The sequence below is a fragment of the Podarcis pityusensis genome (genome assembly GCF_964106645.2).
Source record: "Podarcis pityusensis genome assembly, chromosome: 16".
Taxonomy (NCBI): domain Eukaryota; kingdom Metazoa; phylum Chordata; class Lepidosauria; order Squamata; family Lacertidae; genus Podarcis; species Podarcis pityusensis.
The window spans coordinates 27244890-27383545 of record NC_138041.1 but is presented as its reverse complement, the minus strand read 5'-3'; the positions used below and the strand labels follow the sequence as shown (position 1 = coordinate 27383545).

Here is a 138656-nt window from a genome sequence, read left to right as displayed (position 1 = left end):
ATTGCAAGGTCCCCGGCATCAGCATCTGCCCCTTTGACATTTTCTTCTCTCTTCCCCACAGAAAACCAACGGAGTCACAGTCCCAGAAGATGTAAGTCGAAACTTGGGGGTCTCTTCTTCTTACTGAGGCTCTGCTTTGCTTGCACCGAGTCTTCCTGCAGTGTCCAAAGGGCTACCTGATATATGCTGAATTTGCTTTGCCGCCTCTTTGATTTTAAGATTTTCTGGTCTTATCTGTGGAGCCCAGAGTAGGGGTCGGGGAGCCTCACGTTGCTTTTTGACAAGCAAGGATGTCTTCCCTGAAGAAGAGCATCTCCCTCTTCCTGCAGGGCCTTGGATTCCAGCACTGTGCCAAACGCTTGTTAGCATTTCTGGTAGCTCTTAGATATGCAGCTTTTTTCTTCTCGTGGGTGTAGAGGTGGCAACGAGCGATCTTGCCATGGGTTTAGCAATCTAGTACGCAAGCCGAGTGGGGAGAGGGATGCACCTGCCACTCTACTGGTGCTAAATCCTCGCTCAGCTCAGAATAGGAAAGGGATAAATCCTGCCCACCTTTACATCCCCTCAGTATAGACTTTGGGCCGGTCCTGGTTTCTTTGAATCAGCCCTGGATATAGGATATCCTTCCAAGAGTGTGTCTGGAGTTTGTCTCAGGGACTGGACAGCATAGGTCTCTTAAAAGATTTTTGAAGGGCAGGGATGTGCTATATTCTGCCTAACCTGAAAGTGACTTGTGTTCTTCAAGTGTTTGCAAAGGGAGAGTTTTTAGCTCCGTTTTGTGAAAGCTGCTTGTCAGAAACGCAGGAGAAAGGGGGCCAGGGAAGCTCACTTTATTCTATGGGCAGTCTGGCTCCAGCCCATGCGGACTATTGAAGGGACCATGAAATGGGTGACTGCATCTCTTAGCGGTGGGGGGGGGGATCTCCTCACCTGGCAGATGATACCCCTCATGATCCACACCACTTTCTCTTCCTCCCTCTCCTCTTTTAGATCACGGTTATACCACACTGGCCACAAGTGTGACTCTCTTGAAAGCCTCTGAAGTAGAAGAGATCCTGGATGGAAATGATGAGAAATACAAGGCAGTCTCCATCAGCACTGAGCCTCCCACCTACCTTAGGTAGTTACATATTTATATATTGCCTTCCCCCAAAGGAGCTTGAGGTTATGTGCATGGTGCTGCTGCTCCCACATTTCATCCTCAAAACAACCCTGTAGGTTAGGCTAAGAGTTGGTGACTGGCCAAGATCACATAGTGAGCTTCATGGGCAGGTAGTGATTTGAGCCAGGGTCTCCCCAGTCCTAGCCTGATGCTCTAAGCACTATACCACAGTGGCTCTCCTTTCTGGGAAAAGAAAAGCCAAACAAGGCAGAAAGAAACTGTGTGAAGAAAGACCCTCAGTTTCCTCAGGAGACTTGCAGCATAATGAAAAGTTCTAAAAGTTACTCACTTTAACCAACAGCTCTTGATTTTCCCGTCAGTGGGATCCTGGGTTGTATTAGTAGTCTAGTCTTATGTTATTTGAGTCACTATATTTGCAGCATGTTGCAGATGAAGGGTCATGCCATTGAGGTTTGTGTGCGTTCACTCTCACACACATACAAATGCTTAGGTTCTGAAGATTGTTCCCCATTCACCAGTGGTCTCCTCTCCTAGAGAACAGAAGGCAAAAAGGAACAGTCAGTGGGTTCCAACCCTTCCCAACAGCTCCCACCACCTTGATGCTGTGCCATGCTCGACCACCATTAACAGAAATCGGATGGGCAGAGACAAGAAAAGAACCTTCCCCCTCTGGTAAGTTTGTTGCTGGCTCTTAGGAAGAAGTGAGGAAACATTGACACACAAGGTAATGCTGAGCGTATGGACAGAGGAAGCCGATTTGCAGATCTGAGGGCTGGGGCTGTCATAGAGTGGATCCGCTGAAATGAGTGAACATGACTAACTTCAGTCCATTCACTTCAGCGGGTCTGCTCCCAAGTGGAACTTGGTTGGCTACAACCCTGAGTTTCCCAGCATTGGTCCTTCTCATCAGAATGGGGCTAATCATCAACTTCTAACAGGGAAGCAGGATGCTGCAATTCTTCATATACTCCCGTCCTTTAGTTGAACACTGGGGCAAGGCTTGATTTTGGGAGCTCAGATTTGTCTAGGAAGCCCTGCTCTCCTCCCAGGAAGAGTTCTCCCTATCCCTGACGTGGCATGCACTCTATGTATGTTCTTTTGTTTCCTGGCTCTTCCAATGAAAACAAGCTCTGGGCCTTGAAACTCTCATGCTTCTTTCCCCCCACCCACATGGAGGCACTGTTCCTGCCTCCCCAAATGTCTCTGTCCTGCCCCCCTTTTGTATTTTAGCTTTGATGACCACGACCCAGCCGTGATCCACGAGAACGCCTCCCAGCCAGAGGTGCTGGTTCCCATCCGCCTCGACATGGAAATTGACGGGCAGAAACTGAGAGACGCTTTTACATGGAACATGAATGGTGTGTAGGAGAGAAGAAGTGGACAATCCAACGTTATATAAAGTATGACCTTTCCTAATGCCTTATAGTTCAGCTGCTCTGCTTCAGAAAAATAGCAGAAACAAAATCCAGTGGTTGCAGAAGTTGCTGAGGAGGCAGCAGTTTGAGAAGGAGTTTAATTTGGGGGCTAGTTTTAGGGGTTGGGCAAATGCTGTGGGCTGCATCCTGGTCAAATGTGCATTGCCAAGAACCCCCTGGACCTCCTTGACACCATTACAGGCTACTTGTTCACCCGTCCCTGGTCTGGCACAGCAGAGATGAGCAAGGAAACAGCTGCAGGAAAGATGTTGTAACAGGCATCTGGTGGCTACTCTCTGGATGCTGGACTATGTGGGCCCCTTTGGCCTGATCCAGCAACTCAGACAGTAGAGCATGAGACTCTTTTAATCTCAGGGTTGATTCCTGCACTGCAAGAGGTTTGACTAGATGACCCTCATGGTTCCTCCCAACTCCACAATTCTATGATTCTTTGCTCTTGTATAGAGGAAAAGGGGAGTAGCTGCCACTGCCTAATTATTCATAGATTTGTCTGTTAAGCGAGTAGATGGGAACAATGCTGAGCTAAGAGGCAGAGAGCAGGGGGCAGAGGCAGATTCACTGAGGGGTATCTTAACAAGCTCCCTTTTGTAGGCTGCTTAAGATCCATCATTTTAGGGTGCAGTAAGTAAGCTGCTAGATATTAGACAAGCACCATGGCAACAATCTGGATTTCTTTGCTTCCATCAGAAAAACTAATGACCCCGGAAATGTTTTCGGAGATTCTCTGCGATGATCTGGATTTGAATCCCCTGACCTTTGTCCCGGCAATCGCGTCAGCAATACGGCAGCAGATTGAATCCTACCCTACAGACAGTATTCTGGAGGACCAGTCAGATCAACGCGTCATTATTAAGGCAAGGAGACTTAGACATAGTTGGTTCTGAAAGTGACTCTTGCTTGAGGCACACTGCAATGGATTTCCCAGTGATGTGCTGAGTTCAAGTTGTACCCAAAGTAAAGGAGGACCTGCCAGTGGGGCTATATGCAAAATCCTTAGCACTTAGAAGGAAGGGAAAGGGAGGAAGGCATTTCCATTTTCCTCATTAGTCCACACCAAGGCAGGGTGGGGGCAAAGGGGTTGGCTTAAGGGCATTTGAAATATAGGATACTCAGTTGTGGCATTTGCATCTAGCTCAACATCCATGTGGGGAACATCTCCCTGGTAGACCAGTTTGAGTGGGACATGTCTGAAAAGGAGAACTCCCCAGAAAAGTTTGCCCTGAAGCTGTGCTCAGAACTCGGGCTGGGCGGCGAGTTCGTCACCACCATCGCTTACAGTATCCGGGGGCAGCTGAGCTGGCATCAGAAGACGTACGCATTCAGGTAAGGGGTGCAACTGGTGCTTCTGTAGGATTGCAAAATGGGGGGGGGGGAGGTAGCAAATCCTATATTGTTTGGATATCCTGACCACAAGGCTCCAGCTAGTGTGTAACAGAGGCTGATCTGCTTGGTGGTGTGTCCTCCATAGTCTACTGCCTGCTTGGCTTCGGGCGTGCTGCTGGTTCTTCGTGTGATGCCCCATGATGGATCTGGCTTCAAATTAAAGCACATGCCCAAGTTCTCCAGGCTTTGGGGCTGAGCTGTGTTTCTTCCCCCTCTTCCAGTGAGAACCCCCTGCCAACGGTGGAGATTGCCATTCGTAACACTGGGGATGCCGACCAGTGGTGCCCTCTACTTGAAACCCTGACGGATGCAGAAATGGAGAAGAAAATTCGAGACCAAGACAGAAACACAAGGTGCGCCTTCCCCTGCGTACTGCCTTTTTGTCAAAGACATGAGCTGAGAAGGGGAAGGTTTCGTTTTGTTTTGCCTCTTGTGACTTTGCAAGCATCTCTCGTTTACTATGCAAGCTGAACTCCAGACCTCAGCAAGAAGCACAGGGGTCCCATTAGGTTACTTGGCCATTACAACTTCCCACTGCAGCAAATGCCGCTGGTTGGTCGAAGTGGGACTTCTTGGAAACGTTTCCTCATAGATATCATGGGACGGCGTTGCAGTTTGGGGGGATGTGTTTTCACACCCACCTGCAGTTGCTCCGGTCTAAGCTAAAACAATCCCCCACATCTGCTGCTGCTGCTGTTGCCATCGCTGTTCATAACAATTTGTTTTCTTCCTTGCAGGCGGATGAGACGTTTGGCTAACACAGCTCCAGCTTGGTAACCCTCCTGAAGTGGACAAGAGGATTCAGCCTCCAGGCTGTGTCCATGAGGAGCCAAGCGTAGGGCAAGCATTTGTTATGCTTTCTATGCCCACCTGGGGACTGGCGGTACTTGCATTGGCTGGCCCAGCAGACCAGAGGGATGGTGACCTCTCCACCTCGTGGGTACCTGTCAAACAAGGGGTCCAATAAAGACCTGTGGCAGCTGTCTGAGCCCTTCTCTCCCCCCTCCCCCAAAAACCTTAGGACAAGTTTTTAAATAAATGAATAATAATTTTTGTTTGTCAGGCCTTCTCTGATGTGCATTCCCAGTTCTCTTTCCTGCCTTTGCCTTCCAAGTCTACACCACTGATGGGGCAGCCTTGGCTTCCCAGATGTTGATGAACTACAGCTTGCATCAGTCCTAACAAGCACAGTAAATGGGCCAAGCATGATGGGAGTTGCAGTTCAACCACATCTGGAGCCCCAAAGGTTCTCTCCTCCTAGTCCAGATTAGCACTGGTGATTTTTTGTTTTTTATTAATATTATTTCACACAGCAGCGGCTTTTTTCTTTTTCTGCAGCCCATCCTTCTGTACAAAGATGAGGGGTGCTCATCTTTGTACAGAAGGATGGGTTAGGGTTGTTTTTAAGTCTTAAAATGTGTCTGTACAGGAGTCAATCTGCTCTACATGCTCTTAGCAGAATGAGCCCAGTGCAGTTTCTGAATATGTCTTAAAAGCAACAACAAGAACAGTCTGTGTTGGGACTGTTGCCTGTTATGTGTTAACAAAGCACTTGAATCTGGCATGGGGTGGAGGCTGCCTTCTCCCTCCCCAATCCCATTGCACACTACAGCAGAATACTGCCAGGGCAGGTCATGCTTATTGCCAGAACTTTGAACTGGCATTGTGGGTCTCCAGTGCATGCAGCTGTATGCAAGCCCAGCCAAGCAGCACCAACAGAAGCTGCAGCTGGAGAATCCACCAGGTTTAGGCAGGGCTTGAATGAATTAAATAAGCAATTTGTCACAGGCAGTGCCTTCAGGCTGGTTGGTACTTTGTACATTCTCCCCACCGAGGGCATCTTCTGTTTCCAACATCTGTCTCTTAAACATTAACAAGAGCCACAAGAGGACTGAGCCAGAGTGATGTGCCCGAGTCTAATGGTTGGATATTCAACAATTTGAATTGTTGACTTCACAGAGAAACACAGGTACTTCTCTCCCCTCTGTAAGCTAATACTTTTTTGTACAGTTTTAAAGGCGCTGCTGTTTGTGTGCTACCTTTAAAAAAAACTATTTTCTAATGTGAGTTGGATGATGTTACATGATAGAAATGACAGACCGCCTCCTGCTCCCTGGAAAGCAACTGTTGCATGAACACTTCATCCCTTTCCAGGACCAGCACATCCTGATATTCATACAACACTAAGGCTATTGTCATGTTGCCAGTATCCCATCCCAGAATCTGCTTCTGTGAAGCAGCCCAGTGTTGACCCATGGCTTTGGCCTTTACCACTGGCTTGCCATGGGATGAAGCCAGGGAGTATTCAGAATGGCTTCTGGGTGAGCATCTGCATCTTTTTCCTTCTCTGATTCCTCTACGTGAGCTGCAGCTAGTTAGGGGAAGCCCAAAATGTGAGGAAGGCTCCCTTGGAGGCTGCAGAGCCCAGCCAAGGTCCATCAGTTTCAAGGCATGCCCTGGGTTTCTGAGACTATAGGACCAGAACTTCAGGCAGCAGCTTTTATATTAAACCAAGTTTTATAAAACATGATATCAGGCACTTTAACTGCTGCCTGAGAATAATGTCAAGGCTCAGGACCCAGAAAGAAGCAAAAGATGTAGCCAAGAGACAAACAGATTTTGGATTCAGGTCTCACTTTAATTAGCCCCACTCACCCAGAGTTTCTTGAGGCATTGGCTTGTATATTTGCAGCCACAGCTGCAAAACAGGAGAGGCTTACTCCTGAGATCCAGAGCTGTAACTTTAAAGGACACAGTGGCTATGCACTCTATTTTGCTTCCCACATTTATTATTTTTACAGAGGTTGAAATAAATTGGCAAAACAGTGGGGTAGGTGAGGGAATGCTGGAGAGGCAGGTGGTCAGGGCCGCAGACATCTCATGGAATTAGTACTGGCTGCACAAGAACTGCCCAGTGAGGCCTGAGAATGCTGAAACATGCTAGGCCAAATTCTGGGTGAGATCCAGAGTTGAGGCAGGGGGGCAGTTCCACCAACAGCCTATCTTCTCGGGCCCAGCAACAGGAGATTGGATTTTTTGGTTTAACGTGGAAGTTGACTGAGTGCAAGGTTCAGCATCTGCCCAGTTGCCTTCTGCCTGTAGTTTGTCCAGTGCAAATTCATCGTCTTCTAGTCCTTTGCAGCATCTGGCACATAAACAGACTTCCCCCCCCATCTTATCCACAACACTAGAGGACAGCTTAGCAGCAGAAGGGAATTGGAGTGGCAGGAGAATGCAACCGACCCAGCTGTGGTGCTGCTCAGGGGGCTATCCACACACCTGTCCGTGCAGAACAGTCTCAGTCTTCGGCAGAAGGGACTTGCTGTGCCATCACTATTGGGGCTCCTGTGGCAGGTTTTGGTCTGGAGCAGGCATTGGGTGGTCTTCCGGGAGCGGATTGTAGTTGGGGTCTTCTTCGGGAGGATCAAATACCAGCTTTCTGCGAAGGAAAACCCCAACCACAAAATGAGATCCATGCCGCAAAGACAAAACACACACTTTCCTACACTGGAAGAGGAGCTCAAATGAGCTGCTCCTTCCCTTTTGCTTGCTTGCTTGTTTTTGTGGGAGGCTGTTACAAAACAGGTCCCTGTTCTGAGACACAACAGCACCGAAAAGAACATCAAGATCTCTAAACATGCTCTAAATCTCCTAAGCAGGACCAGAAACATTTAACTTAACAGGATGGACCTATAAGCAAAGGAAGGGTCTGTGGCTGGCAACCTGCATTGTAGGAGCAGTTTGCCTTTCTTATAACACTATAACACGGGGTGCGTAGAGCTTGCTGGGACCTGCTTAGCCTTCCCAAATGTTGTATGGCACCAAGCGTACACTGGGGAACCAACGAGGCTCATTGGTGGTATTTGTCTCTGTTAACGTTTTGAGGTGTATACAACCAAAATGTATGTGTAGTCCTTTTCCATTTCCTTTTATGCCTGCTCTATTCCTTCAAACACTGAAGATCCTTTCTAGTCAAGGCAGGAGAAAAACGCCACATCTGCGTCCATCATAATACTGCCTCTCCAGGTGCTTCTGTGGTCGAATGAGGGTGGCCATTCTTCAGCCTGCTTTGTAGGACTGCCTGATAAAGTTGGCGGTTTACTTACAGGAATCCTGGTGTTAGTAACAACTTTTTCCCTCCGGGTTGGTTGGGAAAGACATCCTCAAGGAAGTAATAGACGTGACCCACGGCTATTCCTACAGGAGAAACAAAGGTCTGAGAAACTACAATCTAGATCTTTTGCCAGTATAGCTAGAGGCAATGGCTTCGTTTCCATAGCCCACCACCCAAATACATTTCCCTTGGTGCACTGCTGGTTTGTGACAATTTGCCACCAGAATCTTCTGCAGTGTAGCAGCAGTTCAAAGAGAAGATGAGGCATGAGCCCTGTAAATTGAGACACTTCTTAAACCCTGCAGGTACGGACACTGATTTCAATAAGGTAAAAACACCTGCATTTGACAACTGTTTGGGATAGGATGACACTCTTAGGGTCATTGACCCAGCAGCGTAGCCTCTGGCCAATAGGAAACAGAATCTCTGCCTCTCTGCTTCCACCTTATCAGGATGACAGAATCTGTTGGGTCACTAGTGTGTGCTGTCAGAGCTGGGGGAGAAACCTGCTTTCAAAAGCAGGAGAACCAGGGGATGTTACTATGTGCTATCACTGCTCAAACCCATCCTCCTTTTTCTCCCTACCCGTCCCCCCACAAGCCAGCCACCTCCATCCAGTCTTGGGACTCTTCTCCACAGCAGCACATTTCCCAGACCAGGCATGGCCAAACTTGGCCATCTAGCCATTTGGGGACTACAACTCCCATCATCCCTAGCTAACAGGTCCAGTTGTCAGGGATGATGGGAACTGTAGTCCCAAAACAGCTGGAGGGCCAAGTTTGGCCATGCCTGTCCTAGACTGTCCCCATGAACTGCACTGTCTTGCCTGTATATCCCCTTTTTCTAACTGCTTCCCAAACCAGGTGCTGATCCTGTGGATACAGCCATAGCTAGCTGCAAGCCTTGGAGAAGCCGCCTCCAGGCACTGACTGAGTGTTTTGCCTCATCAACACCCACACATAACACTCCTAAAAGATAACATCTTGAAACACTACACCAGCATTATCAGCATGTTACCTTTCATAGCATCTGAATAGTCCTCAAGGCAGCAAAGCAACTATCTGCAAGGGAGCTGCAGAGGCAGCACAGCCCTCACCTGGCAAAGCCTTTGTGAGCAGTGGCATAGCATGGTTTGCCAGTGCTCGGGGCAAGGAAAGTATTGCAACCCAAACTGGTGTCTCCATGCAGCCTCTGCTGCTGCTGCTGCTGCTGCTGCTGCCGCCAGACAGAGCTGTGGAGCAGCGGTGGGACATACATGTGCATCTCCCTGCTGCCGCCACCTGCCCGCCTCCCCCACCAGTGGAGGGACGCCCCCTGGCCAAGGGATGCAAAGGCCCGTCCTCTCCCACCTCCTGCATGGTGTACTGCTCAGGTGAGACAGATGGGCAGGACAGGGAGCTCCTCCAGTCAGGGTGGCAGGTGCAGCAGTGCACCCCTTTAAAAAAGTGTGCATGGGCAATTACCCCGGTAGCCCCAGCCCCATGCTATGCCACTGACTCTGAGAACCAGCTCCTCACAGATATACCAAGAAGCTCTGCAAGAAGAGGAAGCTCCCGCCCTCACCTAAGAGGTCAATGATGATGGAATTGCCCAGCAGCAGTGAGAAGCCCATCAGGACCCAGGGCAGGAAAGGCGCCTGGAAGTTCAGCAGCCCAAAAAAGTTCATGCGGATATAGGGATTCCTCCGGCTCCACACATAAACCAGCATGATGGTGAAGGCCTGGCCCAGGAAGAAGAGGCTGGCAAAGAGTCCAAAAAGCTGAGAGCTACAGAGTCAAGGCAGGGGGTGGGGAGAGATTTAATTGGCTCAACAAAGGCTGAAAGAGTCCCCTAAAACAGCTTCCTATCATCATTATTATTATTTATTACCTGCCCTTCAGTTTAAGGTCCGAGGGAGGTCACAACTATTTAAAAATACAATATTAAAACAAATTACCACCCTAACCTCTTGGCAGTGGAACTACCAGAAGCACTCCCTCTGCAGGTCTTAATGCCCAAGAGGGTATTGCAGATCTTGCGATCCTGCAGATACTTGGAGGCAAAGTCGTTTTGAGCTCTAAACACTAATGAGAGCACCTTGGAATTGGGTCCAGAATAAGGCTGGGCAATATATTGATACATCATCCAAAACCAGTTTGAAGTCTGAATTGTGGCAATCTCTTTCAAAAATTTTGACCTGGCAATATATAGTGAATCGTGCGTGTGTGTGCTATGGAAAAATTACGATGCAGGAAAAGCCATGAAGCCAGCCAAGCTTCATCCTTATTCCAGACATCGTGATATATAGGTATTTCGAGATGTTTAGCTGGTGATATATCAGGATGTTGAAAAACCAGGTATTGCCCAGCCCTAGTCTAGAAGCAAACTGGCAACCAATGCAGCAATTTTAAAAACAGATTATGTGAGTTCTAAAAGCCTTTCATGATCCTTCAGAATGGACAGGGTGGCAGCCCCTTTGCCATGGTCCCAGGTGAGAGCAAAACCAATCCAGAAGCAGAACAATGAGAGAATTAACGGGAAAGGATACTGTCATAAGAAACCCTCCAAAGAGGAACATGAAGATGAAGTCTGCAGTCCTTCCGCGGAAAGAGCCTTCTTCCAGCATCCTGCAGTATCTGTACCTGTGAGCAGGCAGCAATGGAGGGAGGTAATAAAGGAAACTAACGGATGGATGGGTTGCTAGGCAGAATAGCCCTAGGGCTAATGCAGACACAAGTCATTTCACCACAAAAACAGCCACTTGGGCAAGGGTGGGCAGATCTGAACCAAACCACAGAGCCTTTTACCTTGAGGGCAGAAGGTTGCCCAACACATCTGGTTAGAGGCAGCACCTTTGGCCCTGCTGCAGCACAGTGTGAACTTGGCTGGGGATTTGGCTTCAGAAGGACTGGAGATTCATTTGAAAACAATAGCAACTTGCATACCCTAACCCTAACCCTGAGCAGCCCTTGGCTAGAGGGTAGCAGGACATACATGGAGCTCCTCTTTTTTGGGGTGCCCCAACTGCAAATTTCATAAGTATACATAGGAGTTTCCAATACTCTGGAGAAAGCATCTTGTTAACAGGCTTTCAGTCCTAAGAAGAGAGATTTTGTATGCTATGGTTACTAGGCATGGAAGTTTCTGATCTCATCATCATCCATTCATCTCAGCAACGCCCTGCTCCAAAAGTATGCGAGGGGTATGGTCTGAATACCCCTATTACTGTGGCACAGATCAAATCCTCTCCATCTATTCCAGTTCCTGACTTGGGCCAGGCTTCCTTCTAGCAAGCTGAGATTTGCCTTGTTTCCCATCTGAGCTGTGCAGCTAAGTGGGCTTCCTAGGCCTGGGAAGAAAATTCCCACCAAACTTAAGAGTTCTGAGTTTTACAACTTGGACCAATTTGATACTTTGCTCTACAATTTAATGTGGTGGTTTGTGTGCTGCTACTTAACATGTGCAAAGGACACGGGTGGCGCTGTGGATTAAACCACAGAGCTTAGGACTTGCCGATCAGAAGGTCGGCGGTTCGAATCCCCGTGACGGAGTGAGCTCCCGTTGCTCGGTCCCTGCTCCTGCCAACCTAGCAGTTTGAAAGCACATCAAAGTGCAAGTAGATAAATAGGTACCGCTCCAGCGGGAAGGTAAACGGTGTTTCCATGCGCTGCTCTTAGTCCTGCCGGCCACATGACCCAGAAGCTGTACGCCGGCTCCCTTGGCCAATAAAGCGAGATGAGCGCCGCAACCCCAGAGTCGCTCACGACTGGACCTAATTGTCAGGGGTCCCTTTACCTATTTAACATGTGCAGCCCGTGTCTCCCTCCCAGTCCATGAACTGGGGTATAGTCCTTGCTCACACGTTGTAGGTGAGCCACATGGTCAGAAACTGCTGTGAGAGCTACCGCTAAGAGACCATATGAATTTTGGCTCCTGTTACTTTTAGGATTCTGCTCTCCAGCTGCTTTTTTTTGTCTTAAGGGCTGTGTTGTTTACCCATGCAGACCTTCAGAGGCAGCAGAGGCAAAGGGCAGGTCATGCTGCTGTCAGGATAAGCCAAGAACACTTTTTGAAAGGGGCAGAGAGAGAGCGCAAAAATAAGTAGTCAGGGTCAAAGGATACAGGAATATCATGTTGAAGAAGAAGCTGAATCCCAGCGGCCCAAAAAACAGGAAGTTGGTGATGAGTCGCCAGATCTGCAAGAAAAGGAGAAAAGGAAAGAGCACCAGGTGGCCAAATACAGCACCAACCCCAGCGCCACCAGATGCACACACAGTCTTCTTGCAAGAAGCCTGTTGCTTGCTTCCGCCAACACTTCCTGAGAACTCCCCTGTCCCCAGAAATAGGTCCTTTCTGAAGCGAGCATGGGACTGCCAAACAGCCACTGCAAACACATCCTGCCCTGAGGCTAGTAAGCAAACGGGGGGGCAGGGCCAGGCCTCACCTGAAACTTCCTGAAAATGAGATCCGGATTGAAATACAGCTGGAAAGGCGTGATGAACTCCAGTTGCTGCAAAATACAAAAAGGCAGGCAATGGGCTGAGCAGGGATCCTGGGCGCACAGCAAAGGCAGCGCCTGCCTGGCTCTGATGGGCTTTCCAGGTAGCCCTGCCTCGTCCGCCCTTCATCCCAGCTGGTTCCCAGGAAGAGGAGAGGCGTGCAATGCCGTCCTCGTGCAATCCCCACTCGGGGCAGCAGAGCCCAAGGGCTGCTGGCAAGAGAGGGAACGGAAACCGCCACCCCAGGCCCGAGGCAAGGGCGATGGGGCTGCTGCTGCCTCCGCCGCCCAGAGCCACCCTCGGGCCGGAAAGAAAATGCGCTCCATACAAGGCAGGCGGGCATCGCACCGGGCGGGCTGTTGCGGCTCTCCCTGATGGATTTCCGCCTGCCTCCCTTTCTCTCCCCCTCCCCAGCGATTACCACGGCAGCGGTGGTGATGACGCAGGCGGTGGTGTAGGCGCGCGTCACGGCGGGGATGCCCAGGTACTCCGCGGCGAATCCTTGGTAGGCCATGGCGGGAGAACGAGGAGACCCGGGGCAAGAGCGGAAAGGGCTGCGCGCCCTTTAAGGTCGGGTCTCCCGGAGCGGCCAAGCCCCTTCGTCTATCAAGCCGCTGATAGGGCGGGGAGAGGGCGCAGGGGCGTGGTGGAAAGAGAGCGCAGCCACTCAGGAGCACTCACAGGCGCGCCAAGGGCTGGAGGGATGCCACTCTCTATGCAGCGGGGCAGGGCAAGTAAGGAGTGACGGGTTTGGAAGCCAATGGCATGGCGCGAGCTGTGTTGTTGTGTCGGGGAAAGAAAAAGCCACGTGGCCGTGGCCGGCGGACGGTCGGCCAATCAGCAAGGAGGCGTCTATTTGCTGGAGCCTTCCGTTGCTATGGCTGCCTCTCTGTGGGGCCACGGAGACATGAAGTGATAGAGGCGTTTCATGGAACGGATAGGAGATTTCCGAGCCTAACTGCTAGATGGAGAAACTCTCGGAATTTCGCTGGAGGAATCGAATGCTGCGCGCGCACCCTAGACATGCAACGCACGTGGCTTAGGTCCCAAAGAATTCTGGACTGGAAGAACCGGACTGGAAGAATCCACGACCAGAAAGAAGAGGAGTTGCAAGAGGACTGGAGGAAACTTAAGGACTGTTTGAATAAATATTGTAATATAAAATATTAGAAATTACTTGTGAGAAACAAATAGGCCTAGGATTAAACTAAGTTATAATTAAATAAATGGGCTTTAGAATGTTAAGAAAAGTGAATAAGATGGACTATAATTGTTTTAGTTTATTTATGATATTAGAAAGCCGTTACTTTTAATTACAAGGAAACTCAGAAGAGAGGGATTTGAGGAAGTCAACCAAGATGTTTAAAAGGTTGGATTTGTGAAGAATTAAGTTGTTATTGTTTATCTGTTTATCGTTCCCTTTTTTCTGTTTTCGTGTATCATTTTGCTTTGTGGTTTGTGTGGAAAATCTAATAAAAATTTATTTTTTAAAAAAAGAATTATGGGAACTATGGTTTGTACAGGGTGCTGGGAATTGTAGTTCTGTGAGGCGTAATCCACAGTTCCCAGGAGCTTTTTTTGTGAGAAGCGGGGCTTGCTTCTGATGTAAGGTGTGCAGGCAGTCCTGCCCACGTCTCATCCAACTCCACCCTCCACTGGGCTATGGCCCCCAGAGGGTTCACGGGAGGCAATGCGGCCCTGCATCTGCTGCGTTTATCTGCAGGATCCTACCCTTCTTCAAAGGGAAGGGAGCAGAGAGGGCCAAGAAGGGGCCGGCTGGTGGGCTTTCTTTTTTTTCCAATTTTTTTATTGATTTTCACAACAGGACTGAAATAAACAGCAGAGGAGAAAGTGGGCACCCTTGCCTGGTTCCCTTCTCAATTCTAATTTCCTCTGAAACCACATTATTTACAATAATTTTGGCTTTTTGTTCTAGATAGATCGCTTTAATACCATTTAAAAAATCATGGCCTATCCCCATGCTCTCTAAATTATGTAACATAAAACTCCAAGATACATTGTCAAAGGCTTTCTCTGCATCAATAAACAGTGACATTGCTTTACAACTCTTTCTTGCTTCTAAGTTTTCCAAAATATCCACAACATTTCTAATGTTGTCTTTCATATGTCTTCCAGGCAGAAATCCTACCTGGTTTTTATGAATATACTTAGATAAAACCTTCTTTAGCCTGTTGGCCAATATATTTGCAAAAATTTTGTAATCCACATTGAGTAGGGAGATTGGCTGGTGGGATTTCAACGTGTGCCATGTCCACAACCTCAGATTATTTGCTGCCAGGGGAGGCCAGAAGGGCGGCCGGGACTCTGGTCTGCTCACCCCTCATCCAGCAGCACCTGGCAGAGGCACAACCTCCCCCAAGGGATGGGCTGCCTGGGCGGCCTATGTAAAGCCCAGGTAGGCATCCCAGAGTTGATGTGGGAGGAGAGCGCATCCTGCCTGCCAGAGGCACTAAGCAGTATCAGAAGAGGGAGGCGGCTCTGCAGTCCTGGTGGCTTTTCCCCAGCAACCGGGTCTTTAGCAGCCAGTCCAGCCCTCCACCTGCAGATGCTCCCGACCCCCTTAAGACAGCCGCCGCAGTCTGCTCCTTTCTTTCTTTTCTAAAAGTCAATCCTTTATTAGCCATAGTAAACCACACGTGATCAAACAAACGCCGTATACAAATACGAGCTCAGTATAGCAAGGTTTGTCCAGAGAAAATCAATTTGCATAAATAATACAATATAACACTACCACATCACCGATCAATTAAGAACCACTAAATCTCTTTATAATGGCCCAGTCTTTCTGCATGGACAGCACTCAAAAATTCAGCCACTATTAAAGGAATTCGATCATTCCTGTCCGAGAGCAAGTCTTGAACCGTTGGTGGCATATACCGTAATTGAGCCTGTTGAGTTGTAAGGCCTCTAATAATTGTCTTCTGGCATAAATGCCAAAATCACAAGAAAAGAAAATATACTCCAAAGTATCAGGTTCCTGTTTACTACATTTGCAGAGACGCTCTGCTTCTGGGAGAACTAAATATCTTCCTCTTACTATCATCGAGGGAAACATATTAAATCTGGCTAACATAAACAGCCTGCACAATTCATGATTCTTCAGATTTGTCATGTTTCCCTTTTGAAAATCTCTACACAAAGGGAGAGGGGAACAAGTGCTGTGCTTTGCAACCTCAAGAGTGGAGAGAACACTTTTTCTGCTCCTTTCTTCCAGCCTGACCCTAGCAGGCCTCAACTCTCGCACCAGGTGGCTCCCGAGAGCAGCCAAAGACTGAATGCAGGTCCGTACCTTGCATCTCAAGCACATCCAAAGCGACTGGGAATACTGGGAACTGTAGTTTGCTGCTCACAGAACTATAGTTCCAACCCTACCACTGAACAAATTTCAGTTCCCGGGATTCTTTAGGGAAAGTCTTGTGATGTACACTGTGGATCTGCCCTGAGACTGGCTGGAAAGGCACACGTGCCCTTTTGGGGATTGGGTCCCCAAAAGGAAACAAGAAACAGGTTAGGCCGGCGGGACAGTCATAATAACCCCATAGTCGCTTTTGACTGGACTTAACTGTCTAGGGGTCCTTTAAGGTAAAGGTAAAGGACCCCTGACCATTAGGTCCAGTCGTGACCGACTCTGGGGTTGCGGCGCTCATCTCACTTTATTGGCCGAGGGAGCCGGCGTACAGCTTCCGGGTCATGTGGCCAGCATGACTAAGCCGCTTCTGGCGAACCAGAGCAGCGCACGGAAACACCGGTTACCTTCCCGCCAGAGCGGTACCTATTTATCTACTTGCACTTTGAGGTGCTTTCGAACTGCTAGGTTGGCAGGAGCAGAGACCGAGCAACGGAAACTCACCCTGTCGCGGGGATTCGAACCGCTGACCTTCTGATCGGCAAGTCTTAGGCTCTGTGGTTTAACCCACAGCACCACCCGCGTCCCATAGGGGGTCCTTTACCTTTACCATAATAACATCAAAACAGCCCTGGTGGATCAGGCATCCAGCATTCTGCTCTCCCGGTGGCCAACCAGATGCCCCAATACACAGGAGCCAACTCCTAGGGGCCTTTGGGGCTTCAGCGCCCTCTCCCCATAAAATATTTGAGGGGGCTGCCCTCCCCCCAAAGTTGATGGGCATTGCCATTCAGATAGTGTGCATGCACCGCATCATGCGATTGATTATGTGGGGTGGGGCTTACCTGCCCCCCCCCCCGCAGCCAGTATTTTATTCAAGTTGGAACCTGTGCTCCAATGGGAAACCCACAATCAGGATTTGAACCCTCTCCCCTGCTGCGGTTTCCAGCAACCGATATTCACAAGCATTGCGGCTTCTGAATATGAAGACAGAGCAGAGACCCTTGTGGCTAGCATTAACCATCGACAAGCCGATTCCAGGATCCTTTTGCACGTCCATGAAATGGGATATAGGACCGCTCGGATCTCCCGCATAGCTGTCAACTTTTCCCTTTTCTTGCGAGGAATCCTATTTGGAATAAGGGAGTTTCCCTTAAAAAGGGGGAAATGTTGACAGCTACGCCCTAGAGAGAAGGTGTTTGTGACAGAGTCCCAGGAGCAGCACGTGACAGTTTGATGGATCATGCCCCAGTGGTGGAAAATCATTCCAGGCTCACCCAGCCCAAGAGTGTTTGTTTGTTTGTTTGTTTGTTTGTTTGTGCGTGCGTGCGTAATCTTTATGATGAGAGAGATACTCAGTCCCGAACACTCAAGCCCAGCCCATCTGCTTCGGAGGGTGTCCTGCAGGCTGTCGTCACACAGACGCTGGCAGTCTGCTCCTCCTCCTGGCCAGAGTGGATCAGACCGGTATTTTACGCGTTTAATGGGGTGCAACAGACAGCTCAGGAAGCAGGCGTGTAAAAATTCACAGCCTGGAAAGGTGCGAAGGTCAACAGGAGCACTAGTAGTCATAGTGACTGGGAGGTTTTTGGTGTCCTGTGCAATGATCAGTCCCCAAATGAGAAGGGATAAACAGAGAACTACGGAGCAAGCATTGCAAATGAGCCGCTTCTTCGCTTCCCGGGGTAATGGGTGACTAAATAGCTGCATTCCTGCCTCCAAAAGCCCAGGCCGACCCTGCAGGACTTTCCCTCTCCCAGCCCCAGTCGCCTCGCCCTCCTCGGCCGGCTGGACTTCCAGCAGAATGAAGGCGCTGCAGAAGATGGTACCGCTTTCGCGATCCACTGATTTCTTCCAGCGATTCCTGCAGGGGGAAATCCAACAAGAGATAAGATTGGGGGGGGGGGGGGAGGCTTCGTGGCGCGGAAAGCAAACGGGGTGGTTGGCCGGCGAGAGGTTCGGGGGGTTTTCTGGGTCCAGGAACTCGGGGCGATCCAAACGTCAGATATGAGGATGCCCCGGAGGCGCTTGGAGTCAAGGAGGGCCTGAGCCGGTTGCCTGCAGGAGGCCGAGCGGAAAAGTGTGCTCCCGCCTGGAGGTGCTCAGTAGGATTTGTTGTTGTTGTTGTTTAGTCGTGTCGGACTCTTCGTGACCCCCTGGACCAGAGCACGCCAGGCACTCCTGTCTTCCACTGCCTCCCGCAGTTTGGTCAAACTCATGCTGGTAGCTTCGAGAACACTGTCCCACCATCTCGTCCTCTGTCGTCCCCTTCTCCTTGTGCCCTCCATCTTTCCCAACATCAGGGTCTTTTCCAGGGAGTCTTCTCTTCTCAAGAGGTGGCCAAAGTATTGGAGCCTCAGCTTCAGGATCTGTCCTTCCAGTGAGCACTCAGGGCTGATTTCCTTAAGAATGGATAGGTTTGATCTTCTTGCAGTCCACGGGACTCTCAAGAGTCTCCTCCAGCACCATAATTCAAAAGCATCAATTCTTCGGCCATCAGCCTTCTTTATGGTCCAGCTCTCACTTCCATACATCACTACTGGGAAAACCATAGCTTTTACTATACGGACCTTTGCTGGCAAGGTGATGTCTCTACATAGAATATCAGAATTGTAGAGCTGGAACGGGCCACAAGGGTCATCCAGTTCAACCCCTTGCAATGCAGGAAACTTTTGCCCAACTGGGACTCGAACCCACGACTCTTGAGATGAAGAGCCTCATGCTGTACCCACTGAGCTATCCCAGCTGTCAAGTGTCACAGTACTGTAGTCGAGGTAGTTTGGCAGTCTTCCCCCCTCCCCCGCAAAAACCAGAGATCTGTGCAGCAATCAAAATGCAATTGTCTTGCTGCTCTATCTAGTATCTAGTATTGTCTACACTGGCCGGCAGCAGCACTAGCTCTCCACGGGAGATGCTGCCTGCGGGGACCTTCTGCATGCAGAGCAAATGCTATGTAACTGAGCTTCGGCTGTTCTATTTAGGACACACCCCCCCCAAAAAAAAGCCAGAGCTGCCAAATGGGGGCTGTCGCGCTTCGGGGGCTGGGCTGGCCTGGCTTCAGGAAAAGGCACCTGGGGAGCGATCCTCGGTCCGCAGAAGGACCGGGTGGCCGACCCAGCCCTCCCCATGCGGCCCACACGACCCTCCCGGTCGCCTCCAGCGAAAAAAGCACCCAAAGGATGCTGTAGTGGGTGGGTGGGACCAGGCCAGAGGCCATCCTACCGGCCATACCGTCCCCCGCAAGGGGATCCCGGAACCCACTAGGCTAGCCCCGCTGGCCTCTCTCCCAGAGGCACTCTGCACATGCTCAGAGTCGCCCGTTGCGCGATGAGCCTCCGGGCTCAGCTCCAGCCAAGAAGCCCTGCCCAGCGCGGAGTCCCCGCCCACCCTCCTGCTAGCCGGCTGGCATCTGCTGGGAGAGCCGAGGAGGGAAGCCGAGCCGGGCCGAGCAGGATGCCGGACGGAGCCCCGCGGCCTCCGCAGGCACCACGCCGCCAGGTGAGGCCCCGCCCCGCTCGCACACCTGGCCAGGACCGCTCGGGGGCTGCGTCACGCTTCCGGGGCTCCTCTGCGGGGGGTGCGGGGGAGGCGACAGTTAGCAACCCCCGGGCGATCGGATATTTGCAAGGGTCCTCCCTCCCGGCCCTCTCGCCTCCTGCCCAGACCGGCAGCCCAGGACCCCTTGGCTCGCTGGGTGGCCCCGCCAGGCGCACGGCCCGGGAGGCCGCCGGAGGGTCCGGCGCAGCGTGCCCGGCCGAGTGGCAGCGACAGGTGAGGCGGAGACTTCCGACCCGGAGCCCCTCCGTCTCTAACCGGCATGCCTGCCGTCTCTAGCTCCGGGGACAAGCGTGGGGGCCGGCAGCGCGGGGTGTCCCTTCCATGCTTTCTGCCCTGCCCAGCTGGGCTGGCTGGAGCTACCAGCCGCTCCAAAAATGAAATTTGGAAACATGCCCAAATGCAGGAATCTGTAAACAAATATCATTGCAGAATATCATAAATCGCAGAAGACTATAAAGATTAAATATTTTTATATGCCACTCAGAAAAGCTGTTGTTCACCAATATTGTTCTTGTATTTGCTTTTTTCTAAATTCAATTAATGTCTGAATTTCCCCTTCTATCTCAGCCATCTCTTAAACTAATCACTCCAGGAAGCTTCTGCATCAAGACTTAACTTCCAAATTTTTGCTCAGCACTCTTTTCTAATTACTGGCACCTTATTTTCTCCAGTTTAGTGCCAATTAACATATTGGCAGTAACTGTTAAATTCTGTATCAATTCCTTATTCTGGATTTGTTCCTCCAAATGTTCCAATAAAACTCTTTAAAAGAGTATTGGAAGGATTATTGTAATAACCTGCAGTTTTTTAAGAGTATATATTTAAAGTAGATGAATAAATGAGCAAATTATGTTAATTTGGATATGCAGAAGATATTAAAAATAAATTTAAGGAACCGAAGAAAGAGGGGGAAGGAAGTCAAGTTTTGAAATGTTAAGAAGATTGTAAAATTAGTGAAATGAATAAACCTGAAAAGGATAAATAAAATAATGATAATAGAACTCTTTTTAAAGAGTTACCAATGAAATTGTTAATCTTTTTTCCCAAAATCTTTAATTTAATGGGCGTATGCATTTCATTTTTAAACTGGGAAGGGCGGGGTATAAATAAAATTTTATTATTATTATTACCCACAACTCCGAACATTTACTATCTCACCTGGTATATATTTTATTCAGTCTCTGTGATGTCTCATGTGCCACTGGTAAAAGCAGTTTAGAACGATTTTATCTTACGTTTACGCTGAGGAATTGCAATGGTCCCAAATTAAAGATTGCCCGCCCAATTTTCATCCCATTTCTCTCAAAATTTGTACCGTATTGTAGATTTAAGGTACATAATCTTGGGATAAAAGAAAACACTTTTTAAAAAAGTGTAAGAAAATAACAGCCTGCTGGATCAGGCCAGCGGGTACTCATCTAGTCCAGCATCCTGTTCTTATGGGGCAGGGACATTCAGATTCCTGTGGGAAGCCTGTTACAAGGAGGTAAAAGGTAAAGGACCCCTGACCATTAGGTCCAGTCATGACCGACTCTGAGGTTGCGACGATCATCTCGCTTTATTGGCTGAGGGAGCCGGCGTACAGCTTCCGGGTCACGTGGCCAGCATGACTAAGCTGCTTCTGGCGAACCAGAGCAGCACACGGAAACGCCGTTTACCTTCCTGCCAGAGCAGTACCTATTTATCTACTTGCACTTTGATGTGCTTTCAAACTGCTAGGTTGGCAGGAGCTGGGACCGAGCAACGGGAGCTCACCCCATTGCGGGGATTCGAACCGCCGACCTTCTGATTGGCAAGTCCTAGGCTCTGTGGTTTAACCCACAGTGCCACCCGCGTCCCAGTTACAAGCAGGACTTGAGCTCAGCTCTGCCCATCTGTGACTCCCAGCAAGCATTTACTGCTCTGACCATGAAGGCAGAGCTAAGCTATTATGACTAGCAGCCATCGCTAGCCCTCTCACGAATTTGCCTAATTCTCTTTTAAAGCCATGTAAGGTTTGTTTTGTTTTTTTATATAATATTTTTTATTAATTTTAACATATAAATTATAAAATGTACCACAAAACTTATCACTTATACAATCTTTTTAGACTTCCATCAGCACCTCTGATGATCCACCGTTTTAAACACTTCTTATGCATTTCTTCACTTTATATTGCCTTTACATCTCTTAACAAATCATCCTCCCCCTTGTCCATTTTTACAATACTTCTAATAATACTCCTCACAAAACTTCTTGCAACCCTATAAACGTCGTCTGTTCTTCACAATTACTTTTCAAATAGTCCGTAAATTTACTCCAGTCTTCCGTGAATTTCTGGTCTTGCCGGTTTCGAATCCTTCCACTTAGTTTATCTAATTCTGCATAGTCCATTAACTTCATCCTCCATTCTTCAATCGTCGGTAACTCTTCTTGCTTCCATTTTTGGGACAATAATATTCTTAAAGCCATGTAGGGTTTGTGGCAGTCACTGCATCCTTTGGGAGCAAGTTCCACAGTCTATGCACTGCACGAAAAAGGACTTTCTTTTATTTGTTCTGAAACATCCAACATTGAGCTACATTGAATGTTTCCGAGTTCTTTCTCCAAGAGAAGGAGAAAGACTTCTCTCTCGCTCTCTCTAATTTTTATTAGATTTTCTGTACTACGATTTACAATACTCATTTAAACATCCTTAAAATATCAGTGACTTCTCTTCTTCTCTTTCCATGGTTCATTTTGCATATGATAAATCCCTGCATATTTTACATAAACTAAACCATTCAGTATTCCTCGGTCCTGGAGGTTTTGCTAAATATGATTAGAAGGGACCGTTTGATTAAAGGTATACAGGTCGGAGCCAAACAGTACAAATTGAAAGCCTTTGCAGACGATTTAGTATTGACGTTACAGGAGCCAGAATCTAGTACTAAAAGAGTCTTAGAATTGATTCAGGAATTTGGTCATGTGGCAGGATTTAAGTTGAACAAGTTAAAAACCAAGGTGCTTGAGAAAAATTTAACATCAATTGAGAAAGAGAGGTTTCAGAAGGAGACAGGTTTAACATTGGTTAAGAAAGTAAAATACTTTGGGGTTAACATGACTGCTAAGAACTTAAACTTATTTAAAGACAATTATGAGAAATGTTGGTCAGAAGTGAAAAAGGATTTAGAGATATGGTCAAACTTGAAGCTTTCCTTGCTAGGTCGAATTGCTGTTATAAAGATGAATGTATTGCCAAGAGTGTTATTTCTGTTCAATCATTGCAAAATGTGGACAAAGTGGACTGTTTCAAGAAGTGGCAGAGAGACATTTCTAAATTCGTCTGGCAGGGCAAAAAGCCTAGAATAAAATTTAAAATATTAACCGATGCAAAGGATAGAGGTGGATTTGCCCTGCCAGACCTTAAACTTTATTATGAATCAGCAGCATTCTGCTGGTTGAAAAAATGGCTGCTTCTTGAGAACACAGACATTTTGGATTTAGAAGGTTTCAACAATGTTTTTGGGTGGCATGCATATTTGTGGTATGACAAGGTTAAAGCACATAAAGCATTTAAAAACCATATTGTCAGAAAAGCATTGTTAAATGTCTGGATAAGATACAAGGACTAACTGGAAAATAAAACCCCTAGGTGGTTGTCACCGATGGAAGCAAAGGCTCAGAAAAGGCTCAATATGGAGGCCAAATGGCCGAAATATTGGGAAATTTTGGAACAAGAAGGAGACAAATTGAAATTGCAGAGCTTTGAAAAATTAAAAGATAAAGTGCGAGACTGGCTTCATTATTATCAGATAATGGAGGCATATAATCTGGATAAGAAAATTGGCTTCCAGGTGGAAAAATCAAAATTGGAAATAGAATTGTTAGAACCCAATACTAAGATTTTGTCAAGAATGTATAACTTGTTGTTGAAATGGAATACTCAGGATGAAACCGTGAAATCTGCTATGATTAAATGGGCACAAGATTTTGGACATAACATTATGTTTGCTGACTGGGAACAGTTGTGGACCACAGGTATGAAATTTACGGCATGTAATGCCCTAAGAAAGAATATTATGAAAATGATATACAGGTGGTACATGACACCAGTCAAGCTTGCAAAAATTTACCATGCGCCCGATAACAAATGTTGGAAATGTAAAGAAAATGAAGGTACTTTCTTTCACCTTTGGTGGACGTGCCCAAAGATTAAGGCTTTCTGGGAAATGATATATAATGAACTGAAAAAGGTATTTAAATTTACCTTCTTGAAGAAACCAGAGGCCTTTCTCCTGGGCATAGTCGGCCAATTGGTGCCAAAGAGGGACAGAACTTTCTTTATGTATGCCACAACAGCAGCAAGAATACTTATTGCAAAGTATTGGAAGACACAAGACCTACCCACCTTGGAAGAATGGCAGATGAAGGTGATGGACTATATGGAATTGGCGGAAATGACTGGCAGAATCTGAGACCAGGGAGAAGAGTCGGTGGAGGAAGATTGGAAAAAGTTCAAAGATTATCCACAGAAATATTGTAAAATTAATGAATGTTAGAATGATGTTGGATAGAAACTAAGTGGTCTTTAGCTGAAAGGTTATAAGGGAATATGAAAAAAGGGTTTATTAATATGTAAAAATCTAAAATTACAATATTTTTGTGATTAATGACTAGGATACATAAAGAGGGGAGGGATTTGCTGAACGAAATAACTGAACTGGAATACAAAAAAGGAAAATGTGAGGAGGTCCTGGAAATAAGCAAATGAAGGTCAAGCAATGAAAGGAATGAATTGTTTTTAAATATTTTTACTTTGTATTTTTTCTTTTTTTGTGTGTTTTGTAAAATCTTGAAAACCTTAATAAATATCTTATAAAAAAAATAAATAAACCATTCAGTATTCCATTATTAATTCCATCAAAACTTATTAACACTGTTGAATTTATCTTAATGCTGCCAGCGTTTTCAAGTATACCCTATTTCCCCCCATATATTCAATAAACATTTTCCAGTCTTCTCCAAACGTATGTTCTTCTTGTTCTCTTATTCTATATGTTAAGTCTGCAAGCTGCACATATTCCACCAGCTTAAGTTGCCATTCTTCTTTGCTTGGGACCTCGCTCGTTTTCCATTATGGGGCTAACAGAACACAGGCCGCAGTAGGAGAAAGACTTTTCTCTATCCGCTTTCTCCAAGTCAGGCATAATTTTAAATTCCTATCATGTCGCCTCTTACTTTTCTCTGAACTGAAAAGCTACAAACGCTACAACCCTTTTCATAGGGGAGTTGCTCCAACGCCTCAATCATTCTGGTCAACCTTTTCCTACTCCACAATATCTGTGGCTAGAAGGCCCTTTGGGTCCATTCCAAATCTACAGTTCTTCATATATATATATATATATGTCAGAGTTGCTTCCAGATCCTAGCTCACAGAGGATCACGCTAGCCAGCGATCATTAAATAAAAGTCTTTATTGAGTTACAGTTTCCATTCTCAAGCTGCTGCGTGCAACCCTACGTCTAATGGTTAGATCGGCGAAGCTCCGTCTGAGTCTCCGCCCCTTGTACACCAACTTAATATCCTAGCCCTGCTCCACCTTTTCCGCCTGACTGTTCTTCTCTGGGTCCCTCTGCCCCCCGGGGTCTCTTCCTTCCGGGATTCCTCTGACGCTGACGCTGACCCCCCTGACTCTTCTCCCTCCTTTCGGCGGGCTTTAGGACCTGGCTCCCTTTCCGGGCTGCCTACTGCGCCACCTTCCTGTGCATTTGAACTTGGCGCGCGCGCCCAACCTTCCACCTTCCGTCTGACCGTTTCTTCGCTCCCCGATGGAGGTGTGGCCACTCCTGACTCGTGCCCTCCCCCCTGTTGTGAGCTGTCAGCGCTTGATCCCTGGCGCCCTTCCTCTTCCCTGCTCTCTGGCGGTGACGCTGGTCCCGATTTCCAACTGTTCCCCTCTGAGTCCCCTCTGGCTCTATCTTCCTGGGGTGTCCCCCTAGGCTCCCCCCTTGCCCTGGCCACTGGTGCTCCTTTCTGTGAATCTTCTGATTCACTGGAAAGACTCGGAGATCTCGGGTCGTCGTCATCACTCATCTTTTCTTCTGCCTCCTCCCCCTCGCTCTCTGTTTCCTCCCTTGCCCTTGCCTCTGCTCCTGAACCCCTGACAATATATAATATTTTTATTAATTTTAACATATAAATTATAAAATGTACCACAAAACTTATCACTTATACAATCTTTTTGGACTTCCATCAGCACCTCTGATGATCCACCGTTTTAACCACTTCTTATGCATTTCAATTCTAGGGACACGGGTGGCGCTGTGGGTAAAACCTCAGTGCCTAGGACTTGCCGATCATATGGTCGGCGGTTCGAATCCCTGCGACGGGGTGAGCTCCTGTCGTTCGGTCCCAGCTCCTGCCCACCTAGCAGTTTGAAAGCACCCTTAAAGTGCAAGTAGATAAATAGGGACCGCTTTATAGCGGGAAGGTAACGGCGTTTCCATGCGCTGTGCTGGTGCAGGCTCGCCAGAGCAGCTTTGTCACGCTGGCCACGTGACCCGGAAGTGTCTTCGGACGGCGCCGGCTCACGGCCTCTAGAGCGAGATGAGCACGCAACCCCAGAGTCGGTCACGACTGGCCCGTACGGGCGGGGGTACCTTTACCTTTATGCATTTCTTAACTTTATATTGCCTTTCCATCTCTTAACAAATCATCCTCCCCCTTCTCCATTTTTACAATACTTCCAATAATACTCCTCACAAAACTTATTGCAACCCTACAAACACCGTCTGTTCTTCACAATCACTTTTCAAATAGTCCGTAAATTTACTCCAGTCTTCCGTGAATTTCTGGTCTCGCCAGTTTCAAATCCTTCCTGTTAGTTTATCTAATTCTGCGTAGTCCATTAACTTCATCCTCCATTCTTCAATTGACTGTAACTCTTCTTGCTTCCATTTTTGGCACAATAATATTCTTGCTGCTGTTATTGCATATAAAAAGAGCTTACATTCCTTTCTCAAATCTACAGTTCTGTGATTCTATGACACAGTATCCCAAAGACAGTCATATTTGTTCTTCAAAAGCCATTGATGTGCCTTCCATTGTTATCATGGGCGTAGCCAGGATTTATGTTGGGGAGGGAGCAGGATACCCACCCATCCTATGCTTGGCTCTGTCTAGCAGATTCGGAATGAAATCTCTCAGCAACAGTTGTTTAAAGTTACTTTCTTTTGACCCCAAGTGCTCAGAAAAATCTGTCAAACTCTTTCTACAATTTCTACTTTTGGTTAAGTATTTTTATTTATTTACTTGATTTGGGGAGTCGGGGTGTACGGCTACGCCCATGATTTTTATTCCTTCTCATGTTTCCTTCTCTTTAACTTTTTGGCTGTCGTTGGATTGGACCCATTTCAAAAACTTCTTTCAGGGTTTTATAAAGTATAATCACGTTCTTATCCTACCCGATTAGCCACTTGACCTACAATCTTAAATTCCTCATTAAAAATAAAGGATTAAAGGAAAATCTGCCCTTGATATTATATTCTTTCAATCACCCCAGATATCTTAAGCTGCTTCAGTTCAGTGCGTTTGCCTCACTGTCAAATCAATTTCCTTTTTTTTCTTTTGGGCCGTACCCTGGAAGTAATTGTTGCCAGTGGAGTCTTAGCACAACCGTATTCTAAGATGAACCACTGTGTTGCATAGGTGACTTTCAGTGACTGGGCACTTAATATGAAATGTCTTGTTTTGTAAATCATTGCTATACAGTATTAGGAAATTTATATTGTTCTATTTGGTGCTCCTCAGTTGTGTGTTGCATGCAGAATGTTATTGTATGTTGAAAACCAAATAAATACGGAAACATCCTTATTTTCTGAATGTTTCTGGGTCTTCCCTCAGCTTCAAGGCCGGGTCTTGATCCTGACGGTCTGTGCTGCTGGAATTGGGGGCACGTTCCAGTATGGATACAACCTCACCATCATCAATGCCCCAACCACAGTAAGTCCTTACCTGACAACACTTATCCCAGTTTCCCCGACTGTTAGCAGACAGCAGGCCATCTCTGTTTAGAGGGTTATAGGGTCATCATGAAGCATTTTTGTTTCCTGGGGTTATATTTACAGTGGTACCTTGGTTCTCAAGCTTAATCCCTTCTGGAAGTCCATTCCAAAACCAAAGCTTTCCAAAACCAAGGCGCGCTTTCCCATAGAAAGCAATGCAAAATGGATTAATTTGTTCTTGTAAAAACAACCCCTCAAACAGCAATTTAACATGCATTTTACTATCTAACAAGACCATTGATCCAGAAAATAAAAGCGATAACCAATGTACTGTACTATAAAAATAAATAAGACAGCATTGTAGATGGTAAAAATTAAAACTATTTTTTTTTCTTACCTGCACTGATGATAGTCGTTGTTCGAATGGGGGGCTCTTATCCATTTCCTCAGTCACACAATCAATCAATCAGTAGCTGAACTGGGTTCCACACATTCACAAAAACAAATTAACCGAAAAAGCCTCAAAAACAAAAACGCAAAATAAGTAGCAAAAACAAACGCGCCAAACCTAATCCGTTCCGGAAGTCCGTTTGACTTCCAAAATGTTCGAAAACCAAGGCACAGCTTCTGATTGGTGCAGGCGCCCCAGAAACAACAGCTGACAGCTGCATTGGACATTCGGCTTCTGAAAAAGGTTCGAAAACCGGAGCACTTACTTCCGGGTTTTCGACGTTTGAGAACCAAGCCGTTTGAGAACCAAGGTACCGCTGTACTTGCCCTGTGATCCTGTTAACTTGCCATGGGTTCACAGACTGAGGCGGCAAGTGGGGCTGGCCCCCTCTCTCAGCATTTTTTCTTTTAGGGTGCCGTGAAGCCGGACAGAGAGAGGTTTCTTTCCTTAGGGGTGAATGTAATTTTTCGTGAAGGCTCCTTTGCTCTTGTGCGTTTTGTACACCTCCCCTCCCGAGTATTTTGCAGCGTGTTGGCCATGTCTGCACCCTCACTTTCCTCTAAGGTGCTTGGGGCGGCATATGTGGCTCCCCACCCTGATTTTGCCACGATGACAGCCTTGCGAGGTAGACCAGGCTCAGCGAGAGCGACTGGTGCAAGGTGACCATGAGTGGGGTTTGAACCTGGAGGTCTCTCCTCCCCATCCAATACTCACCACATTAGGTCCTGGGAAAATGATATGTCGTATGCAGCACCTGCAGAAAGACCGTTGTCTGTTTTCTCCCAACGTGACTTCAGCCTTTTCACGTTTCAGTACATCCAGAGCTTCACAAATGAGACGTGGCTGGAGCGGACGGGCAGCCCTCTGGAGGGGAAGGTGATCACCCTGATCTGGTCCTCTGTGGTCTCCATCTATCCTTTGGGGGGGCTTGTGGGAGCCCTCCTCGCGGGCCCCATGGCCATTAAGCTGGGAAGGTGAGGAGGTACCTTGTAGATTTCTGCTTCTATGGGCTAAGACTCACAACCATTTTCAGCTGCTGACGCCCCATGGGGGACCCAGCCCTATGTCAGTCTGTTAGTGGAGGGCAGGGCCAGATTTAGGTCTGATGAGGCCCTAAGCTACTGAAGGTAATGGGGCCCTTTATATGTCCAGCTGTCCTTTGTCAACAACAAATGGTCGCTGTTTTTTGTGTTGAATACCGTATTTTTCGCTCTATAAGACGCACTTTTCCCCCTCCAAAAATTAAGGGGAAATGTGTGTGCGTCTTACGGTGCACACCAATCCCTCTTGCTCTCCTGGCTTCGCTGGAGAGGCGTTGCACAGCTTTCCCTCTCTGCGCTGCGCCCCTTCAGCTAAGCGGGAGGAGAAATGGAAGGGGCTCCGTTTCTCCTGCCGCTTCGCTGAAGTGGCGCTGCACAGAGAGGGAGAGATTTTTTTTTTCTTGTTCTCCCCCTCTAAAACTAGGTGCGTCTTATGGTCCGGTGCGTCCTATAGAGCGAAAAATACGGTATATGCTATACGGTAATTTATGGACCTAATAGGTATCCAAAGCCATTTGCACATAACAAAATATGTCTTTTATCAAAGTAATTTTTAAAAATGTTTTTATTAGCAACTTCAACATAACAACATATCAAAACATGTCATATTCATTATTTTCTCCCTCCCCTCCCCCAAAGAATTCCCTCAGCTCCTCTCTGTAATTACAAAGTAATTGTTGAACTGAAATACAATTAAGAATTTTGGAAATGTACATCCAGGTTTTGTTTTTTCCCTTTAATTTTTTTTGGGGGGGCACCCAAGAAAGTGGGACCCTTGGCTATAGCTTGTTTAGCTTATACATAATTCCGGCACTGGTAGAGGGGTGGGGGTGGCTATTGCAGAACTCACGCAGCCTGCGTTTTAGACGTTGAACTTTTTACTGCCAGCATCTCAGTGCCTCAATTTATCAGTTGCATGTAATTAAACCAGTTATTAAACTGAAACGAATCCTGTTCCAATCAACCTAACCTGATTCCAAGTGACCTGGGTGGTTGTTGTTGTTTTTTTGGGGGGGAGTATTGGCAAAGCCCAGGTGAGAGATCTGGATGCTGGTCCCAGTACAGCCCACTCCCTGAGGCTTTCTCTGCTTGCTTTGGATGATAGCTGTGGAGTTCACCCAAAGTCCAAGAACCATTCTCACCCACATTATCTCCTCCTGCCAAGACTGACATTCATCTCCCTGGGAAGAACTGGGCGTTCCAGGCAGCTTTTCCTCCTGCTGGGGGGGGGGCTGTGGGTGCAGCTGGCTTTATGAGCCAGGGAAGGGCAGGGCCAGGAGCCGCTCCCTTGGGCCTTGGCACTGATCCTGGAGGGAGAGGGGGCTGTTAGGGTTGGCCAAGGCAGGGGGTGTCACATGGAGGTTGGAACTTAGTGTTGACCAAGGAAGGTCACTGTGCCAAAACCGGCGCATGAGGGGGGGGAAGCACAGGGGTGTGATGTACATCCTCATTATGCCTGAACTGGGCTCCTGAGTCCTTTTGTTATGTACTGAGTTGAGTAGGATCCAAAAGGCAGCAGTCTGATTGGTCCTAGAACAATAGGATCCAGAATGCAGCAGTCTGATTGGTCCTAGAACAATAGGATCCAGAATGCAGCAGTCTGATTGGTCCTAGAACAATAGGATTCAGAATGCAGCAGTCGGATTGGTCCTAGAACAATAGGCTCCAGAATGCAGCGGTCTGGTTAGTCCACAGGAGCCACCCAATCCAGCTCCAGGTGGAAGGGAATCTGCAACCTGATTGGCCTACAGGAGAATCCCGGAATTAGCCAATCACGTGGGGCCCATTGTGTAAATAATGTATAAAAGGCAGACATTCTGGAGGAACTTCCATTCCTCCTCACCACTATGAGCTGAATAAAGAGCATGAAATCCACTCTCGACTCCGAGTATATTTCACCTTTTATCCCTCTTTCTTTCTCCGAAGGAAGAAATCTTTGCTGCTGAACAACTTGTTTGTGGTCTTGGCTGCGGTGTTGGTGGGATTCAGCCAAATGGCCAAATCCTTTGAAATGATCTTGCTGAGCAGATTTCTCGCAGGAATCAATTCTGGTAGGTAAGGAGGAGCGGGCGAGTTCAAGGTTCCCTGCAGGCCACACCACTGAAAATGGGGAGTGTGTGCGAATCTGGAAAGTGTCTAACCAACTGAAGAATAACCAGGCAGCCCTTAAGTCTTCAGTCAAGGAATCCATGTCAGCAGATCCTTCTCTGCCAGTTCTTTGTCATCCCGAGAAACAGGGCCAAGTGGGGCGCTGCAGGGTTCTGTCCTAGGCCTGGCGTTTTTCAACATCTTAATAAATGACTTGAATTAAGGAATTGAGGGGGTGCTTATCAAATTTGCAGACGGCACCAAACTGGGAGGGGTAGCTAATGCCGCAGAAGACAGAATTGGGATTCGATATTCCCTGAAAACAGATTGGGGAACTGGGCCAAAACTAACAAAATTAATTTAAATAGGGACCAATATAAAATTCTACACTTAGGAAGGAATCATCAGAGGCACAAATATAGGATGGGGGACAACTGGCTTCACAGCTATGCACGATTTAAGGGTCTTAGTAGACCACCAGCTTAACGTGAGTCAAAAGTGTGATGCAGCAGGAAAAAAAGCAAATGCTATTCTAGGCTGCATCAACAGAAGTATAGTGTGCAGATCAAGGGAAGTAATAGTCGTGCTCTATTCTGCCATGGTCAGACCACACCTGGAGTACCGTGTCCAGTTCTGGGCACCACCATTTAAGAAGGGTATTGACAAGTGGGAAGGTGTGTAGCCAAGGGGTGGCCAAGATGATCAAGGGTCTGGAAACCAGGCCTTATGAGAAACGGTTGAAGGAGTTGGTTATGTTTAGCCTGGAGAAGAGACGACAGAAGGGGCATGATAATTGACTGAATGTAAGGAAAGCAAGGGGTTAAGAGCGGTAGTCTCGTAATCTGGGGAACCGGGTTCGCGTCCGCTCCTCCACATGCTCCACATGCAGCTGCTGGGTGACCTTGGGCTAGTCACACTTCTCTGAAGTCTCTCAGCCCCACTCACCTCACAGAGTGTTTGTTGTGGGGGAGGAAGGGAAAGGAGAATGTGAGCCGCTTTGAGACTCCTTCGGGTAGTGATAAAGCGGGATATCAAATCCAAACTCTTTTAAACCACAGAGCCTAGGACTTGCCAATCAGAAGGTCGGCGGTTCGAATCCCCACAACAGGGTGAGCTCCCGTTGCTCGGTCCCTGCTCCTGCCAACCTAGCAGTTCGAAAGCACGTCAAAGTGCAAGTAGATAAATAGGTACCACTCCGGTGGGAAGGTAAACGGTGTTTCCGTGCACTGCTCTGGTTCTCCAGAAGCAACTTAGTCATGCTGGCCACATGACCCGGAAGCTGTACGCCCGCGTCCCACCGGCCAATAAAGCGAGATGAGCGCCGCAACTCCAGAGTCGGCCACGACTGGTCGAGGGGTCAGGGGTCCCTTTACCTTTACCTAAGGAAAGCAAGCGGGGGCGGGGGGCTGGGAGGCAAGTGCCTCCCTCACCTTTGAACATTCCTAGAGCAATAAACAAAGTTGAAAGTTTGGGGGCACGAGCTGGGAAACATTAGGACGAGATGCGAGGCTGGTGGGGAGAAGGAGGAGATGACAAGCGAGTTTGGGCAAAGGTTAGAACTTGGAGAAAGTTACCGTTGTTTCTGCAGGCTGGGGTATAAATAAATGTCATCTGACCAGTCCCAGCCGGCCTGGAGTCTCTCTCTGTGTGTGCGTGGGGGGGAAGGACGAACCACTATAGATTGGAGCACTGCCACATTCCTGATCCTTGTTTGTCTCTCCTCCTGGCCAGGCGTGAGCATGAACATCCAGCCCATGTACCTGGGAGAAAGCGCCCCCAAGGAGCTCCGTGGAGCCGTGGCCCTGACGTCTGCATCCTTCACGGCCCTGGGGTTGGTGATGGGACAGGTGGTTGGATTGAGGTAAGGCTGAAAGGGGCATCCTGGGGAAGCTGTTGGGGGGTACCATCCTCTTTCCACCCCCCTAAAAAAAAGAAGAAAGAAATCGGCAAGGCCACAGCAAACCTCTGCATCTCTTGCAGCAAAGGGTACTCCAAGCACAGCAATCCCGGCGACTTGGTCTCATAATGATCTGTAGCATCTTTGCCCAGAATGGCAATTGGATGCTGAGCAGCTACATTAAGCCCTTCCTGGGGCACAGAGAAAGAAGCTGGGGTGGGGCTAGTATTAGGATTATGCGGGGCTGCTGTCTGCTGAGTCTGACCCTTTCTCCATCTAGCATTGTCTACACGGACTGGTAGCAGCTTTCCAGGGTTTCAGGCAGAGAGTCTCTCTCAAACCCTACCTGGACATGCCATTTGGGATTGAAATCGGGGCCTTCTTCCTCTGAGCTGCAGCTGTTGCATTTTATTATTTCTTTAAATGGGGTTTTAATGCGTTAAGTTGCTTTGGGGCCACTGTTCTGTGTGCGAAAAGTGACAAACAGACGTAAAAAGAAAAAGTAAATATGTACATTCGGCTCGGCTCGGCCCAAACTGCTGGCTCAGAAAGGTTCTGCTCACACAATTCTGTATTTTTAATGCAGAGAAATTTTAGGAGCAGAGGAATGCTGGCCTCTCCTCCTGGCCAGCAATGCAGTGCCTGCTCTGATCCAGCTGGTCTTGCTGCCCTGGGCCCCGGAAAGCCCCCGGTACCTATTGATCGACCGAGGAGATGAGGAATCTTGCATCTGTGGTGGGTGTGCTCAGTGCTTCTCCTTGCTTTTTTAAAAAAAAAACCCAGCCCAGGACAAAACTGCCTTCTGATTCTCCTGTTGCATCGAGTTCCTTGGTTGCTTCCATTCCAAAGGCTCTGAGTTCCAGTCTGGCCTGGTCTTGATCCAAAAGGGCAGGCTTCACCCTGTATAAATAATCGCTACTCATGTGTATGTTTAAGGCAAGATTTCCCAAACTTGGGTCTCCATCTAATTTTGGACTACAAATCCCATCATCCATGACCACTTGTCCTGCTAGCTAGGGATGATAGGAGTTGTAGTCCAAAAACAGCTGGAGACCCAAGTTTGGGAAACCCTGTTTAAGGGAAGATCCATAGGGGATGGTGCATGGTTCCTCCCATAGGAGAAAGTAGATTCACAACAAGAGCAGCTTGATCTGTTTCCCGTACCCCTGCTATCGCATGCCATTTGTGGGCTGCCTTCCTAATTTGGTTTCAAGCTCACCCCAAGCTCCAGGAGCTCAACAGGTGCTCAGAGTATGTTTGGAATCCCTAATAAAACTCGGAGCATCTCCTGGAGTTTGACCGCTCCATCTTGATGCTTGCAGCCCTTATGTTGCCCCTCTTGCCTCTTCCAGCTTTGCAGAAGCTGCGGGGCAGCGACGACCTGGGCGGGGAGATGAAGGAGCTGCTGGCAGAGCAGGCGGCACTCCGAGGGGTGACAGCCAAGGCCCCCTGGGAGCTCTTCAGGGACCCGGCCGTGAGGTGGCAGCTCATCACCATCGTCTTCCTCAGCAGCGCCATGCAGCTCTGCGGCAACGACTCTGTGAGTGACTGGGGACAGGGAGGAGAAGGCAGGGGGGAATCAGCTTGAGTATTGGTGGGGTTGGGGGCAGTGGTGTAGCATGAGGAGGCCACAGAGGCGGTTGTCCCGGGTGCAAAATTGTTAGGGGTGCAACATTTCAACCAGGAAGTTGTCTCCAGACAATGGAACAACTCATCTCTGCAACTGAGAACTCCTGGGCGCCGCAAACACCTGAATGTGCATGTGTACTCCACCTGTTTCCCTCCATGTGGCCCCAGGCACTAGCAACCTACGCTATGCCACTGATGGGGGGGGGTGCCAGTTCAGGTCTTTGGCCGGGCCAGGCAGGAGCTACCCAAAAGTGCCAGGCTCCAGAAGAAGAGAGAGACCCTTCGGGTGGGCTTGTCAAAGGCGTTATGAGCCAGGCTGGACTCTGGGGGGATTTGGCCATCCTTGACCCACACAGCACAGGTCTGGAGATTGTGTAAGAACAGGAGAGAACGCGGGTGGCGCTGTGGGTTAAACCACAGAGCCTAGGACTTGCCGATCAGAAGGTCGGTGGTTCAAATCCCCGCGACGGGGTGAGCTCCCGTTGCTCGGTCCCTGCTCCTGCCAACCAAGCAGTTCAAAAGCACATAAAAGTGCAAGTAGATAAATAGGCAGGAAGGTAAACGGCATTTCCGTGCGTTGCTCTGGTTCGCCAGAAGCCGCTTAGTCATGCTGGCCACATGACCCGGAAGCTGTACACCGGCTCCCTCGGCCAATAAAGCGAGAAGAGCGCCGCAACCCCAGAGTCGGTCACGACTGGACCTAATGGTCAGGGGTCCCTTTACCTTTTTAAGAACAGGAGGTGCTCTTTGGAGAGGTGCTTGCAAAAATATTCTTACCCATACCACCACCCGCTATCCCTTCTTCCCCTCCTGAGTTCTGCTTCTCTTTCCTGTATGTGTCTGCAGTGAAACCAGAGCCCTGCCGTTCTCCATTCATCCTTCCTCCATCTCCCTTTGTGTCCCCCAGATGTACTCCTATGCCTCGACCGTTTTCCAAGAGGCCGGGATCCCTTACGACAAGATCCAGTACAGCATAATCGGCACGGGCAGCTGCGAGCTGATCACCGCCATTACTTGTGTGAGAATCTCGGCTGTCCTTTGGCAGCGACCCGCTTTCTTCTGCTGCTCCCCCCCCCCAAAATACTGGGTTGTCCAATAGGCAGTGACGGAGTGCGCTTGGACCTTTCACTTTGTGTGTGGGGGGGTGTCTCTGAGCGGTGAAGTGGGGAGCCATTTCTGGGGGAGGTGGAACTTCCATACGTGGGTGGGAGTCTGCCTTCTCTCTCACGCCCAGTTCTGTTCGCCTCACCTCAAAATGGGTACTGCTGAGCTGGGAAATGTTTGGAAAAGGGCAGCCAAGGTGATGAAGGGGGTGGAGCGATAAAAGGTTGCAACGCTTTTTAGAGACAAGGCTGAGAAAAGGGACATGATGGAACTGCATAAGATTCATGTGGTATTTGGGGGGGGGATGGAAAAAGGGAGAGATAATGTGAGTCTCTTGTGCATAGCTAGTTGTGAAACTCAGGACAGACAAAGGGAAGAACTTTGAATCCATCCTGCTAGCAGAAAGCAGGGGTGCCGGGGTGTGTGTGGTGTCTGCCTGCAGAGCCATCAAATGGCCTGGTCTCCCCTCCCTCCTTTTATTTTTTACAATGAAGAGTGTTAACCAGGATTTGAGTCTGATCCTGGTCCGACTGCACTGGCTACCAATTAGTTTCTGGGTCCAATTCAAAGTGCTGGTTTTGACCTATAAAGCCTTAAACGGCTCAGGACCTCAAGGACTGCCTCTTTCCATATGAACCTACCCAGACCCTGAGATCATCTTCTGAGGCCCTCCTTCGTGTGCCTCCTCCTCGATTTGTGGGGAGGGTGGCAACACGAGAACGGGGTCTTCTCTGCAGTGGCTCCCCACCTGTGGAATGCTCTCCCCAGGGAAGTTCGCCTGGCACCTTCATTACACACCTTTAGGATGTCTGTTTGACATCCTATACCCTTTTAAAATGTGGCTCTTTTCTGGGGAGGGGTGTTATTGGGTTGTTGTTTTTATTCTGATTATGTATGTTGTGATCTTTTCTGTGAACCGCCCTGAGACCTCCAGGTATATGAACTCGATAATAATAATACAAATAATAATTAGACCTGCCGTGAGACCAACTCCCTGTTGCTTTGGGGCAGGCTTAGCGTGAGAGTCCTGGCGATAACTTCCCTGTGTTGCTTTGCTCCAGAATCTGATCATTGAGCATGTCGGACGAAGGAAGCTGGTGATGGGCGGATACAGTCTCATGTCTGTGTGGGCCATTGTCTTCATGGTGGCCCTGTCCCTGCAGGTAACTGAGCTCTTGAAGGAGGGGCTGAGCAGGACCCAAATACGAGTCCGACTCTGTGGAATGGGTTTTAATGGGTAAAGGTAAAGGGACCCCTGACCATTAGGTCCAGTCGTGGCTGACTCTGGGGTTGCGGCGCTCATCTCGCTTTGTTGGCCAAGGGAGCTGGCATACAGCTTCCGGGTCATGTGGCCAGCATGACTAAGCCGCTTCTGGCGAACCAGAGCAGCACACGGAAACGCCATTTACCTTCCCGCCGGAGTGGTACCTATTTATCTACTTGCACTTGACGTGCTTTCGAACTGCTAGGTTGGCAGGAGCTGGGACCGAGCAACGGGAGCTCACCCTGTCGCAGGGATTCGAACCGCCGACCTTCTGATCGGCAAGTCCTAGGCTCTGTGGTTTAACCCACAGCACCGCCCGCGTCCCTTACCTTTAATGGGTAGGAGAGGATATATTAATAGCAATTTATCCCTCCAGCTGCTCATGTGTGTCTGTTGAACAGAGTTTGAAGTTCCATCCTTAGGCATTAATGTGTGTTTTCCCCCACTTTCTTTCTCTTTCCTTCTCTTTCATCACTATATTTCCTGTGACTGAAATGATTTAAATAAAATGTTAATAATAAAAAGTTCCACACGTGGGAGAAAAATTGAGGCATGTCAGAATAGACTGTGAAGCCTCTTTTTAATTACATCCAGCAATGAAGCGAGCTGGCTCCCCCTTCTCATTTGCCCCCCTTAACAAAGAAATCAGACAACCGACTGTGGAAGTAAGCTTAAAACAGGATTTATTTACGCATAGTCTTTGCACTGGTTCTCAGCCACAGCGGCAATAAAATTGTGCAGGTAAAATACTTACATTCACAGTAGAAACAGTCTCAGGCATGACTTGTCAAAGAAAGAGAGAGGGTGGGAGAGGAACAGGAAATTACATAGCCCTCCCAGGAGAGGAGTGGAAATGACATCACACAGAACCCTCTCTACCAATTACATCTCTATGGGCTGAGTCTTCGCCTATCAGCAATACAGTTCTGTGGTCATTTGCTCCTAAACTTATGAACTAGCAAGAATATGCACTGTTGGATTTTGACTGCAGTTTCCCACACAGTTTCCCACTAACCCCTTTGCCTTTGCCTCCTTGGATTTGCAGGACCAATACAGCTGGATGCCTTACCTGAGCATGTCCTGCATCTTCGCCTACATCCTGAGTTTTGGAATTGGGCCAGGTGAGTCAGAACGGCGCGGACTCCCTCCCTGGAAAGCTGTGCATTGGGGCGCTCACGTCCAACCTGAAACAAGAGCAGGCACGCACGTCAACACGACGTGAGTGTTTTGTTTGGAAGCCTTGGCATCCATGAGGACTAGATGCTTGCCGATGGAGATTCTCAACTTGATGCCCAAAGCAGTTGCTATGGAGACATTCCAAAGAGAAGGCAGGTGCAGCAGAAATTGAGCAAATGATATTGGAGGAGCCTCATTTCCCTCCACTCTGTTGTGCTCAACACCCTCCCGGTGAAGATTTATTTCTTTAAAGCAGGCTTCCTCAAACTCAGCCCTCCAGATGTTTTGAGACTATAATTCCCATCATCCCTGACCACTGGTCCTGCTAGCTAGGGATGATGGGAGTTGTAGTCCCAAACCATCTGGAGGGCCGAGTTTGAGGAAGCTTCCTTTACAGCCTCTCACCATTAACACACCCGCACAATCTGGATAGATGCTAGTGCCCTGGCGTTACATCTTGACCCTTGCAGCCCCAGAGAGAAAGTGATGAAAAATATGTTTGATTTGCCTAGCCGGCGTGACGGTGATTATGCCCATGGAGATTTTCGACCAGGTGTCTCGCCCAGCTGCCTGCATGATCTGTGGTTCTCTGCTGTGGGCCAACTTGTTCCTGGTGGGCATGGTGTTTCCTTTCCTTGTGGTAAGCAAACTCTGTCCGTCCGACTGCCATGCTGGGTTGAACCATGGGTCAATGCTGTTGGGACAGGATAGGAAGTGGGAGGGACCCATTTGAAGCCACCGCTCCTCTTTTCTGTCCAATTTCGATTTGCATTGCAATCCTACTAAGCGGATTTGACAGCCTCCTCCTCCATGAATTTGTCAAAGCATTTTTTTTTAGTATGCGCATATATATATATATATATATATATACACACACACACACACACACCATATTTTTCGCTCTATAAGACACACCAGACCACAAGACGCACCTAGTTTTTGGAGGAGGAAAACAAGAAAATATATTCTGAATCTCAGAAGCCAGAACAGCAAGAGGGATCGCTGCGCAGTGAAAGCAGCAATCCCTCTTGCTGTTCTGGCTTCTGGGATAGCTGCGCAGCGTGCATTCGCTCCATAAGACACACACACATTTCCCCTTACTTTTTAGGAGGGAAAAAGTGAGACTTATAGAGCAAAAAATACGCTAATTAAATTTTCTGTTTTTACAATTTAAAATACTCATTTAAGCATCCTTAAAATATCAATGATTTCCCTTCTTCTCTTTCATTTTGCATATCATAAATCCCTGCATATTTTACAAAAACTAAACCATTCAGTATTCCATTACTGCATCCATCAAAACCTATTTACACTGTTGAATTTATCTTAATGCTGCCAACTTTTTAAGGTGTGCACAATTTCTATATGTTAAGTCTGCAAGCTGCACGTATTCCATCAGCTTAAGTTGCCATTTTTCTTTAATTGGGACCTTGCTCGTTTTCCATTTGGGGGCTAACAAAACATGGGCCGCAGTAGTGGCACACATAAATCAACTTTTCTGACACCTGGGAATTTCAGTCTGAATTATCCCCAACAAAAAGGACTGTCTAACTCAGGCATCCCCAACCTTCAGCCCTCCAGATATTTTGTACTACAATTCCCATCATCCCTGACCACTGGTCCTGTTATCTAGGGATCATGGGAGTTGTAGGCCAAAACATCTGGAGGGCCTCAGGTTGGGGGTGCCTGGTCTAACTCTAATCTTCTTTTGAAGCAGTCTAAGTTGGTGGCCAGGGACGTGGGCGGTGCTGTGGGTTAAACCACAGAGCCTAGGACTTGCCGATCAGAAGGTCGGCGTTTCGAATCCCCATGACGGGGTGAGCTCCCATTGCTCAGTCCCTGCTCCTGCCAACCTAGCAGTTCGAAAGCACATCAAAGTGCAAGTAGATAAATAGGTACTGCTCCGGCAGGAAGGTAAACGGCGTTTCCGTGTGCTGCTCTGGTTCGCCAGAAGCAGCTTAGTCCTGCCAGCCCCATGACCCGGCTCCCTCGGCCAATAAAGCGAGATGAGCGCCGCAACCCCAAAGTCGGCCACGACTGGACATAATGGTCAGGGGTCCCTTTACCTTTACCAAGTTGGTGACTATCAGGACCGCAAATGCAAATCCTTAAGCAGCTACCGTTGCAGACACTTTGGGTAGGAGGGAGTCCCAGAGCAAACTGAGCAGCACCAGAGGAGACTGTTCAGAACAGTTTGATTATGGGGCTCGCTTTGTGTGCATCACGGACAAACTGAAGGCCTCTCCTTCTCTCTCCCCTCAGGAAGGCCTTGGCCATTACTGCTATGTCCCCTTCTTCACCGTCTGTGTCTCTGCTGCCCTCTATGTCGCTTTCTTCCTCCCCGAGACCAAAGGGAAATCCTTTCTGGAAATCTCTGAGGAATTCAACAAACGGAACTTCAAAGCACAGGCTCATGAGGAGTCCAAGAGTCTTTCTGAGGAAACAAAGTCCACGATGTTGTAGCCCCCGAAGGATGGAGAAGAACGACAGGGACACGGGGAGAGAAAGTTGGTTTTGTGCCACCAGGCAGATCTATCCCTCCACACACACACCTGCACCCCCAAATTCCCAGTACGGGGTAAAAAGTGCAGCTGAAGCGAGTTTAGAGTGGGGAGGTGGGATGGAACATTTTCTGTTTCTCAAATACTGATTTGCGCGTTAAAAGTCCTGTACAGAAATGTCCACTCCCAAGATTTTTAATGGGTTTTCAGTTTTAGAAATTCTTATACATTGTATAAGAAATAATGCCCAGAGTCTGGAATTTGAACCCTAAAATGTCATTTCTGACCATCAGCTGCCAGGCTTGGTCAGTTAGAGGGAGCAATGCGCTATTCCAGGGTGTTGCTTTGGGGACCGTTTTCTAAACGTGAAATTGATTCACGAGGAGGGAAAACCCACCTGCGCTTTAATCGATGCCCAAATGTATTGATTGCCAAATGTATTGAGAAGTTTCGTTTAGGAGAAACCCACAATCCCAACCCCACCCCACCCCACCCCACCCCGATCTACAAATGGGCTGCCTCTTTAACATGTATTAACGTGCCTGGGGCATATTTTTTTGACAGAAAGTGTGTTAAAATATAGAAAATATTCCGCAAATCCCTGCTAGAGATCCTTCTGAGAAAAGTCCTGGCTACTTCACTCAGAGTTTAAAAAGTGAATTAATACGGAACCTTGAAAGAACTTCCATCGTGCACTGGATTCTTTTTTTATTAAGCGATTGTGGTAGATTTTCCTCCTTTAAGTTTGCTTGAGCTATTCTGCCAGTGTCCCCCCCACCCCCTGAGCTGTGCCAAGGGACTGGGGGGTAAGGATGCTTTTTTCTCTTTCTAGAAATTTCCCTGTTGTGCCCTGTAGGTGTTATGTGGGCTGGATCCTCCTGCTGGTTGGACAGGCATATCTTGCTTTAACAGTGTGTTACTGCTGCTTTGCTGAGTTCCTTGCAAGTTCTCTGAGCAGTAGCCGTGCCTGTAGTGCTCCCGTGTGGCCACACGGAATAATTTCTCCTCCTTCCTTCACGCAGAGCAGTAACTACCTCAAATAACTCTTGCTTGTGCCTCTCTGCCTTTGGATTTCCTTTAACTTTGTCGCTAGATTTGTTGGGTTTTTATATACGAGCCACCCAACCTTTTCACTATTTTATGGTACAAAATGACCTTTGATGATTCCTAGACTTTTGATTTCGGTGTCAGTCCCACAATTGCACTGCCAATAGCCAGAAGAACCGTGATGTATCTCTGTAGCTGTTAGTTTTCTCAACGATGCGCTTTAAAGACTGGCTAAAGCCTGCAGACTGAGTGGAGGTGTCCCTCTTTTAGCTGCCATGATGGTGACAACATGGTCTCTCTCTTTCTCCAGCTTCTTCTGGGATGGTCATGCTGCCAGTGTTTCTTCTCCCTGCCTCCCTTGGCTCTCGCTCTTTTACTGCTCCTTCTGCTGTTTCCCAGCAAGCATTAAAGCCTTGTCCCACCTTTCAAAGGCTGCAACATTTTCATTCAAAAAGTCCCATGTCAGGACAATCATATAGCTAGAATCACAGAATGGTAGGAGTTGCAAGAAATCACAGCGGCCATTTAGTCCAACCCGCCTGCAATGCAAGGATCTCAGCTAAAGCATCCATGACAGATGGCCATCCAACCTCTGCCGGAAAACCTCCAAGGAAGGAGAGTCCACCACCTCTCGCGGAAGTCTGTCAGAAAGTTTTTTCCGAATGTTTAGTCGGAATCTCCTTTCTTGCAATGTGAAGCCATTGGTCCGAGTCCTACCCTCCACAGCAGGAGAAAACAAGCTGTTCCCTCTTCCATGTGACAGCCCTTGAGATATTTGAAGATGGCTATCATATCTCCTCTTAGTCTCGTCTTTTCCAGGCTCCAACATACCCAACTCCTTCAACCGTTCCTCATAAGGCTTGTTTTCCTTATGAGCCACTGACTGTACAATGCACATTATAGTCTGAAATGCCAGAACGGTCCCTATTCCCATTGGATCCCATAGGATTCAAGTATTACTGAGGTAGCTTCAGAGATCCTACCACAGTAAGGTATCCACCACCGTGCACCAATAGGGCTGGGGGTGGGGGGAAACTCTGCTCCAAACAAGGCCAGGGCGGGGGAGGGGTGGTAATCATGGCTCCCTGCCTCAGGATTCTCTGAGAAAGTGCCTTGTGGGCCATGGAATCATAGAATTGTAAAGTTGAAAGGGACCATGTGGGTCGTCTGGTCCAACCCCCATAATTCAGGAATCTTTTGCCCAATGTAGGACTCCAACCCACGACCCTGTGATAGAGTCTCATGCTCTACTGACTGAGCTTTGACTGCTTTCATCGCCCCCCTCTCCTACTGATGTCTCTGATCCCCAATTTCAGGATCCAGGAGGGAGTGGGGTTTGTTGGGATGATGGGAGGCAGCCATCTTTGTACACCAGGTGGAGGCTCATTGCCTTATCGAATGCCTTTTCCTGCCACAGGGCATATTCGTCCGCATGTTTGCTACAGCCTTAGCAAGGCAGCTGCCTCTCCGGAACCTGCTCTGCTTGTGAGGCCGCGCCAAAGAAAAATCACAGAAGCAGCAAGGCAGCTTCGTTGGCACGCATCATTTAATAAACACTGTAGAGGTTAGAGCTTTTGCAAAATGCAAACATGAAAAAGTGTTAGTTTCGTTATGTGTGTGAAGGAAATAATGAAATCCTGGCAAGACAAGGGCATGAAATAACTTTATGAAAAAATATATAAATAAAATTATTTCTTTGGAATGAGCAACATGGACTGATGTATCTTTTGTGCCAGTGAAGATTTTAAGAAAATCTATGAAAACCCTTTTTCTACTGCTGGTTAATGACAGTATATACAGCCGTACCTTGGTTTTAGAACAGCTTAGTTCTTGAACGTTTTGGCTCCCGAATGCCGCAAATCCGGAAGTGAGTGTTCTGGTTTGCGAACGTTCTGTGGAACCTGAACATCCAACTCGGCTTCCGCAGCTTCCAATTGGCTGCAGGAGCTTCCAGAACGGATTCCGTTCGACTTCCAAGGTACAACTGTATATGGGAAGCATATAGGGGGTCAGTGGCTTGGTGTCCCAGGTGGCCCCCAACATGCCAAAGGAGCGTGGGATGGGGAGCTAGATGCTGTTGGTCTCCCGATTTCCAGCAGGTGACAGGGAGGTTTCCTTGGGCTTTAGATGGATCCTCTTTTCCCATCTACCATTTCCCCTGTTAATCTTGACCCCAAATAAACTCCCACCTCTTCTTGGCATAGGCAAGTAATTGTTTAATTCAGCATTGCAGGCAGATGGAGGGAAGTCCAGGTTTAGTCATTGCCTGCTCTAGATAATGGATTACCAATTTGGGTAATTGATTACCATCTCTCTCGACAGAACGTGAAAGGGATCTGCTCTCTCCAACGGCTAGCTTTGTGTCAGCCGGGATATTATTGTTGTGAGTTGTTTGGGGTCGGGGGTTAGGGTGTATGATGCCTGAGTCCCTTCTAATTCCTGGTTCTACCAAGAGTTAAAATCTAATTCAGGGTCCCATTGGTGAATTGGCCAGGCAAGGACCACAGTTATCCCCATAGTTATTCCTTAGTATAAGAAAGGAAGCTGCTCTTTGTTGGTATACCTGAAGGAGCGTCTCCACCCCCATCATTCAGCTCTGAGGTCCAGCTCTGAGGGCCTTCTGGCGGTTCCCTCCTTGTGAGGTTACAGGGAAACAGGCAGAGGGCCTTCTCAGTAGTGGCACCCGCCCTCTGGAACGCCCTCGCATCAGATGTCAAGGAAATAAACAACTGTCTGACTTTTAGAAGACATCTGAAGGCAGCCCTGTTTGGGGAAGTTTTTAATGTTTGGTGTTTTATTGTGTTTTTAATATTCTGTTGGGAGCTGGAGAGGCCTGGCCAGGGTATAAGTAAGTAATAAATTATTATTATTATTATTATTATTATTATTATTATTATTATTATTGGCAAATGAGTGGGCCCCAGTAACTTGTGGTCAGTGAACTAGGAGGACTAGGCTAGTCCCCTAAATGTTCCTGGTAAATTAGAGTATTAAAGCCTGGAGCCTCCTTCCCAAAGCCCAGGAAGGTTCTGCCAGGCTTAGGGAGGGAGGGCATGATGCTCATGCATGCGATGTCAGGAGGTGGCAACCTCACACGTGCGATTTCACACACAAACACCATTCTCCTTTACAAAGTGGCACCTCTGGCCCCAACTGCTCCCCTATGGATGCCACTGGCCGGTAGTGAGAAGGACAATAGCCAGATGGGTGGCCCAGAAGGTCTTGCTTCTCCCATAGCCGCAGCCTTGGATTCAAGCAGAAATGAAGCATGGCTCTCCCTCTTTGGCTTGTCAAGCAGCTCTCCTACGACCTCTCCTTCTCTGGCAAATGACCTTCTCACAACCACTCCAGAAAATGTGCTGTAGGGTTGGCTCAGCTGCCTGGTGTTTGAGTGGAGCAGGACTCTTGGGGCTTTCCAATCCTCCCTCTCTCTCTACAAAGACCCCATTATGGCCTGTGTTTTGCTAAAGGGCCGGAGGAGGCTGTGCTGGCACCCCACCGCGGCCAAACATCACCAGGATGAGAAAAAGCCATTCTTGGAACGGGGTCATCTCACGCAGAGATCCAAAGCCATCAACTTTGGTTTTGATATCCCGCTTTATCACTACCCGAAGGAGTCTCAAAGCGGCTCACAATCTCCTTTCCCTTCCTCCCCCACAACAAACACTCTGTGAGGTGAGTGGGGCTAAGAGACTTCAGAGAAGTGTGACTAGCCCAAGGTCACCCAGCAGCTACATGTGGAGGAGCAGGGAAGCGAACCCGGTTCACCAGATTACAAGTCCACCACTCTTAACCACTACACCACACTGGCTCTCACAAAAGATACACTCTGCTCATTTACACAGGACTTACTTGTTTTGGCAAATGACACTCTGCAGGCCTGGCCCATTCCTACACGGCACCTCTATCTGTTTCGAAAAAATATTTGGAGTCCGGCTGCTCAGTGTGGGGTCTGCAGCTGTCACTACCATCAAGCTCTCAGGTTCCTTTCCCAGGCCTTCAGCATCTTCAGGGGCCAAAGGTATCTTTCTTCTTCTGCCCATGTTGTTCTCACCCATGACTAGGAACATGGATCTGGAGACTACAGCATCTGCAAAATGTCACACAAAAATCTACTGGGCTCTATCCCTGATCCTGCCTTCATGAGCCTTGGGATCCCAGATCCTCCAAGTTTCTCTGTTTTCCAGGGACAGTCCCGGATTTACAGAAGCCATCCCTGTTTCTGATTTGATACTGGAATGTCCCGCTTTTCCTTAGGACTTCCCTGTTTTCATATGTTTTTATGTAGGTTGGAAGCTGCCCAGAGTGGCTGGGACAACCCAGTCAGACGGGTGGGATATAAATAATAAAATTACTATTGTTGTTATTATGGGATAGGACGTCCCTGTTTTCACTGGAGAAACGTTGGAGGAGATGCTAGGTGGAACAACTGCAGGTGGTGACATCCATTGCTTTTCCTTCTCTCCCTATTGCAAAATAAGCCCCTGATGTGGCAGATATGGGGCAGAGGCCTGGTCAGTATGCAAGCAAGGAAAAAGTAAAATCCTCTGCGTCCTGCCCTAGTTATCAGGCCATGGCGCTGTGTCAATCCAAGAGAAAGCTGACTTCATGATGACTTAGGGCTGGCTCAGTTTCTTCTTGGAATAGTTAACCAGGGACAACTTGCTGATGGGTCAAAAGTCACTGAAATCCTCGAAATAATACCTTGGGCTGCAGTCCCACTCTTCCTTGCTACCTCACTGTCCTGCGTTGTGCTGTTGGTCAAGGAAAGCCTAGAGAGCTCTCAGCCCACCTGACAAACAACCGGGGACAGAGCAACAACTTTTCCTGCAGAAAATGGCAGCCCGTGTCTTCTCTGACTTGGTGAGTATCGGGCACTTCAGCCTGACAAGGAAAGAGACTCAGCACTCTTTATTTACTCCTAGCTGAGGACCCCACCTCTGGGATGTCCCACCCCAGCCCCCAGAAGACCTGCTCTTCTCCCTCACCAAACTTGGGGGACACACGACTCCTCCTCTGCAATCCCCATCTCTTTCTGTCTCTGCTGCAGGGCAGGATATGACACCCCACACACAAAGTATGCTGGGACCTGTAGTTTGTTAAGGATGCTAGGAATTGTAGCCAGGATTCTTTTGGGGAAGCCGCTTTAAATCACGGGTAGGCAAACTAAGGCCCGGGGGCCGGATCCGCCCAATCGCCTTCTCAATCCGGCCCGCAGACAGTCCAGGAATCAGCGTGTTTTTACATGAGTAGAATGTGTCCTTTTACTTAAAATGCATCTCTGGGTTATTTGTGGGGCATAGGAATTCGTTCCTTTTCCCCCCTCCAAAATATAGTCCGGCACCCCACAAGGTCTGAGGGACAGTGGACTGGCCCCCTGCTGAAAAAGTTTGCTGACCCCTGGCTTTAAATGAATACCATGGAGGGGAGAACAATTGTTTCCCATCTGAGGAGGTCGGTCACTCCTCAAGTGGGTTCATAACACCTGGCTGAGGCGTCAGGGTCACACCTGGTTCTCCTGTTGTCCCCCTTGTCCTCTCACCTGACTCCTTCCCTGCCTCATGTTAGGGCATCAGGTGCTGGACCAGCCCTCACCATCTCTTGGATGGTGGCTGCAGAGGGGAGGCAAGGACGTGGTGTTTTCTCTTGGCAGATTCAGTACCAGCGAGTGTTCCAAATGATCTTCGTGGTGGGGATGGGAGGGACCTTCCTGATCGGCTTCCAGATCTCCGTGATCAGCTATCCCTCTCAGGTAAGCAAAGGGGATTGTAGTTGAGAGCCAGTGTGGTGTAGTGGTTAAGAGCGGTAGTCTTGTAATCTGGGGAACTGGGCTCGATTCCCCACTCCTCCCCATGCAGCTGCTGGATGACCTTGGGCCAGTCACACTTCTCTGAAGTCTCTCATCTCCACTCACCTCACAGAGTGTTTGTTGTGGGGGAGGAAGGGAAAGGAGAATGTTAGCCGCTTTGAGACTCCTTAAAGGGAGTGAAAGGCGGGATATCAAATCCAAACTCTTCTTCTTCTTCTCCCTCTCACATGTCGGTTGGCAATAGCCTAGAGGGGTCTCGTCCGACGGTGGCCTCAGCTGATACAAAAAAAAAACAGCTTTGTGGTGTTTAGGTAGATTATTTGGCTTCACGGGCTCTCTGCATGTACGAAAGATGGCTTTGCAGGGTGTGGGGATATCCCCTGACAAATGGGTGGTGGGGTTGCCCCTGAGGGTGCTAGCCCCCATTTTCAAGGGGTGAGTGAGGGGCAGCTGTGCCCGGGACCTCTTTTCCTCCACCCGCTTAGCTGGTGCCCACAATGTCAAGACGGGGAGCAGTATCATCTCAAACCAGCGGTGGTTCAGGTGGAGATACAGGCATGGCGGAGGGATTGGGTCACATGGGTTGCCACCGGGGGAGGGGCCAAAAGAGCTAGTTGGCTCCTGCTGATTGGCTCAGGTGTGTCCGGAGGGGCAGGATTTCTCCAGTTTTGTCATCTGGAGAAGGTTGTACCCTGAATCCAAACCATCGCCTTTCATACCAACAGAGGAAATGAAGGTTTGTAAACAAGGCAGGGCAGAGCAGGGGCTGCTGTCTGGAAAATAATGTGGTTTGTTGAAAAAATATGCTACCAGTGTCTGGCTATGATGCTTCTGGCTGCTGAGAGTAGGTGGGTTATGAGCTCTTTGTGATGTGAGTAGGGAGTATTGTCTCGTTAGATGTTTAGTAGGGCCAGTTCTGGGGTGATTTCTTGTACTTGCTTAGTTATTTGCAGTGCTTTTATTCTTTTTTAAAAAAGGTTAAGGGGTACTCTCATTTTCCTACTCATATTGAAATACTGCCCCTCAATGAGGCCAAACTTAGATTCACAAAACGTTTAAGGGTATGCGTACCCCTGCGTCCCTCCAGAAAAAAGCACTGGTTATTTTGCATATTTCTTGTATGATTGATGTCCAAAAGAGTTGGATTTTAGGACATTCCCACCACATGTGGAGGTATATACCTGTGGAGGTGCATCCTATCTTGTAAACCAAGAAATACACACACACACACACACACAAAACCAAGAGCTTTCAATATAAGAGATACACAGTGGGTGGGTGCTGGAGTTCATGTCTTCTTTAATTTTTAAATTATTATTATTATTATTATTATTATTATTATTATTATTACTATTATTATTATTATTCCCTTCCCAGTACATCAAGACATTTATCAACCAGACATGGGTCAAGCGGTACGGCTCTGCCCTTCACCACGAAACGCTCACCTTCCTGTGGTCTGCAGTCGTCTCCATTTTCTGCCTGGGTGGGATCCTGGGCAACCTGTCCAGTGGGCATGTGACCACCCAATATGGAAAGTAAGCCCCTTCCTTACCAGGAGGCCCTGGTGCCCCCCACCCCTTTGTGGGCATTAATAAAGTATGTCAATATGGGCATTAATAAAGTATGTCAAGATGAATGGGTAGTCAAATTGTACGATTACTTGGAGCTCGCGAAGCTGACAGATGCAATAAGAGATAAACCTAAAAAGATGGTGAAAGAAGAATGGGAATGTTTAAATAATTATCTAGGGGATAAGGGTTCATCAAGAAAGACCTGGTTATGTTTAGGATGATACCACATAGGGAAATGTTCCCTGATACCAAGATGAGGGATTCTATGGAATGCAGATAGAGAGAATTGATAGGAATAATGATCTGTTGTGACCTTGATGGAAGCATACAATAGATGAGCCTTCTTGTGTTTTGGCTCATCTTCCTCTTTTTTTTCTTTTTCCTTCCCCCCCCCCCCACCTCCTTTCCTTTTTCTTTTTTCTTTCCCACAATGGCTTATGTTCTATGCCATGTACTTTGATTTTTTTGTAGTTTTTTAGCTTTTTTCATTATTATTATTATTAAGGATTTTTCTTTTGTAATTTTGGTTGTTTATATTTATCTGTATTTGTTTAAAGCAAAATAAAAGTATTAAAAATTTAACAACAACAACAATAATACATTTATTATTGTTGTTATTGTTATCCTCTTGGAATCATCTCGGGATCAATTCTATGATTCTAACTCTAAGCAATAAAATACAGAAATAGTCCTTTAAAAAAAAGAAGTATGTCACTCTTGTGACGCCAACATCATTTTGTGAATCATGTGCTTTGAATCCCTTATTTGCCATGTTTCATTTGGCAAGAGGTCAGTCAGGGGGTTTGCTTCTTCAGTTGGGGACAAAGGGGCGGGCAAAAGCCTCTTCTTCACCCCGGGACGTTGTCCGTTCCAGAAAGAAAACGCTGCTGTTCAACGACATTGTCACCATCGCCGCCGCCCTCCTCGTCGGCTTCAGTAGGACGGCCGACTCTTTCGAAATGATCCTGATAAGCCGTTTCCTCTATGGCTTCACTGCAGGTAGGAGACCTCTCAGCCCTGATATTTTGAGTCTTGGGTGGGGCCAATTGCATGAATGCAACCGGGGCAATGATGGCTAGTTTAAACATGGAGGAAAACTCTGGTAAAATGCTCCCGAGAGCAGGCCAGAACCCCAGTTTGGGCCTCTGCCAGGGCCGGCCCTAGCATGAGGTAGCTGCCTCAGGCAGCAGATGCTGAGGTACAGGGACTGGCCAGAATTGCAAGTGTCCTCAAGTGTGGTGGAAGACACAGTTCTTTCATCTACGTTGGAGTAAAATTCAACTACCAGTCCAATTGGCTTCTGTGTGTGCCTTTGGGGAAGGGGCCATCTTGTCCTTTGCCTCGGGCAGCAAAATGTCTTGAGCTGGCCCTGGCCTCCACTGTGGCATTGAGGGAGGCAAAGGCATTTCACTGTCCCACCGTTGTTGCATTGGCACAGAGTCCTGCAAGTGTAGTAGCTTACCGCATCAAGGACCCTCTGCAGCTAAGGATGAATCATCAAAGGTCAGTTTAAGCTTCACGCTTTGCAGATAAAGCAGCTCAGATTTGGATTCAAGAGTGACAGCAGAACCCAACCATGGACCCTTAGTGGCAGCAGCAGGAAGAGAAGGAGGTCCTTCTCACGTGGTCCTGGATCCATCTCAGTTTGTGGGCCTGATCTTGGGGGGGGGGGGGGAGCTCACTCACACATAAAGACATCCACCCAAGCGGGTCTTGAAAGGGATGAAAGCCTTGTGAGAGGAATATGTCGTTCTTCTGGACCCATTTCATCCTGGTTCCAGTTTTCAGACAGAGATGTATTTGGCCACTGGGTAGATGACGTGGGAACTGGAAACACAGGGTGGGGGGTTGTCTCCCTGTTGGTTCTGCTGGAGCTCTTAGCAAATTTTGACCTGCTCAGCAATGGTGTCCTTCTGGGCTGCCTGACAAAGATGGTCCCTGGCTTGGGTCCAGCTGGAGGATGTCTGCTGGACACTCCTGTCTTCCCTGTCAAGGTCCCATCATCACTGCCAGATTAAACCCTTTGGAGGCAGTCCCTGTTGTTGTTTAGTCGTTTAGTCGTGTCCGACTCTTCATGACCCCCTGGACCAGAGCACGCCAGGCACTCCTGTCTTCCACTGCCTCCCACAGTTTGGTCAAACTCATGCTGGTAGCTTCAGAAACACTATCCAGCCATCTCGTCCTCTGTCGTCCCCTTCTCCTTGTGCCCTCCATCTTTCCCAACATCAGGGTCTTTTCCAGGGAGTCTTCTCTTCTCATGAGGTGGCCAAAGTATTGGAGCCTCAGCTTCAGGATCTGTCCTTCCAGTGAGCACTCAGGGCTGATTTCCTTCAGAATGGATAGGTTTGATCTTCTTGCAGACCATGGGACTCTCAAGAGTCTCCTCCAGCACCATAATTCAAAAGCATCAATTCTTCGGCGATCAGCCTTCTTTATGGTCCAGCTCTCACTTCCATACATCACTACTGGGAAAACCATAGCTTTTACTATACGGACCTTTGTTGGCAAGGTGATGCCTCTGCTTTTTAAGATGCTGTCTAGGTTTGTCATTGCTTTCCTCCCAAGAAGCAGGCATCTTTTAATTTCGTGGCTGCTGTCACCATCTGCAGTGATCATGGAGCCCAAGAAAGTAAAATCTCTCACTGCCTCCATTTCTTCCCCTTCTATTTGCCAGGAAGTGATGGGCCCAGTGGCCATGATCTTAGTTTTTTTGATAGGCAGTTGAAATATCAAATTATCTCCGAATACGGTTTTTTTTGTAATTTTCTTTCAAGATCAAATCAATATTATTTTGATTTGTTGTTATCTGGCCCCTAAAAGGCATGGGGCCCATAGGCTGCTTCCTACTGTCTGTTTGGTAATCTGGCACTGCCCATCATGATCCCTAATGTTTAACCTTAATAGAAAGCCACTGTGAGAGGTCATCTGGAGATCTGGGGGTATGTTGTTACCAGCTTGCAGGTGGCCTATCTCAGCAGGGGCTCTCCTCCCAACTTGCTCCCCCTCCCCATCATGTGGCCCAGGCTGACACAGGCAGCTCCAAGTGGTGGCTTTTGTGGGTGGTGGAACATTGTGGTACGATCTCAGAGACATCACTAAATCTTTCTGTAACGTACCTTTTCCTTCTCACTGAAGGTATTTCCCTGAACGCCAATGGACCGTACGTTGGAGAAATTGCACCCAAGAAATTCAGAGGTTTTGCCACTGCCACCTGCTCTGTGTTTTTTTCGCTAGGAAAAGCTTTTGGACAAATTATGGGCTTAAGGTAAGTTAAACTGATGGCATAGCAGACAACCGTGTTTGTTTATCCTTCCCTCCTTTTCTACTTTCTTCCCACTTGGATCCATTTTGCGGTTGAGACGATCAAGTGTTGTTCTTCATCTGTCAGAATGTTTTCCTCAATTTGCTGGCCAATTGCATTCTCTCCTTATTTCCACTTGGACTGATCTTGTCATTTTTAATGGTTTATGTGTCTATTTTGTGCTGACCACTGTAATGATTGCGTCGTCCCCAACAGCCTTGGGGAGGTAGGTGAGCTACACACCTTTCATTCTTGTTTGTGCCCATAGCTGTCAACTTTTCCCTTTTCTTGCGAAGAATCCTATTCAGAATAAGGGAATTTCCCTTAAAAAAGGGGAGCAGTTGACAGCTTTGTTTATGCCATGCCCTCCCTTTCCTCTCTAACTCTGGACCAGGTAAGAGAGATTTGCCAGCTGGCTCCCTCCCGTCTGCTGGGCCAAAGACACTTTGGGGTTTCTCCTGATGGGAGCAAGGTGGTGGAGTAATGCCAGGAAGCTTAAAGGGGGCAAGGGACAACTACGTACAATTCCTTAGGCTTGTCGAGAGCCAGTGTGGTGTAGTGGTTAAGAGCGGTAGTCTCGTAATCTGGTGAACCGGGTTCGTGTCTCCGCTCCTCCACATGCAGCTGCTGGGTGACCTTGGGCCAGTCACACTTCTCTGAAGTCTTTCAGCCCCACTCACCTCACAGAGTGTTTGTTGTGGGGGAGGAAGGGAAAGGAGAATGTTAGCCGCTTTGAGACTCCTTAAAGGGAGTGAAAGGCGGGATATCAAATCCAAACTCTTCTTCTTCTTCTTCTTCTTGTCAGAAACTCACTCCATACCCTGCAGGGAATGCGCTGGCAAAGCAGCACCCAGCAGCGTTCAACTCTGCGCTTCAACTGACCTCACTCAGTGATGTCAGCTGGTGGGTGTGGTTTGGGGGATAATGACCTTATGGGCCAAATTAGACCCCACCCCCAGTGGGCCAAGATTGACTCATGGGCTGGAGGTTCCCTACCCCTCTTTTAAAGAGAGACACATTGGAAAGACCTGTTTCTGTGACAAACACAGCTGAGCAAAGTGCTGGGAGTTGGTCAGGCAGGGGCAGGGCCTCTGATTTTTCTAACTGGTGATTTCTTAATTGCTCTACGGGATTTGTGCTGCATTTGTGGTGTTCTATTATGCCGTTGTTATTTATTGTTTGTAAGCTGCTTAGCGATTCATTTGAATGAAAAGCAGCATAGAAACCTAGGACTTGCCGATCATAAGGTTGGTGGTTCTAATCCCCGCGATGGGGTGAGCTCCCGTTGCTCAGTCCCTGCTCCTGCCAACCTAGCAGTTCAAAAGCACATCAGAGTGCAAGCAGATAAATAGGTACTGCTCCGGCGGAAAGGTAAACGGCGTCTCCATGTGCTGCTCTGGTTCGCCAGAAGCGGCTTAGTCATGCTGGCCACATGACCCAGAAGCTGTACGCTGGCTCCCTCGGCCAATAAGATGAGTGCCGCAACTCCAGAGTTGGTCATGACTGGACCTAATAGTCAGGGGTCCCTTTACCTTTACCTTTATGCATGTGCTTTTAAAATGTGTTGGGTAGCAGGTTTATTGGGTTGTTTTTGTTTTTATTACGTATTTTATGTTGTAACCACTCTGAGACCTGCGAGTATAGGTTGCTATACAAATTTAATTAACAACAACAACATGTGTTGTTGTTGTTTTAAAATAGAAGGAAATCAGGGGTTTCCAGGTCCCCTAAACACCTGCCCTCCTCCCTTGGATGAAGCCTAAATGGCTGCTTTCTCTATGCCTGTTGTCCCCAGAGATCTCTTTGGCACAGAGTCGCTGTGGCCTCTGCTCCTGGCTCTGTGTGGGATCCCAGCCCTGCTGCAGCTGCTGCTCCTGCCCTTCTTCCCCGAGTCCCCTCCATACCTGTTGCTCCAGAAGGGAGACAAAGATGGTTGCTTGAAAGGTAATGAGCAAGTTGGGTGGGGTAGAAGTGGCCGTCTAGCCTGCATTGCCTGAGCACAGGAGAGGTTCCCAAATAAAAACTCAGCAAGGAAAACAGAAGCCCCTGCTGTAACTTGCACAAAATTTCTAATTGTTTGCCTATTTTTCATCCAAAAGTTCCGTCCGCACACAAGTCAGCGGCACCTGAGGCTTCTGCATGCAAAAGTCGGAGGCTGATTCAGCCTCAGCGGAAATTAGGGGTGAGGGAGCGGTTTGACTTTTACGGCAATCTTAGAAATTCTAGGGTTTTTAAGCTAGGAATCCAAAAGAGCCACAGCCCCACCTCTGATATGCGATTTTAGCAGTGTTCTCCACCGCAGAGCTGCTGTAAGCGACTCTCTGCCGCAGGGGGGTGTATGACCTGCCCTACCCCAGAGGATTTCTGCCCATGCACAGCCAGGTCTCATAACTGTTAAGTTGTGGGCGAACATATCAGACGACCCAGCGATTCTTCAAACAGCTCTTGTTTATTCACAGGCCAGAACAGAACTGAACTGAACTGAAGGGTTCAGCCAGCCTGCTTATATAGAGCTCCACTACAATGCAACAGTAACCACTTTCTGTAACTATCCAATCACTGAACGTCACTTTCGATCCCTTATTTGCATAACTATCTACAGTATCCCCCTGCTGGCCCAGGGTGAGAACTTCAGTACATAACAATAACCACCCCCAGACCTGTTTGGGAGACCAGAGCAAATCTAGATGTTTGATCACATGTGGGCAGGGTGGGCTGCCCAGATTAAAAACCCCTGATCTGCTTCCTTTAGTTTTGTCCAACTCCAGCTGGCCTCTTTAGGCAGGGCGGGATGCCAAAGCAATGTTGTTCCTCTTGTTCTGTCACTAACATTCCCCTATTTTCAGGGGAGGCTTAATAATGTTAATATTTATATGCCACCCTTTAGATAGGGTTGACTCAGCCACTCTGGGTGGCTTCTAGCAAAATATTAAAAAAAAATTAAAAATGTCCCAATACAGGACCACCATCAGATGTCTTCTAAAAGTTATGTAGTTGTCTATCTCCTTGACATCTGGTGGGAGGGCGTTCTACAAGGTGCGCACCACTACTGAGAAGGCCCTCTGCCTGGTTCCCTGTAACCTTGCTTCTCGCAGTGGGGGAACCGCCAGAAGGCCCTCGGAGCTGGACCTCAGTGTCCGGGCTGAACGATGAGGATGGAGACACTCCTTCAGGTATAAGCTCCTTTGAGCTGCTTCTTCTTTTTTTAAATGTAATTTTTATTAAATTTTCTGTTTTGCAATTTAAAATACTCATGATATTAATGATATTAATGACTTCCCTTGTCTTTCCATGGTTCATTTTTCATATCTTATATTCCTGCATATTTTACAAAAACTATACCATTTAGTTTTCCATTACTGCATCTATCAAAACTTATTTTGATGTTGAATTTTTCTTAGTGCTGCCAGCGTTTTCAGCTGTACACAGTTATTTCCCCTATACAGTGGTACCTTGGGTTACATACGCTTCAGGTTACATACGCTTCAGGTTACAGACTCTACTAACCCAGAAATAGTACCTCAGGTTAAGAACTTTGCTTGAGGATGAGAACAGAAATTGTGCTCCGGCAGTGCGGCAGCAGCAGGAGGCCCCATTAGCTAAAGTGGTGCTTCAGGTTAAGAACAGTTTCAGGTTAAGTGCGGACCTCCGGAACGAATTAAGTACTTAACCCGAGGTACCACTGTATTCAATAAATGCCTTCCAGTCTTCTTTAAACGCATGTTCTTCTTGTTCTCTTATTCTATATGTTAAGTCTGCAAGTTGTGCATATTCTGTCAGCTCAAGTTGCCATTCTTCTTTGGTTGGGACCTTGCTCATTTTCCATTTTGGGGCTAACAAAACAGAAGCCGCAGTGGTAGCATACATAAATAACCTTTTTTGACACCTGGGTATTTCAGTCTGAATTATCCTCAACAGGAAGGACTCTGGGTTTGGGAGGGAATTATGAATTCATTATGAATCATTTCCCAATATGCTTTTACCCTTTTACAAGTCCACCACAGCTCCTTCAAGCTTCTGAATGGATGATAGTAATTTGGATGCCCCTGGATGCGTTCTCTGATGATGACTGAAACTTTGATCTTTTTGTTCAGCCAATGTTCAGATAATTGAGTAACTCAGTTTTTGAAGGACTGTTCCCTCCCCCCCCCCTTTCTCTCCCTCTCTCTCCCCCACAAAGCCATGAAGTACCTCTGGGGTGAAGGGCATCACCAAGCTGAGCTGGAGGACATGGTGAAGCAGAAGGAGGACATAAGAAGCTCCAAGAACCTGAGTGTCCTGGAAGTGATGAGCGAGAAGTCCGTGCGGTGGCCGCTGGGCCTCAGCGTCCTGCTGATCTTCACCCTGAACCTCTCTGGCTTGAGTGCCGTTGAGTAGAACCACTTTAATTGCATCAGGAACTCTAAGCAATGGAAACTCTTTCTTCCTCTTCTCCTGCTTCTTCTTATTCTCCTTCTTCTTCTTCTCCCCACCCCCCACCTCTCTTAGGGGCTTTCCACACATTGATTGGGGGACTTAGACACTTTCTCCACCCATTTCCTAAAGGGCACATGCAAGGTGCTGCTTTAAGAAAACATTTAAATAATCATAACCCAGCCATTAATCTTCCCATCTTTTGGTTTTATTTATATATATTTATTTATATTTATATTTATATTTATATTTATATTTATATTTATATTTATATTTATATTTATATTTAGTTGCCCCCAGGACATTCGAGCCCCTTTTAAAAGACTGTGCAAGATTCTCTGCTTAGAGTTTAAACGTAACACATCACTTTACTTGGTATACGAAAACATATTTACATAGGTCGGCAGTTCGAATCCCCGCGACGGGGTGAGCTCCCATTGCTCGGTCCCTGCTCCTGCCAACCTAGCAGTTCAAAAGCATGTCAAAGTGCAAGTAGATAAATAGGTATTGCTCCGGCGGGAAGGTAAACAGAGTTGCCATGCGCTGCTCTGGTTCGCCAGAAGCAGCTTAGTCCTGCTGGCCACATGACCTGGAAGTTGTACGCTGGCTCCCTCGGCCAATAAAGCAAGATGAGCACCGCTATATATATATATATATATATATATATATATATATATATATATAGTCTGTGTGTGTGCATGTGTTATACATATATATGAGAGTGAGGTGGAATCTACACACATATTTTAAAAAGCTGTGAAAATGCTTTTTTTAAAAAGTTTTGAAAAATACATTGAATTTGGCCTAGCTCACTGTCACCATCTTGTACATTGCATTTTACAACACATTTGAAACGTTTTATCTGCGGCGTGTAGCTGAGTTCGGACAGACTTATGACACTTTAGAGAATTATTCTGAGGCGCATAGCAGTGTAAAATAACTCCTGCTGCTCTGTCAGTAAAACTTAAGGCTCTGTGTTGCATTAGCTCTTTCCATAGCATTTTGGATGCACCACTCCCACACTTTCCCCCCAGATATCCTTCCATCTTTTCTCAGGCAGCAGAAAATCTGGTGATTCAGGTGGAAGGGAGGATGAAAGAGAGCTGCAGTGGAGCTCCCCCAACCTCCTGGTGCCAATGGCCACGACCCTCACGCTTCTGTCTATTCCCAAGAAATTTTGGTGGGCACCATGGTTTCTTCTCTTTTGAAAGACAAAGTGGCAAAAACAGCTTGTAAAAACAGCACCGTAACAAAAACGAGATCACATCCAGCATAATGTGGAAGCCGCTTGCAGCAATTCAGAGCACCTGAGGTTAGGAGACCTTAAAATGCCTGCTTTTGACAGGAATGTTGGAGCCCTTTCGTCCAAGAGATTGAGCCTGCACCTCTTTCCCTCATCCTGAAAACTTTTTGCACCAGTCTCTCGGACATTCCTTGTTTTGTTTTTGTTTTCCAGATCTACTTCTACGCCTTCGAAGTTTTCCGCACAGCCAAAATTGAGGAAAGCCTCATACCTTACGTAGCAGTCGGCGTTGGCAGCTGCGAATTTGTTGGTACGATCCTATGCGTAAGTCCAGCCTGGTTTGCGAGTGGGAACAGAAGAGCCTACTCCTTTGTAATGGGAAGGAGCTGGAGGGAGCAAGAAGGGCGGGTTCAGTAGCTGGTGCTTGTGTGTGGTCCTGGGCTGGATGCAGGTGGTGCTGTGGTCTAAACCACTGAGCCTCTTGGGCTTGCTGATCAGAAGGTCGGCGGTTTGAATCCCCACAACGGGGTGAGCTCCCGTTGCTCTGTCCCAGCTCCTGCCAACCTAGCAGTTCGAAAACATACCAGTGCGAGAAAATAAATAGGTACCGCTGCAGTGGGAAGGTAAATGGTGTTTCCGTGCACTCTGGTTTCCGTCATGGTGTCCCGTTGTGCCAGAAGCAGTTTTGTCATGCTGTCTGGGGACAAATGCCAGCTCCCTCGGCCTAAAAGTGAGATGGAACCCCATAGTCGCCTTTGACTGGACTTAACCGTCCAGGGGTTCTTTACCTTTACCTTTTTACCTGGTCTGGGAGCAGGAAGCAGTGGGCAAAAACTTCCCACAGACACCTTTCTGTCCATGGGCAAGGTATCCTGAGCAGTCCCCACACACTCAGTGGAATTTGTCTCATGCCCTTTCTTTGTTTTCCAAATCCATTTTATCAAAATTTGGAAGAAAAGAAATACAAAAATTAGTATCACGTGTCTTTCTTTTTCAATCAAAGCTAAAAAGCTAATGTAAATAAAAACGCAGACCAGAAAAGGAGAGAGAGAAAGAGAGAAAGGGAAAAGGGAAAAAGAAAAGAGAGAGAAAGAGAGAAAGGGAAAAGGGAAAAAGAAAAGAGAGAGAGAGAGAGAGAGAGAAAGAGAGAAAGAAAGAAAGAAAGAAAGAAAGAAAGAAAGAAAGAAAGAAAGAGGGGGACAGAAAAAAAACCCTTCTGATTCTTCATCCGTCAGCCATATGAAGAAAATATTCAGCACATCCACTCCAAGATAACACCCAACAAATCCACTTTCTATAAACTACAGTCGTACCTTGGATCTCAAATGCCTTGGCTCCCAAACAAATTGGCTCCTGAAGGATCAAAACCCAGAAGTGAGTGTTCTGCTTTTTGAACGATTTTCGGAAGCCAAACATCCGGCGCAGCTTCCGATTGGCTGCAGGAGCTTCCTTCAGTCAATCAAAAGCCATGCTTTGGTTTTCAAGCATTTGGAAGTCTAAGGGACTTCCAGAACCTATTCCCTTCAACTTCCAAGGTATGACTGTAGTCTCGTGTCCTTTCAAAATATGGTGCTGAATGCCTTTTTTTGACCACACAGAGCTGCCTCGTTGACCGCTTTGGCCGGAGGGTTCTCCTGTGGGGCGGCTTCGCAATGATGGGACTAGTGATGGTGCTCCTTGTCCTGGCCCTCTCTTTCCAGGTGAGCAGAGTCCAGCCTCGGTTCCTCTTCCTTCTCCTCTGGGGGTGGCCATTTGTCAGTGATTCGCTACCTGTGATTCCTGCATTGCGGGGGGTTAGACTAGATGAGCCTTGGTGTCCCTTCCGACTCTCTGGTTTTATATTGTGATGGCTACTGAATCTGTTGTGCCCATGGACCATTTGGATAGCAAAAGACATCGCAGCATCGTGGGCGAGAGAGAGGAAAAAATACACGTTATTTGGAAGAATCCCATGCACATCACAATTGTTTTAACAGGACTTCCCTTCCTTCCTTCTTGCTTCCCAGGGCCAATTCCCCTGGATTTCCTTTGGCAGCATCGCCCTCATATTTTTGTTCACCCTCTCCTATGGTCTTGGCCCATGTGAGTAAATCTGGAACAGGGCTCGCAGGGGGTGGGGTGGAGCCAGAATAATAATTATAATAATTTATTATTTATACCCCGCCCATCTGGCTGGGTTTCCCCAGCCACTCTTGGTGGCTCCCAACAGAATAATTATAATTATAATTACCGTATTTTTCGCTCTATAAGACGCACCAGACCACAAGACGCACCTAGTTTTTGGAGGAGGAAAACAAGAAAAAAATATTCTGAATCTCAGAAGCCAGAACAGCAAGAGGGATCGCTGCGCAGTGAAAGCAGCAATCCCTCTTGCTGTTCGGGCTTCTGTGATAGCTGCACAGCCTGCATTCACTCCATAAGACGCACACACATTTCCCCTTACTTTTTATGAGGGAAAAAGTGAGTCTTATAGAGCAAAAAATACGGTAATAAATAAAGTGATAAAACATCGAACATTAAAAACTTCCCTAAACAGGGCTGCCTTCAAATGTCTTCTAAAAGTCAGATAGTTGTTTTATTTCCTTGACATCTAATGGGAGGGCGTTCCACAGGGCAGGCGCCACTACCAAGAAGGCCCTCTGCCTGGTTCCCTGTAACCTCACTTCTCTCAGTGAGGGAACCGCCAGAAGACCCTCAGAGCTGGACCTCAGTGTCCGGGCTGAATGATGGGGGTGGAAACACTCCTTCAGGTATACTGGGCCGAGGCCATTTGGGCTTGAAAGGTCAGACCAAGACTTTGAATTGTGCTCGGAATCACTGGGAGCCAATGTAGGTCATTCAGGACCCGAGTTATATGGTCTTGGAACAGTTTCTGCCAGTGGCTTCTAGTCAGAGTTTTGTGTCGGCAAACTCCATAGAGAAATCTGAATTACAAAAGACCCTCCAAATTTCCTCTTTCAGCTGGTGCCATCTTCGCGGTTATAATGGAGATTTTTGGCCAGTCAGTAAGGCCATCGGCATTGACCATCATTGGAATAGTCAGCTGGGTGGGCCTCTTCCTGGTCGGGATGACGTTTCCATTTCTTGTGGTGAGTTGCCCCCTTTGCCCGACGTCTGCCCAAGTCATTTCGCTGCCTGAAGCAGGACACAAAATAGCCAATCCCCCTTGCTTATTTTCCCAGTGCACCCAGCCAGCCAGCCAGCCAGCTCTCCCGTGTGTGTGTGTGTGTGTGTGTGTGTGTGTGTGTTTGGGTCTCCCTTGGTTTTCATGCAAATCCCCATGCCTGAGCCAAACAAAACCCTGACAGGCCCAGTCAGCCGCAAAGCTTCTCCTTGTTCTACTTCACGACACAAGCAAAGTTGCTGTTATTGTTCAGGTTCTCCTCCCTCCTGTGTGTGGTGAGTGGGGACCCTGTTGCAACAGTTCCTTGAATAAAGATCAGGCTTACTAGCTGCTTTGCTTCTCAATATACCGTGTTTTTCGCTCCATAAGATGCACCTGACCATAAGACGCACCTAGTTTTTAGAGAGGGAATGCAAGGGGAAAAAATATTCTTTAAAGGGAGCGCTGAACAGAGCCTGTATGCATCCCAGGCTGTGCTCAGCGCTCCCTTTCACGAGCCGTGAGGAGTGTGTGTGCGGCACTTGCAGGCTTTTCCCCAAGGAGGGAGAAGGACTGCCCATCTCCCTCCTCGGGGAAAAGCCCCCAAGAGCCGCACACATGTTCGGCACGGCTCTTTAAAGGGAGCGTGGCTCTTGCCGGCTTTTCCGGGAGGTGGGGGAAGAGACAGAGCCGCGCGCTGTGTCCCTCCCCCCACCTCCTACAAAAGCCAGGGATAGCCACACGAAGCCTCCTCAGGGCAGCGGGATGAAGGCTCCCCATGCCCTGCGGAGGCTTCGCACGGCGAAGCTAGAACAGCAAGAGGGAGCGCTGCGCAGCGCTCTGTCTCACTGTTCTGGCTTCCGGGATAGCCGCGCAGCCTGCATTCGCTCCATAAGACGCACACACATTTCCCCTTACTTTTTAGGAGGGAAAAAGTGTGTCTTATAGAGCGAAAAATACGGTACTCTGGTTGGCCTCTGCTATTTTCTCCTACCGATAGGGAAACCACTTAAGGACTCTATACGGGCTCTGGACTACCCCATAAGGGAAAGGGAGATGTTTTTCACCTTTCTAGGAGGCTCTACTGAGTTTACTCTGAAATGCCCTTGGGAGCACCTCACATTTGTCTGGTTTTCCTTTCTCCAGGAGGTCCTCGGCCACTTCTGCTTCCTCTTCTTCTTCGTTGTGCTCCTCGTGGTGGGGATCTTGATCTACAGGTACCTGCCAGAGACAAAGGGAAGGTCCATCAGTGAGATCACCGAAGAATTCAAAAGGATGCGTTTGGGGAAGAGAATGGCTATCACCGCTCGGGCAAAGATGGCCGCCACCGACCACAGTTTTTGTACCAAGTTGTGATGGCAGCTGCTGTTTGGGTGAAGTGGGCCCTCAGGGCCAACAGGAGGGGGAGAGTAAACTCTTAGCAGGCTGGTGTTTCCAAATGCCAGTTGAATCAGCTGCTGGGCGGAAGGTGAACAAGGCCTTGAGAGGGAACAGAAGGCTTCCTTCTCCAGCTGTGCTTCTGAATACTCTTCTGAAGCTAGCATTTGCATTGGGAAAGGGGGCTTCTCCCATTGGTGCCAGTGAGAGTCCCCCCTCTTGAAAAGAAAAGAAAAAAGAAAGCAAATGCCAGCTTCGGAAAATGAATTCTTCTCAAAACTAAGCCTATCCTTTTGTTTAGGAGTCGGACACGACTAAACAACAAGAACAAAATTCCAACACATTGATGTTGACATGTTTTAATCTCTATTTTTCTGTTATTTTTAATTATCTTTCCATGTTTTCCAGTGTTTTCAACTGTTTTTAATGATAGTTTTAATATTTATTGTAAACGGCTTAGAGGTTTTGCTACAATCATGCGGTGTATAAATTTTGTTGAAATGAATAAGTAAAGAAATCAAAGCAGAAGGGGGAAGGGTTAAATTTGTCCCTCCCTGCCTGCTCTGATCCCAGCCCCAGCCCTAGCACAATTTGCATTCTTTAAAAATCCATGCATTGCTGCAAAGAGGCTTTTAACTGCATGCCTGGAGTCTAGGGTTGGCCCTTATTTGAAGAATCCCTATGATCTGGAGTTGTTACTCCTGTTCTTGCTTTACCATGAGGGGCAAGGGGGGGAGGCTTTTGTTTACTGCAAGCAACATTGCTGAGTTTTCCATGAGCACAGTCAACTGCATAAATTAGGGACCAGTTACTTGGTGATTTTTAGCAATGTAGGTGGAACAGAAGCTGAGTTCTCATGCTTGGGATAGTTTTTCCAGTTTGAAACACATCAAAATAAAGGCTGAATTCTTCGGGTAGATAGGAAAGGAAACCTATGGCTAGGTGTGGGTGCCTGGGCATAGCCTGGTATTTTTTTTGGGGGGGGGCAGGACTTTGTTAGAGGGGACAGGACTTTTGTTAGGGGGGAACAGAACCGACAGGATTGGCCAGTTAAGTATTTCTATTGTTTTACTTGATCTAGGAGGGGCTGCTGCTCCCCCCACCCCATGGCAACGCCCATGTATGGGGAGCCTAGAGGTGTGCAGAGGTAAAAGGTGGGGAGGCTTCTCAGGGCCCCCCTAATTTTTCACCTTCCTTCTGAAACTATGAGTACAGTGGTAAGGTAAAGGTAAAGGGACCCCTGACCATTAGGTCCAGTCGTGGCCGACTTTGGGGTTGCGGCGCTCATCTCACTTTATTGGCCAAGAGAGCAGGCGTACAGCTTCCGGGTCATGTGGCCAGCATGACTAAAGCGCTTCTGGCGAACCAGAGCAGCGCATGGAAATGTTGTTTATCTTCCCTATTTATCTACTTGCACTTCCTGCTTTCGAACTGCTAGGTGGGCAGGAGCAGGGACCAAGCAACAGGAGCTCACCCCATCGCGGGGATTCGAACCACCGACCTTCTGATCAGCAAGTCCTAGGCTCAGTGGTTTAACCCACAGCGCCACCCGCATCCCGAGTACAGTGGTACCTCGGTTTAAAAACAGTCCTGTTTACAAACTCCGCAAAACTGAAAGTAGTGTCCCGGTTTGCAAACTTTACCTCGGTCTAAGAACGGAATCTGAATGGTGGAAGGGCACCGGCGGCAGGAGGCCTCATTAGGGAAAGCGCACCTTGGTTTAAGAACGGTTTCTGTTTAAGAAAGGACTTCTGGATTAAGTTTGTAAACCGATGTACCACTGTACAATATCGGAAACTTGTTCTGCTGTTTCACTGGTAAGCTTGCAGTAAACTGCAACCCCATTTCAGCCTCCTCCTTGCTGGAAGTCAGATGAAGCCCATTCTCTCTGAATCCCAACCTATCTGTTCTCTTCTCCCATACATTTTTTTTTGGGGGGGGGGGAGGCCACTGTGTCCCATTAATCCTGGGGAGGCTTCTATAAACAGGACTTCAAGCTCTGATCGCCAAGTTCCACGAAGCGTCGAAGTATTTTGTGGGATACGTGAACTTGTAAAACGAAACCTGAGAATAAAGGAAGATCCCCACACGTTTGTGCTTGCTCTGTTTCTTGATCATAGAATTATAGGGTTGGAAAGGGACCCCCAGCGGTCATCTAGTCCAACCCCTTGCAATGCAGGGGGTCTTATCGCATACATGGAAGAAATCTCCAATTCCTGTTTTCAAAAGCACTTCAGAATGACCCCTTAAAGCATCAGCTGGGGAGCTGCCAGAGATGTCAAATTGTCCTTAAGCGAACCCATCGCCAGGTTTCACCTCGATCACCTAATAATGCTGCTGGATGCAAAAACTTATGGAATATGCAGAAATGGTGAAACTTTTACCGGAAGAATAAGAAATCAAGACTACAAACTTTCAATAAGAGAGTGGAAATGGTTTATTGAATATTCACAGATAAATTGTAAACAGATAAGAACATTGGCAGGATGATTGCAATAACCTGCAGTTTTGTAAGAGTATATATTTAAAGTGGATGAACAAATGAGCAAATGAAGTTAATTTGGATATGCAGAAGATATTAAAAATAAATTTAAGGAACCGCAGAAAGAGGGGGAAGCAAGTCAAGTTTTGAAATGTTAAGATGATGGTAAAATTAGTGAAATGTATAAACCTGAAAAGCATAAATAAAATTAAAAGGGGGGAAAATAGTGCTGCTGTTACAGGGAACTTGCAGTGGGGGAATAGGGATTGGGTTCCTGTTGTGTGGGCCCAAGAAATCTCCAATCTGCCCTAGGGAGGGAGTGAATACAATAGGCTGGAGAAGAAGGGGAGACCCATTTTGGCTGGCAGACCCAGTTGCTGGGTCTTAGTAAGATCTTCCAAATACCGTACTTTTCCGTATGTAAGACTAGGGTTTTTTACTTCAAAATTATGTGGAAAAACGATGGGTCGTCTTATACACGGGGCAATCTCCCCCCTATTTTCTTAAACTGGAGTCCCTAAAAATAGGGGACGTCTTATACATGGGGGCATCTTAAAAAAAAAAAAAATAAGAATTTCAACATAACAAATTATCAAAACATATCATCTTCATTATTTCCCCCCATTTTTCCCCTCCCCAAAAAAGACCCTCCCTCCCCCCCAAGACTTCCCTCAGCTCCTTTCTCTGATTTTTCAACCCGTTATTCTCTGCATATTGTAAAATTGTAAAGATCCTTAAATTATCTGTCTGTTATGTTAACAATCAATAAATTTGTGTATGTTTATTCAAAATACATGGGGGCATCTTATACATGGAAAAATACGGTAAATATTCGGAAGATTCTGCTTATATGGAGCCTGGAATTTGCAGCAGGAAATGCTCTGCAGAGACTTCAGGTGCGACAGACTGAGACCAAAACTGATGGGCAGCAGATAAGGCTGATTTCACCGGGCTGGGTGGGTGGGGAGGATGACGCCGGCGGCCAACGTGACTGGTCCTCGTGTCTCGATTTCACACCTGGGTGAGTTTTACCTTTTCCCCAAAGGAGCTTTCTAGTCTTGGGCTGTGTATGTAATTAATGGTTGATCGAAACGGGCATGAAGGGCACAGGCGGGCAGTTAATTTTAACTCTGGTGTCATGGTTTCCGCTTCGCTTCCACATGGCAGCGAAGGAGCCTGAGACACACCTGCCCTTCCAGCCAGACTCCCCTTCCTCCTTTCCTTCCCCTCCGAAAGCCGCTTTCTGGTGCAGAATGGAGGGCCGGTTCTCTGGGCTGGTGAGTAACACGGGCTTTGTTAAGAGGGTGGTTACAGGAGGAGGAATTAGCTCCCAGGTTGGTCTGCGAGAGCCCCCCCTCCCCAGGAAGACGAGCGTTCCTTCTCAGGCTCTACTCAGTTGGGGGGACCAGATAGCTCGCCCAGTCCAGCCCAGCCTGCCTACTCCTCAGCGTGAATCACGAGGCTGTGGGTCAATTGCTGCGGTCAAAGTCAGGGGGTCAGGATGCCCTCAACCTCATCCACCCCCCCCCCCGGTAGGAAGGTGTGCTGTCTCATCTGCAGGCCTGCCCTCCCCCCACATTATTTTGGTTTGGACCAGGCATAGGCAAAGTCTGGCCCTCCAGATGTTTGGGACTACAATTCCCATCATCCCTGACCACTGGTCCTGTTAGCTAGGGATGATGGGAATTGTAGTCCCAAACATCTGGAGGACCAGAGTTTGCCTGGTTTGGATCCAAGTGAGCTCTGGCTGGCAGTTCCTCAGGGCTTCCTTTTCAATTTCTAGAAGGTTCTAGAAGTCCTGATATAAGATGGTGCTAACCACATCTGTCCGAACTTCTCTCCTCCTCACACCCTCCCTGATCTTTGGCCTCATAATGTTAAAGCGTCAAACAAAAATGATCATTCCAAAATCAAAGTTGAGCTCTCTTTTTCTGTGTGTGTGAGAGAGAGAAAAGCTAGCCAGCAATAAATCACACAGAGTCCATGAAGTTAACTCTTTATTAGCAGAAACCACGCCAGCTCAGAGGAGACAGGCATAATGAGCACAACTCTTCTCAGTAGGTCTTGCTGTCCCTATGAGGCAGTTGCAAATGCTGAAGACCTCCGCCTTCCCATAGCTAACTAAGTATCCTCCTCTCCTGGGTCCTTCCCAAGCAATCTGAGCTCCTCCCTCTTCATAACTTCTGGTCCTGGGAGACCAGTGGGGAGGGGAGCTTGTTGCAGCAGGAGGGGGAGACACCCTGGCTTCTTCACCAGCCTGACTCATCTCTACCTCTTGGCCTCCCTCCTCTCTTGCTTCTGCCTCTGATTCTGGACTTCTCTCTTTTCACAGCAAGGGCGTCCCAAATACCACCCCGTCCCCTGCATCACCTCTGAGCATGGCCCCCTGAGATTTGAACCCATTTTCTATGGGCGCTTTGAGGAAGGGTGACGGGTGGCCTTTCTTTCCTCCAGGCTCTTGTGTCTTTTGTCTCCCACCGCAGATTCGGCACCGGAAGTTTTACCAAATGATCCTCGTGCTGGGGATTGGTGGCAACCTCCAGATTGGCTATCAGATTTCTGTGATCAACTATCCCTCCATGGTAAGCAGCCCCTTAAGCAGCTGCACCCGGTGGAGGGGGTGAGCAGGAGCAACGACTGACCAGACAGCCTGCCTCCTCTCCACCAAGTGATGCTCACCCTGGTTACATTCCATAGCTGCCTCCTGCTCCATCCATGGTCCAGAAGGAGGCAGAAGGTGATGAAGGAACACTTTCTTTCCATAGGTTTAGCTGGTCAAACAGAATTGATTTGCTGGTGCCTCAGTTTGAGACTGGGGAGGAAGGGAACTGAATTGGATTTAAGATTAACACCCGCCCCCCTGGCTTATTCAGAAGGCTTTTAACCAGGGTAGCAGATAAGTTGCATCTTCAAAGCACATTTCCTGCCCAAAGTACCTCGGGTTGAAGTAGCTTTCGGGTTGCGCTCCACGGCGACCCGGAAGTAACAGAGTGCGTTACTTCCGGGTTTCGCCGTTTGCGCATGCGCAGATGCTCAAAAGGACGTCACGCACATGCGCGGAAGCGGCGAATCGCGACCCGTGCATGCGCAGACGCGGGTTGCGTTTGCATCTAGAGGTACCAGTGTAATTCATTAAGGGTGTTGGGAATTGTAGCTATGTGAGGAGTAAACTATAGTTCCCATTATTCTTGGGCGGGGGGAGGTGCTTTGAAGGAAGTACTCCCCCCCCCACACACACACCAAGGGGGTACTCAAGAGTACGCAGCAGGGGCACCTCTCTTTTTTGTTGAAATGTGTGGCACTTACTGTAACAATTTCATGGTGATTACGGGCACCTCTTTTTCTAGAAAAAAAGCACTGTTTGGAGGTACAGTGTATAAACCAGTTCTAGCTGGCCTGAGCAGGAGCTGAGGTTTGCAGTAACTCTGAATGAGCTGATGGTCGTTTGCTTTAATTGGAGAGCACTGAGAAGTGTGTCTTCTTTGCCTGCTAGAAAGTCCCTGAAAAAGAGTCTTTCCATTTCAGCAATGTTCTAAAATACTCTCTTGGCATTTTGAAAATTTGCAATCCGTTTCTCTCAACAGTAGAACTTGAGACAGGAATACAGCGGTACCTTGGTTCTCGAATGGCTTGGCTCCCAAACAAATCAGCTCCCGACCGCTGCAAACCCGGAAGTAAGTTTCCGGTTTGTAAACATTTTTTGGAAGCCAAGCATCCGACGCGGCTTCCGCTTGACTGTAGGAAGCTTTTGCAGCTAATCGGAAGCCGCGCCTTGGTTTTTGAACAATTTTGGGAGTCAAAGGGACTCCCGGAACAGATTAAGTTTGACACCCAAGGTACCACTGTACTCATTTAGGAATAATAAACAACTTGACCAATGCTCTTTTCCCAAACCATGAGATTATAATGTATGCATTTTCCAAGGCTGAAATTTCTGTTTCATCTCATTTGCTGCTGGTTTGCGATTGGAATTTATGACACTTTTGATATCTGAGCAGAGAAATAATCCCAAAATATCTTTTTGGGATGGGTAGGGAAGCAAACACTTTTAAAGGGTTAAGAAGTAATTCGGCATGATGATGATGATGATGATGATGATGATGATGAAGCATTAGCTGATGCCTCAACTCCCCTTCCTTCCTTCCTTCCTTCCTTCCTTCCTTCCTTCCCTCCCTCCCTAGTATATCAAGAAATTCATGAATGAGACCTGGCTTGAGCGCTCTGGCTCCCCGCTGCCTGAAGGTGCCCTCTTGTTCCTGTGGTCATTCATTGTGTCTATCTATGGGGCAGGAGGATTGCTGGGCTGCCTCTGCAGTGCCTACCTGACTGTAAAATATGGCAAGTATGTAATAGTCCAAACGGGTTGCTGGAAAAGAACTCTCTGAACTTTGGTACACATCCATCCTGCCCTCTGGCTCTGTGTTAAAACCTAGCTGCTGAGATATTCCCTGTTTGAGTTTTCTTACAGCTGAATTTAGGGAAGGGTGTGTGAGATCCTGGTGCATGAGAAATCCTGCTTCTCTTGGGACAGCTGTTATTTCTGGTGCCTCCTCTAGCGCTCTGCAGTCCAAGGCAGCCAGAGCCAGAATCAGTGCTGTCCCTACCCGGGAGTCAAATGCTGCAAAACAACAGCAAGGGAGGTGCTGGAAAAGGACAGAGTTATTCCTTCTCTCTCGGCAACCCCCTAAGCTATGGCTACCAGATTTTTTTCAATGAATTCGGGGACACTTTTTTTTTTTTAAGCTGAGTAGCAAGAGGGAGTCAGTAGTGGGGATGGTGAGGCAAAAGATCCTGGCCCCAAGCACACGTGCATATTGTATAAAGGTGCGATGCCCTTCTTTCGCACCCTGTGAAACATAAATGCGCAGAGTTTTAAAAAACTGGGCAATGGCCGCCCGCTCACAACTCCCAAGCCTCTCCCAATCAGTCAAAACAAAGGGGGAAGGGGGCAGGAGATCTGTGCCACCGGATGTCCCCAGTTCCTCATCGGAAATGGCAGCAGCAGTAGCAGGCAGCAGCCCGGAGCCAGCCTGGTAGCGCAGTTGGCTCTGGCTGGCTTCAGGAGCTGCCCGCTGCCGTGGCACCCGCCATTTTTCCTCGCCAGAAGTTCCGGCAAGGAAAAATGGCGGGCACCACGGCAGCGGGCAGCTCCTGAAGCCAGCCAGAGCTGACGCTGCCATGTTTCCCAGGGACAGATTTGCAAATCTGGGGACATTCCGGGGACGGAATTTGTCCGGGGACAGATTTGCAAATCCGGGAACTGTCCCCGGGAACCGGGGACATCTGGCAACCCTACCCTAAGCTTGCTTGCTGTCCTTGGCTGCAGTGGAAGATGCTGCCTTCCCATGGCCAGTGCACACAGAAGCTTCTGCCTTTCGAAATGATGGCAGGGCACCTTGGCCTTGGCCTCAGGCAGCAAAATGCCCTGGGCTGGCCCTGGCAGGAAGGCTGCTCTCCACTGGCTTAGGAAGCTCTGAACAAATTGGGGCTTGTCAGAGGTTCTGTAGCAGGCCAGATGTGAGTGATGTCCCTCCCGCTCTCCACGTCTCCTCTGCCACCCCATTTCTGTGCCCTCGGATGCAGGAAGAGGACCATGCTGGGAACTGACCTGCTCATCCTCACGACGGCTCTGCTCGTGGCCTTCAGCAAGAGAGCCAAGTCCTTCGAGATGATCCTGATTGGACGGTTCCTCTTTGGCGTGAGCGCCGGTAAGGTCTTGGGGCATCATCGCGGTAGCCTTGTGAGGACTCCAGAGCCCAGGCATTGCAGTCAGCTGGCAAGGGGCAGCTCCCCACTGAAACCTCCCAACTCCCCTCTCCATTTGAAGGGAGCAAGGGGCTTACACCACATTTGGCAATGTGCAAGGGCCGTTGGACAACCATGATGGGTGGGTGGATTTGGTAAGGGATTGGGTTCATACGTCCGTGGTCTCTTTGGTTCAGCTCATGGCCACGTCAGCCCCTTTTCTTGGGGCGCTTCTCTCCATTTTGACTCTGTCTCTCTTTTGCCCTTCTCTCCTCCCATGCCCCAGGCTTTTGCTTGACCATCCACCCCCAATATGCCGGAGAAGTTTCGCCCAAGAAGCTCCGAGGCTTCGCAAACGCCACGTCCGCCTTCTTTTGGTCCTTGGGGAAATCCTTGGGCCAAATCCTGGGGCTCAGGTACTTGCACCTCCCGGGGTGGATAGAAGGCTCCCTTTCTCTGGCTGGGCCACGGTACCAGCTCTCTGACCACCGCCTCCTGAGCATGGACCGAGCTGAGCGGACCTGTGCTCTGATTCCACGTGAAGCTTCGCCTGATCCTCCTTCTCCTCCTCTGCAGGGAGTGCCTGGGCACAGAGTCCTCCTGGCCTTCGCTCCTGGCCTTCATTGGGGCCACAGCCTTCCTCCAGCTGCTAACTCTGCCCTTCTTCCCCGAATCTCCTCCGTACCTCTTGATCCAGAAGGGAAACGAAGGCGCCTGCGTGAGGGGTGAGGCCTCCAAGGACTGCCCTGGGGAGAAAGGGGGAGAGACAACAGGAATGTGGGGGACAGACTAGGCAGCATTTTGGCCAATGCTTCGTCTCTCACATACACATTTTCCAGGGGGAAAAGTGGGGTTCTTGAGGTGGAAGGGGCAGTTTAAAACCTCCTTGGGCCTGCCAGTTCTTCACGACAACCCTCACCCCATATGTAAAGTATTATTGTTAGAAGTGGCATTGGAATTGCTTAATTTTACCTTGGACCGCCCTAGCCTACAGGATCTAGACATCCACATAGATCCCGATGCCGGGACACTCCTGGCAGCATCTACACAATCCCCCTCCACTTGCCAAGCTCTGCTGCAATTGCCACCTCCTTTGGCTCCGAGGGCTGTGGCTTTCATGCTCTTTATTCAGCTCATAGTGGTGAGGAGGAATGGAAGTTCCCCCAGAATGTCTGCTTTATATACATTATTTACACAATGGGCCCCACGTGACTGGCTAATTCCGGGATTCTCCTGTAGGCCAATCAGGTTGCTGATTCACTTCCACCTGGAGCTGGATTGGGTGGCTCCTGTGGACCAATCAGACTGCTGCATTCTGAATCCTATTGTTCTAGAACCAATCAGACTGCTGCATTCTGGATCCTATTGTTCTAGGACCAATCAGACTGCTGCATTCTGGATCCTATTGTTCTAGGACCAATCAGACTGCTGCATTCTGAATCCTATTGTTCTAGGACCAATCAGACTGCCGCATTCTGAATCCTATTCAACTCAGTACATAACACCTCCCTCCTGGATTTGTCAGTAAGTCTGGCTCCTTCCTCTTCTCCCCTCCGTCTTCCAGCCATGCACCAGCTCTGGGGCCAAGAAGATCACCAGCAGGAGCTCAGTGACCTGAAGCAGGAAGCGGAAAACAGCACCAAAGTCCTGAGTGCGAGAGAGCTGCTCAGAGACCAGTCCCTGCACCGGCAGCTGCACATCCTCGTGGCGGTTGTCGTCACTCTCCAGCTCTGCGGCATCAACGCAGTTGAGTTCTAAAGGCTCCCCTTGGCTGCAACAATGCACAGCCCTGCCTTTGGGTTTGGAGGGACTCAGCTACATTGGCAAAGAAAAAGCGCTTTACGCGCGTTGTTTGTGCATTCTAACACAGTGACACCAGGTGGCGCTGTGGAGTTCCGTTTGTGCTAACCCGATTTTTCATGCAAAGTTTGCAATGGCGTTTAACTGAAACGCTTCTTTGATGTCTCTAGATCCACAGACAGAAAACAAGCACAGCTAAGGAAGAAAAGGTGTAGACTGGATCACCCAACTGACAGGGCTGGGAGGAAGAAGAGGATAATGGGTGATAGAAGCAATGGGTTTACACTGCAGATTGGCAGACTGAGGTTTAGCATCAGAAACGCTTCTGAATGCTAATGATCTCCAGGAATGGGAAGGAGCCTTGATGGGTTGGGGAGGCTGCCAAGTATAGCTGAAGGCAGCAGCCGGAGGACAGGGCCTCTCTTTTCAAGACCATCTCTCTTACCAGTGTTTTGACACGTGAGGCTTAGCAATCTTCTCTGCTAATATTTTATTTGGGTGCCTGATCAGTGGCAATACAGGAGACAGGCTCGCAAACAGGAATTCTAGCCTGGGTAGGATTCGCATTTCCATGGGGTGCCAGCTGGAGGCAGGTGTGAAGGTTCAGGTGTGAAAGTGCTCCGAGCTGGCTGCCCTGAAGACTCACCTGGGTGGGGGGGGGGCACCTGCAACCTTAGCCCAAGGCAGCCAAAGCGCAGGAAATCTGTATCTGAACACATGAAACTCTCCCTTGATGACAGGCTTCTTTGCGCATTTGCTTTGGTTGCCTTAATCTTAATGCCAGCTGTTGTGAGACCAAGTTGGCAAGTGTGCAATGCCCCCCCAGGGTTGCCCTGGAGGTGGGAGCAGCCAACAAGAGCCCCTTTTGACATCTTTTTCCTTTCTCCTCCTGTGATGAGGCTGCATTTTAATATTTTAATGTTTCAATATTTTAATGTTGTATTTTAATCTTGTTTTTAAGTTGGATTCATTCAACTTGTTTTTATTATTGCTTGTTAGCCGCCCTGAGCCCGGCCTTGGCTGGGGAGGACGGGGTATAAATAAAAATTATTATTATTATTATCTCCTTCCTTTCTCCACAGGTCTATTTCTACACTTTCGAAGTCTTCCGCACAGCCGGTTTTGCAGAGGACCTCCTCCCTTATGTCTCGCTGGGCGTGGGCTTCTGTGAGCTCCTCTCCTCCTTCCTCTGTGTAAGACCCTTTCCCTTTTTTCCTGCCATTTTCCACCAAGGCGCAAGAGTGTGCAGCTCCTTTCCTCCTTCCCCATTGGTGTACCGCCTGGTACCGCCTCTTCACACCAGCCATAGGTTGCTGCAGATGCACCTCTTTGCTCCAGCCTTTTGGAAATGGAAGAACCATTTTCTTGTCTCCTCCCTGGCATGTGTTTAGAGGGGTCATCATTTCAATTGAACTATGTTTTCATAGGCTGTAACTCGCCCTGAGGCCTCATGGTCAAGACAGAGTAAGAATTGCAATAAATGGTGATGGCGATGATAATGACTCTTCCCCCTTCTTCAGATTCTGACAATTGAGAGATTTGGACGGCGGACGCTCCTGTGGCAGGGCTGTGGCATGATGGCGCTTGTCCTTTTTCTCCTCACAGTTACTCTCTCAGTACAGGTAAGAGCCAAGGACATATACTGCCTCGGGCGCCGGATGAAGTCAACCGGCAGGCCTGATTAGGCATGTCCAAAATGGATTTTGGGCATGCCTGGTTTAACAGATACCTGCCAGACTGTATTCAAAAAGAGAGGTTACTAGCCCCTAAAGTCCAAAGACAATTGGAAAGCTTTTCCCATTTCCTTCCTCCTTGCCGAGGAATACAGTGGTACCTCAGGTTAAGAACTTACCGTATTTTTCGCTCTATAACACGCACCCGACCATGACACGCACGTAGTTTTTAGAGGAGGAAAATCCATAGGCATGCCACCCGTAGGCATTCCCTCCATAACACGCACAGACATTTCCCCTTACTTTCTAGGAGGAAAAAAGTGAGTGTTATGGTGCAAAAAAAACCGGTAATTCGTTCTGGAGGTCCGCTCTTAACCTGAAAGTGTTCTTAACCTGAGGAACCACTTTAGCTAATGGGGCTTCCCGCCGCCACATGATTTCTGTTCTCATCCTGAAGCAAAGTTCTTAACCTGAGGTACTATTTCTGGGTTAGCGGAGTCTGTAACCTGAAGCGTATGTAACCCACTGTAGTTGAGGTCAATTTGGGAGAGTCAGAAAATGGCTTCAGGATTGTTCTCCTGTACTATTTTAGACGCGTGGTTTATACAGTTCTGTATGTGTTTGCCTTCTACATTTATGAACGTTTATTCAATATCTGAGACTTTAGAATTCTTATAACACAAGAGAGAGAAATGAAGCAGGGAGCTGAGAGACCAGGGCCGGCCTGCCCGTGAGGCAATGTGAGGCAGTTGCTCACAGTCTCCTTTGCTTCTTGCCCTGCTCCTCTGTAGACTCCCCAACACACCCTTCTGAAGTTAAGGCACAAGACAGGTGTTGATCATCATGTGAGCTGCGCACAGGTGGGCTGCATGCAAGCTGCTGACCAGTCCTGTGGAGCCTCCTTTTTTTGAGACAAATATGCAAGCTAGGCAGATACATTTTGGGCTGTGACCTTTACACACCTTCGGTCCCGAGATCGTGGGGTGGAACAAAGTTATTTTGGCACCTGTTTCCACCGCGTCATTTTCCCCTTGCACAGTGTATGACGAAGGAGACAAAAGGTCTCAGGGACAAAGGTTACAGACAGGACACCGCCGACTACTGAGACCGCAAAAGGTTAGACAGAGGGAACGATGCTCCAACAGCCGTGGCTTGTCTGAGGGGGGGGGTGTACCCCGCACCCCAGGGTCACGCGTGCAGGCAGATTGTGGCTGCCTGCTGGTGGGGAGTGTGCTCCCTCCGGACCCCACTGCCCACTCCGCGATATCCCTACACCCTTCAGTGCTCCATGGCTTCTCTAAATCACGTCTAGTCGCCTCCGTCAGCAGCAACATCAAAAAGTAGGAGGGGGTGCCATTTTCTGTTTTGCGTCCAGCAGCAAAACAACCCTGTCCCCCCTCCCCAAGTCTTCAGCAGACTCCTTCTGTTTCAACCTCTAAACGCCTGCTGATAGGCGGGAAATTGGGAATACGCAATAGTTAGCTGATTTCTGGTTTTAACATGGTGCCTATTGCATGGCTTTGTGTCCAGTTGTTGCAAACTGCTTTGATGGTTTCTTTACGAAATAGCGGTGTATGTTTTTTTAAATACCCAGTGTGAATTCATTGGCACCTGTCCTTTTTCCTCTCCTCCCTCCCCTAGAACAAATCCCACTGGGCGTCGTACTGCAGTGTCACTCTGGTTTTCCTCTTTGTTCTCTTCTTTGGAATCGGACCAAGTGAGTAGATGATGTTGGAACATGCCTGGGGGACGCATGCAGCCCCCAGAATGAGACAAACCTCTCCGGGCATCTTCCTGATGAAGTGCAACCCGGGACATACATAAATCTTCAGTCCCGGCACACAATAGCACTACATATCAGAAGACTATGTGCACGCTCACTCTGCAGAGTATAGCAGAAACGAAGTGGAGCTTGGTGTGTGCATTCTAAGTATTTATTAAGCAATATATACAGCACAAGGGACATGGGTGGCGCTGTGGGTTAAACCACAGAACCTAGGACTTGCCGATCAGAAGGTCGGCGGTTTGAATCCCCGCGACGGGGTGAGCTCCCGTTGCTCAGTCCCTGCTCCTGCCAACCTAGCACTTCGAAAGCACGTCAAAATGCAAGTAGATAAATAGGTATCGCTCCGGCTGGAAGGTAAACGGCGTTTCCATGCGCTGCTCTGGTTCTCCAGAAGCGGCTTAGTCATGCTGGCCACATGACCCGGAAGCTGTACGCCGGCTCCCTCGGCCAATACAGCGAGATGAGTGCCGCAACCCCAGAGTCGATCACGACTGGACCTAATGGTCAGGGGTCCCTTTACCTTTACCTATATACAGCACAAAGCAATCATGGTGTCCTCTCAGTTGTTCTCCAAGAGAGAGAGCGAGACAAAGAAACAGTACAAAAGTACAGTACAACGGAAGAGAGATAAGACTGACTTCCATTCTCACACTTTCCAAGCCTAGAAAGTAAACACTGACATGTGATGTAACAATCACACATCCAGCAACGGAGGAGTGAAATGCTAACAGAGGAGGCCTTTACCCTGGTGGGGCTGGGGGCAACTGCTCCTGGTTGGGGAGGGTGGGGGGTCTCACCTCCAGGTGTGAGTTGCAAGGTCCTGCTAGGCAACAGCACTGAGAAAGGGCAATAATTGCACTAAGGCCAAACCCGGGAACATGCCAAAACCTCAAGCATTTCTCAGTCATTAGAACATGAGTCTCTGAATTTCAGAGTTGTGGGTTCAAGCCCCATGTTGGGCAATATATTCCTGCTGGACTAGATGCCTCTACAATTATATGATTCCCTGTGTCTTTCCCTCCCTCCTGCCTCAGATGGAGCCTCCATGTCTGTCATGATGGAAATCTTCAGCCAGTCTTCCAGACCAGCAGCTTTCCTGATTGGCGGCTGCCTGAATTGGGCCGGCCTCTTTGTCATTGGAATCACCTTCCCATTTGCTGTGGTCAGTGTCTGTCAGGTTCATACACACACACACACACACACACACACACACCTCCTTCCAGCCTGCCTTCCTGCTGCCACGGCTTCTGCCTTCTCTCTGTGGCCCCAATAATGCTGGGGCAACACAGGCGAGCGAGCAGGGTATAAATAATAAAATTATTGTTGTCATTCTTATAAGGCCCCATGCTCAAGAGAGCAGCCTGGTGCTGCCCCAAGGGCAAGGAGATATGTGCATGACTCCTGTGGCATCTGTAGTGTCTCTCTGGATAACCATTTCCTCAGAATAGTTTCAGGAGTTCCCCTCCCTCAGCTACACACCTTGGCAATGGAACCCAGTGTGGTGCTGTGCAGGGGGAGCCAATGTGCTTCAGGTATGGTTGCTGGACTCCAAACCACACCAGTCCTGGCAGGCAGCAGGGCCAATGGCCAGGGATGAAGTGACTTGCAGACCACATCATCTCGCTACCCCTGGGATATGGATAGGCGGCTGGTTGTGGAGCCTCGGCCCAGTATACCTGAAGGAGCATCTCCACCCCCATCGCTCAGCCCGGACACTGAACTCTAGCTCCGAGGGCCTTCTGGCGGTTCCCTCACTGCAAGAAGTTAGGTTACAGGGAACCAGACAGAGGGCCTTCTCGGTAGTGGCGCCCTCCCTGTGGAACGCCCTCCCATCAGATGTCAAGGAAATAAACAACAATCTGACTTTTAGAAGACATCTGAAGGCAGCCCTGTTTAGGGAAGTTTTTAAAGTTTGGTGTTTTATTGTGTTTTTAATATTCTGTTGGGAGCCGCCCAGAGTGGCTGAGGAAACACAGCCAGATGGGCAGGGTATACATAAATTATGATTATGATTATGATTATTACCATAGGCCACACTGGCTGACCATGGCTGACCAGTTGCACATTATCCCATCATCTGGAGCTCCTGAGGTGCAGGATGACATGGAAAGCACCTCTAAGTATCTAAAAATGGGTCAAAGGGCTGAACTTGACCTGCCCCTATTTGCATAATGACCAAGTAACTTTCACACCAGGTTCAGTGCTCTGAGTGGGCTGCCGCAGCGCAGGAAACCACTGAGCCTAAGGCTGTCAGCTAGGAGCCCCCAGGAGAAACTCCTGTACCAACAGGGCCTGTCAGGCCAGAGATGGGCCTCTCCCAGGTACCTTCTCCTGAGGAGCCTTACCAGTCCAGCAGCACAGGGAGCACCCCAAGGAGGAAGGCCCATCTTCAGGCCCTTTAAGCATTTAGAATTCCCCACAAAGGGGTTATCTGAAATGTTGGTGGTATAGTGGTTAACATAGCTGCCTTCCAAGCAGTTGACCCGGGTTCGATTGACGGCCAACGCAGTATTTTCCCTCAGCCTCTTAGGGACGTGGGTGGTGCTGTGGGCTAAACCACAGAGCCTAGACTTGCCGATCAGAAGGTCGGCGGTTCAAATCCCCGCGACGGGGTGAGCTCCCGTTGCTCGGTCCCTGCTCCTGCCAACCTAGCAGTTCAAAAGCACGTCAAAGTGCAAGTAGATAAAGAGGTACCGCTCTGGCGGGAAGGTAAATGGCGTTTCCGTGCGCTGCTCTGGTTCTCCAGAAGCGGCTTAGTCATGCTGGCCACATGATCCGGAAGCTGTATGCCGGCTTCCTCGGCCAGTAAAGCGAGATGAGCGCCGCAACATCAGAGTTGGCCACGACTGGACCTAATGGTCAGGGGGTCGTTTTACCTTTACCTTTACAAAAGGGTTATGTCTGTTCTCGGGCTTTGTTGGAGCCACTTGCTCCCATGGAGCTCTCCGTGGTCCTGCAACACCTGACCTGCCTTGCTGCTGCCATCAGGCCTGAACACCAGGGCAGCCTCCCTGAGAGGTAACTAGACACAATGTTAAACACAGCGTTGTGGTTCATGTTGTTGTCGTTTTAATTAGTAATAATAATAATAATAATTTATTATTTATACCCCGCCCATCTGGCTGGGTTTCCAACCACTCTGGGCGGCTTCCAACACAAGATTAAAATACAATAATTCATCAGATATTAAAAACTTCCCAAAACAGGGCTGCCTTCAGATGTCTCCTAATTAGGAGTTGTGAGGGTGGAGAATCCAGACCAGGAGCAGGATGTGGGAAGAGGGAGTTTCAACCTTTCCCTCCTGAAATCAATTCAACCCCCTCTGGGGGGGTGGGGGGGAAGCAAATGGGGACATTGGGAGGTGATTTTCGGTGGGGGAATTCTTCAGGAGGAAAGGGTTGCACCTGTGCACTGTAGCCACCATTGAGAAGAGAAGAAAACTATGTGACAAAATCACACTGTCTAGTCTGGCCCTCATCTCTCTCCTGATTCTCCTCCCCTGTGTCTGAATCCCAGCTTCAAGTGTTTGCAGACTCCTCTCCCTTCTGGCCAACGCAGTAGCCTCGGCTGTGACAACATATGGCCCAGGCCAAAACTGGACAAACATTGCAAGGGCACAAAGAGGGCTTGTTCAAGGGGTTGATCATTGCACTCTCTCCCCCCAATCCCCATCTTATTTCCAGGATGCTCTGGGCCCTTTCTGTTTCCTCCTCTTCATGGCTGTCCTTGTGGGGTCAGGAATCTTCTTCTACCTGTTCCTCCCAGAGACGAAAGGGAAGTCCATTGTGGAAATCACAGAGGAATTCAGCAACCCATCACCTTTTCAGAAGAGACTAACTTCTGCCCTTCGGACAGGCTTCCGGGATGACCTCTCTGCCTACACCAGCTTCTGAGCTCAGCAGCCAAGGGAGAACTTGCTACTAGGAGGCTCTCAACTTGGGCAGGTTTTCAACTGATATTCACACCAGCAAGAGGCACAACACTCCCTTTTAAACACACACAGACACACTCTCTGTGGTCTTTCACTATCTGTGCCCCTCTTGCCCACCTTCACAACTGATGGGGGCCTTCCTCCCCCTGCCCTCATGGTCAATAGCTACACACAAGTTCAAAGAGTCCTCTTGGAAATGACACCAGCTGATTTCTTTTAAGCTGAAGCAAAGGCCACTTCCTAGCCATCACTGTAGGTCAGAGCCAGTTTCAGAGAGTACGCAATGGACCTCCCCCTCTTTCTTCTCCCCTGAAGAGACTTGAGCTATTGCTTGGGAGGCAAAATCCAATATGCACTCCAAGAAATTTAGGGACACTAGGAAGGAAGACCTTGTTGTGGCTGGGGTGGGCTGTCCAGAGCATCTGCCTAAGGCAGGGGTCAGCAATTTTTTTCAGCAGGGGGCCAATCCACTGTCCCTCAGACCTGGTTGGGGGCCGGTCTATATTTTTTTTGGGGGGGGGGAATGAATGAATTCCTATGCCCCACAAATAACCCAGAATTGCATTTTAAATACAGTGGTACCTCGGGTTAAGTACTTAATTCGTTCCGGAGGACCGTTCTTAACCTGAAACTGTTCTTAACCTGAAGCACCACTTTAACTAATGGGGCCTCCTCCTGCTGCCGCCGTGCCGCCGGAGCACGATTTCTGTTCTCATCCTGAAGCAAAGTTCTTAACCTGAGGTAATATTTCTGGGTTAGTGGAGTCTGTAACCTGAAGCGTATGTAACCTGAAGCATGTGTAACCTGAGGTACCACTGTAAAAGCGCACATTCCACTCATGTAAGAACACCAGGCAGGCCCCACAAATAACCCAGAGATGCATTTTAAATAAAAGGACACATTCTGCTCATGTAAAAACACCAGGCAGGCCCCACAAATAACGCAGAGATGCATTTTAAATAAAAGGACACATTCTGCTCATGCAAAAACACCAGGCAGGCCCCACCAATAACCCAGAGATGCATTTTAAATAAAAGCACACATACTACTCATGTAAAAACACACTGATTCCCAGACCGTCTGCATGCCGGATTTAGAAGGCGATTGGCCCAGATCTGGTCCCTGGGCCTTAGGTTGCCTACCCATGGTCTAAGGTGTGGTAGCATCCTCAATAGGAGAAATCTTTCTGCTAGTGTTTCTCCTCCTCCACCCTTTGCTTGCAGGCTCACTAAAATATGGATATTTGATCTGTGCTGGGGATTACGGAGGCTGATTCAACAGGTTTTCTTTCCTCAACTGACTGTGTTTTCCTAACAGAGGTTTTGTTCATAATTTTTTTGTGGATAATTAAACGTGACTTTGGTACTGCAGTGTGTGTGTTTTGTAATGGGTTTTAGTCAAATGTTCTCTCTGAGCCAGCAGGAATGTGGCTGACGAGACAAGAACGTTACTTGCCCAAAAATGGAAAGAAGCAGAAGTCCCAGTAAAGGAAGAATGGATACAAAAACGTATGAAATATGCAGAAATGGCAAAACTTACCAGAAAAATAAGAAATCAATATGACAAAAAAAAATTATATAAAAGAAAGAAAATGGTTTATTGACTATTTGAATATTTAAAAAGAGAATCCCCCGCCAAGCATGTTCCATTTTCCATTAGAGATTATTATTTGAAGGACCATTTCACTGGGAAATTTTGTGTCCATAAGATGACCAAATTCTACCTCAATTAATATTTTGCATATAGTTGATTCTACACCCTTTGACGTAGCAGGAACATTGACTATAAGTTGTTCTAAAGCGGTCAACTCTTGGTCTGCCCGAAAGCATCGTTTTAACAGGAAAACAATAGATTGAAATGAAACCATGACCAAGTTATATTGGGAAGAGCCAAAATCTGTTCTTTATATAGGGAGAACCATTTCCATTAAAATTCCGGGAGTCTATATAGACCTGCTTGTTCCCAGCCTTCCCAATCCATCGTATCTCCAGCTTCACAAAACGTGGGGTGGTATCTAAGTAGAAGCAGGGGAGTTGCTCAATATACCATAGCTAGTTGCATTTCCCCTGTTTGAGTAGAGTCTAGGGTTTCAGAGCATGTGCAGAGTTCCATGCAGAATAGAGGCTGGGGGAGAGGGAGATTATATTTGGACACCCAAATGGATGGTTCCAAGGAGACTAATGAGCTGAGGGGATGCCCCACATTTATGGGAATTTGAGACAAGTAAAAAGTGTCTTCTTCACGGAAATGGATTCTTGTTTGGGCCAGCGGCAAGAGAAGTTCCACCTCTGATGTAAGAGGGAGCCAATCAAAAATGTACATAGAGACAGTTTCTAACTCACAAATGATTTTGTGCATTACAAAGTAGGTCCTGATCAGTTGGGCCATTGTAAAAAAAGGAAACAAAAACTCGATATACCTTCCTATTCTGAGGATGCTGAATCACAGACACTACAGGTGGTGCTGTTGGTTACCTCAGAAAATAGGCTTTGTTGAGATAAAAAGAAGATAAAGTCCTGACCAGAGACGAATAGTTGATGAAGATGTCGGACTATGCCGAAATGGCAAAAATGACCGGGAAAATCAGAAACCAGGAAGATAGAAAGTTTAATAAGGAATGAGGGAGGGGTTACAATTTACTTAAGAGAACACTGTAAACAACTAAAAACTTCGGCAGGATTTGAGTAACACTTGTAACATATTAAAAACTAAGGTAAAATGGATTGTTTTAAGAAAAATGGAGAAAATATACGACGCAGTGGAAAAAGTTTGATAATGGAAACCATGTAGAGGTGAAGGGAAGACCAATGATTCAGGGAATCCTAAATGTTGGTGGTTATGATTAATGTTTGAATTCAAATGTATAGTGTAAAATTGAATTTGAAGGAAGGAAGGAAGGAAGGAAGGAAGGAAGGAAGGAAGGAAGGAGGGAAGGAAGGAGGGAAGGAAGGAAGGAAGGAAGGAAGGAAGGAAGGAAGGAAGGAAGGAAGGAAGGCATTGTTGCAATACTAAAACAGCATCAAAGGACAGCAAAGTGTCAGTGCTCAGAGGGATACCTAGACACACACACACACACCCGCCGTGCATCGGCTGCCCAACACATTCTCAGGCCAAGAAGCCTCACCCCTCTCTTCGATTGGTCGGAGCGCAGCCGGCCAATTTGCAGTTTAATCCAGTGCTCTGAAACGAATCAAGTGTCATAACACGCAGGATCAAACATTAACCTCGGGCCGTTTGGTGGCTGGCCAAACCAAATAGGATGAAGAAAGAGGAACACCAGGGGCCGTCCACCCACCTTGTGAGGTAGCAGCGGCAGCCAGCAGCAGAGGAGGGACCCGGAGGAAGCCTCTGCAGCAGAGATGGGCAGCAGCTCCCTTTGGGACTTGGTGAGTGAGGTTCGAGGGGTTGGCTGGCTTGGTGGCTGGGGAAACCCAGCCAGATGGGCGGGGTATAAATAAGAAATTTATTTTTTTATTATTGGTTTATTCATGTTCCACCTTTAATCAACACTCACTGGAGCAGGGTCCATTCTAAGATCTTTCGGATCACACACAAGTTCTCTAGTTTGTTCATTTTTGAAGGTACCTGGAGCACAGGTGTGTGCACTCAAATATATTTTGCCCATCTTGGGGAGAAATGTGTCTAATGTCAGAATAGGACCTTCTGGCAAGCTAGGGGTGAGTCTGCCCCCCACTTCCCTCATTCTTAAGGCACCTGTTTTAATCACTTTTGTGAAAGACCTGGGGGTGCACCAAGCCCTCCCACCATGACGTTTCCATCACAGGACAACTTTGTAAAAAGCACAACTCCGCAGATTATGGGTGAGGACAAAGTCAAAAGGCTGTTTGCCCAGTTCTCAGTAGATCATCTTTCTGTCTCCATTCCAAATGCATCACATGATAAACCGGAGTTTAGAATGAATTCTCACCTAGATATTTGCTCTCTTTCACCTTCCCATTTAATGTGGTGAATCATGGGCTGTCAAGATTGCGCTGCAAAGCCCTTCCTTGCACTGGGTGAGTCACCCCACTCCACCCCAATCCCCATCCCCACCCCCCACAGTTTATGCTCGGGTCTGGTTTATTTTTCTGCCCTGAGGAGTGTTGAGGATGGGTGTCTGTGTCTCCCCAGGTTCAGCACCCAAGGCTGCTCCTCATGATGCTCGTCCTAGGAATTGGTGGGTCCCTCCAGGGTGGCTTTCAAGGGTCCATGATCACCTACACCTCTGTGGTAAGCAGCAAAGGGGAAACCTCTTCCGGTGGTTGGTGGAAGCTGCAATAGAGGCTCCCCCAGAATTGCTCCTCCAAGGTGCTGCCTTTGCCAGTCTCCCAAAAAACAGACACAGTAAAGGGTAAAGGGACCCCTGACCATTAGGTCCAGTCGTGACCGACTCTGGGGTTGCAGCGCTCATCTTGCTTTATTGGCCAAGGGAGCCGGCGTACAGCTTCCGGGTCATGTGGCCAGCATGACTAAGCCACTTCTGGTGAAGCAGAGCAGCTCACGGAAACAACGTTTACCTTCCCGCCAGAGCCGTACCTATTTATCTACTTGCATTTGGACATGCTTTCGAACTGCTAGGTTGGCAGGAGCAGGGACCGAGCAACGGGAGCTCACCCCGCCGCGAGGATTCGAACCACCGACCTAGGCTCTGTGACAAGTCCTAGGCTCTGTGGTTTAACCCCCAGCGCCACCCGCGTCCCATAACAGACACAGATATTCACACACACACACACACACACACACACACTTTTATTGATTTTTTAACATATCATTTCCTTTTTTTTATAAAATATTTATTAAGATTTTCAGAGTATTACAAAATAAAAAAATAAAAAAGAAAAATGCAAAATAAAAATGGTTAAAAACAATTCATTCTTTCCATTACTTATCCTTCTTTTGCTTATTTCCCAGACCTCCTCACGCCTCCCTTTTTTGTATTCCAGTTCAATTTGTTAGTTCAGCAAATCCCTCCCCTCTTTGTATATCCTAGTCGTTAATCATAAAGTATTGTAATTTTAAGTTTTTACCTATTAATAATCCATTTTTTCATATTCCCTTGTAACATTTCAGCTAAAGACCACTTAGTTTCTATCCAACATCATTCTAGCATTCATTAATTGTGCAATATTTCAGTAAATAGTCTTTAAACTTTTCCCAGTCTTCTTCCATCGACTCTTCTCCCTGGTCTCGGATTCTGCCAGTCATTTCCTATATCATTTCCAACAATCATTTAACATAAATTCTTATCTTATACAATATTTTAGACTTCCATCAACAACCTCTGAAGATTTTTCATTCTTTATCACTTATTCTGCATTTCTTAATTTCTCTATTACTTTTAATTATCATTAACTTATAGTTCTCTTCATAGTCTTCCTTGCAATATTTCACATAATCCTCCTTATAGAAATTCTTGCAGACCTACTAGCGTAATCTGTTTGTTACAATTGCTCAGACACAGATATTCTTACTCCAGACCAGTGGGTCTCCAGTTGGTTTTGGACTACAATTACCATCATCCCTGGCCACCGGTCCTGCTAGTTAGGGATGATGGGAATTGTAGTCCAAAAACAGCTAGTGACCCAAGTTTGGGAAACTCTCCTCCATACCCTGAAGAGGAGCGTGAAAGGGGGGCAGAGAATGGGCCCCAGGTAGTCCTACACCAGCTTTGGTCAAGCACCACAATGAACAAATCCGTTTGGCTGCTGGAGTTGACCTTTCCCTCCATGCAATGACTAGATGTGTGATCTTATATTATTGCAGGCCATACTTTCCCAATTTGCTTCTTGTTCAACTCCCCCCACCTCCCAAACTACTGGCTTTTCACAGCATCTTCTGGTTAACGGGGTTTCCTCTTTTTGCAGCACGTGAAAACGTTCATCAATGAGAGCTGGCTGGAGCGGTCCGGGATGCCCGTCCACCCTGAAAGCCTCACATTGTTCTGGGCCTCGATTGTGTCCATCTTTTCCCTAGGGGGCCTGCTGGGCACTATGGCCAGCGGGTACTTCACAACAAAGTTCGGGAAGTAGGTATAAGTGTGAAACAAGCTGCTCCTGGAAAGACAGTTCGAGCCACAAAATGGTGTGCTGGGAATGAGCTGGCCAGGGCTCTGCTGGGAAAAGGATTGGGCCTTGAAGGCTCCAGAGTCAAGGTCCAAAGCGCATCCCAGTTGTCAGCTGACCAGAGGTGGGCTGTCCTGGTCAGAATGTTCTTGCAACTGGTGGCCAGGACAGGAATTCTTCATGCTGAAAAAGTAAAGGGAAATTCCAGCAAAGCACCTGTGTGCATCGTAGTTGCAGAACACCTGAGTCGTACTTTAGGGGTTGGTGAAACCAGGCCCCGCTGGGGGTGCAAGCCCAGGGGAGCTGCAAAAGTCACCAGGCAGACTATGGAGTGCATGATGTATATTAGGGTTGCCATATTTCAAAATGTGAAAATCTGGACGCAAAGTTGTTGAGCCTTTGTTTGTTTGTTTTAGTTTTGCAAAATCTCAAAAAATAAATAAATTTGAGCTACGTTTAAGGAATTTCACCAAAATCTACACTTCCAACATTGGTTGCCATATGTCTGGATTTTCCTGGACATAGCAGCATTTTCCGCCCAGACACTGTTTCTGACAGCTGAATTCCGCAATGGATGTGTATGTTGTGCAGCTGCTGTTCTGGTGAGATCTAACACAGGAGAAGCCACCTGTCCTTCTCTCATTGTGGCACAAAGGCGTGCAATTTTTTCTGCTCTTCTTGTGTTGTGCTCTATATATGGTATGCTTAGTGTTAAGGTTTAGACTTATTGTGAAGGAATGGGTTTCCCAAACCCCAAAACTGACTGTGCAGGCAGTTTTTAAACTGCACCAAAATCCCCATTTCTCCTTAGCTAAAATGCATAAACTTTAGGCGTTGAGCAAATGCAAAACAAGAACACAGCTCTCTCCCTTATCAGTTTGACGGCAAGACTGGCCTTGACTTTACCAGTAGAACAGACATAGACATATCTTATGTCCTGACCACAAATGACACAGAGACCCAAGTCTGGGACTAACACCAGAGCATGTTCTCGGAAGTAGTGACCTCTTGCTCCAAGATAGGAGTAGGATCAGGAATATCCTTTTATGGTCAGAAGTACAGGAAGGAAGATCCTTTTATGGTTGAGAGTACCAGAGCAGGAACATATGTGATGTCAACCTGTGTACGTACGCCGACGTGGTTGGGCTCCTAGGGGAGGAGTGAGAGGGTGCCTGGAGGATATATAAACTGCATGAAACCTGTCGTTTCTTTGGACTTGCTGTGGACTTGATCACGCAAGTGCCTTCTGCTATCCGGAGAGCAGAATAAACTCTTTCTTTGAACCAACTCGGTGTCATTTTGACTTCCTTCCTCCTGTCCCGGAGCAACGCAGACCCAGTCGGTGAACTCCAATTTGGGAAACCCATTCCTTCATTTGTAAGTTTAAGTTAAGTCTGCTGAAACTGGATTTCTTATGGACAGTGCCAGTCCTGAACTTACTGGATTTGTGACCATTATGCTCATTTGCCTTCAGTAGCAGTAAAGCTCTGCTGGATGAAATTTTCATCGCCTCTGGTCTATTTTGGGGGAATCCCACAAAGTGTTTAAGTTTTGGTTGTTTTCTAAAAAAAAACAATTGGTTTTCACAGCATTATAAACAAACAAACACATAAGACAAGCAAACCTAAATCATAGCCTTATTGAAAATTACACTTATTAACATTGTTAAGTGACTTCCTCGCTTTCCCTTGGTTGAATTTCATTGCATATCCTTTTAACGGTTTTCCAAATCACAGTTCTTATAAAATTTAACTTAAACATTAACATCCTTAGATCTTCACATTATGAAATTAAACATATTAATTCAACACTTAACATAAATAAAATCCTAAGCCAATTAAGTATCTGCAAGCTGTTTTCAGTTAATTTAGCTTAACATGTTTAACTAAGTAATCATTAAATTTAATCCACTCTTCCTGCTACTCCTCCTCCTTCTGGTCGCAGACTCTTCTGGTTAGGTCGGCTAGCTCCGAAAAATCCACCATCCATCATCTGCTATTCTTCTATTGTTGGTAATTCTTGGGTTTTCCACTTTTTAGCTAACAGAATACGCACAGCAGTTGTTTAAGTTTTTACTCTGCTCACTATACGTTGGAATCTGCTCTGGATCAATAGTGAGTAGAATTCCATGACACCGCTGCCACTCACGGCTTCCTCCATCCTTGCGCCAACAGAAAGAAATGCCTCTTGGGCACCAACCTCATCATGCTGTCGGGGGCTGTCATCATGGGCTTCAGCAAGGTGGCCAACTCCTTTGAGCTGATCCTGGCAGGTCGCTTCCTGTGTGGCATCAGCACCAGTAAGTGCTGTCCTCCTTCCAGCTGCTCTGGACTCACTGGCAGGGCTGGGTTCCTCTGAGCTACCACCTGAGTGAAGAACTGTGGGAAAAGTGGACCAGCCTGCTCCCAAGTCTCGGTCCCTTGCTTCAGCGCAACCCCTGGAACTGCAGCCTCTTCCACTCCACTTCCAGGTCCCCACACGGGTGGCACTGTGATCTAAACCACTGAGCATCTTGGGCTTGCCAATCAGAAGGTCGGTGGTTCGAATCCCCACCACGGAGTGAGCTCCCGTTGCTCTGTCCTAGCTCCTGCCAACCTAGCAGTTCGAAAGCATGCCAGTGCAAGTACAGTGGTACCTCGGGTTAAGAACTTAATTCGTTCTGGAGGTCTGTTCTTAACCTGAAGCACCACTTTAGCTAATGGGGCCTCCTGCTGCCGCTGCGTCGCCACTGCATGATTTCTGTTCTCATCCTGAAGCAAAGTTCTTAACCCGAGGTAATTTTTCTGGGTTAGCAGAGTCTGTAACCGAAACGTATGTAACCTGAAGCGTATGTAACCCAAGCTACCACTGTAGATAAATAGGTGTTGCTGTGGTGGGAAGGTAAACGGTATTTCCGTTCTGGCATGTTTCTGTCATGGTGTCCCATTGTGCCAGAAGCGGTTTAGTCTTGTTGGCCACATGACCCGGAAAGCTGTCTGTGGACAAACGCCGTCGCCATAATATCAAACCCAGCAATGGGTAAATAAAACCAACAGCAGCAGCAAAAAATCAATCGGAACGATTGATGCAATTCAGTGAAGCCATCGCAATTCAAAATGTCCGAAACCCTGGAGAGAGCACTGCCAGTCAGGGTAGACAATATTGAACTAGGTGGACTGACTGCCTGGTTTGGTATAAGGCAGCTTCTTCTGGACAACTTCTCCCAAATGTTTTGGGGGTCCTGCAATGCTAAGAGATTCGTCCTCTCTCTGCCTTCACGTCCAGGTATCTGTGTCCTTCTCCACCCTCAGTATGTCGGGGAAATTTCCCCCAAGAAGCTCCGTGGATTTGCAAATTCAACTGCCTCCATCTTCTGGAGCCTGGGGAAAGTCCTGGGTCAGGTGATGGGGCAAAGGTAGGATCCTGCTTATCTACCTGTTCGGGTGCTTCCTATCCCAACCCCACAACAAAGTCTCTCTCTCTCTCTCTCTCTCTCTCTCTCTCTCTCTCTCTCTGAGAGGGGTCTTCTGAGAACCCTGCCCCAACCTCAGATGACAGCCAGCACATGCTAGTTCAATCACCAGCCCGCATTGGCTAGCGCCAGTGCCACATGCACTCCTGGTTTTAAACCACTCCAGGTTTTGCTGCTCCTTTGTACTGGCACACAAAGCCCCTCCTGGCTTTCTGAAGGGATGGATGTCTTCTGGTTTGCTTTTCCCAGAGAGTTCCTAGGAAACGCTTCGCTGTGGCCGCTGCTGCTGGCCTCCCACGGCGTGACTGCCTTGCTCCAGCTGCTGACTCTGCCCTTCTTCCCCGAGTCCCCACCTCACCTGTTCCTGAGCAAAGGGGATGAGGAAGGATGCCGAAAAGGTAACTGGGTGCTCTCTAAGCAGCTAGAAATGGTTAAATTACAGAATAGCCTCCCTCAAGCATACTTGGGTACAAGGAACTTCACGGGTTTCGAAAGAGATCTTCATCCCATTGACTGTATTTAATTATTTTATCTGGCATGTTGGCTGTGCCACATGATAGTCAGATGCTGGGGGGGGGGGGGAGTTGAGTCACAGACACTCCCCCCCCACTGCCCTTGGAGATAATTGAGGAGTGGGTTTTCCCTTCATTTTCAGGGTGTGTACAACTTACATGTGGCTGCAAAACATGTTTTCTGAGTCAGATGGCCTCCACATCCCTGTTCCTTAACTTTATTTTATTTGCCTTCTCCTGCGGGATGTAGCATAGTAATAATAATAATAATAATAATAATAATAATAATAATAGTTATTTATACCCCATCCATCTGGCCTTGGCGGCTCCCAACAGAATATTAAAAACACAATAAAACACTAAACATTAAAAACTTCCCTAAACAGGGCTGCCTTCAGATGTCCTCTAAAAGCCAGATCGTTTTTTATTTCCTTGACATCTGGTAGGAGGGTGTTCCACAGGGCGGGTGCCACTACCGAGAAGGCCCTCTGCCTGGTTCCCTGTAACTTGGCTTCTCATAGCGAGGGAACCGCCAGCAGGCCCTTGGCGCTGGACCTCAGTGTCCGGGCTGAACGATGGGGGTGGAGACGCTCCTTCAGTTGTAGCTAGAGCCTTTCCCCGTGTGTCGCCTGGCTCCCACACAGTGGGAAGAATGGTGTGAGGGCCTCTGTTTTCTCTGCCTTCACAGCCATGAAGACCCTCTGGGGACGAGGGCCTCACCAGGTGGAGCTGGACGACCTGAGGAAGCAGCAGTCTGCCTTGTGGAGCACCAAGAGTGTCTTGGAAGTGATGAAGGATCCGGCCCTGCGCCGGCAGCTGTACATCCTTTTCCTGTTGGCTGTGACCCTACAGCTGACTGGCATCCACACAGTTGAGTTTCACATGCATGTTGTTGTGTGGAAGAACGAGCTCAGAGAAAGGGAGCTGGGGGGGGGGATCCAAATATTTAAATTGAGATATTTCTCCCCAATGAGATGAGCTGCTTCAGATTAAGGGCTCATCCACACGTACCTTTCCTCTGTTCTTTCCAGGCAAAGGATTGGGCTTCTCAGGATTGGGTTCAACTGGGGTGTTCATTTTTTCCCTGGTGCTTCCCCCCAGGAAAACCTGTGTTTTACCACTGAACAGGGTAAAGGTAAAGGGAACCCTGACCATTAGGTCCAGTCGCTGAGGACTCTGGGGTTGTGGCGCTCATCTCGCTTTATTGGCCGAGGGAGCCAGCGTACAGCTTCCGGGTCATGTGGCCAGCATGACTAAGCCGCTTCTGGAGAACCAGAGCAGCGCACGGAAACACCGTTTACCTTCCCGCCAGAGTGGTACCTATTTATCTACTTGCACTTTGACGTGCTTTCGAACTGCTAGGTTGGCAGGAGCAGGGACCGAGCAACGGGAGCTCACCCTGTCACAGGGATTCGAACTGCCGACCTTCTGATTGGCAAGTCCTAGGCTCTGTGGTTTAACCCACAGCGCCACAGGAGCAAACAGCAATTCGCCGAAACCCTATGTTCATTTGCTCCAATTCAGTGGTAAAATGAGGGGATTTTTGGAAGGGAAAGCGCAGGGACCAAATTCCCACTCAGACACAGACCTGCCCCTAGAAACGTGACTTCAAAAGGAGGTGCCTTCTGATAACTTTTGCCCACTGATTACTTATCAACATTTACCTCTTCTCCACTCTTTCCAAACACGGTCCTCAATTTAAACCTCTGTGTCTAAGTGCACTTTTATTCTTCCAGGGCTTCCCCCCCCCAAAAAAAAACCCCCGATCTTTAAAGCTCAATTGCAGCAAACATCAACCCATGGAAAACACAAATTAATGTTTGCTCCGATTCAGCTTTAAATAGTGGATTTTCACTATTTAAAGTTTGGGCTAATGCGAACCTCTGGGTAAGGCAAAAGCTATGTGTGGATAAGCCCTAGCAGCTATTTGATAAAGCCCAGGGCTGGATCTACACACAAGGGGAGAACGCTATAAATAAGTCAGAAATTAAATCATTACAGCAGAACCTCAGTTTTCAAATGTCTCGGCTGCCAAACGATTCGGAAGCTGAATGCCGAAAACCTGGAAGTGAATGCTTCCGTTTTCGAACACGCCTCAGAAGTTGAATGGCTTCCTCGGCGCGTTTTTCCATTTTCCATCATTCATTTTGCCAACAGCCCTTTGATTTTCGGTTTTCGAACATTTCTGAAGTCAAACAGACTTCCGGAACGGATTGTGTTCGAAAACTGAGGTTCCACTGTATAACAAAGGGGGGGGGGGGAAACACTATGGAAAATCGCAAATAATTTTTTTGCTCTCTTCTCTGTTGTCACCTGGTGTTGTGTGTTTATTATTATAACGCATTCAAAATGCTGTTTTTGAACTAATGAAGCTGAGCCCCAGGTTAGCTCCTCCTCAACTGTTCATTTTCTCTCTGCGGAAGTCCTGCTTTCTCCCAAAACTTGTCCCAAACACCGTCACTTGATTGACAAATTAACTTCCCTTCCTACAGGAGTGAGGATGAGGCCAGAGGTGTCCAGGGACCACCACTGACCCTCCTCCTTCCCTCCCCAGAAGGCTCTCTACAGGTAGAGTTGGTTCCCCTGATGGGCCCCCTTCTCAATGTGTCCCCCCCCCTCCAGATTTACAGCTACACATTTGAAGTCCTGCAGACGGTTGGTTTTGACAACGACCACATCCCGGCCTTGTCTTTGGGGATCAGCCTCAGTGAGCTCCTCTCTGCCGTCTTCTGTGTGAGTGAGGGTTCTTGGGGAGAGCCGCCCCCTTTGGAACCCCAGGCATGGGGGCGGGGCGAACCTGGCCCCCCAGGTCTCTCAACCTGGCCCTCAGGAATATGCATGTTGCAGGGAATTGCATTGTGGGGAAACTGACATCAGACCTAGGCTGACCAAGTCCAGATATGGAGCCCACGCACTCCTGCCAGGCCTCTCCCAAAAAGCCCTTCAGGGGGGTAGTGGTAGACGTGGCGGGCCCTGGCAACTGCCCACAGTTGACCCGAGCCGGGGCTTGGTGGAGCACCCCGCAGCCACTGCAGAGCCCTCTGTCCTTTCTGTCCCCAGAGTGTCGTCATTGAGCGTTTTGGAAGAAGAGTACTGCTCTGGGGAGGTTATGGACTGATGGCCACAGTGCTTGCTGCTGTCACGCTGACCATCTCCTTGCAGGTAAGAAGCCAAAAAAAAAAAAAAAATGGGGGTTAGGGTGTTTCCCTGACAGCCCCTCACCTAAGATGTGGCCAGCGGTCGGTCTCTGACCAAACTAGGCTGCAAGTGACCCCAGCGCCTGGCTCAGAGTCGGGGAGGGTGAGGCTGGGACTGCTGTAAGAACTAGGTTGGTGGCCGGGAGCCCACAGGATCTGAGCCCAGAGATTGGTGGTCAGGAGCCCAGATGCCTTACGAAAAGCCAGATTCACCAAGGGTGTGTTTGTGTGTGTATCAAGCATCTCAGCTGCACCTAAGGAAAGGAGAGAGGCCCACACAGCCCTGCAATCTGCGCCCATAGCTGTCAACCGTCCCTTATTTGGTGGGAAAGTCCCTTATCCCAGCGCCATGTCCCGCTGCTGTCCCTTATTGATGATGTCCCTTAAATTTCCCGGGTTTCAAAGGAAGCAGCTCCTCTCCCTCCCTCCCTGCCGGCCAGGGAGGAGGGAGGCTCCAACTGTCTTGCTTGGCTGCGTTGCTCACCCAATAAGGAGTCTAAGAACGACTGGGGGTGGAGCTTGCATGTCTTGTGCCGATCAAATCGGCCGCATAGCCTGGGGACTCGCCTCTGCTCAGCGCTTCCCAGCGGAGAGGTGACGGTGGTTTTCCTTGCTGCATCCCCTTTGCCGGGTTGCTGCGCTGTGGGAACCACCGCTTGAGGCTTCATTTGGCTGCTGGCTGGGCTTTCTGCCTTTGGCTCAGAAGTCGAACATACCTGTGTTCGGAAAATCCCTTATTTTGGCTGCTGATCCCTTATTTTCGAGGCTGCTGGTCTCTTATTTTCAAATCTGTAAGTTGACAGTTATGCCTGCGCCCAGGGGGAACCTCAGCCCTCACGAATGAAAACATGCTTTCATTTCAGCATTCCTTCTCCTGGATGCCCTACTGCAGCCTTGCCCTGATATTCTGCTTTGTGATCTGTTTTGGAGCCGGCCCAGGTCAGTGATGGGGCACTTGTTCATATTGATAGGCAGTTTTCCCACTCAAAGCTCTCAAAATGAGGCACTCATCCCTCGAGAAACTTGTGGAGTACAAACTGACTGATTAACTTTTAAAAAAAATAATCGGTGTGCTCTTTGATTTCATCAGATAGCATGGCAGTAGGGAGACAAATAAGCAAAGTGCCCTAAAAGATTATCCAAATCTGGCTTCATTTGCAGTTTTAGGGCATCGAGCCAATCAAGGTTTCAGAAATTCTTGGTGAAGCACAAGACTATTTCTCAGGGAACTGCACATTTCACACCATAAAGGTGTCTGTAAAAACCTCCCTAAAAATATTGCATTCCTTCTATATCTAATGGTGAGCTGCCAATTCATCCTAAACATTTAACTTCACATTCTGCAGCTTATTATTGTTATCATTATCACCTAGCTTTAGTGTTGTTTTAAATTAGCTGTGCAGTCATGAGATTTGTCCAGAGTCTATCTTCTCATAGACTGTAATATATTGTGGGTTGTCCCTTTGCACTAGTCCCTTTGCATTGCAGCAAACAGATTGTATCCAGGTGGTTCTCCTTTGGCTTTACTGCTGCTCAACAGACTGATTGCACTCAGCAGTGATTGGGGGACAAGGGAGGGAGAAAGAAAGAAAGAAAGAAAGAAAGAAAGAAAGAAAGAAAGAAAGAAAGAAGCCAACGGCATGCTGAGGCTCCCTAGGCTGCCTGAGTGGGCCTAGAAAATTGGGGAGGAGGTCCAATCCTGGCTGCAGCTGCGCCTTTGCACGGGAAGCTGAGTGAGTTCCGGTGGAGCATCCAGCGCAGTGCAGGATCAGCCTCTCCAGTTGCAGAGCTGGGAACTTTGCCCCTGGGTTCCTTTGGCTATGGGTCCTGGTGCATGGGGGCTTCCCTACAGCTCAGCCACAGCCCACCAAACACGTGGACCTTTCCCCACCTGAGTGTCACTTCAGGGAATCGGATCCCTCCCCCAGTGGCAGTAAATAAGCAGATCAAACGAAAGGAACATTCTTACCAGTTAGTTTCTTTAATAATCACAGCAAGGTACAAAGGAATACATATCTCTCTAGAAATGGCGTTGCTCCCAGTTAAGGTTTACCTCTTCCGTCCCCATTAATCTACATCATTCCTACGTCTGGTAATCTGAGCTTGTTGCCGCTGCGCTTTCTGTTCTATCACTCTCAAAGCCTGACTAGTCTTAGGCAAGGGGGGGGGGGTCAGGAATGCTTTCCAAGGACACTGAATCTGCCAGCTGTCTCTCTCCTGGTGTTTGCTCTTCTAGCTGCTCCTCATCCAGAATTTCCCAGCTTTTCTTCTCTGGACGATGTCCCTCTGAAAACCACAGTTCTAAATCAATACTGTCTTCCTCCCGCCGGGAAGGTTCAGGAGAAGGGGCGGCGGCTCCCACTATTCCTCCTCAGTCCAACCCCTGACATTGAGGTGGGGAGGCAAAAGGAGGTTCACCCCAACTCCCCTTTGGCACAAGAGCCTCCCCCATCCACAAGTGTGTCCCCCACATTCCCCCTGGAGGCAACACGGTCATGAAAAAAAGGTGGCTCCTGATGTAGAGCTCAGTCAGTAGAGCATGAGGCTCTTAATTTCAAGGTTTGAGCCCCGAGTTGGGCAAAAGATTCCTGCACTGCAGGGGGTTGGAAAAGATGACACTTGTGGTCCCAATTCTACGATTCTATGAAAAAGGCTGGAATCTGGAGCTCAGCAGCTGTAACCTCAGGAAGACAGAAGCCCACGCTTGGAGGGCAGGGCTTGGGGGTCGTGCCAGCTGATGAGCCACCCACTGCCGGTCTCACCCCACTCCCCCACCCCCAGTTCCCCTCACTCCCCCCCCCCCAGGTCCAACACCTTCATCTCCATCACCAACAACAGGGCCATATTTTCACTTGCCACGTTCTGGGTGCCACGAAGAGTACAGCGTCTGTTCCAAGCCACTTGGCCACTGCTGGGGCATTGGAGACGGTGAGAGAGGCTCCCTCGGGTGCTCTTTGCAGCATCATTTCCTAGCCTAGTGGTGGCAGCAGGAGCAGCCCTGACCTTTGGTTCCTCCCTCCGCAGCCGGGGCCGGGGCGTCTGTGAGGATGGAGATCTTCGACCAGTCCTCCAGGTCGTCTTCCTACGTGATCAGTGGAGTCTTAAACTGGATCGGATTCTTCTCGATAGGAATGGTGTTCCCATTTGTCGTGGTAAGCGAGACTTCTCCTGATGGTTCCATTCCCCTCCCCTGTCACATTCCAAAAGCAAGGAAGGATTGGACCCTGATTAATAAAATACACACGAGGCTTGACCAGCAAGACTCTGGGAGGAGGTGCCAATAATAATCTGTCACACCCTGGCCCAGGCCCCTTTTATTAACAAAAGAACTTAAAATTCAGTGCTTGTAAGAACCAATCAGATGTCCTCTGAGCATTTCAAAAACATCCCCACGTGGGACAAAGTCAGATCAGAGAAATCCTTGTAACTACAAAGAAACTATTTCCTACTTGAGCATGCATACATAGTTCAAAGTAAATAAAATAGGAATCAAGGAAGAATGCTTTTAGCAAACCCCGGAGGTCATAAACAGCAGTAAACAGGAGAGGAAGGATGGTAGTATTTACCATATCCTTGTGAACTCTTTTCCTGGCCCTTAAGATCTACCTTAAGGGGATGCGGGTGGCGCTGTGGGTTAAACCACAGAGCCTAGGACTTGCCGATCAGGAGGTTGGCGGTTCGAATCCCCGTGACGGGGTGAGCTCCTGTTGTTTGGTCCCAGCTCCTGCCAACCTAGCAGTTCGAAAGCACGTCAAAGTGCAAGTAGATAAATAGGTACCGCTCCGGTGGGAAGGTAAACAGCATTTCCGTGCACTGCTCTGTTTCGCCAGAAGCGGCTTAGTCATGCTGGCCACATGACCCGGAAGCTGTACGCCGGCTCCCTCAGCCAATAAAGCGAGATGAGCGCTGCAACCCCAGAGTCGGTCACGACTGGACCTAATGGTCAGGGGTCCCTTTACCTTTTAAGATCTACCTAAAGATTAACAAAAGCTACATCAAAGCTACCTACTATCTCTTATAGCCCAGGATGCCTGGTGAAGAACTGGTCTGTGTTTTTAGAATGCCTATACATGCCTGTCAGGCGTAGCGAAAGAAAATGGCAGAGGTGCAGAGGCTTGTTGGATTCGATCATAAATCATGTCAAATGACTCAAGCCCAGTCAATGCAACACTTTCATTGCAGACACAATGGCTTGCTCCATATTCTCATAATTCCTCATAGCAATCCCAGCTGACCCCCACACTCCCTGCCCCAGTATCCTGCTTCCGCTGCGGGAAGGTGGCAGGGAGCGTGCCGCTGGGCTGCATCAATTTGCCGAAAGAGGTTTGCAGGGTGGTGCGAAGTTGTCATTGCAAAGGCAGGGGTCTGTATGGAGGTCACACAAGAAGCAAAGTGTTAAGTTGTGGGTGAACATATCAGACGGCACAGTGATTCTTCAAACAGCTCTTGTTTATTCACAGACCAGGACAGAACTGAACTGAAGGGTTCAGTCAGCCTGCTTATATAGAGCTCCAGTACAACATAACTGTAGCAACTTTCTAAAACTATCCAATCACTGAACATCACTTTCGATCCCTTATTTGCATAACTATCTACAGTATCCCCCTGCTGGCCCAGGGTGAGAACTTCAGTACATAACACAAAGTATCCCTGGAAGGAACCGATCCAGGCTTGCCTTATAATTCTGTGGGGTTGGGGTGTGTCTGTTTCCCCCCTCCCTCCCTCTCCAGGAACGCATTCATCAGTTCAGCTTCCTCATCTTCATGGGCACTCTCTATGTTTCCGCAATCGTTATTTACTTCATCCTGCCGGAGACCAAGGGGAAATCGATCCTAGAAATCCGAGAAGAGTTTGATAAACTCAATTTTAAGAAGAAGCAGGCTCTCGGCTCAGAAACGAGCTTCGCAGCAGACCCTGTGCTTTGCACCAAGCTATGATGGAGCTCTTGGGGATAAGGAGGTCAGAAGAACTCTGCAGGTGAATCAGGCCCACTTAGCCCCAGCTTCCTGCTCCTAGTCTAGATGCCCGCAACCAGGGCCTGAGTCCATCTGCCTTGCCCTCTGGTGCTCCCCAGGCACTGGCTTTCCCTTCAGAGGCAAACTGCCCTTGTGCCTGCTTAGAAGCAAAGCCTCAAAAATGTGTGGGGAGAGATTCATAATTATGAACAATAGCGGAACAAAAACCGATCACTGACACCAGTGAGACTGAGAGCCATGACAGGCGGAGCCTTGCCAGGAATGGCCCCTGGCTTAGGAGTCTGCTCCTCCTCCTCCTCTAAGCTGCTTTTGGCTCAGCTGTGGGATTCAGAAAGCAGGTGACTATGCTGCCGTTTCAAATTGGTTTGGGGCCAGTTGGTTTTATTGCAGGTTTCTAGCTGGTTGGCAAAGATCCTGATCCATTTCATTAGCTGGATATTTTAAAAGATGCGTTGCTCCGTTTTCCTGACTTTTGTGATATGTTGTAACTGTTATTCTATCATGCTTCGGAAGTGGTTGTACTGTGCTTGGAAGGACAATGTCCTAGAAAGCAATTTAGAGAACTCTTGAGGGGAAATAAACAACCAAACAAATAAACCAGCTCCAGATCATTTATGAACAAGTTTATAAGTCTAATGCAGAGCCTAGGGGGGCACAACTATGCTGGGCAAACGGTCCGTTCATTTCTGCTCTCTGCTGCCTCTTCTTTTAGCTAGCCGCCCCTCCATAAGAGGACCAGCCCTCTCCTCCCACAGGGACTAATATTACTTTCCTGAGCAAGGGGTTGGAGTGGGTGGTGTTTAGAGTCCATCGATGGACACAAGGTGGCTCTCCCCGTGAAAGACCAGTTTTGCTGGAGTCTCTGGAGAAGTCTAATCAAATCAACCTGGTGATCGATAGAGATTGTTGGGCTGAAGCTAATGAAAATAACTTCAAAAGAGCCTAATGCAAAGTTCTGCTTCAGGCAAAATAATAATAGCAACAACAACAATTGCTATTATTATTTATACCCCACCCATCTGGCTGGGTTTCCCCAACCACTCTGGGAGGCTCCCAACAGAATATTAAAAACACAATAAAACACCAAACATTAAAAACTTCCCTAAACAGGGCTGCCGTCAGATGTCTTCTAAAAGTCAGATAGTTGTTTATTTCCTTGACATCTGATGGGCGGGCGTTCCACGGGGTGGGTACCACTACCGAGAAGGCCCTTCTCGCAGTGAGGGAACCGCCAGAAGGCCCTCGGAGGTGGACCCCGGCGTCCGGGCTGAACAATGGGGGTGAAGACGCTCCTTCAGGTATACTGAGTATTTGCAGGCAGGGGAAGTGTGGATGTTACAGTTGAGGCTCATCCACACTGACATTTGCCCTGTGATTTCTAGTCACAGGTTTGAGGGGTTCTTTTGCCCTGCAACGTCATACCCCGCAACTGTCCCAATTTCCCCAGGACATTCCGAAATTACAGAAATGGAGGGGGGGTTGCAGATGGATGTTTGTTCTGATTCGGCAGTAAACAGCAGGTTTCCCCAGAAAAAGCTATGGGGAAAGCTGAAACCTCTCAGACCCATCACTAGGAATCCTGGGACAAAGCGGAAGTGTGGCTGAGCCCCAGATTTGGCAGCAGAGCACCAATGGTCCATTTACAACTACAGTGGTACCTTGGTTCTCAAACACCTTGATGCTCAAACAACTTGGAAGCCAAACACTGAAAACCTGAAAGTAAGTGTTCTGGTTGACAAACTTTTTTCGAAGCCGAACGTGCTCCATTTTGAGTGTTACACTTCCGTTTTGAGTGTTCCGCTTCTGATTTGAGTGTTACCCTGATGTCTGTCTGCTTTTGCTATTTATTTTGCGTTTTTGTTTTTGCGGCTCTTTTTCGTTTTTGTTTTTGTGACTGTGTGGAACCGAGTTCAGCTACTGATTGATTGATTGTGTGACTGCAGTACGTTGAATATTGTTTTCATTTTATGGATCAATGGTCTCTTTAGATAGTAAAATTCATGTTAAACTGCTGTTTTAGGGGTCGCTTTTAAAAGTCTGGAATGGATTAATCCATTTTGCATTACTTTCCATGGGAAAACATGCCTTGGTTTTGGAACGTTTTAGTTTTGGAACAGACTTCCAGAACAGATTAAGTCTGAGAACCAAGGTACCACGGTAATGCAATTTCCCCTGGGCAGAAGTGCAGCCCGACTGAATTTATACAATTTGAGGGTGGCAAACTGCCAAAGCCCCTTTCCCCAAGTCTGGGGGGCGTTCACATGGACTCACTGCCTTTTGAGGATGTAATTGGTCATGGACACCCACGGCTGGTTGATCTATTTAGCTTTGCGGTTCCAAACTTTGCACGGGAAACGAAATTAATCCATTAATTGAAAACCTGCATAGTAATTTTTAACTTCGAGTAATTGGTGCCTGCTGATGGTTTTGGCAAGATAGCGACGAGAGAGAGAGAGAGAGAGAGAGAGAGAGAGAGAGAGAGGTTTGAGAAGCAGCCCATGTTGCATCCCTTTGAGAAGAGCCGGCTTTTGATCAATTGGTAGCGCCCCCCACCCCTGTGGGGGTCTTTGAATCGGAGATGGGGAGCTTCTTCTCTAACCTGGTGAGTACCTCCTTCTTCATAAGCCATAGCTATTTTACATTTTTTTAAAAATCCTCAAAAGTTACTCATAGAGCAAAAATCGAAACCATAAATATTGATTGATCAAGCTAATAACAGAATTCGTGTTTTAAAAACCCACTCAAATATGAGCATTTTGGAGTAAGGTCTGACCAGCAATGCAAAATGTTTGCCCTTGGCAAGGAAGGGTGGGGCAGCAGTAATGGGGAGCAGCGCTCTGTGTGAGATAAGGTTACCAGATTTTTCTCAGTGAATCCGGGGACACTTTTCAGCTTCAATGGATTTTGTATTGGGACTGATATGTAAATCCGGGACTGTCCCCAGGAAACGGGGATGTTTGGTAACCTTACTGTGACACCCACTTGAGGATTTGGCTGTGGGGGTCTTTGTAGCGGCAGCATCTAGAATCTGACACATGAGTTGCGTCCCACTGGACCTTCATGGCCGCCATGGCATCCTATGGGAACAAGGTACTGGATATGTTTTCTCGCCTTGGATGGTGTGACACCTCCTGCCCTCATTTTCTGACCCACAGCTCCCCCCCCCCCCAGTGTGTCCTGCCTGCCTTGGATAGTCAGGGTGGTCCTTTGCCTCAATTGGTGATGCTGCAGTTGCCGTGGTGATTTCAGGTCCTCCGCTCCCCAGGCCTCTTGTCACCATTTAGGCCTCTGTTGCAGAGAGAGGACTGAGATTGCAGTCATGGGGGGGCAGTACCTGACCTGGAGCCCCCAGCTCATGTCTCCAAGTTTTGAGAAATCCTACCTGCACAAACGCGGGTGGCGCTGTGGGTTAAACCACAGAGCCTAGGACTTGCCGATCAGAAGGTCGGCGGTTTGAATCCCCGCAACGGGGTGAGCTCCCGTTGCTCGGTCCCTGCTCCTGCCAACCTAGCAGTTCGAAAACACGTTAAAGTACAAGTAGATAAATAGGTACTGCTCCGGCGGGAAGGTAAACGGCATTTCCGTGCGCTGCTCTGGTTCGCCAGAAGCGGCTTAGTCATGCTGGCCACATGACCCGGAAGCTGTACACCAGCTCCCTCGGCCAATAAAGCGAGATGAGCACCGCAGCCCCAGAGTTGGACACGACTGGACCTCATGGTCAGGGGTCCCTTTACCTTTACCTGCACGAAATTATTTTCTCTCTCTCCGATGAGGCTGGGTGCAAGTGTTAGAAGATGGATGTGCTGCTTTTTGGGAAGGTGGGTGGCTTCCTTCTGGCTGAGGTAGAGCAAGAGGCCTGTTTTCTCCTGGCCATGGCAGCAGACCCCCTTCACTGTCCTTCCTTTTTCCAAGGAAAATATCTGGCCAGTTCCTTTCATCCCAAATAGGGCCTTGCATCTTACCATTAGAGGGCAGCAGATATCAGAAAATATATATATATAAGGAGGTTATTGGGGTCCCTTGTTAACACACCTCAGGGGCCTGAGGGAAGCCAGGTCAAGAATGATGAAACTTTTCATATCATCATAGACAATCTGTCATTACTGGCCAGCTATTCATCATGTGCAGTGGTACCTCAGGTTAAGTACTTAATTCGTGCCGGAGGTCCGTTCTTAACCTGAAACTGTTCTTAACCTGAAGCACCACTTTAGCTAATGGGGCCTCCTGCTGCTGCCGCGCCGCCGGAGCCTGATTTCTGTTCTTATCCTGAAGCAAAGTTCTTAACCTGAGGCACTATTTCTGGGTTAGCGGAGTCTGTAACCTGAAGCGTATGTAACCCGAGGTACCACTGCACTATAGAATTAATTACCAAATCCATTTTTTAAAAAAATATATGAAAATACTTGTGGTAAATTCCAGCATTTGAACATTTGGCTTTGCTCATTTGCCAATTCTGTAGAATTTTTCTGAGAACTGCTGTGTATTTTTCCCACCGTGAGGCACCAGGAGATGCCCTTCTGGATATGTTTTGTGTTTACAGATTCAATATCGTGGATTGTTCCAGATGATCTTTGTTCTGGGCATAGGTGGCAGCTTCCCATATGGGTTTCACATTTCTGTGATCAACTACCCCTCCTTGGTAAGCCAAAAAAACCACAACTGTCCTGCATTCCTTAGGTTGGAACTGTCAAGGCCGCAAGAGGGGAGCCTTGGACTGAGTGAGATCATCAGCGGCATTCCTTGTTCACTGAATGGCAGCACGATGTTACGTTTTGAATTGAATTGTTGCACATCTCGATGTTATTTAGTTGAATTACTTACACGCTGCCCATCTGACTGGGTTGCCCCCAGCCACATCAAAAAGAGACCCTTATTGTTCGTGTTGTAAGCCAAAGGAAATAGACGCACAATGAATTTTTTTGTTTGCTTGCTTGCAGTACATTAAAAAATTCATCAACGAGACCTGGCTGGAGCGGCATGGGTCCCCTCTCCCGCAAGAGACCATCCTCTTGCTGTGGTCCTTCATCGTTTCCATCTACGGCATAGGGGGGCTTTTGGGAAGCGTCTGCTGTGGGTACCTGACCACAAAATATCGGAAGTAAGTCTTTCCCTAAGGCTATTTGTGGCTTCCGTGCACATCTAAATCTATGACATAGGGTTCAAGCCCACCAGGGCAATGCCCTGGAAGTTGGTGTGGGAGGGTCTGAGTCAAAGAGATGCCTCTTATTCTCAGTCCTAGAAAAAGCAAAACAAGCACACATTTCCTGTTGTCGCTGTACTCAATAAACACACAAGACGTAACCAGCTGTACTTTTGAATAAATAAGGTATACTATTCGCTGCATCAAATTGTAGATTTCAACGGAAGTCTCATAACTTCATATACACACTCTGTGTGTGTGTGTGTGTGTGTGTGTGTGTGTGTGTGTATATATATATGCTTTATTGATTCCAAAAAGAAAACAGTCAACAGTTTTTTAAAAAACACATTACAAAAAGATACAATAGTTTCATAATACATATATTCTTCTTCTTTTACTTTATTTCTTTATTGTTTTATTCACAATAATGTACATTCTTTACAACAGACAACTCCAAAATAAAATCATATACAGCAAACCCCCTTGTCTTTCCTTTCACGTTCCAGACTCTCGTTCCTCTCATTCCTCTCCTCTCTCTTCTTTTATTTTCGTATCAAAATCTCAGAGGTAGTACTCTGTGCTCTTTAATATGCTGTTTCTCTCTATCCTGTATTCGTCGCAAGGCTTCTGGTCGCAACTTTTGTAAATCACCATATGGTGAGCCCCCTTTCTCTTTAAACATCTTTCTTTGTAACCGTGCTTGCCTAAAATTATATTTTCCAGCTACCTCCACGTTTAATTTTAATAATCTATAGCTCCGAGGTAGCTTCGTGTGGCATCAGTTTTATAATTGAAAAACCTGGTGCTATCTTCGTCGGGTCCAGAGGCGTCTCGCAGACAAGAGTGGATCCAGTTTGGCGCTGAGGTTCTTCTGCTCTCTTTCACACTATTAAAGTACTGGTATTTAATCAGTGCTGGAGCAGCAGAAAACCGCTTTTTCCTGTGCAGCTCTGTGCATTCAATTGGATACCTCCTTTCCCATTTTTCCCAGGGGGGTGAACAATAAGCACAAGGTGTTTGCCCCCCACCTGAGAGTCACCTGTATCCCAGGTGCAAATCAGGCCATGAGGTAAGTCCAAGTCCCTTTGTTGTTGGCGGGAGCAGTTGAGCTGTTGCTCTAAGGAAGGCATAGGCAAACTCAGCCCTCCAGCTGTTTTGGGACTACAACTCCCATCATCCCTAGCTAACAGGACCAGTGGTCAGGGATTATGGGAATTGTAGTCTCAAAACATCTGACGGGCCGAGTTTGCCTACGCCTGCTCTAAGGTCCCTGTGTCTGCCTGCCTTTCTCACCTTAATTCCGCCTTCCATTACAGAAAGAAATGCCAGATGTTCACCAACTTGATCATGCTAGCGGCTGCATCGCTCATGGGTTTCAGCAAGATGGCCGGGTCCTTCGAGATGATCCTCCTGGGGCGCTTTCTCTACGGAGTCGGCATCGGTATGAAGGAAGCATCCTGGCACTTGCAGCAAAGTCACCACAACCTTCCGGGGGCATTTTGTTTTCGTTCCTTCATCAGTCTCGTCTTCTTTTTAAATCACAGTGGTACCTTGGTTCTCAAACTTAATCCCTTCCAGAAGTCCGTTCCAAAACCAAAGCGTTCCAAAACCAAGGTGTGCTTTCCCATAGAACGTAATGCAAAACAAATTCATCCATTCCAGACTTTTAAAAACAACACCTAAAGCAGCAATTTAACATGAATTTTACTATCTAACGAGACCATTGATCCATAAAATGAAAGCAATAATCAATGCGCTGTACTATAAAATAAATAAGACAATATTGTAGATGATAAAAGTTTTTTAAAAAAAATTCTTACCTGCACTGATGATAGTCATTGTTTGGTTGGGAGGCTTTTATCCATTTCCGCAGTCACACAATCAATCAATCAATCAATCAATCAGTAGCTGAACTGGGTTCCACACAGTCACAAAAACAAATTAACCAAAAAAGCCTCAAAAACAAAAATGCAAAATAAATAGGAAAAACAAAAGCGCCACACTTAATCTGTTCTGGAAGTCCATTTGACTTCCAAAATGTCTGAAAACCAAGGCACAGCTTCTGATTGGTACAGGCACCCCAGAAACAATAGCCGACAGCCACACTGGACATTCGGCTTCCGAAAAATGTTCAAAAACCGGAACACTTACTTCCGGGTTTTCGGTGTTTGAGAACCAAGGCGTTTGAGAACCCAGGTACCACTGTACTACATTGGTCTTTTAAATTGGTCTTTAAAGCATTTCTTATCAGAAATTCCAGTGGCAGGAGGGAGATGCAGGGGGCTGGTTCCTTTGGAGATGCTATAAGTCAAGATGCATTGTTTGTGCAGGCAGAGAATCCTGCCCAGCCTTCCCCAATTTTTGCAGTCTCTTTAGCTTAAAGGTAAAGGGACCCCTGACCATTAGGTCTAGTCATGACCGACTCTGGGGTTGCGGCACTCATCTCGCTTTATTGGCCGAGGGAGCAGGCGTACAGCTTCTGGGTCATGTGGCCAGCATGACTAAGCCGCTTCTGGCAAACCAGAGCAGCGCACGGAAACGCCGTTTACCTTCCCGCCAGAGCGGTACCTATTTATCTACTTGCACTTGGACGTGCTTTCGAACTGCTAGGTTGGCAGGAGCAGGGACCGAGCAACGGGAGCTCACCCCGTCGCCGGGATTCGAACCGCCGACCTTCTGATCAGCAAGCCCTAGGCTCAGTGGTTTAACCCACAGCGCCACCCGCGTCCCCTCTTTAGCTTAACCTGGTCCATTTGGCAGAACTCAACCGAGGGTGGTTGACCCTGGAAACCTAGATGGATGAGCTTCAGGGCACTTGGGCTGGGCTGTGGAGCAGGGAGCAGGTTGCAGACCTGCTAAGACATGACCCGGCTACATGCCTGTCAGATGCAACAGCTGCCAATAATAATTCGTTTGAGTTGACCTTGAACCTGGAGACAGTGAAACCGGGTGATTTTGCAGGTTTCTTCACTGTGTTTCTCTATCATGCCCCCCACTCTTTCCCAAGGGTTTTCCTTCAACATACACCCTCAATACGTGGGAGAGATCTCTCCAAAGAAGCTGCGCGGATTTACAAATGCCACGGTGGCTGTTTTCTTGACCCTCGGGAAAGTCTCGGGACAAGTGATGGGCTTGGGGTAAGTGCAGCCCCTCCTCTGTGCTGCCTGAAAGATGCTTGAGAACAGTGTGGCTGAAAGCCTTTGGGACTTGGATTGTGTTGAATAAAAATCACATGAACTTAAATTAGAACCTTGGGTTCTAAAGCTGCACGCTTTGGGTTTGGGACTTTGAATTCTGGGCTGCTCAAAAGAATGTGTGGGTTTCGGAGGAGGGACCGGGGGCCTGTGCTCCTGTTGGAGGGGGGCTGTCCTGTGATGATGACACCCCCCCTGCAGTGGCGTGAGGTCAGTGGACTACAGGGACTAGGCTAGTCCCCTAAATGTTCCCCTGGTGTCTCCTTCCCAAAGCCCGAGAAGCTTCTGCCTGGCTTAAGGAGGGAGGAGCGATGCTCCAATTGGTCCAAGAGCCCTTCCGCCATCTTCCCAAAGCTCACTTGGCTTTGGGAAGGAGGCAGGAGGGTGCCAGCATCCTTTCAGAGGCCTGGCACCTCCTTCCCCAAAGCCAGGATGCTCCTAACCAGCTTAGGAAGGGGAGGCGCTTACAAAAAAAACCACTGTATGCCATTGTCCCCTGACTTCCTCCTTCTATTCTCTGCAGGGAAATGTTGGGCAGTGACTTCTTGTGGCCTTTGCTACTGGCTTCCAGTGGGCTCACTGCAGTGGTCCAGCTACTGACCCTCCCTTGCTTCCCCGACTCCCCATCCTACCTTCTGATCCAGAAGGGCAATGAAGAAGCCTTCATGAAAGGTAGGAGCCCCGTGCCATCTGGACAGATCAGGCAGGCAGGCTGGCTGGCTGGCAGCAGCAGGGCTGAGACAGGCTGGCTCCAGGGTTGCCAATGACTTTGAGCAAGGCTCGCAAATGCCAGAGGTGGATTTAGAGCAGCACGACTGGTTCTGGCGCACCGGGCATCTAGTCTAGGGGGCGCTGCAGGGCACTGCAATTGCAACATAGTGAATTGAGCAGAACAGAAGGCAAGAGACTGAACAATGAGGGTGGAGACACTCCTTCAGGTATAGTGGGTCGAGGCCATTTAAGGCTTTAAAGGCCAGCACCAACACTTTGAATTGTGCTCGGAAACGTACTGGGAGCCAATGTAGGTCATTCAGGACCGGTGTTATATGGTCTTGGCGGCCACTCCCAGTCACCAGTCTAGGTGCTGCATTCTGGATTAGTTGTAGTTTCCGGGTCACCTTCAAAGGTAGCCCCACGTAGCGCGCATTGCAGTAGTCCAAGTGGGAGATAACCAGAGCATGCACCACTCTGGTGAGACAGTCTGCAGGCAGGTAGGGTCTCATCCTGCGTACCAGATGGAGCTGGTAGAGAGCTGCCCTGGTAGCCATGGATTGATCTGCCCCTTGAGCTGATCCAAGGGTCACTTTGGGTAGAGCCAGGCCTATTCTTCCTTCTTTCCTTCTGTACCACAGCCATCAAGCAGCTCTGGGGCGAAGGTGACCACCAAGTGGAGATTGAGGACCTCAAGAAAGAGAAGTCCGCCGTGGCCACCACCAAGAGCCTGCGCGTCCTGGAGCTGATGAAGGCCCGCTCCTTCCGCTGGCAGCTCTACGTGATGATCACAGTCATGACCACCTTGCAGCTCTGCGGCATCAACGCAGTTGAGTCTTTGCTTCCTGGGGGACGCGGAGGCTTCCAGGGGAGTCACACAGCCTTTTGGATCAAGCAGACTTTACAACAGGGAACAGCTATGGTGGCTCTTCTCCAGGTGCTGCTGGACTCCAACTCCCATCAGCCTCTGCACCCAGCAGGACAAGGATGATGGGACTTGTAGTCCAGGGACATCTGGAGGACCACAGGCACCAGCAAAGGAGAGTCTACTTGCTCCCTGGTGGGGAGCAGAAGGGTTGCTGTGACCCAACCCAGCCATGGCCAGTCTGTGGCTGGATCTACACTCACCTGTAAAATGTAATTAGAAAAATATTAGAAATACTGTTCTAAAATGGCAGTTTCTTTTCCAAAAGATCCACCTGGTTTAAGATAGTTAGTAGCTCTGCAGTAGCCTCTGCTGTCACATTTTAATAACGCATGACTAATATGACCCTTAAGGGACGCGGGTGGCGCTGTGGGTTAAACCACAGAGCCTAGGACTTGCCGACCAGAAGGTTGGCGGTTTGAATCCCCACGACGGGGTGAGCTCCCATTGCTCGGTCCCTGCTCCTGCCAACCTAGCAGTTCGAAAGCACGTCAAAGTGCAAGTAGATAAATAGGTACCGCTCCGGCGGGAAGGTAAATGGCATTTCCATGCGCTGCTCTGGTTCGCCAGAAGCGGCTTAGTCATGCTGGCTCCCTCGGCCAATAAAGTGAGATGAGCGCCGCAACCCCAGAGTCGGCCACGACTGGACCTAATGGTCAGGGATCCCTTTACCTTTAATATGACCCTTACATTTTGAAGCGTTTTCTTAACCGTTTCCTAACGTTATAAACCATGAGTGTCGATCCGCCCTGTGTCTGCAGGCTCAGCAGGCAGGTCAGCTCACGCAGGGTGGGCCCAATATATTTTGCCACCCGAGACAGAGCAAAAGATGCCCCTGTCCCCCTCCAACATACACACGCACCAGTCAAGGCGCAGAGAACAAAAGGCCAGCCAAGTGATTTGAGGAGCCTTGATCCCATCCGCATCCTGCTTTGAGTCATTTGCACCCGAGCAGCAGTGGTCATGCATTATCTGCATCCTTCTGGCTTTCTTCCTGGAGGCTTCCTTGATAGCTCAGTCAGTAGAGCGCGAGACTCTTAATCTCAGGGTCCTGGGTTCGAGACCCACGTTGGGCAAAAGATTCCTGCATTGGCAGGAGGCTGGACTAGATGACTCTCCAGTTCTAGGAATCTATGATTCTATAAGTGGAGACAAATCTGGGGCAGATGTGAGTGCCAAGGAGCCTGAAAACAACAACAAGGCCATATCCAAAGCCCCATGCCAGTTCTCTGGAGGGAGGGGTATGTGGTCCCTGTATTGCAGGGGGGTGGACTAAATGAACTGTCAGGTGATGGTGTGGTTGCTCGAGAGCAAACAGGCAAGACTCTGACCTGTCTTTTCCAGGCTTTATTCTTAGTGCAGACTATTTACAGTGAAGAGCGTCGCAAATTCATGTCTGGCTCAGTCACTATCAGAATCTGGGAGTGGTCGGTTCTTGTACCTTCCCCAGCATAACAGTCGCATGACCCCCAACCTTCTCCTCCCCTCCCTGCGCTGAAACCTACTGCGCAGAATGGGCGCTGGCAAAGGGGTACTTCCCTCCTCTCCGGTTTGCTCAGGCTCGGTGTTGAGGCTCTCCCTAGCATCCCCTGGTCCCACCACCTCCTCCCCACTGGAGGTGGGGCTTTCCTCCTCGCCAGAGGAGGAACTGCTTCGCAAGATTTTCGGAGGCTCCCTATAACACAACTGCCCTTCCACCTCTCGCCTCTGAACTGATGGCAGTTCCCTGACATGAACCTTGGGTTCCTTCCCAACTCTGCAGTTTCTATGATTCTGTGGTAGGCAGGGAGGTGTCCGTGCTGTGTGTACCGCAGGCCACCTGCCTTCTAACAGAAGGGAACGGGGACAGGCAGGGAGCCTCTGCACGCATGGAGCTCTGCAGGCAAAAACGTCTCCTGCAAACTAGCCCCACGTCTCCTCATCTTCCTCCTGCCTTTTCCAGATCTATTTCTACTCCTTTGAAGTCTTCCGCACAGCCAGGTTTGAAGAGGAGCTCGTTCCGTACATCGCTTTGGGCGTGGGGATGTGTGAGTGCCTCTCGTCCATCCTGTGCGTAAGTTCAAGGGGGGGCGGCACAGCTGGTGCTCCCAAAATGGGGAGAGCCCCTCATGTATTTCCCCAGCCCCTGTCCCCCTGGCAGGATGTCTGAGGTTCCCCTCCTTTTGCTGCCTTCCAGAGTTCCCTCATTGAGCGCTTTGGACGGAAGCTTCTGCTCTGGGGGGGCTACGCTGCGATGGTCCTGGTCCTGGCTTTGCTCACCCTGACCCTCTCGCTCCAGGTAAGGTGGTTGGGGGTCCTCTGTGATGTGGGGCAGCGGTGGAGTGAAAGGGAAAAGAGCTGTTGGGTTAGATTACTGCCATGCTGAAATATACTCGGAGTCCTGTAGTGATTTCATGCTCTTTATTGCAGCTTGTAAAACAGTGATTGAATTGCCCCCCAAACCTCAGGCTTTTATATACATTATTTACATAATGAGTTCCGCCTGATTGGCTGATTCTGCTTCCCTCCTGGAGCCTGATTGGTCGTTTCCTGCAGGCCAATCAGTTGTTGCATTCTACGATCCTACCAGCCTAATAGGCTGATTAACTTCCTCCTGTAGCCTGATTGGTCTTCTCCTGCAAGCCAATCAGTTGTTGCATTCTACGATCCTACTTGCCTATTGTTCTAGGATCCAAGCTTAGTACATAACACATGTGTTATACATAGGGCTGCCTCTGTAGACCGTTTGGAAACTTCAGCGGGTGCAGAATTCAGCAGCCATGTTGCTCACTGGAGTAAGACAGTTTGAGCATATTACACCAATTCTGGTACAACTGCACTGGCTACCATTTAGTTTCCAGGCCCAATTCAAAGTGCTGGTTTTGACATATAAAGCCTTAAATGGTTCAAGACCGCAATACCTCAAGGACCGCCTCCTTCCTTATGAACCTACCCGGACCCAGAGATCATCTTCTGAGGCCCGTGCCTCCTCCTCGAGAGGTCCGGAAGGTGGCAACACAAGAATAGGGCCTTCTCTGCAGTGGCTCCCCATCTGTGGAAAGCTCTCGCCAGGGAAGTTCACCTGGCGCCTTCATTGTACACCTTTAGGCGCCAGGCAAAAACGTTTCTTTTAAACCAGGCCTTTGGTTGATCTGATTGACATCCTATGCCCTTTTAAAATGTGTTTTTTTGTGGGGGGCTATTGGGTTGTTGTTTTTATTTTATTTTTTTATGTATTTTGTGGTTTTATATCTTGATTTTATTCTGTGAACCACCTAGAGAGCCCCTGGGTATAGGTATATAAATAATAATAATAATAATAATAATAATAATAATAATAGACACAGTTCAGAAGCCTCCTTAAGACATCCCTCTCTGCCCCTGGCCCTCAAGGGACTGGCACCCCCAGGAGCCCACTTGGGCACCCCCAATTCTCCTCTGCTTGCCTTTGCAACAGGAAGCATTGGATCCTTCCACTCCCGCTTAGAGGACCCTTTTCTTCTCTTCCCAGCACCGTTTCTTCTGGATGCACCACTTCAGTGTGGTCCTCATCTTCCTCTTTGTGCTCTTCTATGGGATTGGGCCTTGTAAGTACCTCCGGGGGCGAGGGTGGGGGAAAGGTCCCTGGCAGCCCCATCCAGGAAGGGACGCAAGCAGCCTGCTAGGAGGGCGATGGATGGAACCTGGGGGAGCCTGGCAGGCAAGGAGGGAAGGGAGCAAGGCTCTCAAATGCATGGTCCACACGCATGGCCTTGCCACTTCTGTACTGCAGTGTGCACTGGTTGTTTGTGGGACAGCGGGTGGGGCTATGGTCTAAACCACTGAGCCTCTTGGGATTGCCGATCAGAAGGTCGGCTGTTCGAATCCCCGCGACGGAGTGACCTCCCGTTGCTCTGTCCCAGCTCCTGCCAACCTAGCAGTTTGAAAGCACACCAGTGCAAGTAGATAAATAGGTACCGCTGCAGCAGGAAGGTAAATGGCGTTTCCGTGCGCTCTGGTTTCCGTCACGGTGCTCCATTGCACCAGAAGTGGTTTAGTCCTGCTGGCCACATGACCCGGAAAGCTGTCTGTGGACAAACGCCGGCTCTCTTGGCCTGAAAGCAGAGATGAGCGCTGCACCCCATAGTCGCCTTTGACTGGACTTACCTTTTTTTCTTACTGGGGCGTGTCCAACCAGGCCCAGATCCATATGCAGGTGTGGGAACGTCCAGCTCCTACTAGGCCAAATCCTTACAATTCAGCACCTGCTGTTGAGAGGTTGGGATGAGGCATGTCCAGGCATCTGGTCAGGTCTCTGCCAATCCTGACACCTGTGGGTGCTGGGTGGGTGGTGCAGAGGCAGTTGGCGGCACCCACCCCACACTGGCCTTTGGTAAAGCAGCTACCCATCCACCCCCAGAGGGTCTGGTCGGGGTGGGTGAGGTTGCAGGCACACCGAGATCTCGAAGCAGACATCTCAGTTGGTAGAGCATAAGGCTCTTAATCTCAGGGTCTTGAGTTAGAGCACCACATTGGGGAAAAGATTCATGTACTGCAAAGGGTTGCACTAGAATAATAATAATAATAATAATAATAATAATAATAATAATAAATGTATTTATACCCCGCCCTCCCCAGCCAAGACCGGGCTCAGGGTGGCTAACAACCAATAATAAAAACAAGTTGATTAAAATACAATTTAAAAGATTAAGATACAACATTAAAACAATTAGGGAGCAATCTCTTCATAGGAGGAGAAAGGAAAAAGAAAGAGGGGGAGGGAATCAAACTGATTCTAAGCCAAAGGCCAGGTGGAACAACTCTGTTTTACAGGCCCTGCGGAAAGAGATCAGATCCCGCAGGGCCCTGGTCTCAAGAGACAGAGCATCAGATTAGTTCTGATTCTACAGTGGTACCTCGGGTTAAGTACTTAATTTGTTCTGGAGGTCCGTTCTTAACCTGAAACTGTTCTTAACCTGAGGTACCACTTTAGCTAATGGGGCCTCCTGCTGCCGCCGTGTGATTTCTGTTCTCATCCTGAAGCAAAGTTCTTAACCTGAGGTACTATTTCTGGGTTAGCGGAGTCTGTAACCTGAAGCGTATGTAACCTGAGGTACCACTGTATTATTCTTCTCCCTGCATAATGTCTGAAGCAGACCAGCTGCAAAGAATTGGGCCCGCTGCGCATTGTTTGTTCGTTTAGCTTTTCTCTGCCTTCCCCAGCTGGAGCCACCATTGCCGTGATGGTTGAGATCTTCAACCAGACCTTCCGCCCGTCGGCCTTTGTGATCGTGGGGTTCATCAACTGGATGGGTCTCTTCCTGCTCGGGATGATCTTTCCGTTCATTGTGGTGAGGCAGCCCACGGGCCACAGGCAACCCGCCAAGTCCCACACAATCAACCCTGCCGCGGGACATCGGACACTTAAGGCCATGATGGGGACATGGGTGATTTTGCAAGCAATTGCTTGAAAGTGAAAAATGGGGTGTTTACTTCCCCAAAAAATTACAGGTGTCCTGTATGGGCCGGAGAACCTGCTTGGTGGACGAGATCCTGCTCTGTATGAATCTCTGCACCGGCCAAGTGTTTGCAAGGAGGGTTTTGAGAATGTAACGCGAGCTTCTTTAACCTTTCCCTTCCCTTCTCTTTCCAGGAATATCTCGGCCCCTTCTGCTTCCTGATCTTCATGGGCATCCTTACAGCCTCAGGTGTTTTCATCTTCTTGTTCCTCCCGGAAACAAAAGGGAAATCGATCATGGAAATTACAGCAGAGTTTAATAAGCTGAATTATGGAAAGAAACAAGTTTTTCCTGCTGAAAATAAAGTTCCTCAGGAAACCATCTTCTGCACCAGACTCTAACACCCCATTTGCAGAATCTCCAGCTCTGGAGCAGGGGAGAGAGGAGGGTGAAGAGTCACTAGCTCTGCCCCATGCAAAGAAAACAACAGCCTGCCCGTGCCTTTCAGCCAAGATGGGACATTTCACCAGTTTACATCCTGTTTCCAGTTTACATCCTGTTTCCCATGAGAGACAGGTTATCTATGGTTTGTTTACTCCCAACAAATTGCAATCTGAAGCCATGGTTTGTTGCTGGCTTATGAACCTTGGTTTGGTGTTATGTCTAATGTGTCTTTAACCATGGTTTGCTTGAACCCTTTACAAAAAAACCCTCACCAAACCAAAAAGGCAAAAGCAACTGAAAAACAAGTCAAATATTGGAGAAGGAGGCCACAGCTTGTTTAATTTTCTGTGGGATGACTTGTTAACTCATGGTTTGTTAAACAAACCACAGTTTAGTGTAGTGGGGAGGAAACTGTAGCTGTAGTCATTCCTGCTCGTTGGACATGCTGGCTGGGATCTGGAGTCCAACCATGGCTGGAGAGCCATAGATTCCTCACTCCTTGCACTCTCTGTGGAGGAGGCCTATCTCATTCAGTGTCATCTGGCACCCCCACAGTTGTGGCTATATTTGATTCTGGGTTTTGTAATGTTTACTTCTGCTGTATGTTGCTTTGAATGCAGAAGGTGTATAAGAGTGAGGTATAAATGAAATAAACAATGATTCTTTCTGCAAAGGCTTCTTAGAACTCTCTGTAGCGCCAGAGGCTGGGGGCAAAAAAAATGGCATCATGCTATTGCTCACCATACGTTGCGACTTAGCTGTTCAGTGGTGATGACTCCAAGCTCTGCTTTCAGCTGGACTCAGAGGGAACTCCAGAAAATGGCCGATCCAAGCGGGGCCTTCAGTGTGTTGGCACCAAATTTAAGAGGTGCTGAATGCAAGCATTGCATGCCCAGGAACAAATGGAGGGGAATTAAGACTCCTAAGTGTCCCTTCACAGTTGTGTCTTTCCTGCCTCCACCAGGCAGAGGCCCTGCTTGGTAGTGGCGCCCACCCTGTGGAATGCCCTCCCACTAGATGTCAAGGAGATGAGTCATTATATATCTTTTAGGAGGCATCTGAAGGCAGATTTAATGTTTTACTATGTCTTTATATGTGCTGGAAGCCACCCAGAGTGGCTGGGGCAACCCAGTCAGATGGGCTGGGTACAAATAAATTATTATTATTATTATTATTATTATTATTATTATCCAAATCAGGCATGCATGGCTCCCTATGCCTATCTGACATTCCTGCATAAGAGTCCCTGGTTATACCTGAGATCGTTCAGAAAGACCTTGGCAATAAGGTTGTTCCCAGTAAAAGGTAAAGGTAAAGGACCCCATGACGGTTAAGTCCTGTCAAAGGTGTCTATGGGGTTGTGGCACCCATCTCGCTTTCAGGCCGAGGGAGATGGCGTTTATTCACAGCTTTCCAGGTCATGTGGCCAGCAGGACTAAACCGCTTTTGGTGCAACTGAACACTGGGACAGAAACCAGAGCGCACAGAAATGTCGTTTACCTTCCCACCGCAGCGGTACCTATTTATCTACTTGCACTGGCGTGCTTTCGAACTGCTAGGTTGGCAGGAGCTAAGACAAAGCAATGGGAGCTCACTCCATCTAGGGAATTTAAACCACCGACCTTCTGATCAGCAAGCCCAAGAGACTTAGTGGTTTAGACCATAGCGCCACCCGCATCCCTCTTGTTCCCAGCAAGGAAGCTCACAGAACCTAACCATCAGCCGCTCAATGACCACCCCAGGCACACACCCAGCAGGGTCACCCTCCTGTATATTTAGGCTCTTTATGCAGCCGGAAGCTGATGCCAGGTTTGGTCCTGTACAATGTAGGTGGGGCATCTGGGAAGGCGATAACCAGAGGTGGGTGGAAATCCAGCTGGAGATAAACTCAATCTCTCACTATCGCTCCCTTGTAAAAAGTAAACAGCACCATTGACCACACCTTTCTTGCTCACTCGCATAGAATCTCATTTTCTGTAGGTATACGGACTAATTATACACCCCCAAAGTGTTTCTCTCTTCCTCCAAAGGATCTGATCTCTCAGTTCCCAAAGCCAGTCAGATATTTTACATGACATAAGAGCTGATGGCAGAGTTATTTTTTCCTTTTCCCTCCCCATCCATTTCTCCTTTTACATTAGTCTATTCATTTATTCACTTACTAAATAGCTATAGAATCTTTCCCCATCTGCACAATGCCTCTTCCTTCAAAGTGCAATTCCTTCAAAGTCTTGCAATTCCAGGGACATCTAATCTTCAGAAGACCTCTGGGGAGGTTGAAAGCTTGCTCAATTATTTCTGCGCTTTTAATTGAGAAAGGTACCTCCTACAGTTTATTTTTTTATTCCCCCCACCCCTCCCAATGGGCCCGGCATAGCAACCTGCAACTTGGGTCTCCTTTTGAATCATACCCATTTGATTGCAAGTTGTTGCTTTGTTTATCAGCTGGTCATATTTCTCATCTGAAGTCGAATTCCATCAGGATACAACAGAGAGAACAGTGTGGGTGTTGGGTAGCAGATTCTTCACCCAGACAACACAATGCCTGGTGGATTTGGTGCTTGTTGGTTTTGACATCAGACTCTCCTTTGGGTTTTGCTTTCTCATGCAGAAAATCAGGATTACCCTGTGCCATTATTATTTTTAAAACAGAATGTGGAGTGTCGCCTTCAATCTGCCTCATCCAAAAGCAGAAGCCAGTGAGATACATAAAAATATGCCTGGAATCCCCCTCCCTCCTCCAAACCTCTGGGGCCTTCTTCATAAGCGAGAGCAGGAGACCGTGTACCAAAGAGGATGGGTGCTGCTGCTTCCTTGGCTACTGTTTTTGTGGCACAGTACGTGAATGGGGTAGGGGACGTGGGTGGCACTGTGGGTTAAACCGATCGGAAGGTTGGCGGTTCGAATCCCCATGATGGGGTGAGCTCCCGTTGCTCGGTCCCTGCTCCTGCCAACCTAGCAGTTCGAAAGCACGTCAAAGTGCAAGTAGATAAATAGGTACCACTCCGGCGGGAAGGTAAACGGCGTTTCCATGCACTGCTCTGGTTCGCCAGAAGTGGCTTGGTCATGCTGGCCACATGCCCCAGAAGCTGTATGCCAGCTTCCTTGGCCAGTAAAGCAAGATGAGCGCCGCAACCGCAGAGTTGTCCGCAACTGGTCAGGGGTCCCTTTACCTTTACGTGTATGGGGTGGGCTGATTTTTAACTATCCTGATGAAGCACCACTTTCCTTCGGGGATTTTTGGTATCTCGTATTTGCAGTTGGATGGGGGAGGGGGGTCTCACCTACCTAAACAGGCTGTTGGCTCATTCAGTAAATATTGAGAGTGGGGAAAGAGGGAGCAATGTACTCCATACAGCTGAGATAGCTCAGTCGGTAGAACATGAGCCTCTTAATCTCAGGGCCGTGGGTTTGAGCCCCATGTTCGGCAAGGCATTACTACATTGCAGGGGGCTGGAATTAGATGACCCTTGGGATCCCAATTCTCTGACTCCATGATACAGCATTTTCATAAGGAGAAAGGAAACGTGTTTCACCTTAAAGTTGGTCTCCTGTACTACAAGCAGGTCTGATGCCCATTTCCAGGTTTCTGTTTAGAATACCCTATGATTTGCCAATCAGAGTCGTTCTCTTTCTTTCTTTTTTAACCCTATCCTTCATCCTTTTTTGGATTTCAGTGTGGTTTACGATTCTCGCCCCCTCCCCGGTCACCAAAATGGCAACATTTGTGCACCAGAGGGAAGAAGAAGAAGAGTTTGGATTTGATATCCCGCTTTATCACTACCTGAAGGGGTCTCAAAGCGGCTAACAATCTCCTTTCCCTTCCTCCCCCACAACAAACACTCTGTGAGGTGAGTGGGGCTGAGAGACTTCAGAGAAGTGTGACTGGCCCAAGGTCACCCAGCAGCTGCATGTGGAGGAGCGGGGAAGCGAACCCAGTTCACCAGATTACGAGTCTATCACTCTTAACCACTACACCACACTGGGTAACCAGCAGGCCTGGGGGCATCTCAAGGTTTGCAGAAGTACAGCCCCCACACAAAACAAACAACCCCCACCCCCAATGAATGTGGTCTCAAGAGGTTCAGCAGCCCAGAAATGCAGACTGACAGCTGGAAAGGGAAAACAGGGTAGGAGAGGGACAGACAGAATGAAGTGTCCCAAAACAGGGCAAGGATCAACATATGCTGGATAGCTCAGTTGGTTAGTGTGGGGGGCTGATAACGCCAAGTTTGCAGGTTCGACTCCCGTATGGCACAACTGCATATCCACAGGATCCCTTCCAACTCTACTATTCTATGAAAGGACACGGCTGTGGCAGATCCCACGTGCAGGCACACTATTGCAAGGAGAGTGCCTTCTGACGTCGATTTCATATTGTGCATCACCGGGAAACCCACCGAGGTGAAGGCGAGAGCAGATCAGCATCCATTGCTTCTCTCTGAAACCAGCGCCGGGCCTCCCTCCGCCTCGCCCAGCCCAGCCCGCCTGGAGGGCACCGAGCACGTGGCTCGCCCGGGCGGGCATTGGGTACGTGCAGCCTGGCACAGGCGCCCCCTCTCCACCACCACCATCCTGCCCCGCAGTCTGCCTGCCGCATCCTCGCGCCCTGCCCTTCCCAGCAGCTCCAGAAACGGAGCCCCAGCCAAGCACGGCCCCGTTAGGCACCCCTCCACCCCCGGGGGGGGGGGACTCGCTCAGGGCTGCGCTTGCTGCCCCCTCCGCCTGCTGCAGCTGCGGCCCCTTTAAGAGCGCGGGGGAGGGAGGAGTTCCCGGCGCGCTCTCGGGCGCAGCCCTACAAAGCGGGGAGGCAGCTCCCATTTTGCACGCAGTTTGCAGCCAGCAAGAGGCATAAGCAGCCAAGATGCCCATGTTCGTGGTCAACACCAACGTGAGCCGGGACGCCGTGCCCGAGAGCCTCCTCGGAGAGCTCACCCAGCAGCTAGCCAAGGCGACCGGCAAGCCAGCCCAGGTGAGGGGGGAGGGAGTGGCACTCTGCGCACGCTCAGGGGCTTCTTTCCGCATCTGATCTCCAAACCGGGAGAGTCCCGCCTGCCCTCCTTTTCAATCAACCAGCTCTTCATCTGCCGGTGGCAGCAGCAAGGCGGCTGGGAAGCCGGGTTGGGCGCCTGAATCTGGGCTAGGGAGGGCCCTTTGCAGAGATTTCCGGGCGGAGGAAGCTCCCAGTAGCGGGAGAAGCGAGTTTGCAGAAAGGGTGGGCGCGTGCAAACACATGCAGACTCGGAAAATTGTAGATTTGGAAGAGATTCCCCCAAGGCCATCCAGCCCAACCCCCTGCGAGGCAGGCATCTCAATACTGTAAACTGCTTTAGCTTTGCAAACGTGTTAGCAGTTTTATTGCTGCACCGCTAGGTGCCACTTTTAAAAAAAAAACTTTAAAGATTTGTATGAACAATTCCTGCTCCAAAACCTCAACCGCCAGGCGCAGCCATAAAAGTATTTCGTTTGCTGCCTCCCTCCGCAGTACATCGCCATCCACATCGTGGCTGACCAGATGATGTCCTTCGGAGGCTCCTCTGATCCCTGTGCCCTCTGCAGCCTTCACAGCATCGGCAAGATTGGCGGGCAGCAGAATAAGGCCTACACGAAGCTGCTGTGTGAGCTGCTGACCAAGCACCTGCACATACCTGCAGACAGGTGAGCTGCAAGCCGAGAGGCGAGGCCGTGCTGGCTGGGAAGGGAGCATCTTTGTTGAATTGCGGGGTGTTATTGTCTGAAGGCTAAAAGCCAAGCAGCCCAGGGGCTGGTCACTGCTGAACACATGTCTGGGAACCACATGTCTAAAAAAGCACAAAAGAGCAGGAAGGACCATGTCAGCAGCACAGAAGTGACCTCCCCAGGGAACAAGCCTGGGCAGTGTGTATTGAGGTCTTGGGCTGCCCAAACAACAGGACCTTGCTGATGTGGTCCAAAGGAAAACAGAGCAATACGTTTGGCACCAGCTTGGCTCCAGGAGTTTCCAGAAAGAGGCGTACAGTGGTACGTTGGGTTAAGAACTTAATTCGTTCTGGAGGTCCGTTCTTAACCTGAAACTGTTCTTAACCTGAGGTACCACTTTAGCTAATGGGGCCTCCCGCTGCTGCCGTGCTGCCAGAGCACGATTTCTGTTCTCATCCTGAAGCAAAGTTCTTAACCAGAGGTACTATTTCTGGGTTAGCGGAGTCTGTAACCTGAAGCGTCTGTAACCCGAGGTACCACTGTACAAGGCACCATCCAACTGTATTAGGTTCACCATAGCAGTAAAATACCACAGGGAGGTGGACTGTAGCCCAGCTGGAGAACATTTGCATGCAGGAGCGTCTCCAGGTTAGGCTGAAAGAGACTGCTTGCTGAAACCCAGGAGAGCCATTGCTTGCCCACCCAACTAAAAAGCTAGCTGGAGCCAATGGTCTGCCTCATCGAGCAGCTTCCTATGTTCATCAAAAGCAGTGCAGAGGTCCCATTATGAAAGAGAAGCAAGACTGTCAGGAACCAAGAGCCATTTCTTGCAGTGTTAGGCCTCCAGCAAAGATGGGGGAACATGTGTTGCTTAACTCCAGCTCCCATTACTCCTGCTTCATGACCACACTTGAGTCCTAGCATCTCAATAGGTACACGTTCCCCATCCCTGCCTTACCTGGGCAGGTGTGGGAGCCACGTGTAACTCTGGTGCTCTCTTGGGCTGATTTTTGCTGTTTTGCTTCTTTTGTAGAGTCTACATCAACTACTGTGACATGAACGCCGCTAACGTGGGTTGGAACGGCTCCACCTTTGCCTAGTCAGCTCCTTCCTGCACAGCCACCTGGTGGACCTGCTGCCCCCTTGTGTTTGCCGGCAATCACTACCACCTCTTCCTTCCTCTCCCCCCCCCCACCTTCCTTTTGATGGTTCTTTTTAGCAGAGCCTATTGCATGCATCCAGTTTCTGAAATGCAAATAAAAGCTCTGGCGAAAGCTGTGCAAGTGCAAAGTGTTTCTGTGATAGGGGGTGGGGATGGCCCTAACTAGATCAAGGAGGAGGAGTAGTTCTATTTTGCAGGGGCCTTTGAGATGGCAGACTGCTGGGTCTCGTTGTTGCAGCTAGTTCAGTAGAGAGGCACTAATGCTGTTGGCATACTAGACATTTAAAGCACATGATCCCCACCCCTCAAAAAGAATCCCAGGAGTCACACTTTAAGGGCGTTGGGAATTGTAGTTCTGTGAGGAGTAAACTATAGTTCCCAAGATTCTTTGGGGGAGTCATGCTTTAAATGTATGGTGTGCACACAGCCTAAATTACCACCAGGGCTTGAAATGGGCAGATGCGGCCCACTCCAGCCACTACCATGCTCTGGACTTAGGGATCTTGTACTCCAACAACACCTGGAGGGCTGTATCTCGCATCCCCCCCTTTATACCAGCCATCCAGTTTGGGGCCAATAGGAGGATGGAGCTCACTGATCTCCAGAAGGCCACGGGCCCCCTAGATCTGCTTGCATATCTGTGCTGAATACACCTGCGAAGAGTTAAGCAGCTCCTGTGGAGTGTGAGGAGCGATGCTGTTGGTTGAATGGGTGATCTCTCAGGTATACAGAAAAATTGGGTCCCAATCTTTTGCCACCTCTTTTGGAAGGGGGGGAGCTCCACCTGGTAATGCACAAAACCCCCAAGGCCTGCCTGCAAATTGCTCTTTCAGGGATGTGACCGGTAAGTGCCTCGACCCCTGTAATGCTTAGCTGACCTTCCAAAGCAAACACAAAACGTCCTGCATTCCTGTTCTCACACTGGCTAAACAGATGCTGCTGCTGCTTCTTTGCCGATCACTTGTACCCAAGAAAGATTGTCTTCCATAAACACGGTTTTGAGTCCATAAGTGACTGTGGAGGTCAATTCTGGATCCACACGTCCTTCCACAGTTGGGACATAAGTTTCCAGGTGAGAGTCGATCACGGTGAGAGTTTGCCAAACATGCCTTCCTCTGAGCGCATTTCTCCCTTTCATCCTGAGTTCAAGCGTCTTCAAAGCCCATGACAACTTTGGTAAGGCTGTTCTCCAACTGGAGAGCTCGCAGGCCAGTGTTTCCCAGTTGTCGGTGTCTATACAGTGGTACCCCGGGTTAAGTACTTAATTCGGTCTGGAGGTCCATTCTTCACCTGAAACTGTTCTTAACCTGAAGCACCACTTTAGCTAATGGGGCCTCCCGCTGCTGCTGCACCTCCAGAGCACAATTTCTGTTCTCATCCTGAAGCAAAGCTCTTAACCCGAGGTACTGTTTCTGGGTTAGTGGAGTCTAACCTGAAGCGTATGTAACCCGAGGTACCACTATACTGTACTACATTTTTTTAGATTTGCCTTGAGAGCGTCTTTAAACCTCTTGTTGACCACCAGCATTACGCTTTCCATTTTAAAGTTCGGAATAGAGCAGTTGCTTTGGAAGACGATAATTGGGCATCCACACATCATGACCACTGTTATGTCGCACTGGCTAAACAGATGTAACACCTCCCACCTCCCTCCTCCCCCGGAAGGCTCAAAAGGGAGGCCTCCTTTGCCCCCTCCCCGAATTCGCCCAAGTTCCCTTAGGGCTGCCCTTACTCCTGGCGGGAGCGGATTCCCGCGGGCGCCCCTTTCCCGCGCGCCCCTCTCTCCACGCCGGCCTCCCGCGCTGCCAGTTGTGAATGGGGAGAGCGCCGTCGCCCGACATCGGCCAGCGCGGGGATTGCGTCACTCGGCAGCGACAGGAACCGAGTTCAGGCCGGCCACGAGACGGCGCGCCTCATCTGCATACCTCGGCCCTGATTGGCCACCTGTCGTAATCGTTAAGGGACGACGTCGGCGTTCATCGCTAGGCGCCGGCGGAGGGAAAAGAGCAGGCATGGCGCTCTTCGTCGTCCACAGGTGAGAAGGGGGCCGGACATGCGGCCCGCGGCTGCCTGGTTCGGGCCCAGGCGGCGCTGAGGCTTCCGCGACCGAGCCCCGGGCGGGACCGCGAGGGAGGAGGCTTCGCTGCCGCTTGGGCTGCGGGCGAATGTGGATGTTTGGCTTGAAATTCGAGCCCAGTTGTGAGTGGGAAAGGGGCTTCGTGGTCACATGACAGCGGTGGCGGCAAGGATGATTTCCACTGCAGCCCCTCAAAGCACTTTTTAAGTACTTGGAGGTGCGGCTGGCAGCATCAGCATCATTACAGTGGTTACCTCGGGTTAAGTACTTAATTCGTTCCGGAAGTCCGTTCTTAACCTGAAACTGTTCTTAACCTGAAGCACCACTTTAACTAATGGGGCCTCTTGCTGCTGCTGCGCCGCTGGAGCACGATTTCTGTCCTCATCCTGAAGCAAAGTTCTTAACCTGAAGCACTATTTCTGGGTTAGCGGAGTCTGTAACCTGAAGCGTATGTAACCCGAGGTACCACTGTACTATTATTTACCCTCTTCATCCGAAGATTGCAGGGCGGTTTACAATGCAATCATACAAAAAAGAGAATGCAGATGCATAATCAAAGAACCAGCCAATAGCCCCACCCTCAATACATTTAAAAGGCCATAAACTTACTAAATCAGCCAAAGTCCTCGTTATGGAGGAGTGTTTTTGCCCGGTTCCTGAATATATGTAATGAAGGCCTCAGGTGAGCCTCCCAGGGGAGAGCATTCCACAAGTGGGGAGCCACCACAGAAAAGGCCTGTTCTTGTGTCGCCACCTTCCAGACTTCTCGTGGAGGGGGCACATGAAGAAGGGCCTCAGGGGATGATTGCAGGGTTCGGGTCAGTTCATATGGGTTGTTGTTGGTGGTGGTGGTCAGTTCATATGGGTGGTTGTTGTTGTTGTTGAATTTATATACCACCCTATAACCACAGGTCTCAGGGCGGTTCACAGAATAAAATCAGAATATAAAACCATAAATACATGAATCAAAATAAAAACAACAGCCCAATAAATGAATAACCCTGTCCTTGGTCCTTAAGGTATTGTGGTATATGGAACAGCAGGACGCTGTTAAGTCGGTGTCAGTAGCGGCATTGGGAAAGAAGTGATTAACTCATTTCAGGCTCTTTTTTTTTATCAGAATTGTGCACAAGAATTCCCACCACCATAAATTATGAAGGCATTTAATCACCTTTTCGTGTTCTCTGGCTACAGTCATCTTCACGGCACTCCTCCAATTGTGTTTCTTTTTTAAAAAAATATTTAATAAACTAATATGGCAGGAGACTAAGCTTTTGTAGTGTAGCCCAGTGTTGTTATAGCTAATTTCTCTCAGCATCTCTCCTGCCCCCATGCAGTACTATGATTATAACACCACTGGTCTACTTTGCAGGGCTGTGGTCAGTCAGAGCTCACCCCACCCTCCCATGTATTATCCATGCTCTGGCAATCTCCCAAAGTGTTCCAGAAACTTCCCCTGGTCCAAACCACTACTGTGGTTTTCAACTGGATAAGAGTGAATAGGCAAAAATTAAAATACAGCAAATCAGTATGTCTTAACCACCCAGCTAAAAATAAAAAATGAAGGTGCCCAATTTAACTTTTTTGGGGGGAGCGTTCCACTGTTGGGGTGCTGCCACCAAAGAAAACCCTTGTTAGTGGAGTACTGAAACCATTGTGAAATCCACAGGTATCTTGGTGATGAAGACAATGACCTCAAAGACCACTCGCAAGTGCTCCTGCAACGGCTGAAGGAACGGGTAAGAGCTCGACAGCAGCAAAGGCAGCAGCAGGATGATCACATGCCTGCAGAAAGTGGACCAGATAATGAAATGCCTGACATAGACTTGGAGAAGGAAGCAAAGCAGAAATCCAAAAAGAGGAAGCAAAGTGAGGAATCCCCTTTTACAGAAGGCCATAGAAAGAGAAAGAAGAAATTATCCACTGAAGGGGGTGAAGGTGTGGAAGAGAAAGACGATGATCTTAGTCCAAGAAGAAGTAAAACAAGTGGAAAGGAATCAAAGACACCACAAGGAAGGACTGATGGAGGGGAAGGTAAAATAAATTGTGGGTGGAAACTGGGAGCTACATTCAGTCTCCATCGTTTCTGGGCAGTGCTCAGTCAACAATATGATAGTATCTGCTCGGGCCACACACACACCCCAAATCAGGCCAGTGGTGCTCATCTTTTAGAGATAGGAAGGCACAGTCTAAGAATAAATGTGTACCATAAAGATTGGCTCTGACTTCCGGAATGAAGGGAAGGGCTGTGGTTCAGCAGTAGAGCACCTGCTTTGAATGCAGAAGGTTCCAGGTTCAGTCTGGGATATCCTGGTAGGGCTGGGGGTGTCCTCTGTCTGGGGGGCCTCTGCCAGTCACTGTAAACGAGGAGTGGGGAACTTCTGAACTTCCAGATGTTGCAAGACTACAACCTCCCAGCAGCCCTAGGTAGCATGGCCAGGGATGATGGGAGTTGTAGTTCAGCAACATCTCAAGGACCAAAGGTTCCTCACACTCATTGTAGACAAAACTGAGCTAGACAGACCCTAGTGGTCTGACGCAGTCTAAGGCAGCTTCCTAATGAGAATCATAATATAGGAAGGGTTTGTTTTTTATTCAAAGTATTTTTGGCCTACTCTTCATCTGAGAAAGACTCCCAGAGTGGCTTACCGTATTCAGTAATAACACCATATCTCTTCAAGAGAAGCCATCAGTAGGGATTTCTGCTCCCCCAGTGTGGTGTGTACAGCAAAACTCCTGTTGTGTCTCTCATGAATCACTTTCTCCCAGCTTCTCTTGCCTCTTGTGTGAGCAGCTGCTGGTATGGATAAGCCCTCACTTCTCTCCTTGGACTCCCACTTGCTATAAAGTGAGCAGCTGCCTGCTTCTTTGGCTCTGTTGATTGGTACTAGGAGGGGTGGGATGAGCGGGGGGGGGGGAATGGGACAGATTGCTTTCTGTGCACTTTTGGGCCCTTTCCCACCTTGGGCCCAAATATTCCCCCCACCCCCAGCTCACCTTTTCCTCTCTTTTTTTGAAAATGCCATAAGCACATCTTTTTCTTAAACTCAAATCATTTGTCATGTTCATGTTGCTTTTACCAGGAAGTGAAATTAAGTTAGCAAGCCAACTAGAAGATGATGGCTCAGCAGGAGAGAGGGAGGATGGCGCGGAAGCCAGAGCAAATGAGAGCCATGGTGAAAAGGAGCAGATGCTGAAGTCACCGCAGGATCCAAAGGAAACCCCCCCACCTCCCAACACAATCATTCTTGGTGACTGGGTTTTGAAGGCAGCGCAGAAGAAGAAGGTAGCTCACTTAAGTCTTGAGCCGATAGTCTGTTATCCACATGCTTTGCTCCCAGTCTTTGTCAAAGGCTCAGCCACACTGCTCTGCGATGAGGTCAGGGTTGCTTCCTTACTGAAGCAACACTTGGAGGGTCAAGGTGACGGCTGGGTTTGGCTATCTGTTTAATGCAGGGATTGGAAACCTGTGGCGCTCCCTAGATGATGCTGAACTACAACTCCGCTCATCCCTGAACATTGGTCATGACGGCTGTGACTAATGGGGGCTGGAATCCAACAACAGCTGGAGGGCTGCAGATATCCCCCTCCCCACCGCTAATGTTAATATTATTAATAAACAAATGTATAGCTTGCTTCATATCACAGAGCCATCAAAGCCTTAGTTTGGTGCTTGAGCATAGCACCCTTTTAATTCCTTTACCCCATTAGTTTCCTCTCTTTTTCGACAACGGGGACCAAGCCTTGTTGAAGCTCAATAGAGGGAGATTCCATGGAAGCAAAACCTTTCAGCTGGAACATTGGGCCTGATTTGTCCTGAGGCTGGAGTTGCAATGTTCCTTGTGGCATCTTGTCGGGACAGAGGTGTGTGTGCCTGCAGTTCTCTTGAGTCCACAGTTCCACCATCACATGTGCGTCTGTCATTTCCAGGTGGAGCCTCTTCTGCCACGCTGGCTGGCTGAACCTAAGCTGGTCCAGAGGCGGATCAAAGAGAACGTTATCCCACTCCAAGACGTTCCAGTAATCCATCCAAAATTGAGGAAGAAACTGCAAGCAAATGGAATAGAGTCTTTGTTTCCAGGTATCATCATAGTGGGAAAATTTTTCCTCTTCCATGCTTTTAAACCCATATTTAGAAGATGGCCAGAGTTTGGGAGATGGATGGATGCGAATGGTTAGTGCTTAGAAGACAGGGACCTCTGCTCTTTAAATGAATGTTGGTGGGAGTCGCTCCCATTGGTGCTTCAGTTGTAACCTCTCTGCAGTATTTGATGTGGTGTCAAACTGAGGAAGCACAGTTTTATCCACAGCAAATTATTTAGCTAGGCTAGAATGTCAATGAAATACCTAGATGTAAACGTAGACCTGCATCTCTCATCCCACAGCAAGTTCCACCTCAAGTGTGTGGATCCATTCGCATGTGATGAGAGAGAAGCAACCCCACCTTTCTCAGAACTCTGGTGCAAAGGAGCCAGAGGGCTGTGGGTATCCTTCACGACACCCTGTTAAACAAATTCTGCCCAGAAATAAATGAGCCAGCTGCTGTCCCTGGACCTTTGTTCTGGGTGCTCCAGTAATGATTCCCCAAGACACCTGAGTGCCCACAAATACTTTCCATAGGACCACTCCCCCTCCACTTCTCATAAGGGAGCTGTTCCTGGAGGAAGAACTGTGAGGGGAAAGACTCCATCAGGCAAGCCCTCCTTCCACCTGCCTTGGCCCACCCTCTGCTTCTCAATGTGTATTGTATTATGTACTGTAGCTTGCCGTTGTTTTATTGATTATAGTTTAGATATATACGTTGATATTATTATTTTATACGATTCTAATGATTGTTGAATGTTACTCTTTCGATGGAGGTTGCCCATTTTAAAGTTATGTTTTATTATGGCATTTTTGTATTGCATTAGATTGTTATAAGATGTACATTTTTTGTTTCTTCAGCTTGTAAACCGCCTTGAGTATTGTAAGATAGAAAGGCGGTATACAAATTAAAAATGATAATGATGGCAATTCCAAGCTCTCTCTTTTGTATGGTGAGGCTAGGCTGCAGTTGACAGAGCTGGAGAGAAGACTTAAAAGTGGATTCATTGATGGAATGTGAAGCGTATAAACATTTGGAAGGTGAAAAAGTGTAGGCAAAAGAGAAAGATGGCTCGGTTTTCTTGCTGGTGGCCACCAAATCCTTGGCAGGAGAGAAAGTAGTATACAAATTCCAAAACCGCCTTGAAACCTCTCCCATACCCCTTGCCCTCTTCCTTACCCTTTAAGCAGTGGGGGGAATGTTATTGGGGTATGTGCTGATCCTGCCTGCTCTTTTTCTTCAGTTCAGGCCGAGGTGATTCCAGCCATCTTGGAAAGCGGGTTTTTGGCCGGGAGAGGTGGCTACCAGCCCAGTGATATCTGCGTCTCAGCCCCTACCGGCAGTGGCAAGACCCTGGCCTTTGTCATTCCGGTGGTGCAGGTGAGTTTTGGGCGAAGCGGAGAGCTGCTGGCTGGTGTGTGTTCTGTGCCAAAATAGCCTCCTGTTGTGCAACCCAGTGTGGGCTGCTTTAAGACTTTTGCGTACAAGGAGTAGTATCAGGCTGGTGAATTTGGAAAGCACTGTCTCAAAGGATCCCCCAGCACTTGGGGCACAGGGGGATGTGACTCAATCGACTGTGTGTCCATTTAGCTCTCTTGGTTGCTTTTCCCACACCCATTCGTGTAGACTGAGGAGCAGGAGACACCCATCTCTTCCTGATCGCTGGCCTTTGTATTTTCAGGCTCTGTTAGACCGAGTTGTCTGCCGAGTACGAGCTCTGGCCGTCCTGCCCACCAAGGAACTAGCCCAGCAGGTGCGTTACTGAGGAGAGATTTGTTGGTGGGGTGGGGGACTTTGGACTCCAGCTGTGAGTTCATCCCAATTGGATTCTCCAATGTGTAGGATGTGTGGTCAGCCCCAGGAATGCGTTAACTAGTTTACAGTCATACGTCAGGGCGAATACGCTTCAGCTTAAATATTTTCGGGTTGCGCTCTGCGGCGACCCGGAAGTAACGGAGCACGTTACTTCCGGGTTTCACCGCTTGTGCATGCGCAGACGCTCAAAATGACGTCATGCACAGAAGCGGCAAAATGCGACATGCGCAGATGTGCAGTCGCATCTTACGTTCGCTTCAGGTTGCGAACGGGGCTCTGGAACGGATCCCGTTCGCATCCAGAGGTACCACTGTATAAGTGATTAGACTGGCTTAACAGTACTGCACAGTCGTGTTCTTCAGATTTTATACTGCCAGCCCCCTTACAAATACTCACTGCATAAGTTTAGCCTTTATACCCTTCTCTCCCTCCCTCATAATGCTAGAAATCAAGATTCCCCCAGTTGAAGGGATCAGCAGTAAATTCAAGACAGGCAAATATAGATAGGTATAAATTTTTAACTCTCACAGTGCACAGTACTGCCCCCAGAAGCTGTGAGCCTCACCAGTCACTGGCTCAGATGAGAGGGAATTCACAGAGTAGCCGAGGCCTGTCTCCACGTACTAGGCAGGATGGCTAAATAGAACCTCTGGGTTCAGAAGCAGTCTACCCCAGAATACCAGTCAGGGAAGGCCCATTACCTTCCTGCCGGGGGGGGGGGGGAGCTGTTGCAGAAGCATCTGTTAGCCTCTGTAAGTAGAAGCACCAACACAAGAGAAGGGCCCTGCTGAACCCGTTGCCACGTGTCAGAAGTGCAAAGGACCAGGCATTTTGGGAGCTGTCAAGAGCCGGATTTTTGCCTTTGCTCTTCTTGCCTCAAGTTTGGCCCTGAAGGTGTGTTTTGTGCCTTGCTGCTCCTGAGAGGCAGCCCTGTTCCCTCTAGGCCACTGATTCTCTCCTCTCCACAGGTGACTAAAGTATTCAACATTTACACTGACGGGACAGGGCTGAAAGTGGTCCAGCTCACCGGGCAGAAATCGTTTGCAAAGGAGCAGGAGTCGCTCGCTGAGGAGACGTAAGTTCACCTTCTCTTTGTTTGGCTTTGCACGCCAACCTCCTCCTTGCGTCTTGGCCCAGGAAGCTGAGCCCAGAGGTGGCACAGCAGCAGCAGCAGAGGCCTCCATCTTCTTCCTTAGCAATCGGCGCAAGTGGGAGGTTGTCTGGTGCTGCTGCTTCTCCGTAAATCACACTCCTCTTCACTGCCTGTTCTGGTGCTTCTTTTTCCAGGCTGATGGGATTTTGCAGCCTGGCAGACATTGTCGTGGCCACTCCTGGGCGCCTCGTAGATCATCTTCAGCAGAGCCCCCAGTTCAGCCTGAAAGAACTTCGCTTCCTGGTGAGGAATCCCTCTCCCCCCGCCCCCATGTTTGAGGATTGCATCACATGCAATGTTGTGGCTGGAAGGGCCCTTATAAGGCAGCGGCTTCCAAAGTGGGCATTACTGCCCCCCCCCCGGGGGGAGGGAATTACCTAGAGGGACACTTAGAGCAGTGTTCCCCAACCTTGGGCCTCCAGCTGATTTCGGACTACAACTCCCATCCTCCCTAGCTAGCAAGACCAGTGGTCAGGGATGATGGGAACTGTAGTCCAAAAGCAGCTGGAGGCCCAAGGTTGGGGAACACTTACTTAGAGGCAGGGATAAATTACTTTTAAAAAGCTGGCATCAGTGGGTCAGGTTCATCAGTTTTGTTGAATCACGTTTTAACTGGATTTTGAATAAAGGTGCAATTAATTGTTGCTGTTTTGAATTTTATTGTGCTATTACCTTCCGTAGAGGGTAATGCAAACTGCTACAGTGGTACCTCGGTTCTCGAACGTAATCCATTCCGGAAGACCGTTCAACTTCCAAAACATTCAATAACTGAGGCGTAATAGGCTAGCTGCAAATGCAATTAAGAAAATGGAAAAGCACCCAGCGGAAGCCGTTCGACTTCTGAGGCATGTTCGAAAATGGAAGCATTTACTTCCGGGTTTTCGGCATTTGGGTTTTGAAACGTCCGACAACGGAGACGTTTGAGAACCGAGGTACCACTGTATTCTGAATGCTTTTTGTACGGTAGGGGACACAGGAGATGAGGTTATGGAACCAAGGGGGCGGTGGGTGGAAAAAGTTAGGGAACCACTGATATAAGGGGTTGGGGTAGTGGACTGTGACACGGTGTCCCTGTTACAAAAAATGTGACCTATAATAGCCTCATAACTAGAATTGCTTCCTTCGCCCCCAAATGTCCGTTCTTTAATGCACGATTCAGCCAGCTGCTTCCTGGATGAAAGCGCCTCTCTCGCTGGCCCTGCTTTGAGGCTCTCCTCCCTGCAGGCTGGGCTCCCAGTCACATGCAGCTCCACCATGAGTGTAAAGGCAACGGGACCCCACCCTCAAAACGCTCCCCCCCTTCATCTCCCCCTCCCAGCAGACCTTGGCAAGGCAATACCAGCTACGGCTGTGAAGCTTTCTGCAGTGCCAGAGGTCATGAGCCTCCCCTGACTGCCTCTCTTTTGCCCGTGAGCGCAGATAATTGACGAAGCCGATCGCATGATTGACAACATGCACCAGGACTGGCTGCGGCAGGTGGTGGCGGCAGCTCATTCAGCGGTGGAAGAGGGCTCCGGCACCCCACAGCTGTTCAGGAGGGCAGAGCAGGGGCCCCTCACGGCAGCCAGGTATGTCAGCCAATTCAGAGAGGAGAACGAGAAGGGAACCTGCCGGGCAGGGAGTGGTGGGACGGATCAGCAGAGGACCCCTTCTGGCTCCTGGAAGCACAGCCAGCTCCTCCTGGGAGTCAGGCCTTGAGCAGAAACTGCCCACTGTGTTGTCGAGGGTTCCTTTGCCAGGAATGTGACCCCAAAGGCCGCCTTGTGGATCCCAAACCCCTGAATATCAAGGAGCTGGCCTGGGAATGTTGTGTGTGGATCCAGGGGGTGGGGAGCAGAGAGGCACTGGAAAAGCTCCTCATTTGCTTGTGTTTGGGTCGGGAGGCCTATCCCACCCAGGGCCTTTTGCATTCCAGAGCTGTAGCGTTCCCAAAGCAAGGAAGGATTGGACTCTGATTAATAAAATACTGTACACACGAGGCATGACCAGCAAGACTCTGGGAGGAGTGCCAACAATAATTCCTCTCCACCCCTCAGCCCAGGTCGTTTTATTCACAAAAGAACTTTTTACACAGTGTTCGTAAAAACCAATCAGATTTCCTCTGAGCATTTCAAAAACCCCACGTGGGACAAAGTTAAAGTTAAAACTACAAAGAAACTATTTCCTACTTGAGCATGCATAGTAGTCCAGAGTAAATAAAATAGGAATAAAAGGAGGAGTGCATTCAGCAAAACCCCGGAGGTCATAAACAGGAGAGACAGGATGGCAGTATTTATCATCTCCTTGTGAACTCTCTTCCTGGCCCTTAAGATCTATCTAAAGATTAACAAACTACATCAAATTAACCTACTATCTTTATGTACTGAGGATGCCTGATCTGTGTTTCAGCATGCTTATGCGTTCTTGTCAGGCATAGAGGAAGCAAATGGCAGAGGTGCAAAGGCTGTGGGATTCGATCAGAAATTATTGTCAATGAATCAAACCCAGTCAACGCAATGCTTTCATCGCGGACACAAATGGCTTGCTCCATATTTCATAATTCCTCATAGCAATCCCACCTGACCCCCACACTCTGGGTATTTGCACCCCTACACAGAGCTGGCTGCCCCCACGTCCCCCTGCAGAAGCTCCTCTTCTCGGCCACCCTGACACGGAACCCCGAAAAGCTGCAGCCGCTGGGCCTCTACCGGCCTCGCCTCTTCACACCCATCTCCTTGGAGGAGAAGGCAACGGAGACCACGAAGAAGTACGCCCTCCCAGAGGGGCTCTCGGTAAGAGGGGGGCTTGCAGGCAGTCCGCCCACCTGCCACTCTGGTTCTGGCAGAGCCAGGAAGGCGTGTTTGGCGAGGGGGACGTGAATGGTGAGAAGGTGCCCTTTTGGGACAGCACCAGCCCTTCCCTCCAGACTGGAAGGCAAATTGGGTTGGGGGAGGCAGAAGGCCCCATTCCTTGGCAGCGGCAGCAGGTGCCTCAAGTCCCAGGCAGTTCTATGTAGGGCTCGGGGGCTCAGAAGTTGGGTCCCTGGGAGGGCAGGAATGCACAGAAAGGTTTGCGTTTCTTCGGCTGCATAATTTCTTTCTTGCGTCTTCAACCAAAGCTTATGTTCTCAGGCGGCTAACAAAGTAGTAGGAGAGAATAAAAATAGGAAATAATAATAGAAGACTTAGAAAGAAGGCAGCAAGCTGGCTGGTCACTGGTTTAGGGACTCAGCCCTGGTGGTTTGTCGGGGAGGGGGTGATTTGTGACTTGAATATCAGAGAGGCAAATGCAGAAGAGTCGCTGCTTCTAAATTGGGAACTGCATAATGGATTCCCCCCCCCCTTTTGGGGGGGTGTCACTGGGTTGTTTTTATTTTGATTATATATAATGTGGTTTTTAGATTGATCTATACCTGAGATCTCCAGGTATAGGTTGGTATGTAAATATTATTATTATTAATAATAATAATATTAATATTAATATAAATAAATGGCTTAATGTATGAAAACTGGTGGTCTAGAAACATAGTGGAAGTTGTCAATTCTGAAGTGAAAAGGGTATTTTGCGAGAAACACACTGACCTAGTCTTGAATTGTTCACTAGAGACACAGTCTCTTATCGTCTGAGAGGCAGGAGTGTCAGCCCTTGAGCCTGTCCTGTTCCTTGGCCCAAAGTGACCCTCCTCGTCTTCCCAAAGGGATTGGGCAGGAAGCACTCCTGGGGGGCGGTGCACAAACGGCTCTTCTTTCCTCCTCCCGCCACAGCAATACTACGTGCCCTGCAACCTGCGCTGGAAGCCCCTCTTCCTCTTGCATTTCCTGCTGCGGCTGAAGTTCTCCCGAGTCCTCTGCTTCACCAACAGCAGGGACACGTCACACAGGTGAGGCCGTGCAGTAGTGGGATCTTTGCGGGCTAGGCTTGAACTTTCATAGGAAGCCGATGTTGGGATACTGCCGGGAAGACGGGGGCATCAAGCAGGCCCCCAGCTGGCTCCAGCCACCAGCCGGCAGCTGATCTCCCTTGGAACAGCATCAATTAGCGACACGAGCCTCAGATACGTTTAGAGACCCATGGACGCTCTGTCAGCAGAGTGCGTAAATCTTCTCACAGCAGAAGAGGCAGGCAGAGAAATGTGTACAGCATTTTATTCAGCATAGTTCAGGAACAGAGGAAAACATGTCTGCTTCCCTTCGTCTCCAGCAAAAAAGCAGTAACACAAAAGCTATATACAAACAGAAGTTCCCAGCAAGTGCTGGATGTAAACAGGCATGTGATATACAATAGTCCTGCCTGTCCCTTTTTAAGGTGGAACGGAACTATATCCTAACAGCCAACAGAGCACTGGTCCCGTCTGCTGAGGCAGAGGATCCTTTGGAGTCTCAGCAGCCCTCCTGGGAGGGGCTGGTCCTTGATCCTGGGATCCCCTTCCTCTACCTGCAGAGCAGGGGCTCTGCCGCTGGTCTGTGCCCCCATCCTCATCCTTTGTTCTCTCTCTCCACCACCCCAGGCTCTTTCTACTGCTTCGAGCCTTTGGCGGCGTGAACGTGGCCGAGTTCTCTTCCAGGCTGAATCCAAGGCAAAGGAAGTTGACACTGAAGGAGTTTGAACAGGGGAAGATCCAGCTGTGAGTATTTCCAGGGCAAGGGGGGCTGGCCACATCCTCATGTCTCAGTTGCACATCACACACTGGCTGCCCCTTGATCTCCAGATGTGCAATGGTGGTGGAAAGTTTCTGGCACTGTTGGGAGCCGAGTTGAGCCAGAAGAGGACCTGCCTTTGGTGGGATGTCTCTCTTCTTCATGACACTAGAAGAAACTGTACGAGCCGGGCCTCTTCCCCAACCTACCACACCACAAGCCCCCAGCCCTTTCTTTGCGGACCAAGCATCTCTTTAGTGCCTGCATTCAGATCTGCTGGGATGACAGCGATTTCTCTCCTCAACACCCAGGTTAATCAGCACAGACGCCACAGCCCGAGGAATCGATATTGGTGGAGTGAAATGCGTCATCAGCTACGATGCTCCTCAGTTCATCAGGACCTACATTCACCGGTAATTCCCTCAGAGGGAGGCTTTCAAATAATGTGAACGAGTTTCCTTTTTCCCCAGGTAGCTTGGGGGTGGGGGCTCAGAAGTGGCACCTCCTGGAAAAGGCCAACCTTTCTCTCTGTTTTTCAGAGTGGGCAGAACAGCTCGTGCAGGGAAAGCGGGACTGGCCTTCACCATGGTGCTGAAACAGCAGGTAATAATAATAATTATTATTATTTATATGCCGCCCATCGGACTGGGTCTCTGCGGCCACTCTGGGCAGCTTCTGGCAAATTATAAAAGGTAAAGGACCCCAACAGTTAAGTCCAGTCACGAACGACTCTGGGGTTGCGGCGCTCATCTCGCTTTACTGGCCGAGGGAGCCGGTGTTTGTCTGCAGACAGTTTTTCTGGATCATGTGGCCAGCAGCACTAAGCCGCTTCTGGCAAAACCAGAGCAGCGCACGGAAATGCTGTTTACCTTCCTGCTGGAGCGGTACCTATTTATCTACTTGCACTTTGACTTGCTTTTCAACTGCTAGGTGGGCAGGAGCTGGGACCGAACAACAGGAGCTCATCCTGCCACAGGGATTTGGACCGCCGACCTTCCAATCGGCAAGCCCTAGGCTCAGTGGTTTACGCCACCTGCGTCCCCTGACAAATTATAAAACCACATACATTAAAAATCTGCCTTCAGATGCCTTCTAAAAGTCAGATAGATGTTTATTTCCTTGACATCTGAATGGAGGGTGTTCCACAGGGTGGGCACAACTACTTAGAGACTTCTCTTGTCTGGTTCCCGGTAACCTCACTTCTTGTAATGAGAGAACCACCAGAAGGACCTCAGTGTCCGGGCTGAACTATTGTGTGGGGCAGGGAGGCTGAGAGGCTGCCACACGTTCCCATCCCTCTCCGGAGTAACCCAGATGCTGCCTTCTGGGTGCCTTTGCACAGACGGAAGTCCTCGTAGTGAGGTCTCCTGTGGCTCAGACAGGCTCTGCTTCAAGGACTTCAGTGGCAGCAACTGGGGTAGAAAATGGCCTAGAGAACAGCATGGAGGTGAGCAGGGAGTGGGCTTCAGGGACACTGCCTGGTTGCTGGATGCCCAGCTCAGCTGCCCGTCAGTCCACACCCAGGGCCTCTTCCACTGAATTTAGGTTATTGGTCAGTAGCACCCTTTCACAGCTTTCTGTAGTGTGGGTTTTGGAACGCAGCATGGTGTTCACTTCCTTCATTGCTTTCCAGGAAAGGAAGTTTCTGAAGATGCTGAAGGAAGCTGGTCTTCCTGAGTTGGAGCAGCAGCTGGTGAAGAACACATCCCTCCAGCCACTCCTCCCACAGTATGAGGAAGCCTTGGCAGACCTCCAGAAGATAATGAAGGTATCCATCACTCCACGCAGGAATTTGCCCTGATAGCCAAGGCTGTTGAGCATGCATTTGTGCTTCTTTAGATTCCAAAATGCTGCTTCTGGTCTCTAGGGTGTCTGAGATGGGCCTAATCACCTCCCTTCCTCATCTTTCCCTCAACAGGAGGAGCGAGCTGAGAAGAGATCTTGAGCAAGACCAGGCAAGCCAGAGATGTCTCGCTGAGAATAATCAGGGGGCTGGAACTCTTACTTTGTGGTTTGGATTCCAATGTCTTGAGTACACAATGACATTCAGAAGCAAACACTAAGGCTTAAGAGCTCCTGGAAGTATCAAGATACGGAAGGAGTGTCCATCGCACGGCTTAAGGAGAGCCAACTGCCATCCTGCTGTCGTCAAGGCCACCTCTTGATCCCTCAAAGACCAGCAGAACATGCCTTAGCTTGTAAATGAAAGCTCTTTCTCCCTATGAGCCAAAGAACTGCCAGCCTTTCCCTGTGAGTGGCCCTAATCCTCACCAGCCTTGCCTATCCCAGTGCTACTCCCTCACGGCCAAAAGAGGGGATCAAAGGTTGCTGAGCCCAGCTGGGCTTTAAGAGCGAGGGCTCCATCTCAGGAAGAAGTTTTAAATAAAGAAATCAGCCTGCGCCTTCTGGGGCAGGCAAGATGTCTCCCTCTTTGTGTGTGTGTTTGCTTTGCTGTTTTTAAAACAAAAGTGCCTTCCTCCAGAGGCTGTTGAACTACAAATCCCATCATCCCTTGCTGGCCATGCTGGTGAAGTCCCAGGACTCTTGTGTGTGTGCTAAGGCTGGACTTCAGGAAGTTGCCCTGACCCTTGGGGTGCTGGAGCACCTTTTCCCTGCTGCAGGAGATCTCCTTTTGGAAAGCAAGAAAGCTAAAACCAGCCCCTGTGCAGTTCCACCGTTGTAAAGGTTGCCTTGTAGAGTCAGGGCGGCAGGTAGCCTTTTTATTTTAGTCTATGGATTTTAAGGGACGCGAGTGGCGCCGTGGGTTAAACCACAGAGCCTAGGACTTGCCGATCAGAAGGTCGGCGGTTTGAATCCCCACGACGGGGTGAGCTCCCATTGCTTGGTCCCTGCTCCTGCCAGCCTAGCAGTTCGAAAGCAGGTCAAAGTGCAAGGTAAACGGCGGGAAGGTAAACGGCATTTCCGTGCGCTGCTCTGGTTCGCCAGAAGCAGCTTAGTCATGCTGGCCCGGAAGCTGTATGCCGGCTCCCTCGGCCAGTAAAGCAAGATGAGCACCGCAACCCCAGAGTTGGCCACGACTGGACCTAATGGTCAGGGGTCCCTTTACCTTAACCTTTATGGATTTTAAGGCTCCTGATCAGAGCAGTTTCAGGATCAAGTATTTTGTGGGGTTTTTTAAATAATATTTATTGAAAATTTTAAGATTACAAAGAAACAAAGAAAAAAAAAGAAGGAAAAAACAAGTAACATTTAAACAATACAAATCAATAAAAAAAACAAGATCAAAAAGAGAAAAAAACAAAACACATAATACATCAAAATCAAAAAACAAAAATAGACAAAAAAATTAAAAACAAATCCAATATTCCCAAATCATTAACTGTCATTACCTCGTTTCATCGACCTCCTCATACCTCCCTTTTTTGTATTCTAGTTGTTAATTATCTCAGCAAATCCTTTCCATCTTTCATAATATTCTGTCATTAAATTACCTTAATCTATTTTAACCTTATCTTACCATAAAAGGCCCTAAAACCTAAAACTTAAATCTTATTTATACTAAATTCTCTTAACCATGACATATTCTTACATAATTCTTTTTAACATTTCTGCTAAAGCCAAATAATTTCATTCCAACATTTTTCTAATACTCTTTACTTTTACAAAATTTTCCTAAATAAATTGTTTAAAACTTTCTTCCAATCTTCATCCAACGTTTCTTTCTCCTGGTCTCGGGTTTTGTCAGTCCTTTCTATCCCATCCATCTAGTCCATCAACTTGGTAACCTTATATCCGAGGCCCTTGGATCTCTTCCATGTCCCATCCGTAGATCTTCTTCATATTTATACCTGTGCTTTACTTTGTCTTCTGCTCCTTTCACTTGGGGAGACTCCAGCTTGACAATGTTTTTGTCCCTTCTCGACAGATCAGCCCCTTTTCCAAAGTCAACACTGAACTCCATATGGTATTTAAAAACATGTTTCAAAGTCCCTCCAAAGTTAAGGGCCCGCACAACCCCGGACGCCTCCCAGCCCAAAGCCAGACTTGAAAGGTCAAAACATCCCTGCATAGGGGGGTCTATCCAGCCCCCCATCTCCAAACCAAACAGAACTCTGTCTCTCCAAATCTGGCTTTCTCCAGGTTCATTCATCAAGTCCAACAACTCATGTTCCTGCTGGGCCACAGTTCCCTCCATCTCTGCCTCACTAGGTGCAGCAACAGCC

The 138656-nt window shown here is 48.5% G+C and overlaps 8 protein-coding genes across 10 annotated transcripts in view; 7 read left to right on the top strand and 1 right to left on the bottom strand.

Moving 5' to 3' along the window:
• SMARCB1 (SWI/SNF related BAF chromatin remodeling complex subunit B1) overlaps positions 1-4993 on the top strand; it is a 6327-nt gene extending 1334 nt beyond the window's left edge. Inside the window, exons 3-10 of the mRNA XM_080984477.1 lie at positions 62-91; positions 991-1120; positions 1658-1795; positions 2354-2481; positions 3247-3413; positions 3692-3882; positions 4164-4295; positions 4680-4993. Coding sequence (XP_080840603.1) covers positions 62-91; positions 991-1120; positions 1658-1795; positions 2354-2481; positions 3247-3413; positions 3692-3882; positions 4164-4295; positions 4680-4719 — 956 coding nt within the window. The 3' untranslated portion in view covers positions 4720-4993. The remainder of the gene's footprint in view (positions 1-61; positions 92-990; positions 1121-1657; positions 1796-2353; positions 2482-3246; positions 3414-3691; positions 3883-4163; positions 4296-4679) is intronic.
• Positions 4994-6559: 1566 nt separating this feature from the next.
• LOC308465759 (derlin-3-like) lies at positions 6560-13281 on the bottom strand. Its single transcript, XM_080985967.1, has 7 exons — positions 12956-13281; positions 12480-12545; positions 12158-12231; positions 10584-10677; positions 9620-9815; positions 8049-8139; positions 6560-7381 (listed from the first exon to the last, which is right to left on the bottom strand). Exons 1-7 carry the CDS (start codon positions 13046-13048, stop codon positions 7276-7278), a joined length of 720 nt encoding a protein of 239 aa, XP_080842093.1. The 5' UTR covers positions 13049-13281; the 3' UTR covers positions 6560-7275.
• A 5867-nt stretch (positions 13282-19148) lies between these two features.
• SLC2A11 (solute carrier family 2 member 11) lies at positions 19149-40678 on the top strand. The gene is made up of 12 exons (XM_080985187.1): positions 19149-19399; positions 27323-27421; positions 28688-28848; positions 30841-30965; positions 32734-32863; positions 33486-33634; positions 34252-34439; positions 35436-35546; positions 36694-36795; positions 37942-38017; positions 38585-38712; positions 40335-40678. Exons 1-12 carry the CDS (start codon positions 19205-19207, stop codon positions 40533-40535), a joined length of 1665 nt encoding a protein of 554 aa, XP_080841313.1. The 5' UTR covers positions 19149-19204; the 3' UTR covers positions 40536-40678.
• Positions 40679-46109: 5431 nt separating this feature from the next.
• LOC308465324 (solute carrier family 2, facilitated glucose transporter member 11-like) lies at positions 46110-64513 on the top strand. Of its 3 annotated transcripts, XM_080985192.1 has the most exons (12): positions 46110-46483; positions 47274-47372; positions 48807-48967; positions 49878-50002; positions 52139-52268; positions 54100-54248; positions 56485-56672; positions 58174-58284; positions 59559-59660; positions 59967-60042; positions 60922-61049; positions 62210-64513. In XM_080985192.1, exons 1-12 carry the CDS (start codon positions 46457-46459, stop codon positions 62417-62419), a joined length of 1506 nt encoding a protein of 501 aa, XP_080841318.1. In that variant the 5' UTR covers positions 46110-46456; the 3' UTR covers positions 62420-64513. The 3 variants fall into 3 exon arrangements, with proteins under 3 accessions (XP_080841318.1, XP_080841319.1, XP_080841320.1); XM_080985193.1 differs by lacking the exons at positions 46110-46483; positions 47274-47372 and adding an exon at positions 48004-48165; XM_080985194.1 differs by lacking the exons at positions 46110-46483; positions 47274-47372; positions 48807-48967 and adding an exon at positions 49018-49074 and having other exon boundaries at positions 49882-50002.
• Positions 64514-65891: 1378 nt separating this feature from the next.
• LOC308464812 (solute carrier family 2, facilitated glucose transporter member 11-like) lies at positions 65892-81189 on the top strand (the record flags this gene model as incomplete). Its single annotated transcript, XM_080984401.1, has 13 exons — positions 65892-65943; positions 66090-66199; positions 67406-67504; positions 69104-69264; positions 70506-70630; positions 70954-71083; positions 71244-71392; positions 72232-72413; positions 73550-73660; positions 73988-74089; positions 75782-75857; positions 76961-77088; positions 79610-81189. 13 exons carry the CDS (start codon positions 65892-65894, stop codon positions 79817-79819), a joined length of 1635 nt encoding a protein of 544 aa, XP_080840527.1. The 3' UTR covers positions 79820-81189.
• Positions 81190-83115: 1926 nt separating this feature from the next.
• LOC308464811 (uncharacterized protein) lies at positions 83116-113843 on the top strand (the record flags this gene model as incomplete). The annotated part of the gene is made up of 24 exons (XM_080984400.1): positions 83116-83243; positions 83989-84087; positions 85722-85882; positions 88094-88218; positions 89184-89313; positions 89620-89768; positions 90571-90752; positions 92505-92615; positions 92943-93044; positions 93943-94018; positions 96104-96231; positions 97810-98009; positions 101353-101459; positions 102555-102694; positions 102993-103153; positions 104512-104636; positions 106203-106332; positions 106913-107061; positions 107742-107929; positions 109968-110078; positions 110202-110303; positions 111516-111591; positions 113207-113334; positions 113637-113843. The coding sequence occupies exons 1-24, from the start codon at positions 83217-83219 to the stop codon at positions 113841-113843; spliced, it is 3114 nt and encodes a 1037-aa protein (XP_080840526.1). The 5' UTR covers positions 83116-83216.
• Positions 113844-118678: 4835 nt separating this feature from the next.
• Positions 118679-120843, top strand: MIF (macrophage migration inhibitory factor). The gene is made up of 3 exons (XM_080985402.1): positions 118679-118858; positions 119372-119544; positions 120599-120843. The coding sequence occupies exons 1-3, from the start codon at positions 118751-118753 to the stop codon at positions 120663-120665; spliced, it is 348 nt and encodes a 115-aa protein (XP_080841528.1). The 5' UTR covers positions 118679-118750; the 3' UTR covers positions 120666-120843.
• A 1851-nt stretch (positions 120844-122694) lies between these two features.
• Positions 122695-136896, top strand: DDX51 (DEAD-box helicase 51). Its single transcript, XM_080985145.1, has 16 exons — positions 122695-122762; positions 124474-124838; positions 125888-126090; positions 126735-126885; positions 128132-128268; positions 128570-128641; positions 129672-129778; positions 129991-130099; positions 131276-131424; positions 132453-132627; positions 133600-133715; positions 134343-134459; positions 134784-134885; positions 135012-135075; positions 136106-136240; positions 136391-136896. Exons 1-16 carry the CDS (start codon positions 122740-122742, stop codon positions 136415-136417), a joined length of 2052 nt encoding a protein of 683 aa, XP_080841271.1. The 5' UTR covers positions 122695-122739; the 3' UTR covers positions 136418-136896.
• Positions 136897-138656: the final 1760 nt, after the last annotated feature.

Excerpts from the sequence above, each read along its gene's own strand:
- MIF (XM_080985402.1), top strand. The coding sequence starts at position 118,751 with ATGCCCATGTTCGTGGTCAACACCAACGTGAGCCGGGACGCCGTGCCC. Across the intron at positions 118,859-119,371 it reads CGACCGGCAAGCCAGCCCAG|TACATCGCCATCCACATCGT; the intron begins GTGAGGGGGGAG and ends CTCCCTCCGCAG. Across the intron at positions 119,545-120,598 it reads CTGCACATACCTGCAGACAG|AGTCTACATCAACTACTGTG; the intron begins GTGAGCTGCAAG and ends CTTCTTTTGTAG.
- DDX51 (XM_080985145.1), top strand. The coding sequence starts at position 122,740 with ATGGCGCTCTTCGTCGTCCACAG. Across the intron at positions 129,779-129,990 it reads GAGTCGCTCGCTGAGGAGAC|GCTGATGGGATTTTGCAGCC; the intron begins GTAAGTTCACCT and ends TTCTTTTTCCAG. Across the intron at positions 134,460-134,783 it reads GAACAGGGGAAGATCCAGCT|GTTAATCAGCACAGACGCCA; the intron begins GTGAGTATTTCC and ends CTCAACACCCAG.
- LOC308465324 (XM_080985192.1), top strand. The coding sequence starts at position 46,457 with ATGGCAGCCCGTGTCTTCTCTGACTTG. Across the intron at positions 54,249-56,484 it reads CAAAGATGGTTGCTTGAAAG|CCATGAAGTACCTCTGGGGT; the intron begins GTAATGAGCAAG and ends TCCCCCACAAAG. Across the intron at positions 58,285-59,558 it reads TTGTTGGTACGATCCTATGC|AGCTGCCTCGTTGACCGCTT; the intron begins GTAAGTCCAGCC and ends TTGACCACACAG.
- LOC308465759 (XM_080985967.1), bottom strand. The coding sequence starts at position 13,048 with ATGGCCTACCAAGGATTCGCCGCGGAGTACCTGGGCATCCCCGCCGTG. Across the intron at positions 8,140-9,619 it reads CATCATCATTGACCTCTTAG|GAATAGCCGTGGGTCACGTC; the intron begins GTGAGGGCGGGA and ends TTTCTCCTGTAG. Across the intron at positions 7,382-8,048 it reads TTACTAACACCAGGATTCCT|AAAGCTGGTATTTGATCCTC; the intron begins GTAAGTAAACCG and ends TTTCCTTCGCAG.
- SLC2A11 (XM_080985187.1), top strand. The coding sequence starts at position 19,205 with ATGCTCAGAGTCGCCCGTTGCGCGATGAGCCTCCGGGCTCAGCTCCAG. Across the intron at positions 32,864-33,485 it reads GGACAGGTGGTTGGATTGAG|AGAAATTTTAGGAGCAGAGG; the intron begins GTAAGGCTGAAA and ends TTTTTAATGCAG. Across the intron at positions 38,018-38,584 it reads GAGTTTTGGAATTGGGCCAG|CCGGCGTGACGGTGATTATG; the intron begins GTGAGTCAGAAC and ends TGATTTGCCTAG.